General features: G+C 41.4%; 12 protein-coding genes across 27 annotated transcripts in view; 5 read left to right on the top strand and 7 right to left on the bottom strand.

Moving 5' to 3' along the window:
* hcst (hematopoietic cell signal transducer) overlaps positions 1 to 2,308 on the top strand; it is a 2,368-nt gene extending 60 nt beyond the window's left edge. Inside the window, exons 1-5 of one of the 3 annotated variants that reach the window (XM_086217267.1) lie at positions 297 to 339; positions 701 to 761; positions 981 to 1,001; positions 1,204 to 1,338; positions 1,509 to 2,308. In XM_086217267.1, the coding sequence (XP_086073393.1) occupies positions 716 to 761; positions 981 to 1,001; positions 1,204 to 1,338; positions 1,509 to 1,552 (246 nt within the window). In that variant the 5' untranslated portion in view covers positions 297 to 339; positions 701 to 715 and the 3' untranslated portion in view covers positions 1,553 to 2,308. Of the gene's footprint in view, positions 1 to 296; positions 340 to 700; positions 762 to 980; positions 1,002 to 1,203; positions 1,339 to 1,508 lie in introns of those variants that run through there. The other 2 variants (XR_015118411.1, XM_086217268.1) reach the window with 2 other exon arrangements.
* A 1,522-nt stretch (positions 2,309 to 3,830) lies between these two features.
* Positions 3,831 to 5,530, top strand: tyrobp (transmembrane immune signaling adaptor TYROBP). The gene is made up of 5 exons (XM_086218700.1): positions 3,831 to 3,975; positions 4,052 to 4,072; positions 4,161 to 4,304; positions 4,388 to 4,470; positions 4,592 to 5,530. Exons 1-5 carry the CDS (start codon positions 3,867 to 3,869, stop codon positions 4,646 to 4,648), a joined length of 414 nt encoding a protein of 137 aa, XP_086074826.1. The 5' UTR covers positions 3,831 to 3,866; the 3' UTR covers positions 4,649 to 5,530.
* A 257-nt stretch (positions 5,531 to 5,787) lies between these two features.
* Positions 5,788 to 9,485, bottom strand: LOC147253499 (uncharacterized). Its single transcript, XM_086218701.1, has 7 exons — positions 9,422 to 9,485; positions 7,634 to 7,686; positions 7,344 to 7,391; positions 6,389 to 6,787; positions 6,255 to 6,293; positions 6,096 to 6,161; positions 5,788 to 5,922 (listed from the first exon to the last, which is right to left on the bottom strand). The coding sequence occupies exons 4-6, from the start codon at positions 6,705 to 6,707 to the stop codon at positions 6,112 to 6,114; spliced, it is 408 nt and encodes a 135-aa protein (XP_086074827.1). The 5' UTR covers positions 6,708 to 6,787; positions 7,344 to 7,391; positions 7,634 to 7,686; positions 9,422 to 9,485; the 3' UTR covers positions 5,788 to 5,922; positions 6,096 to 6,111.
* LOC147253498 (casein kinase II subunit alpha) lies at positions 8,667 to 16,286 on the top strand. 2 transcript variants are annotated; one of them, XM_086218698.1, is made up of 15 exons: positions 8,667 to 8,842; positions 9,576 to 9,669; positions 9,947 to 10,009; positions 10,173 to 10,301; positions 10,405 to 10,516; positions 10,619 to 10,720; positions 10,808 to 10,858; positions 11,785 to 11,844; positions 11,934 to 12,017; positions 12,107 to 12,217; positions 12,326 to 12,427; positions 14,281 to 14,381; positions 15,428 to 15,576; positions 15,687 to 15,776; positions 15,874 to 16,286. In XM_086218698.1, exons 4-15 carry the CDS (start codon positions 10,201 to 10,203, stop codon positions 15,987 to 15,989), a joined length of 1,179 nt encoding a protein of 392 aa, XP_086074824.1. In that variant the 5' UTR covers positions 8,667 to 8,842; positions 9,576 to 9,669; positions 9,947 to 10,009; positions 10,173 to 10,200; the 3' UTR covers positions 15,990 to 16,286. The 2 variants fall into 2 exon arrangements, with proteins under 2 accessions (XP_086074824.1, XP_086074823.1); XM_086218697.1 differs by having other exon boundaries at positions 9,933 to 10,009.
* Positions 16,287 to 17,818: 1,532 nt separating this feature from the next.
* LOC147253497 (serum paraoxonase/arylesterase 2-like) lies at positions 17,819 to 21,421 on the top strand. The gene is made up of 9 exons (XM_086218699.1): positions 17,819 to 18,066; positions 18,153 to 18,223; positions 18,308 to 18,363; positions 18,725 to 18,887; positions 19,663 to 19,789; positions 19,916 to 20,119; positions 20,200 to 20,281; positions 20,416 to 20,544; positions 20,944 to 21,421. The coding sequence occupies exons 1-9, from the start codon at positions 17,990 to 17,992 to the stop codon at positions 21,121 to 21,123; spliced, it is 1,089 nt and encodes a 362-aa protein (XP_086074825.1). The 5' UTR covers positions 17,819 to 17,989; the 3' UTR covers positions 21,124 to 21,421.
* Positions 21,422 to 22,665: 1,244 nt separating this feature from the next.
* LOC147253496 (potassium channel subfamily K member 5-like) lies at positions 22,666 to 30,159 on the bottom strand. 3 transcript variants are annotated; one of them, XM_086218696.1, is made up of 8 exons: positions 29,931 to 30,159; positions 29,591 to 29,813; positions 26,405 to 26,819; positions 25,949 to 26,263; positions 25,352 to 25,463; positions 23,831 to 23,997; positions 23,561 to 23,729; positions 22,666 to 23,452 (listed from the first exon to the last, which is right to left on the bottom strand). In XM_086218696.1, exons 4-8 carry the CDS (start codon positions 26,060 to 26,062, stop codon positions 22,785 to 22,787), a joined length of 1,230 nt encoding a protein of 409 aa, XP_086074822.1. In that variant the 5' UTR covers positions 26,063 to 26,263; positions 26,405 to 26,819; positions 29,591 to 29,813; positions 29,931 to 30,159; the 3' UTR covers positions 22,666 to 22,784. The 3 variants fall into 3 exon arrangements, with proteins under 3 accessions (XP_086074822.1, XP_086074820.1, XP_086074821.1); XM_086218694.1 differs by having other exon boundaries at positions 25,906 to 26,263; positions 29,931 to 30,155; XM_086218695.1 differs by lacking the exon at positions 29,591 to 29,813 and having other exon boundaries at positions 25,906 to 26,263; positions 29,931 to 30,155.
* A 12-nt stretch (positions 30,160 to 30,171) lies between these two features.
* LOC147253495 (uncharacterized) lies at positions 30,172 to 65,240 on the top strand. Of its 11 annotated transcripts, none has more exons than XM_086218690.1 (34): positions 30,172 to 31,071; positions 41,841 to 43,063; positions 43,169 to 43,459; positions 44,119 to 44,223; positions 44,323 to 44,441; positions 45,120 to 45,338; positions 45,433 to 45,520; positions 45,893 to 46,045; positions 46,774 to 46,871; positions 47,185 to 47,357; positions 47,446 to 47,562; positions 48,125 to 48,298; positions 48,470 to 48,604; positions 48,740 to 49,615; positions 50,566 to 50,787; positions 50,864 to 51,094; positions 51,188 to 51,412; positions 51,526 to 51,744; positions 51,824 to 52,066; positions 52,456 to 52,653; positions 52,762 to 52,995; positions 53,104 to 53,274; positions 53,439 to 53,651; positions 53,997 to 54,188; positions 54,743 to 54,933; positions 55,196 to 55,264; positions 55,382 to 55,420; positions 56,434 to 56,496; positions 58,011 to 58,190; positions 62,196 to 62,558; positions 63,053 to 63,175; positions 63,371 to 63,478; positions 63,570 to 63,650; positions 64,778 to 65,240. In XM_086218690.1, the coding sequence occupies exons 2-34, from the start codon at positions 41,849 to 41,851 to the stop codon at positions 64,805 to 64,807; spliced, it is 7,158 nt and encodes a 2,385-aa protein (XP_086074816.1). In that variant the 5' UTR covers positions 30,172 to 31,071; positions 41,841 to 41,848; the 3' UTR covers positions 64,808 to 65,240. The 11 variants fall into 11 exon arrangements, with proteins under 11 accessions (XP_086074816.1, XP_086074815.1, XP_086074814.1 ...); XM_086218689.1 differs by lacking the exon at positions 30,172 to 31,071 and adding an exon at positions 33,050 to 33,446; XM_086218688.1 differs by lacking the exon at positions 30,172 to 31,071 and adding an exon at positions 36,038 to 36,201.
* Positions 65,241 to 69,772: 4,532 nt separating this feature from the next.
* On the bottom strand, positions 69,773 to 71,750 carry LOC147253494 (allograft inflammatory factor 1-like). Its single transcript, XM_086218682.1, has 6 exons — positions 71,625 to 71,750; positions 71,478 to 71,539; positions 71,315 to 71,381; positions 71,189 to 71,230; positions 70,941 to 71,106; positions 69,773 to 70,127 (listed from the first exon to the last, which is right to left on the bottom strand). Exons 1-6 carry the CDS (start codon positions 71,641 to 71,643, stop codon positions 70,040 to 70,042), a joined length of 444 nt encoding a protein of 147 aa, XP_086074808.1. The 5' UTR covers positions 71,644 to 71,750; the 3' UTR covers positions 69,773 to 70,039.
* Positions 71,751 to 71,862: 112 nt separating this feature from the next.
* On the bottom strand, positions 71,863 to 75,065 carry LOC147253493 (uncharacterized). Its single transcript, XM_086218681.1, has 8 exons — positions 74,981 to 75,065; positions 74,541 to 74,822; positions 73,961 to 74,245; positions 73,629 to 73,880; positions 72,959 to 73,219; positions 72,765 to 72,884; positions 72,653 to 72,678; positions 71,863 to 72,565 (listed from the first exon to the last, which is right to left on the bottom strand). The coding sequence occupies exons 1-8, from the start codon at positions 75,051 to 75,053 to the stop codon at positions 72,455 to 72,457; spliced, it is 1,410 nt and encodes a 469-aa protein (XP_086074807.1). The 5' UTR covers positions 75,054 to 75,065; the 3' UTR covers positions 71,863 to 72,454.
* A 1,188-nt stretch (positions 75,066 to 76,253) lies between these two features.
* On the bottom strand, positions 76,254 to 80,274 carry cyp21a2 (cytochrome P450, family 21, subfamily A, polypeptide 2). The gene is given in 10 exon segments (XM_086218793.1): positions 76,254 to 76,689; positions 77,012 to 77,178; positions 77,259 to 77,372; positions 77,456 to 77,560; positions 77,820 to 77,906; positions 77,992 to 78,102; positions 78,873 to 78,968; positions 79,699 to 79,853; positions 79,931 to 80,020; positions 80,166 to 80,274. Coding segments are annotated over 10 exon segments (1,455 nt in total). The 5' UTR covers positions 80,260 to 80,274.
* Positions 80,275 to 80,944: 670 nt separating this feature from the next.
* tnxba (tenascin XBa) lies at positions 80,945 to 89,201 on the bottom strand. Its single transcript, XM_086217266.1, has 15 exons — positions 89,082 to 89,201; positions 86,662 to 87,754; positions 86,424 to 86,555; positions 85,151 to 86,323; positions 84,229 to 84,351; positions 83,979 to 84,122; positions 83,774 to 83,893; positions 83,534 to 83,689; positions 83,318 to 83,430; positions 83,097 to 83,229; positions 82,136 to 82,287; positions 81,959 to 82,055; positions 81,717 to 81,878; positions 81,465 to 81,628; positions 80,945 to 81,378 (listed from the first exon to the last, which is right to left on the bottom strand). The coding sequence occupies exons 2-15, from the start codon at positions 87,629 to 87,631 to the stop codon at positions 81,280 to 81,282; spliced, it is 3,738 nt and encodes a 1,245-aa protein (XP_086073392.1). The 5' UTR covers positions 87,632 to 87,754; positions 89,082 to 89,201; the 3' UTR covers positions 80,945 to 81,279.
* A 3,663-nt stretch (positions 89,202 to 92,864) lies between these two features.
* Positions 92,865 to 108,424, bottom strand: c4b (complement C4B (Chido/Rodgers blood group)). Its single transcript, XM_086218680.1, has 41 exons — positions 108,185 to 108,424; positions 107,788 to 107,977; positions 107,528 to 107,705; positions 107,368 to 107,438; positions 107,199 to 107,287; positions 107,031 to 107,113; positions 106,856 to 106,943; positions 106,416 to 106,539; positions 106,191 to 106,332; positions 105,901 to 106,013; positions 105,661 to 105,819; positions 105,412 to 105,579; positions 105,142 to 105,333; positions 104,443 to 104,586; positions 104,223 to 104,346; positions 102,578 to 102,643; positions 102,274 to 102,486; positions 102,066 to 102,180; positions 101,846 to 101,916; positions 101,626 to 101,765; positions 101,316 to 101,531; positions 100,819 to 100,870; positions 100,657 to 100,749; positions 100,361 to 100,567; positions 99,448 to 99,526; positions 99,151 to 99,343; positions 98,950 to 99,042; positions 98,444 to 98,606; positions 97,775 to 97,968; positions 97,509 to 97,667; positions 97,369 to 97,428; positions 97,203 to 97,293; positions 96,940 to 97,105; positions 96,770 to 96,860; positions 96,134 to 96,208; positions 95,958 to 96,060; positions 95,784 to 95,873; positions 94,603 to 94,707; positions 94,438 to 94,521; positions 94,232 to 94,364; positions 92,865 to 93,288 (listed from the first exon to the last, which is right to left on the bottom strand). The coding sequence occupies exons 1-41, from the start codon at positions 108,247 to 108,249 to the stop codon at positions 93,147 to 93,149; spliced, it is 5,124 nt and encodes a 1,707-aa protein (XP_086074806.1). The 5' UTR covers positions 108,250 to 108,424; the 3' UTR covers positions 92,865 to 93,146.
* Between the last annotated feature and the right edge of the window lie 315 nt (positions 108,425 to 108,739).

Below are 108,739 nucleotides of genomic sequence, written 5' to 3'. Positions count from 1 at the left end.
GTCTGTCGGTATTTTAGTCCGGTTCTTGCGGCGTTCTGAACTTTCCTAACAAATTGCTTAGAATTGTTTTCCATTTTCTCTCGTTTTCGTGTGTGTGGCTAGAATGTAATCTAATTTTTATATTGGAATCCTCTCAAATCTGCTGTGTAACTAAAACCTTCAGATGTAAAAAATAAACAGCGATGAAGGCACCGAAGCATGCTGATGTTTATTCAAATTAAAACAAAACAGGAAGTAGGATGGGAAATGACATCAGCCCTCAAAACTGAAAACTAATTTGCAGCTTCAAGTCACATCAGCCTTTAGAACTCAGACCATAGATCAGCAGCAGCGAAGCAGGTACGAGAACCTAAACTGACACTGATTTTAATATTTCATGCGGTGAATGAATCCTTACAAACCATTTTGCTTCTAGTTTTATACAATAAATAAACACCGGCACTTCAAGTTAAGCATTGTGAACGTATCTTTTAAGAAGGAATGTATACAGATTTAATTTTAGTCCGTGTTTTTTTTTTTTTTGTTGTTTTTTGGGGGGGAAACAATTTACGACTTATTGTGATAAGGGAATTTAACAGTTTAAGAGATTTACCTTTGATGTTTCAAACAAGCTCAATTAAATTGGAAGGGAAATGAAATCATGAGCTTGTGGAGTTTTTTTATGTACTTTTAATCTGATTTTACCTCTTTTATCTTTCAGAAACTGTTACTAACCATGGCACTGAACAAAAGATTTGTCTTGCTGTTCTTCATACTTTGCAGTAAATATAACTTTTTGTCTTTGGCACACACACACACACACACACACACACACACACACACACACACACACACACACACAGATTGACATACTGAGGTGGTCGTGCACAGGAAGACGGAACCACAAGTGTTTTGCATGGTGGAAAATTAACCAACAGAGGTGTTGCTGCATGATGTAAACTTCTAAAATATCAAACAACTCTTTTGTGTCTTTCACCTAGATGCAGCCGTGGCCCACACAGGCAGGTTCACAGGACACACACACCAATCTGAAACACAACTTGTATTTTATTTAGTTTAAACAGTTAGTTAGGTAGTTTAGTTTAGAGGACCAGACATGATGAATCAGTTGTTCCATCCTTATACTGAATTCATATCTGCTTGTCTTCCTCCATCCACTCATCTTCTTCTTCTTCGTCTTCTTCTCTGCGGGTCTGATCTCAGATGGATCTATGTCTTGCTACAGGATGGAACCCTGGACCATGGCAGGCATCATCTGCGCAGACGTGTTGCTGACACTGATCATCGTCTTCATCACCTACAGATGCGCCACCATTCGGCATCAGAACAAACAGAGAGGTGAGGCAGTGAGTTCTGTTTGCGTTGCGTTTGTGTTGTGTGTTTTTATAAAAGTTGGTGAAATGAAGGGATTTATCAGTTTTCTCCCCTCTTGGTTGACCTTGTTGTCATTTTTGTCACCATAACATCGCCTCACCCTAAGAACCATCTCTCCCTTCATCTCCCGACAGCTAACAAAGTGTATATGAATATCCGAACTACCTGCAAGACCTGATCCTACATTTTGAAATTGAGTACGCGTTTGATGATTGAGATTTGTTCTTGTTTTTCTGTATTTTCAGTATTAAAGTTTGGACCATTTTCTGACTGAGTTGTTTTGTTTGTAAATAAAAGGAAAGGATGTAAATAAAAGGAAAGGAAAAATGTTATTTTTAATCTTTTTTTATGGTTTCTTAAATGTCTTTTATTAATGGGTGTATGCCACATGTTTCAAGGCAACAAACAAAACAAAAAAACAATTAGATATATGCAGGAGAGGTACATGAAAGCCCTGAGTAAGATCAAATGGAGAGAAAAAAAACAATTTCAACTCAGAAAAATTTAAAACAAAACCTGAACGGAATAAAGAATATTGGAATAATAATAATGGGGGAAAAATAGAATATCAAGAGGACACGAAAATATTGTGTGCAAAATAAAATAGTGTCCACTTCATTTTACATCCATAAAACTTCCCTCCCTCAATTATAACCCAGAAAATGAATTTTATTAAACCACAACACAAATTATTGGAGTTACCACTGTTGTTGTATTCCCTCCAATAAAATATTTTTGCATTCAGTCAATACAGGCTGATGGATTGATTGATTGATTGATTCTTTATTGAGAGTTGTTTTCCAGTTCAGCCTCACTGGGAGGTACAGTATTATAAAACTTGCGAAGGGAATAAAACACAAAAAAGTTTATTTCCATTGTGGTTTTCAGGTGCTCGGTTGATCTTTTCATGTCTATTTAAGATTATTCTGTTATTCAATATAAAGAGAATGTTTATCTGATTGGAAATCTTTGATTATATTTCAATTTTAAAGTCGGATTTAATAAAATATATCTAAAAAAAAAAAAAAAAAAAAAAGTAAAAGTCATGACTCTGTTTTCACGTACAGCAATGGAAAAATTCCCCCCTGCTATGGTTGTTTGATTGCTGGTTATTGTTAGTATTTCTTCTTTGTCCGTTCATTATTGTACATTATGTGCACGTTCACCCAGCGTCACAGTGTAACAGGAGGCCTGACGATTGACTGAGGACCGATAATGTTCAGCCGCCCTGTTTTATCAGGTGAAATCGTGGTTTTAAAGTCTGTCTGCACAAGCGTGTTGATCAAAGCTTCTCCGTATCTGCACGCCTCTCTATTATCTGTCTCTTCCACCTCCTCTGAAGTGCTGATGCGTCGTCAATAAACACGTGTCTGACGGAATAAACGCATGTGTGGGACAACGTCTGTTCAACCTTACCAAACTGTTGCACGTTACCCCGCATTTCAGGCTTGTATATTTTCAAGAACAAGAATTGTTTGATTCTTTGTTGGATGACTTCGTTGTTTGACATATCATCCTGTACTGTACCAACAGATTGGGTTCAATTGTCATTTTAAGGGCAGATTTTGACAGTAATCTTTTGTTCCAACCGTCTTTGGAATGTCTCCAAGTTAATTTCGGGGTCAAAGAAATTTTCTTGGAATTGCACTTTATCCAAGTGTGAAATCTTGGAATTTCCCCGGGATGGTTTTCACAGGGGCCCTTTTGTGTCCACTGATTTTAAAACAATCTTTTATATAAAGTGAATTATGACTATGAATGAGAAGAGAATGAATGAGATGACTTTTGGGTTTTAGGGTCAAATGAGATAGAAAACTTACTATTACGGAAGTTAAAAATAACACAAGTTTTCATGAGGACACTTTTATTATAACAAATACCAAAACCTTGGTTTAAATGGATTTGATCTGGCAGTTTTCCAGAAGTCCTTAGGAGCCCTAAAAACATTCTGATGAACAATTAACCATCATGCTGGAGGAGGATAATCAACAGAAAACAGGAGGTTTTACATCTCAATAAACGAACACACATTTCACATTAGTTACTGACAAGGGAGTGAAAGTCAGTTTCCTTTTCCTTACTTTTTTTGAAAGTATTCAAAGAGACGACTGGTGTATATGAAGGCAGCAGCATCGCAGGCATAAACCAAAACCACAGCACATGAGGAAATGTTCTGTTTCACTGCTTGTTTGAAGCAACACATGAAATGAAACTGACCTTCAACTGCGTCATCACTTAAATTTGTGAATTTATAGGCTGTTAAAGAGGTCAAAAAGAATCTCGTCAGGCAAACAAGTTGGCTTTTGGCTTTTACAACACTGACAGAGACAAGTTTATATGACACCACAGCAAAGAAATGGAGACACCAGCTTCCTCTTCCTGCAACTGGTCTCCCTCCTCCTCCAACACCATCACATGTTGACTCCCCTGCCTGCTTCGGACAGCTGGTATGCGTATGAGCACCCCTTGCATCGACTTCCAACGTCTCGTTTATGGGTGCGACAAAAAAAGGACGCAGAACCTTTCCTTTTCTTTCCTCATCGACAGAAACAAACACCAAAAAGATGCCTGACAGTCTTTGTATCGCTGGTTCACTCTTTGGTAAGTACTGTGTTTTGAAATTGTGTGATAGCAAGAATGTAAATGAGCGGGCTTCTGATCACTGTCTAACTTACAGGATCTACAGATGGACAACAAGGTATGACTCTCCAAATATTGCCCCTGTGAATACTGGGATACGGTGTTCTTTGTCTTTTAATCCCACGTATGTATTCACTCCTTCACAGAATGTGGTTCATGTTACCTCATCACCATGGGGTCTGTTATTGGCATTATCATCTCTGACGTTATCTTGACCGTCCTCATTGCTATGTCGGTGTTCTGCTTCACAATACTCCACAAGAGGAGGAGAGAACGGGATTCTCACGGTGGTGAGTTCTACCTTTGTGACCCTGACTGATCGTTTGTGATAAAGGTCATGAACTGGGGGTAAATTGTTTGGATTAATTACCAGGTAAAAGAAATCTGCCATCGTCGTCGTCGTTGTCGTCGTCGTCAAAGAAAGTCGTAGCAGAGATAACAGAGTCTCCATATCAGGTAAAGCAGAATTACACTTCCATACGTTCATCTATCAGAATACAAAAAGATCCGATTATTTAATGTCACCTTTATTTACTCACACATTACTGGTTATGAATTTCTTTTTCTGTTCCTGTAGGAGCTACATGGAGTCCAGCCAGATGTGTACAGTGAGCTTCGACATTTTAGGAAGTGAAGCAGTGTAACTAAAATTACAAGAAGTGTGTGGATGCCACACTCTTTTCTTATTTTACTATTTTCTAAATTATTTTTCCATATGCACTTCTGAATCATAGGTTATGATAAATAACGGATATATGAGTATTTAACCTTTCATTATTTGGTATTTTTTACATTGTGTAATGGATGTCAAGTTCTCTGCATTATATTATTTTTTATTTGTTTCTGTTTTTGTGAAGAACACACAACCTTGGGAAATATGGTGATTGTCAATTCCTCCTCAGACTCAGACCAGCCGACCGAGAATCAGCTTCGGACAAAGAATTGTCGCGGATAGGAAGTGTTAGCATCGCTCCATCAAAAGTCATCAAACAGATGAGATTCAGATCTTGGTTTGTCAAGGAGTAATCGTCTTCTCTAACAAAGTAAGTCATGATTACTGCCATCAGTCCTCGAGTTAACAACAAATGCTTTGGGGGATTTTTTTTGGCCGAAGTTTAACTTGGGCTTTTGCGCTGCTGCGGCAGATCAGTGTTCGTAGTTCCAGGTTTCCATCTGATTTTAAAGTTATGCTGCATTCATGGTTTGCTGCATCTCTTAATGCAGGCAAAGACCGTTTTGGTGAAAAGTGCATGTGATGACTTTTTAACAGAGGTGTGCTAACACATCCCATCCACTACCGTTCATTTTGTTAGGCTAACTAGCCGTTCGCCAGCTGTTTTGTGTTTTTTGTCCTGATGTGAAATGTCAGAAGAAAGAAGAGCATCTATCTTTCTCTTTGACTTTGACGAGGATGGACAATAAACGTATTTCCCAAAAAGATGACATTTTCTTTGAAGAAATCTTGGAATTTAGTGCTTTATTTATTTGTATAGAACTATGAACTAAACTATATTTACCAGGACATTTACCAAAACTAGGACGGGGGGGGGGGGGGGGGTGTTTATCACAGATTTCGATCTCTTTTGCTTGTACAGGTCAGGAAATGACCTGCGCTCTATCTCATTACAGTGGTCATACAGTGTTCAGAAAGCAAGATGAATGCGCGAAAGGTTCTGATAGATGCTGCTCATCAATGGTGTGCTGCAACCCGCATTGGTCACGCAGACATTAACGTGTCAAAATAAATATGGAGATGTGGATGTGGATATAGATGTTTTTATTTGTCACATGATGGCATAAAATAAAAATGTAAAAGTCCCCTGCGCTTCTGTATTTGGAGGCGGCCCGTCTGCTTCCTGTGAGTCAACAGATGGGAGTCACTGACTCAGTATGTAGGAGAAATAGAATCTGGAAGAAAAAAAGACAGAAAAATCCACACGACGTTCATAATAGATGGATGGTAAAAATGACATTAGAGAAGTGCTTTTTGGGATTAATATGAAACAGAATGTCAGGGAGTTTCCTGAATCAGGTTGTGTTGTGATAAAGATATGAACAATTCCCATGAGGGGGAAGCGTACTGTTGATGTGTGACGATCAAGCAGCTCGGGTCTTGGCTGACAAAGATAAGCTGGGCTCTGGAGGTGCTGGAACACCAGAGAGGAAGAGGACTGAGATGAATTTAAGGGCAGCGATGCATAGGTGATTACACGATTAAATTTAAAAAAGGGTATTCTTACCTAAAGGAGACATTTCAGAGCTCATATACTCTCTTGTTTCTGCAGGAATGTTGAGATTATTCTTTAGGTATGTGATCACTAAGAGCATAATTCTCATGATGAGTCTTATGTTTCATGTATGGAATCGATCCTACCGTCATAGTCTGTAACTCCGATGTAGCTGACTGCAGCAGGTCTGCCCTTGTTGTGCTCCAAACTATCCTGATCCAGCAGCTCTCTGCTTTGGCCCGGATCCAGTACACCATCCAGCCCAGCAGCTCCTCCTGCTGAAGCTTTCCTCTGGAGACTGATGCCTTGACCATCGCTGCCACTCACTTGCTCACCACTAAAACCAGTAACTTGTTTTTCCGGCAAATTTAAAGCCCCCTTAGCTACTTCAGTGCTTTTAAGATCAGCATGTTCTCGACTTCCATAGTCCTGGACCAGTCTGCTGCTCGCGTGGTCTTCATCCATTCCCAGTTTCCTCTGTGAGAGAGCCTTGACTTGCTCTGCAGCTGTAGGAATCTCATAACTGTTGAAGTCTTTCAATGCATCTGGAAAGAGTTATGAACAGAACATCTGCTTCAACACGTTATCTGAACCAGAAGGTCTCAAAGTCAAACATTTACTTGATGTGTTTCTGAAAGCTGTGTCTGAAAATAAAATAAAATCAGATCATGTCACACATGTTTGGTGCAGGAACCAAAACCCAACACTTCATGCTTGTTTCTGTTCCGTTTTCAACTTCTGGTGTGTGGATCTTTTTTTTGGAACCAAATCTGATTAACCCAAGAACATCCATGTTAAAATCAGTAACACCGTCACTAATGTCAGGTATATTTTACCTGATGTAATATTCCTGATAAAATGTAGTTTTCATCAAAATATATCAAGAGTACCACACTGTATGCCAAACTGAAGTACTCTTCTTAAATTTCCCAATATGCAATGTCACATAAAATGAAAAGGGTACCTTGGGGGACCCTAGAAAATGACATGACAGGAACCATGTGGATGAACATCACCTGGCGTTAGGGTTCTAGGGTTAAATGCGACGCATGTGTCAAATGGGAACATATTCCAGTCTACCTCATGGTTAGAATCACAAACCTGTGATATGAGCAGATGTGGTCTTCTCAGTACTTGTGCCATATGCATCTATAACAACAGTAATGAGATGATATTAAGTCGCAGATGGGAATTTTAGTGCATTGGCTAATCTCAGACAGCAGTGCAACATAGCAAGGCCAAAAACAGGGTTTTTACATTTGAGGCTACATATATGGAAACTTGACACTTATGCTCTTCTTCAGGCTAGAGAAGACAGAAAGCATTATTGCCTTTTTAATCTAAAAAAATAAAATAAAAAATAAAAAACCTTATTTGTTTGTGTTCCTCACCTCTGATTGGAGCCGTAGTCGAAATGGGAAGAAAAATCAGACAACACAAGAAGCTGAAAAAAATAAAATGATCAATTTAAGGTTTTAGTGATGAATGCTGGTTTTTAGCAGAGTTCAGAAATCATTTGTAGGAAACACAAATCAATGATACATGATTAAAAAAAAATATATATATATATATATTCTAAAATAAAAGAACTGTAGAACCGCACAGCGTCATTGTGGTGTGGTCCCTGTCCGGCGCTGTGAGCTGCAGTGGCTGAGCTGCTGCAGCTGAGGTTTATGTACTGCTATTTCAACAGGTCTTTCTCTTCTTAATGATACATCCTGACATGATGACTCTGACTCTCATCAAAGACGAATTCTTTTTGCTTAGCGGTGCGTACCTGCTCAGTTTACAAAGATCTACTCATTATATCAATTAAATGTGAATCTCTATTGTGTGTGGATTACAGGTAGCTGATTACTTCAGGGAACCCCCCCCCCCCCCCCCGCTGCCTCTTTAAAGTAGCCTTTCAAAAATGCCAGAGACCACATGTTGTTTAGTGCTACTGTTTCACCATTGTTCATTTATCCAGTGTGTCCAGCCTAAACAAAGTCCCCTTTTCAAACAGCTCACACTGGACGTAAGTCATACGAACAGAAATATCCTGAAATGAAGAGAATAATGTAATCTCATGGAAAGAAAAATACATGAGAGTAATGATTCATGGATGAAGTGTTTTTGCATTCACCTGTGGGGGTCCCTCTTTTTTCCCGCCTCAATGAAATAATCAACCTTGTTAATTGAGGAAAACAAGGATTTGGGGAATTCCTTAATGTAAAGTGTGTCGTTATTTCTCACCCAATATTTCTAACAAGCTTTGTTCTGTCAAATGATTCACGCCACTTCATTGTTGGGGTCAAACGTGTATCTGTGAGTGGCCATGAACTGAGTTTGGGGTAATCTCAGACGAGTTGGACATTTTCCACACGAGACATCCACCAGTGGAATATGAAATGTCATCTCCCTGTTGATGGTAATAACTCGCGAAACATTTCACTTCAGCAGGTAAAAGTTTATCTTCAATCAAACCTGTTGGTGGCAGACGGGGCGAAAAGCCTCTATCAAATTTATAGAAAAGGAGAGCGCCCCCTGCGGGAAAAGGTGTTCGCACTAAGCTCTTGATCCCAAGCATCGCCATATTGACGTCCCAACAACGCTGAGAGGTAATTGTATTATATAGCCACCAATCTTCTTATGTATTGAAATACCGTTGAATGTTATACAGTCGTGGAGTGGCTGGGAATAGGTATCACAATCTCGGTGCCATTCTACGGCTTGATCATAGTCATAGTTGGATGTTTTTTCAAGGCGTTGTCAGCCAGTTGCCTCGCCAGCCAGTGGGCTATTCACTCCACCTAGCTTGCTAGCTTAGCACTTTTTTAGCTTAATGAAATATATGTTTCGAAGCTTGCCGTGTAGCTGAACTTTGATAGTGACCGCTAATCTTATGGTTTGACTATTTCGACACGGACTGCCAATTTCCTTCCATTAGAGGCCCACATTATGTTCGCTTGCTATGCTAGTTGTGACTTTCCTACCGGCTTTTCCTTCTACTGTATGTTGACGAGCTAATGCTAACAAGCAAGAAGCGCAGCCAGTTGCCCGGCTTGTCTGGTAGCTAACTGTTAGCTTCGCTGCACTTGTGCAGGCCGGGGACCAGAGAGAGGTTTTTCCGTACTCTCACCCTTTTCATTAAAGTGTTACGCGGGCAAACCGAATACAGGCCCACTCGTGTCACTTACCAAAGATAACATTTGTAAATTCGACGGTTCAACACATCAGCGGATTGTAACGTTAGTCGAATCAGGCGTTTTGGCTAGCGTGCTTTAGCTTGTGTAGTTTGCTTAATTGACAGCATTGATTTTAATCAACCTACTTTCTGCTATTTCCTAACAGGAGATACTGCCTTGGTGTAGCCCCCAGTGATGACAGTATTGAACCCTGTACCTCCTGATTAAACTGGTTGTGGATGCCCCCATTTAACATTCAGGTTTCTCCATTTCCCTCGCCACCATATTTAGAAACAGTGTATACTACGAATTTAGTTTCACTGGCACTGGCTTTGGTTGTAATGCTGGTTGTGTTCAGTTCTGGTCTTTTGTGTTTATTTTCCATATTTCGGCCTGCCACTACCTGGACAAAAATATTTGCTTTAAACTTGTATTTCACGTTTAAAAAAAAAAACATCTGATGCAAAATATTGGATTGAAGTATCTTAATGATTTAAAAAAATATATCTATTTACTCATGTAGCTTTCTAAACACAGAGGCATCTCAACCACTCTTGCTCCAATTCATCTGTCGCCATCTTCCTGGAGGAAACCTCCCAGGTATTGTGTCATCTTCTTCTAATTACAGTGATTATACCACCTGTATCTATTTTGATGATGTTCACTATTAAATTTGCATTTAGATTATTCACAAATGAATAACACTTGTCAATAGTGTGCAGTTATTATTTCTTTTCAGTTTTCTCTCTGTGTCTTGTTTTAGGGGATTTAGAGAAGATACTGTGTAGAATATGTCTGGCCCTGTTCCAAGCCGCTCTCGAGTTTACCCTGACGTAAACACACAGAGACCTCGGGAATACTGGGACTACGAGTCCCATGTTGTTGAATGGGGGTAAGGCAGAGGAAAATATTTACTGCTTTGGTTGTTTTGAGTTTGTTTTAATTTGCTGGTTCAGTCATTTCATTAATGTAAACTGTCACTCTTTATGTTTTAGAAACCAAGACGACTATCAGCTTGTCAGAAAACTAGGGAGAGGCAAATATAGTGAAGTGTTTGAAGCCATAAACATCACAAACAATGAAAAAGTGGTCGTCAAAATACTGAAGGTAGGGATTGGTGGAAACAATATGAGAAGAGGGTTCATAGTAAATCTTATTTCTTATGTTTTGTCACTTCAGTGTAACTCATGAGAATATTTCTTTTCGTAGCCTGTCAAGAAAAAGAAAATCAAGAGAGAAATTAAGATCCTGGAGAATCTTAGGGGTGGCCCAAATATCATCTCACTGTTAGATATCGTCAAGGATCCTGTGGTATGTTCATTTTGTATTTTTTATTATTACTCTTTTAATGTTCTACAATGGGCATTCACAGTTGCTTGTTTTTTTTTTTGGTTTTAGTCCCGAACCCCTGCTCTGGTTTTTGAACATGTGAACAACACAGACTTCAAGGTATGAAATGTTAAATTATTTCTGTCTTTCAGATTATACCTTGATTAGAATAATTATCTAGGGAGACACCGATTGCCCGGCCAGGGCTTGGCCGGTTTTCAGCGTGACAGGCCTGACTGGTAACTGTTTGGTCAGTGTCACATTTTTCTGATTCCTAACCAGTCACTTGCCATGGCGTGCCACTTCACCGGCAATAGCGGCAACGCAATTTTTGTCCAATGGCATGTCAATTTTTTCACCAAGCAAATGGAGTCAGTCAGGAAAACACCACACGAAAGGAAAAGAATATCCGGTCAATTTCCAAAACAAAAAACAGCATGCGCAGGCTCCTGATCGCAAAAACAGACCTGTAAAGGACACAATATAAACACTTGCTCTACATGCACGTGATAGAAACACATAAATCAAGAGACAATGAACGACCAAATCAGCAGAATCTGAGCAAGTTAACAAAGCCGGCGGGCAGCTGGAAACTGCAGTTGTGTGGAGGACGGACATGATTGACTGACGTTGAGGAAGCTAACAAAGGGAAAGCAGCTAAGGCTAGTAGGCAGAGCTTGGAGGTAAGAACTAGCCTGCAACCTCTGCTATCCTTCATTGGCTGCTGCATTCAACAACGTTTGCTCTATCAGTAAAATTCAACGTTTATTTATTTTAGCTTTGTGAAATTAAGAAAATTTCCCGTGATCAAGTGCAGCTCAGGGGAAACTAGAAGACTGTTATTTTCTGTAATTATGAAAGTAAACTTTTCCATCGGGAAGAAGTTGATTTTTGTGTTTTGTCAGGTCGACAGAAAATTGGAATCTGCAAAAATAATTATTGGCAGGTCCCACTAACAAAAAAATCGAAATCTGAATCATCCAAGAAAAAGGCATCTCGGTGCATCTCTAAGTTTATCTAATGACATGAATATTTTCTCTTGACAGCAATTGTATCAAACCCTATCTGACTTTGACATACGGTTCTACATGTATGAAATCTTAAAGGTAAGAAACTTGGCTTCTGTTGATGGTTCTGATTTTGTTCAGAAATGCTCTTAGAAATATTGACATCAGTTTGTTTCACTCTTGTTAAGGCTCTGGATTACTGTCACAGTATGGGGATTATGCACAGAGATGTCAAACCACACAATGTAATGATTGATCACGAACACAGAAAGGTATTGTTTGTCACTCACAATTTTCTAACAATTTGACATCAGTCGAGTACAATATTAGAAAAACATATCCATCTTCGATGAACTTTCAGCTCCGCCTAATCGATTGGGGATTGGCAGAATTCTATCACCCAAACCAGGAATACAACGTGAGAGTGGCATCGAGGTACTTCAAAGGACCTGAACTACTGGTAGATTACCAGGTGAGGACCTCCTGCTTGTCTGGTTATTTTAAATTCAGACCAGATAAACAGACTGTCTGGGATTAATGAAGACAGATTTCACATTATCATGTTCATCATCTTTTGTAGATGTATGACTACAGCTTGGACATGTGGAGTTTGGGTTGCATGCTGGCCAGCATGATCTTCAGGAAGGAACCGTTTTTTCATGGTCACGACAACTACGATCAGGTACGATGACACTGTTCCTGCAGATCCTCCTAAAAGTTTTTAATTATTTCCAGAAGCCTAAAATCTCTTCGCCTCATTTAGATTTACGGTTGGTTGTACATTTTTTTAGGTGCCACACGACTGCATGGGATTTAACTGTGTGTTTGCAATGTGTGTTCACCTGTTGTGGCCGACGGGGCAAAATGTCTGAAGTATGAGCTCACAGCTAAAGTAATAAAAAGAACAAGTGCAACATAAGTAAAGGAGGAAGCACCAGCAACCCCACAAAACGCCACAACATATGTGAAGCAGTGCAGCCTGGTTGACTGCTGCCGTTTCTCCTACAAACAACTGTGCTTTGTAAATAGTTTATTCTTACTCTTTATCTTATTTCTTAAAGTCTGCACTTTACTAATTATTGTAATTTGTAATTTCTTATTTTTATAGTACTTTCAAGAGCAAGTTTAAAAACTGCACCAACAGAATTTTCCCCCAGGGATTAATAAAGTATTCTGATTCTGATTCTGATTGTCAGCTGAACACTTAGTTACTGTCAGATTTTAGCTCGTCTCCAGTAATTAATGTTCACAAAAATCCCATGAAGACATTGTTGGTCTGGCAGCAGCAGCAGCAGCAGCAGCAGTAGCAGTAGCAGTAGCAGCCACCACATTTCATCACTGACAGCAAAAGAGAAGTCCAGACATTCTCCTTGCTAGACGAGGGGTCATGATCCTGGAATAAACAGCAGAATGTCGCAGAGCCGTAGCCAAGTTCTTTGACATTTACGGCCCTTTGCTACAGTGGAGCCCAGTTGGGTTCGGCCTGCTTGGTAGGCAATCGTTAACACGTCATTAGCATGAAGTGCTAACTGCCTTGTAGCGTGTGTTTGAACTAATATGACGACATTCCCCTTAAAGCTCATGCAAAGTTGCTTATAAACTAGTGACCTTTTGTCTTTATAAATGTTTTGATGCTCTTTGATAAAATCCATCAACACCTCGGATAAAATTTTCGGTCACATAAAGGTCCTGAAGCATTAAATCTGATATCATGTGCACAAAATGGAGAAGACACACCGGCTTTGTTATCTCTTTTGCTTCGGCGGTTATGAAACCTGATGCTTAAAAAGAATGCTTGACTTTAAAATACTGAGAATTTTGACTTGAGCATTTTTGGACCATATTACACACTCACACACACACTTGCAACATTGCTGCATATTTGGTATACTTAACTGGCCAAAAATAGTTGGTTTTTTTATTAGCAGATGTTCCCCCATGTGAGGTGTTATCAGTGTTATCTGTGCTTGCTCTTATTCGCTGACACCATAACACTGACCATACAGCATTTCCTGTGTTTTCTTCAGCTTCCAGCATGTTGCACTGCTGCTGACAGTTTAGTTCTTGCTGCACAATGCCTCAAGTATTTATTTTGGTTTTTAGATAGTCACTTCAAACAAATACAACTGTGCACTCGGACTTTCAGCATTATCAGGTTGTTCAGCATTTATTTTACTGACTAAGAGTAAACCTAAAACGAAGTCGCTCGGTAAATGGATTCCTGCAAATTCAGATTTCCCTCATTGGACAGTTTTAGGTTTATTCCACTTGATTTAATCATGCTTGTAATAATGTGACTGTTGCACATGACTGTATGTAATGAAACACACAAGCTAACTGATTTTTCATATTTTATGTGCTGCTTGTAGTTATTTGCCTCAAAATTTATACATCCCCTCCCATCTCAGTGGTTAGAACCTTATCAACCATATTCTTAAACTAGATACTTTGTCTTTCATGACTTAAAATATATTTCTTTAACCTTTTTTTTTGTTTGTTTGTTGGTTTTGTTTTTTCTTCCCTCCTGACTTGCAGCTTGTGCGAATTGCGAAAGTACTGGGCACAGAGGACCTGTATGACTACATCGACAAGTACAACATTGAGTTGGATCCACGGTTCAATGACATCCTGGGAAGGTAACATCATGTGTACACACCCGTCAGCCGTGGTCGACCACAGCCACGGTACACCGGACTAACTTGTGAAATTAATCTAGATGTGGAAACAGACTCTGTCCTGTCCTAGATGACTCAGCACTGTAGCTTAACCTGTATTCTTGTTAACCTGCACCTGTTGAGTAATAACTGCTCTTCCTCCAAGTATTTACTCATCACAATGGCATATTTGGTTCGTTTATTGAACAAATAATGGGAACTTCCCTGAATCCAGCACCCGCAGCACGATATTGTGTTGAGAGCACGAGCAGGGATGTTCCAGCATGTGAATGGTCTCTTTCTCTTCTTCCCATTTATTTCTACTTCTCTCTTTTGCTAATGTCAAGCACTAAATAGCTGGTTGTGTGTAGATGGTGAGAAAAAAAATGGTTGAATGGGAGCCCGATGTCCAATAGATGGCGTGCACACATTTCTGGATGGCAAAAAAAAAAAATAGAAGTTATAGTGCAGGAGTTCCTGTTACATCTGAGTTGTATGGCATCTTGACCCCCCCCCCCCCCATAAAACAAGCACTTCTGCCATCTTTGGGCGTGCATTACATTTTAGGTTCATGAGAAAGGTGGAAGCCCTTGCTGCAAACGTGGGGAACGTACAGCATCACTAAACGTGCGACCTACATCCAGAGATGCACCAGTTTGTCCATGACCAAAAATTGAACTTTCTTTCATCTTACATGTGTTTGCATCCCTGAAAACATTGTGGAACACAAAGGGCTGCTGGTAATGTCTGGAAAAGACTGACACCATAAACAGTAGGAGAACATTAAGCGTCCTGCTTGAAATCTAAGAAAAACTCTTCAGAACACAGGCCTGCACACATAGGGGTAGAAGGGCCCACCCCAGTCCCATGGCATATTGACCTGCGAACAGACGGCAGCAGATCTCCTCTGGCAGCCGAAAGTGAGCCGGACCAAGCCACAGCTGGATGCATCAGCTGGAAAATGTTACACTTTTTCACCTCAGCACAACAGTTTATTTTTCCATCCTAATCCCGGGTTTGCTCCTCAGACACTCCCGTAAAAGGTGGGAGAGGTTCGTGCACAGCGAGAACCAGCACCTGGTCAGCACAGAGGCTCTGGATTTCCTCGACAAACTGCTGCGCTACGACCATCAAGCCCGCCTCACAGCCAGAGAGGCCATGGATCATCCCTACTTCTGTACGTCCGCCCCTTTTACTGTCCTGCAAACATCTCACACTCTGCCTGAGTGCACTTACACGTGTCAACACCTGCACCTGGTTTATGACCAAATCGACTTGTGTTCTCAGATCCCATCGTTAAAGATCAGGGAAGGGGGGCCACTCCTGGAGGGATGGCTGCCAGCTCCACACCAGTCAGCTCCTCAAGTATGATGGCCGGTACGTTAACACTGTTTTTGGCTCTCCTTCGACTCCAATGAGATTGAGATGGCCATGTAAATATCCCCCCCCCCCCCCCCCCCCCCCTCTGTTGTAGGCATCACCTCAATGTCCTCCTCACAGCCACTGGCTAACATCGTTGGATCACCCGTCATCTCTGCCCCCAACACTTTGGCCACACAAGTCCCTGCAGCCACCGGGGCCCAACCCTGAAGCCACTTCCTCACCTGTGTTTGTGTGCTCATGGCCATGTCCTGCCTAGCTCTCACTTCGGCCCAGGCCATGGCTCCCCTTTTTATGTTGAAAATAACAAAGAAGAAAATTTAAATTGCTTTTCACATTCATTTATATTTTGACACCTGGACTTGACAGAAAATGTACCGTTGCACCTGTCAGGATTATTAGAATACATTTGGGTGTGCTATTTGACAATGCCATTGTCTAGAAATTCTAATAAGATGTAGACATGAAGAGAATGGATAATAAAATTTATTTTGTATGTTCCAAATATACAGTCTTGCTTGAAACTGTTTGATGGGGATCCTGCTGTAATACACTGTGAACCTTTACACGACTTCACACAGCACAGTCAGGATTCTGGTGTGCCCCACCCAACAGTGCTCAGTGGTCGCGCACAATGTAACACGCAGGAGTTGTTGGTGTTTTGAAGTTGTTAGTTGCTATTATTCTTTAATTGGACTTTTGTAGATATTCTACAGTTACTGTCAGGTTGCATGCACCCAATGCTGAATATCACAGGGTCAATAGTTTGCCAATTTTATGTTATTTTCACTTCTGTATGTGTATGTATGTGTTCATGTTTGTTTTTTTATGAAGTCTTTCAAATGATTTTGATTACATAGACAATTTTGTAACTTTTGTTTTATGTTGGGAGGAGTCATCACCTACGAAAAACAACTTCAGAAATAAACAATTTAAACAGGGCACCACATGTTATTGAGTATACCATTGAGCACGCCCCTCAAAATAAATATCCCTCAGACGGCTGATTAATACTTTTTACCACAGAAATTATTGACAGTGTGGTCATCCAGGCATGAGTTAGCTTGGATGTCTTCAACCACTTGTGTGTGCGTGGGGACGCAAATGAGAAGTTAAGCTCCTCTCTGCACAATCTGGGCCTTGTCTTATGAATTATGGAGGCATCAGATGTGTGCACATGTACATAATTCTAGCAAGCCATAATTCAATAAAGCCCATTTGTGTCTGTGGCAGGAATTCAAGGCCCACCCATTTTCTCATTCCATACTGTGGAGAGGACACTTTACAGCTTGGGAGTGTTTTTGTTTCTGTGTTTGTTTTTTTTTCTCTTCATTAAAGTGAAATGGCATGACCTGTCTGTAAAAGGAACAAAAGCAATACCCATCAAGCAGCACTACCCAGGTGTAGCTAGGTCTGCCCAGGTGAGTGCAAGAGAGGCGTATGCGTTGTAGCTGTTTGCTTTAGAGTCTCCAAACAAAGCCTTTGTGAACGGAGGCACTTTCACCCATACCTCACCTGTTTCTGTCAGAACCTCCTCAAAGCCAAGTTCTTTATTGCTGCCTTACCTCGAGGTCAAATGTCAGTTATAAAAGAGTAGTTAAAAGTCAGTTTAATTTAACACACACAGGTTCTCTCAATGAATGCCACAGGCCTTGTACCTGTCACAGCAACCTTACCAAACAACTAAGTAAACTAAACTTTTATCCAAAGAAAACAAAACCTTCCGAGGCTCCGGCGCCATTTCCGGCTGGATCAAACCGTTCGGAATTTTGCTCTGTTCAGGTTCCTGTCACATATAGGAAATTACAAAATCACAGTTAATATCGGCTGCCTTGCGGGCCTTTTCGTGAATAAAACTAGCAACTTGCTTAATTTAAAACCGTTTCAATAATCGAGAGTTAAAGCGAGCTACCCTACCAAAAATAATCTTACAGTAGCGGAATGTGATAGAAAAGAGCACCAATGACACGCTATTGGTGGGTAAAGTTAAATAACAGTCGGACTGCCATTTTTAAATATGGAAAGGCAGTGACGCACAAAATGCAATATATTAGCGACAACAATCGGTGTGTAACTCAATAAACTGGAGAGTGCAGGTTTGTTCACATTTTTTTCAGACGGTCCTGACGGTAGCATTCTGCTAAGGCACGCCTTGGCTGCTTTAGGACAGTTAAAAACGGTTTGTAAAAGATAAGAGTTGCGCTCTAAACATGGGGAAGCTGGCCTTCATCTCGCTACTAGTAGCTGTCTTAGCAGCGTTGGTCGGTGAAAGGATTTTCAACTTAAGGTAAAACTAAAAGAACAAGATAACTAATGAATGTTTTGCAATATTTACTCGAGTGTTTTCACCTGCCCTTAATATAAATCCCGCAGGAAGAGGTCCCTTGCTACCAGAGAGCTGGTTCAGAATCACCTCCCCAACTGTGTTCGGCTGAAGCACATCGGTAAGCAAGGCCACACAAAATGTTGCACACTCCTGGGAATTGCATTGCATGACAATTATAAAGAGTCTACGTGTCCGTCTGTAGATAATGGAGCAGAAGATATAACCATCCTCCCCGATGGCCTCGCCTTTATCAGCGCTGTAAGTGTGTGTAGCAGTCAGTGCCCTCCAAATGTGTAAAACAGACTTAAAGTGACTTAAATTCATAACTTTTCCTCGTCGTCCTGGCCAGTGAAACTTCCTCTGTTCAAGTCTAACATTGGAAAACCGCTATGTCAGAAATTAATAAAAAGCATAGACTATGCTTCAAGCTAATTTGATTTTCTTATTTGCTTGGGACGAAGTGCATTCACTTATACTGGGGAAACTTAAAAAAACAACAACAACAACAACAACATGCAAACTGTAACTGAAGCTGTTGTGTCTTCTCCAAAAATCCACCATCCCTGATCAGAACAGTGGTGAGTCATAATTTCGTCTGCATGCTATCCAATATTTTCAGGGTTTAACGTACCCTGGGCTGCCGTCTGCAAATGTTCAAGGAAAGATCTTCACGCTTGACCTGCAAGATTCCCGGATTAAACCAGTGGAGCTGCGCATGCCTAGAAACTTTGATCTGGATTCATTCAACCCCCATGGCATCAGTGTGTATATAGATCCCAACGGTAAGAGGAAACCCTCATCCAGCTGCGCTGCACTGGTTTCACATTTTAACCCAGTTTTGATGACGTTCGTGAACATTCACTTCTGAATTATTTAGCCTTATTAGTCCAAACTGCTGCAGCTGCCACAGAAAGTGAGAGCTATGCTGAAAAACCTGCATGAAGGGTTAGTTTTGCAGCAGCAGCAGCAGTAGCAGGTAGTGGGTGTGTCTCCCTTCTTCATAGCAGTCTTGGAAAAGCTTTTATTTTAACTTTGATCAGCATTTAAATAGCTATTTATGTAATTATCATGCTGTGACTGGTATTTGTGGAGGAATATATTAAACCGTTTTAAACATTATAACCTAATTTAATTTTGATAATTCCCCACTGCACTGTCCTCACACACACACACACACACACAGCACTTTTAGAGTTATAAAAATTGATTTTTCATTGGAATGAAAAGATATCACATTCTATTTTGATCACTGATTAATCATTGATTGATAATGAAAACGCCAAACCTTTGCTGGTTCATACTCTTCCATATGAATATTGAATTTTTTTTTGTTTGTTATTTCTGACATGAAGTGACTTTTTTTTTTTAATGCACCAAAGAAGCGATGTTGAAAAGGTCATTGATAATTTATAGACTGAAAATTGAATCTCAAAACTAATCAGCGCTTTAACCAGATGAAAAATAATGGTAAATTCCAGGTCCTCTGTAAAAGGCATTTGCAAGAACTTTCTAATGAAGCATTTTTTTTTTTTGGTCAATGTTTTCATCTTTTTTCAGATGACTCAATATACCTGTTTGTTGTCAATCATCCTGGGCACGACAGTCAGGTGGAGGTGTTTAAGTACATGGAGGAGGATCTCTCGCTGTTGTATGTGAAAACCATAAAACATGAACTTCTCTACAGGTACAGTATGACGGCTGCTCCACTGATACCTGCACTAGTCTGAGGGATTGGGGTGTAACCAGTCCCTACCTGTATACAAAATTACATTTAATTAATATGGTCATTAAAAAAAACAAATCTTTTCAGCCTCAATGATATTGTGGCCGTGGGAGTGGATCGCTTCTATGCCACCAATGACCACTATTACACAAGCGACCTCTTTAAAGGCCTCATAGAGCCTCTCCTGGGTCAACCTTGGTGTAACGTGGTCTACTACAGTCCAGAGGAAGTAAAAGTGGTCTCTGAGGGATATTACTACGCAAATGGAATAAATATCTCACCAGACAAACGGTAGGGAAGGCCTTCAGGGCTACGGTTTTTTTGTGTATTTTAAGCCGCCTGTATTTCCTCATAGGCTTTCTCACGTGCAGGCACATGTATGTGATGGATCTACTTGACCACAAGCTGCACGTGTTGGAGAGGAAAGAAGACAACGCTTTAGCCCCTGTGAAGGTTATTATGAGAAGTTATTAAAAAAAATAATAATAATAACAGCGCTGCAAAGTGAAAATGTGGTATTCGGGAAATGAGGATTCGAATCGGCAAACAACAATGAATGTTTAATGATAACTTCGTCTGCTCAACAGTCGGTGAATGTGGGTTCACTCTGTGACAACATTGAAGTTGACGCTGAAACCGGTGACTTGTGGTTAGGCTGCCACCCCAATGGATGGAAAGTTTTCATGATGGACCCTGAGAATCCACCTGGATCCGAGGTTGGCTTCCTCTCTTTAATTAGTAACGATACTCTAAATGTCTAAGCATGAAAATGAAAAAAACTCTTAAGTGTATAAAGAGCAACGCAGGAATGAGTCCTAACACCTGGCAGTGACTTAGCATTGTTGAACCTCCGGCTAGTTGCTGTGACACAGAAGTCGTGGTGTAGTTTGTGCATAGCATAACGTTTGCTTTGTACTGCTAAAAGTTGCCTTTAGGCTTCAGGTTTGTTAAAGGTTATCTTAGCTTATGCAAAAGCTTATTTTTTCCAATGATAGAAAATCAACTGTCTTTTGGCCAAGGGAGACCATAGTGATGCTAACTACCGGGGTGGCCTACAAAAAGACGTCTGCAGCCCTCTACCCTCAGCTCAGTCTCTGTCAAATTCTCATCTCCAGGTTATCCGCATCCAGAACATCGACTCAGAGAAGCCAGAGGTGACGCAGGTGTATGCTGACGACGGCCAGGTGATCATTGGCTCCTCCGTAGCGGCGACCTATGGAGGGAAGTTGCTCATCGGCTCAGTGTTCCATAAAGCTCTGTGCTGTGATTTACAGGATGATACAGTTAGTGACTGATTGTCCAAAAAAACTGAAGAATTCTCGAAAAAAAAAAAACAAACTGAATTGTCAACTTTTTTTTTTTGCAAAAGTGGAAAAAGGAGGCAGGGTGATTTTGAATAATATATACGGGTATTACAACACTAATTCCAGCCAAGGGCCAGGACTTGGTTGGTATCCCAGGAAGCAGTTTTTGTGAGAACTCTGGCATATCCTTCCATCTCTCCTTCCTACGATGGCAGAGGGCTTTGATATGTGCTATCTTTCCTTAACATATACCTGTCTGAATTCCAGACAAAATAGATAGCTTTTTTTCCTTTGTGTGTGTGTGTGTATTTGGGACTAGCTCACAGCTAGTTAGCTTAGCATAATGAATGGTTGTGGATGGCCATGCTAGCACGCCTTGTGTGTTAGAAAAATATTTTTCACTGGTCAAGTGTGAGATGAACAGATGATTTTAGCATGTTTGGAGTACTGTGATGGGAACTGAGTCCGCTGTAAGTAAACCAATAAAGAGTTGTGCTATTTCTGGATCAGTGCTTACATAAATGGAACAACCATCAAAAGTGAGTGTGTCGTTTTTCCCCAGTCCAGTAATATGTGGCACTGATTTGGACACAGTTGGTCACATGACTTTGCTAGTAAAAAGAAAAACAAACAAATAAAAAAGTTTAAATGAAATCTAATGTAGTCTGGTTTGTGTCATTTTTCAGCCAAGCCTCTCTTTCTTGTTGCTGTTTGGAAGGATTATCGCCGTAAATGAGGATGGAGACATGCTAGTTTATTTTGGAACCCAAAATCTAAATCTTTCCTTACCAAACTTGCAGAAACGGAGACCCTTGGGCACCTCTCATGAATAGAATGGCTTGATTGATTGATGTGATTACTTCCCATCTTTGTCTGATGCATTTCAATCATAATTCCTGGGCCTATGTATGTTATCCACCATTTCTGGAAGAAATATAGATATACAATAAGTTACATGAGAAAAACGTAATTTTGGTGACAGATTTTCCTCACCTACATGTAGGTACCAGGTTAGAATCCAGCGTAGCACTGACATGTGAAGGTAGTAAACTTTTGAAGAATGTTCCTTCTCTTAAATACTGCGGGGAGGACTTCCCGGCACTGATGCTCTACTCCTCTCTGTGTCCACACAACTTGATTAGTGGCTTACTGATCGATGCAAAATGGAGCTTTAATCTTTTAGAGGAAGTTGCTTCTCACAGCAACATCTTTAACAGCCCTATTTTTGGTGAGAAATCAAACCTTAGGGTCTCACGGACCAAGTGAAGTCACAGTCTAGTAGCGAGTCATTTGTGATTTTCTTAGTGTTCTCATCGACCTCAACAAGAAGGCCATTAAAAGTGACGTGAACTTTCAGTCCAGCTCTTTTGTTATCGATTTGAAATCATCGGTTTTCTTTTATAACTATCAAGTTTGTTCAAGACCCCCCCCCCCAAAAAAAAACAAACAAGATCAAGAAGACTAATTCCTTACAGAGGAATGACCTTTTACACCAGCTCACTATAGACGCATCAAAATGAATGCTTCAAATCATAGAAAGACACAACAGCAGCCTTTATGAAAACACAAGTGTCTGGGTATTCTACACAAAACATCAGTCAGAACATCACCAAAAACACCCAGACTGGAGAATGGCTCGTTACTAACAGATTTTACCCTTCTTCCTCTTTTTTAATAAGAAAAACTTCTTCTTCTACTTTGGATATTTTAAACCTTGTCCCACCACCTTTAGCAGGCTCTACAGGCTCTTCTTCTTCTTTGGTGTCTCTGGCAGTTACAGTGAAGACGATGCCGTTATTGCTGTCCTTCTCTTCACCTTCTGTCCTCTCATGTTCTGCTGCTCCAGAGGTTCTACCGTTTTCTTGGGCTGAAGATTCCCCCGCCTCTTTTTCAATGTCTTGCATTGGGACGTTGGCGTTCATAAACACCTCTCTGATGCTGGTCATGGCTTTGCGTGGCGAGTGGTCCAGTTGCTGGATGTTTGTGGTCAAGATGTCACTGCAACTCTTAGAGCGATTGATTCTATCCATAGCAGACTTCCTCCTTTTTGCTGTTAGTCCGATCTCCTTGATGATAGAACTGTAGTCATCCTCCTTCTCTGATAAGAAGCTGAAAATATCAATGACGGTCGGTTTAACTGCTGGCTGTTCCTCCTCCTCGACTTTGTTCTTGTGTCTCCTTTTCCTCAGCACCTTGTGGGCCTCCACTACCATGTTGACATTCCAGCTGAAGAACAGAGATAGCCAGGCCAGGCCCATGTAGATCCATATTTCTGCAAATACTCGATATAATGTGGGGTATTCAATATTTGGATTCACACCTGAAATGAAAGGACACAGTACCACTTTTAGGTAAATGACTGAGGGAAGAAAAAAAAAAAATCCCCCACAATGAACTGTGCTGACATCGTGCTGCAAGGTACGCTTACCTGCAACGTAATCTCCAAAACCGACAGTTGTGAGTGTGATGAAAGAAAAGTAGAGACCCTCCAGGTAGCTCCATTCTTCCATGAACATGAAAACAAACGGAGGAATCAGCAGGTGCACAAAAAGCCCCCACAGCAGGAACAATGCCGTGCACGTGAACTGGACCTTTTTCTGATGGGAAAAACCCAAAACATACATAAAATCTTCAGGATAACATGAATGTACTTAAAGAACTCAAATATTGGCTCCGGTATTCAGACGGACTCTCTTACCACTGAGACGTCTTTCCGGATTAGAACCTGGGACAGACGTTTAGCGCGGTCTCCAAAGAAAGAACCCAGCTCACTTATCCATACCAGACACAACGGGATCCCACACAAGCCATACAAGATGCAGAACACACGGCCACTCTGAGTCTTCGGGGCGACATTACCGTAACCTTTAGAATACGGGAAAACAGGATTTAGGAATAAAAAAGGATGCATATGACATTTTTTGTCCTCATAAAAAATTGATTTTGTCAAATCATTGCAAAACCAGTTTAAAGGGAGATCAGTAACTTTGCCATGAAATGTTGCATATATTGTAAATCTTAGAGACAAACTGTTCCACTGTCTTAAGATTTTGTTTTTGTATCTTACATCATTTTTGTGGATGTGCACAGGATTAGAGCTTCGACTATCAATTATTCTCGTCCCTGGTTCGTCTGCTGATTATTTTCATGATTAATAATTAAGTCTAAAAAAATATAAAGAAAATCTGAAAAATGCTCATCACAGTTCGAGATATTTTATGTGTTCGTATTGCTTTTTTGTCCATCCGACATTCCAAAACTCCAGTACTTTTCATTTTCCATTATAAATGACAAAAAAAAAAGCAGCAAATCCTTCAAATTAGCAGCCTGGAACCAGAAAATGTTTGAAAATTTTGCACGAGAGAAATTATCATTAGATTATCAGAAGAATTGGTAAAGAATTTTATTTCAGTGAATTAAATGTTGACATAATTGTCAGTATTAGCATTTCATCCCACCGTCTCATGAATAATTATGACAGTGATCAAAATCAAGCAATTCTTCATCCAAAAAGTTTTTTTTCCCTTTAAATAATTCACAAATAGGCCTCTTGAGCACAGGAGGACGCTTTTTCTTTGTGACCTCAGAATCCAAATGGTGCCTGACATGTATTTTTAGCTTGAAGCTAATAGCATCTGACAGCTAACAACAGCTACAGCCACCAAACTGACCAAAAATGTTTATTTACAATCTCTCACGTGCATCTTCTGGTATAATATATGTCTTTATAGGACGTATACCAAGTCAGCCACAAATGATTTTATTTAAGCTGAAAACAAAAAAATATATAAGCTGTAGTTTTTTTTTGGGGGGGGGTTAGCTATTTGTAGCCTCGTACTTAGCTCCAAGCTAAATATACATTGCTGGTTCTTTCCACATTCTGGAGTTGCAAAGAAGGGACGCTGGAGAGGGTGACCTACCGAATCACTTAAAGACATCAAATAATCGGATAAAGTGTCAATTTAATACTGCTTTCTATTGGACAGCAGAAATACACACCACATCTTTGTTTGTGTTTTAATTCCATCCATCCATTGTCTACCGCTTATTCCTAGCTTGAGGGGGGGGGGGGGGGTGCGGCTGGAGCCAACAAAAATCCAAAAACTAACTTCTGAAGACAGAATAGCTGTTGTTTTTAACATGTGCTGCATTTGAACAAGGCAGTAAATGCATGTTAGTATCAACAATGCATTGTTAAAACTTCCACAAAAAAACCAACCGATAGTAGTGACGATGCTGGCAGCGAAGATGACGGAGTTCCCCCAGTCCCAGGTGTTGCGATGTTTCTCCCCGGTGACGGTCAAACCTTGGCCCGCAGCCTCGGACACCACCTGGTTGGAGAAACGGAGAAATCCTTCACACACAATCCACTGTAACTCTTTAACACTTTTATTCAGCGTTAATAATTACATAAACTGGCAATCATCTCATCTCGCTCAACTCGCACCTTACATCCGGGACACACCTTACCTGAGCATTCCGATATTGCAGCTTGAATTAGACAAGTACTTTCACGCTCGAACTTCCGCCATGTTTTCGACTCGCAAACATTTTTCTTCACATTGGGGGGGGGGGGGGCGATCAGAATCAGGGTTCTTTCTTTGGTCGAATGCGTCTCTCTAATTTTTTTCATCGGATGAAATTATTTTTATAAACTTTTGGATTATTATCATCATTATTATGGTCATATTATAGCTTTTGAGAAAGTGGACTTGTGTGTATTATTGTGTGTATTGTGTATTATAACATTAAACAAAACAAACTTTGGCTCACCTCCAAAATCCGATCCAGATCTTCCTTTGTTAAACAAGCATACCTCTTCAAAATGTTGTCTTTCTCCAGGAGATATTTGTCTCTCGCAGACTTCCAGTTCGGCTCCTCCAGGATTTGAAATATCGCTGCTCCAATCGACAGGAAGAAAATAATACATGAAGTTAAAAACGGTCCCTTCTCAGCCATATTAAACTCATATCTTCAGTCTTCCGTTCGCACGCGTTCCCAATGACGCGTTTCGGTTTCCTCCTCCAGGTGGCGAGGAGTTCCACCCACAACCACCGCCGCCCCTGCTGCGCTGCTGCTTCTGCCGGGTTGAGAACCAGGGCCTGGACACTTTCAGTTCTTCTGTTTCGTTCTGCTCGAATAAAGTAGTCTTGGGTCATATTAATGTAAAAAAGAAGTAAACGTTTCTATGAAATCATGATGAAAAATGATCAGGAACACCTGTTCTGTTTTATTTTGAAATCACTCGCTCTACATCTGTTTATGAGCTCACCTTTGTGTGTGCCTCGTTTTGTTTTTTCAGTGCAGTTTGTAATTGAAGTCGGTTTCAGCGCCTTTGTCTGGGTTCCACATGCCTCTCTGCTACCTTAAAACCTGACTCTTCTCTGGTTAACCATTTCAGTGCTCTTGTTCCTGCTTGCCTCCACCAAACTGAGCTGATAAACAGGCCAAATGGAAATGGAAGGAGCAGGATTTGCTGCTTGCAGTGGTTTGAACTGTAACCTCACGGCAAGAAGGTTGTGGGTTCCAGCCCCAGCTCAGGTACAGGATCTTTCTGTGTGGAGTCTCCATGTTCTCCCTGTTCCTGTGTGGGTTCTCTCTGGTACTCCAGCTTCCTCCCACAGTCCAAAGACATCAAGAGGGGACGAGGCTCGAGCCGCTGGGATAGGCTCCAGCCGCCTGCAACCCTTGACAGGAATAAGCAGAAGACGATGGATGAGTGTACAATTTTTTTTCATTTCATATGTTTAACTGCTGTATTACTTGCTTGTATATAAAGTCTGTTCTCATTTTTTATGTACTGGCAGCTTCAAAATTTCACATACTTGTGAAGCTTAATTTTGGACCAGAATCAACTTCCAAAAATATTAGTGATGTCATGAATCTCACAGTCCTGCTTCCTGAAATCAGGTTCTCACTGAGCGCAGAGAAACTTTACACTTTCCCCAGATGATGGGAAAGCAGCGTTCCACTGTTTAGCTCTGCGTGCGAGTGATGAAGCTCAGATATTCAACTGTTTTCAGACTGGCAGCTCCTTAAAGTGTTGCTGCAGGGAGATTCCAGATGCCTTTGATAAGAACGGACACTCGTAACAACCACCTTATCGCTTTCAAGTTTCATTAACATGTCAGTAATAACACAGGCATGAAAATTCCTTCTTTATTGTGAAAGCTTTACCATCTATCTTGGAGAATAGCTGCATGATGCACAAGTGTGTGTGTGTGTGTGTGTGTGTGTGTGTGTGTGTGTGTGTGTGTGTGTGTGTGTGTGTGTGTTGGGGGGGGTCCCCTCTGTTTTGTGTGTTGCTGCTGACAGTTGTTCTTATCTTTAGGCGGGAGCGTGCAGAAGGCTGGAGCGGAATGTGGTGGGTTCGTCACACTGGGTGGACCCTGGCTGCTCAGCATGATAATAGAAGGGTTCTCCTTGCTGGGAGAACACCGTGTGTTTGAAATATGAATGGATGAGTCGTCCTCCAGCCGCATGCACTTACGGAGTTCCCATCAGGGACGCACCGATACATCGAGCGATGTCCCCCTTGTTGTCTGATTAGATGGACATTTACTGCACCCACCAGTGTTGAGGTCTGGGTGCCACTCTGCCACCCCCCATAGTCAACATAACTAAGAATGTAGAAGACCAAGAGATGCAACTCTGCTGCGTTTTTTACAACCACCTCTAGATGGCGATGTGGTCGCCTTGTTGGCGTATTGGACTGAAAGTGCAGGGGGACAGGATAGAAATGATGTCAACAGTACTAAGATGAATGAGAAGAAAGATTAGAGACGGGGTTTTTTTTTAACTTATTTTAACACTATTCTCTCCCAGCTGAAGGAAGGTGGAGGGTGGAAATTGAATGTTTTGTGTGTCAGAACATTTTATGAATGAGGCATATTGTGGCTTTATTAGTTGAATCTGCTGCTTCATTTGATTTGATACTCTGCAGCGTTAATGTAACTGGGCATTGTGGTTTTTGAGTCTACATTTTAAAATCTTCATAGATGTATATGAATTATGTGGTTGGAAAGCTTGTTCAAGTATTAACCCATAAAGAATCACACTCTTCTCCCGACTCAACTGCAACCTTTCCTCCACAGGGGGGCGCTGTTGAGTGTCTGTCCAAACCTCCTGCAGAAAATGAAATCAAAAGCAGCAGCTTGGACCAACTGTGGAATATTACAATAAAATAATTTACCTGATTGTGTCAGTGATTTCAGAAATCTTCAAATCATTGGTCACAACTTATAGCAACATTACAGCAAACCTTACAAATAATTACACTATTGACACAATGGATGTACCGATTATGAAATTCTGGATCAATATTGATGTTTGAAATAACAGCTTTGGATGATATTGTTGTTGTTTGTCTTATTTTTCCCCTGGGGAGGCAAGAAAAACTACCAAAAACAAACAAACAAACAAACATCTAATCATCCCATAAGATAAATTCAGTCTCACAAATTGTCGACAACTTTCAATTCAACCTTTCACAAAAACACACAAAACACACAGAAAACACACAAAAAAGCAACAGCGTTGCATCTCTTGGTCTTCTACATTCGGAGTTATGTTGACTATGGGGGGTGGCACAGTGGCACCCAAACCTCAACGCTGGTGGGTGCAGTAAATGTCCATCTAATTAGACAACAAGGGGGACATCACCCGATGTATCCGTGCGTCCCTGATGGGAACTCCAGCCTTCTGCACGCTCACACCTAAAGATAAGAACAACTGTCACCAGCAACACACTGATCCACACATGCATGCCTCCGCGAAACGGTGTGAGACCCTATTTACCCCCTCACACGTGTGCGTCACGCGGCTGCAGACGGGTTCCTATGTAACGTCATCTCAGGAGCAGAAATCGGAAATCACAGAGGCAGCGATGACGAGGTGGGCTTGTGCAGTAAACTACCATATTTATCATAGCGTCCCCAGTCTACATCCCTAATGCTGGTCATGAAGTAGCCTTGTCCTAATCATCCTTAATTCGATTTTCTCAGTTTAGTGACATGTTACCATGGTCTGCCCCCTCTAACACGGAGAGGAAAGACACACACACACAACAACCAGTTCACACAACGCAGGTGACAGGGCGAATGATTAAAGAGACGATCTTGATTTAAAATAAAGTCAAAGCCTTTTTTGGCTCCTGGAACGCCAGCACAACTAATCCAGTCGGTGCACATGAAATCTGTCTATTCTGCAAGCCCCTCAGTAAGATCTTAATAAACAATATCTTTTTTTCCAAGAACTGTTGTGAGTAAATTGTAATAAGGGAAATATTCTGCCAAAGGTTACGCGATTATTTGACTATAAATCATGCAAAAGGTAGACCTGACCGTTTGCAATCATTGCTTTGTGACGTAATCCAACAACTAATTTGAGCGAGTGCCTTACATGTAACCCACTTCCGCGCACGCGTGCACCACAGCGCCCCTGAGTGGTCTCGACTCACCTGAAAAGTTTGGAAACTTGTGCAAATATGTGTCTGCAAACATGGAGAGCTTGTGATTGTGCAGTTACTGACTGCGAGTCAGCTGATTATTATTTAATACTACAAGCTCAATATTTGACCACACGTTCCTCGAAAAGCGAAGATGCTGCAGGTGAACACAGCAGCAGTCTCCTGCAACCCGCAGTGGCGCCGTACACCAGGAACTAGACGGGTCCCGACTCACCTGTAATAGTAGCACAACTCTATGTTACGGTTTTTATCGCAGCCTGTTTCTCGGCGCAGCAACGTTGTACACAATAAAGGGCAATGATTTCTATTTAGATGGGAATAACGTCCCTACCTCTGCTCCCCACCCATCATGACTTGCTTCGTCATTGCAACTGCGTCACCGCCTCTCCGTGGAAACCTGACGGACCTTACTTCTTCTGACGGGAAACACCGGAACTATGGCATCAAACTACGGACTGAGAGAGCCAGTTTTATACCTCAGGTAAGACAAGTCGTCTTGGACGCGTCTGTGTTGTTTATTTTGCCAAAATATCCCGCTGAGTTCACGGCTCCTTATTTTTGATGCATTCTGTCAAGGGTGTTGGCGGTCTTAGTCTTGTTGTAAAGATGATACACCCCGACTGTTCGTCTGAGATATTGACGTTTCTTGTGGGTGATACACAAACATGTAACTAAATAGTTTGACCCATGTAGGGCCCATGGGCCCCAGCACCAGACGAGGACACCTCACATTCTGTCAATGCTGACTAAACGGCCTTCCAAGAAGGATTTATTCAAAATGTATAGTCGTGTGATGTCCCTAAAATATATGTATTCCTCCGTTTTAATGGTTACATTTAGATTATAACATATTGGTTGACTTGTTGACGGATTGGTTGCACTTATTCAAAGATATCCTTGCAAAATTGGTGGAAATTTGATCGAAATAGCAACATAGCCCACTGTAGTGCTGACGGGGAAGTGTTCATCCAAGTACCATTTTAAATGAAGTGTCATGGTGTTGCAGAATCCTACAAAAATCCCACCGTCAGCATTTGAATAAAGCTTTTCATTTAGAACGAAAACAACGACGTCAAGCTCAACATTCCTCTTGACCTAAAGATCATATATCATCACTCAAAATAATCCAAAAGTTTCATTTTTTTTTTTCTCTTTTGAAAAGTGCAGTAGTAAACAAAGGTTGAAATATTGTTTGGACGTTTTGCTCATAAGAATGTTTGGACTAACTTATGCTGCAACTGCACCAGGACTAGCAAGTGTTTGTAGTTTGGTTTCAGTTGTTGTTTACAATCAGGATTGCATGTGTTTGCTCTCACCTCTTTATTTAATTGTATAAACCATTTCTTCATGTGTCTGGTGGACAGCCGTAAGTATTCTGTACTGACGCGCTCTTGTTTCTGTCTCTCTCTGTCATGGACATTGTCTGTGGGACTCTCCTTGTAAACTACGATGACCCTCCGCTTGGACATACTGTGAGTATTAATGACTATTGAAGTTTGTCAGTTTTTATAGAGGCCACACAAAGAAGCGCCCATGACTTGTTCTCTGCCGCTCTGCCTGGGATCTGAGTGCAGTTTTTGCAGACTTGCTCTTTTCTGCATGCATGCATGCGCCGATTGCAGGAGTGTCTGGTTAAACTGCCTCTTCTGCAATCCCCCTTGATTGGAAGGTGCATGTCCTTCTTCAGAGTAAAGGAACTGCATCCCGTTGCTGCTTCGACATGGGACACTCTTGTTGTTGTGGGTTGTTGGGTTGCTGGTGCCCCCCCCCCCCCCCCCCGGCTAGTTTTTGGAAGGGTGGTGTCAAAGTCACCCTGGGGCATCTGGACGCAAACACCTCTTTATCTTAGTAAAACACATGTTCCCAGCATGCTTTACAGCCCTGTGTATTCGTGTCCAGCCAGACCACTGGGGTTTCCTATCATGCTCACAAAAAAAAAACAATTTAAGTTGAACATTTTTTGTCTTAATTAAAAGACTAAAATAAATTCTGAGCTCAAGCAGAAATGCTGGTACATTACTTGAATATTACTCACCAGTAAAAGTACTGGCGTTTGGAAGATCTAAGTAAAAGGTTGAAGTATTCTTTAAACCTCAGTGTTTGAGCATTAAATCAAAAAGTAGTGAAGTAGAATGGTGGAATATATACTTAAACTAGATTTATACTTTACTGAAGTCCTTTTTTAACTTCTACAAAACTTGGTTTTAGTTATTTATCATGACTTTATTGTTCTTTTTGCATGTGCAACTCTGTCATCAGATGGAGTTGCTAGATTTTACTACACTGACATGGCATTTTACCTGACAATCTATATTAATGGATCCTGGCTTGAAAGAAAGAAACTCACAAAAGTAACCCAAAAGGATTCTTAATTATAGTAACGTGAGTAGTTTTAATCTGTTAATTAAACATCAGTTTTACATTGGAAAACCTCACTGGCCAACCCTGGGTAGTGACAGCTTCTACGTGGGATACTGGATTATCTACAGTTTCTCCAGCAGGTGGCAGCACAAACTAAGCCAACCTGGTGATTTACAGTAGAATCCAGTGATCCAACACAATGTACTTAGTTGGCCTGGAATGTCCAACACAATTTGTTCATTGTACTGTTAGTCTTCACGGCATCCAGGAAATACAAGAACACACAAAACATCAGCATTAAATTTCAAATCTGACTTGTTATTTTCCCGTTATTTTTAAAAGCAACACCATTCTTGCAGCTTAGTTTATTGGCCGTAGTATTTGGAGCAGAGTATTTTTTTGATAGGCCGCCCTGTGCAGTTCTCTGCCTTAAATTCTCATTTTGGAACGACATCATATAGTGTACAAGTCTTAAATTGGTGAGTAAATACAAACTTGACCTAAGACGAGAGAAAACGACAACATGTCTGCTTGTAACAAGAGGCAGCACCATCAAACATTCCTGCTTTATGAATTCTTCATAACGTAATAGTGCTCCATGAATATTGATGCTCCGTGTTACCACCTATCCCATTAGTGCTCTGGAGAGTTCCCTTCCTGAGCACAAATAAAACCCCAGCGTCCATGCTTCCATCTCATGTGTTCCAAAGCATTTGCACGTTGTTTTACATAAGATGTGAGAGGGCACGCTGTGTGATGCGTACCCAGATGTAGTTCTGAAAGTCAGAGAGATGAACTGGGTGGAAGTGGTATGGGGCATTATGTAATCACAGAGTGATGGAGCCAGCGAGGGATAAAGATGTTCCAAACAAACATAACCCCTCATGCACTCAGCTGGAGCTGGATGATGCACCGCAGCATCGCGAATGTGTTTGCCCCGGCTTTTGAGTAAATTAGGAAAAGCAGGAGTGTGCGTCACTTCTCTGGGTGTGTCTGCTGCTTGAGTGCGAGGAGTGGGGTCGTCTCCGTGTCTGTAGCTCCAGTCTGTCATTGTCTCAGGGGACTGTGGGTCTGTGAGTGTTCCTCCTCCTCCTCTCTATTTTCTCTCTCCTGGGTCCAGATCAACACCTGCTCCTTGCAGCAGGGCAGGGCTGCTGGGTTCCTAAGCAACTTGAGGTACCACCAGGACTTCATGTTGTCTTTGTTTCTCTCTGACATTGTCACGTCATATTTAATGAGATGAAATTGAGAAATGGAGTAAATTAATGTGCGCTGTGTGATTGTACCCATTAGTAAATATTTAACTGCAGCAGTTTGAACGCTGCCGATGTGTCGTCACTGCTCCCAGTGATCAAAGTCTAAAGAGGAGACGGTGATTTGTTCGCGACTGTGCTGGAGGGAGATTTTTCTTTCACTTCTCTTGACTTTCTTGGTAACTGTTTTTCGGATTTCAAGTCGCTGGATTCACACAATCGCCCCTCTGCTGGTAAGACTTCTGTTATACGAGTAAATAATAAATAAAGCCTAGAGATGACATGTGACACTGCTGTGCATGCCACATGAACTTGTCTGTGTGAGACAAAGGTGATGGTGGCACACCCCTGCGTGGCTGAGAGAGAATAATGAACCCCTTCACCCCACCACCCCCCACCCCACTGCCTATGAACCGTATGGCCTTAATGGGGTCAGGCAGATGGATGGGGATCATTTAGAGGGTCCATGAAGACAGCTTGTGTGTGTGTGTGTGTGTGTGTGCACGTGAGCAGACGCACGTTTGTGATTGTTTGTTTTTGAATTTCATAGTGTATTGGGCTTTGACGTGTCAAACTACGCCTCTGTCCGTTGTGATTTTGGCCGGATTGATATAATCTGGCAGTATTAGCCTATTATAGACAGATCAGTATCGCCTACAGCTAATATTCACCGATATTAATGATTAATCGGCTGATAATGGCAATGACTCAGCCAATATCAGCTCGTGTGAACACTTTCTTCAGTGCAGGCAAAGTGTCTTAGAAATTTACGGTATGTATGTATAAATTTGTGAATGTTAGTCAATAATCAGTCAATTAGTCAGTTATGATAACTTTTTGATGTGCCTACATTGTTATCGGCCCCCAAAATGTATCGTTTACCGGCCCTAATTTTGATGAGTCAGAAAACACTCAGACACAATCTTACAGCAAAAAAAACAAAACAAAAAAACAAAACCTGCAAAAACAGCCTGGTAGATTTCCACCAAATTTACTATGCCAGTAAATTTGGCACAATATTAGGATAATATCAGCACATAATCAGTATTGATCCATAGATTATTCTTTAATGATTAAACTTGTATTTTTTAACGCTTACAAAATGTGCGCATCCTAAAAGGTGATTTTATACAGATATTGTCGACATCTGTGACTATTGCTCGTCGGCTGAATCGGTTTTAAAATATCAGCGTTCATGTTGTTGGGAATTGAAATGTAATTCCAAGTAGGAATTGATATGGAAATCAATAAGCTGAATCGCAGAGTCAAAAACTGGAATTGATTCATTTTAAAGGACCAACAACGGTATTTGATCCCATAAACAGTCAACTGTGGAGCCAAGCCAGCCCAACATTGCTGTTCTACATAACTTCATGGAACACCAAATACACAATAATTGTCCTGAGTCATTCATTCGTTATCCCTACTCTTGGAAAGAAGGATAAATGGTAAAATAATACCACTGAATTCCTTAATCACGCGTCTTCATTGGATCATCAGTTATTTAGGCTGTTCTACAACCTCCTTTGACTGTTAATATTCTTCCACCTTCAGTCACCGGCTCTTCCTGAAATTAGAAACACAATCTCACAATCTATCTAAAAAGCTGTTACCTTAGGGTGACCGTATTTTGATCACCCAAAACCAGGACACTCGGCCCAGCAGGCAATGAGATACTCTAATGAAACTTGACGTTTACTCAAAGATGCCTTATAATTTCAATACATTTCAAGTATGCCTCCCTCTGTATGGATAGAATTGTTATATTACAACTACGACAAAAACAGGACAGCCAGGACAGGGCATCCATCCATCCATTTTCTTCTGTTTATCCTGTTAAGGGTCGCGGGGGGGCTGGAGTCTTTCCCAGCAGCCTGGAGGGGTCACTAGTCCATCGCAGGACCAACACATAGAGACAGACAACCATTCACACTCACAGCCACACCTACAGTCAATTTAGTGTATCAATCAGCCTCGTCCCCTCTTGATGTCTTTGGACTGTGGGAGGAAGCTGGAGTACCAGAGAGAACCCACACAGGAACAGGAGAACATGCAGACTCACACAGAAAGATCCTGTACTGGAGCCAGGGCTCAAACCTGGAACCTTCTTGCTGTGAGGCGACAGTGCTGACCACTGCACCACCATGCAGCGAAATCAGGACATTTGGTCACCCTATATTTGCAAGCCCTCCTTTAAAAAAAAAAAAAAGTATTAATTTATTTTGTTTATTTGAATCAGAATCAGAATCTTTTATTTTTGCGGGGGGGGGGGGGGGGTACAGTGAAAATTAACAGCGAAAAAAACAGTTTAAAGGAGCACTCTACCAGAGCCACCATGCACCACAGAAGGCACATACAAGAAAAGATGCAATAGATAAAAATAAGCAATGTGAGAACAGTAAAAATATAGAAAAAAGATTAAAATCATCATAAATCATTTTGTTATGAAAAAGAGCAACCAATAAGAATCAGTATTGATACATTTCAAATTCTACCCAACCTATCCCTGGAATAGAGAGAACACAAAAAATAGAAGTTACTATTTTTGAGCAAGTAAAACATTATTATACAGGTCAAACCAGGTGATGGATCCAGCTAAAATAACGGGGCTGTATTATGGAGGGGGTGCATGAAGCTAAATACGGTGACTTTTATCAGCAAATGTTTTTTCATACTTAAATTTTAAAGTACATCAAAGTTTATTTTGTAGCTTCTGCTCAGCAGCAGCAGCTTCAGTATGGTGGCTGTCCATGTGCCCCTCGGCGCGCTGCTGCCGCCGCTGCCGGTCAGCTCCGGTCCCAGCCTCAGCACCCAGGCTCCGCCCCTTTACGAGCATCGGACACCTTCGGCACAACAAAGCATGTGTCTCCCCGCAACATTGTTCCTCCCGTGAGCCAGCAGACTCGTGGATTTTGTCCATTTTTAAAAAATAATTTTTTGTGTGACGTGTGGCAGTTTTCTTCCCCATTGATGCTTATCCTAGAGTAGGTAAGCCACATTTAACACTCGCCTTCTCGCTACTGAACGGATGAGTTACTGTTTATTTGTTTTCGTGTACATTCGGCGCCATTTTCATACTCAGATTGTTTAAATACCCCGACACGTTGTCCCGGTACAGTCCGTCAATGCAAAGAGGTTTATGGGAAAGTTGGAAATTCAAACTGCTGTTGGCTAAATAACCGAGTTGAAACTGAAACGGTGTTTTAGTAAATCAGTGTAACATTATATTTCCTAGTTTAAGCTTCTAAATTAGCTCCGTAGCGGTCTGAAAACATCCCCACACATCAAGAGTGGTCCGACCCTGCTGCCCTTTTCTCAATCTTTGCGTTGTTTGTGTCAAAAACAAAGAAATTAATAATTAAACAATTAAAAACATCGTGCAATCAAGCCTCCCGACTGCAAAGTGTGATGTAGAGTTAATCGTGAAATTGACTTTGTAGTCAAAACTGAAGCGTTTGGCTGTATTATAAAGTAATACTATTACCACCAAAATTGAGTAAATCGGAATGAATGGCTATTTGTGGGGGATTTTTTTGTGTTATTTTTATTTTCATACTTTTTTAATCTAGAAACGTTTCATCTTCCTCTCAGCATGCCAGTGAAACGGAAAAATAAGACTAATTTAAATTGAGATGATTGTCTATTAACTGTTTAAAATATTAAATTGTAATTATTCTAAGAGACAGGCACTTGAGCGGCACCCTCTGAGGTATGCTGCGATGTCCAAGAATCTGCTCTGATGTTGTTTTGCTTGCCCTCTCACAGTTGAATTCATTTTCTGCTTGACATGGCTTCCTTTTACCCCAAGATGTGTCTATGGGTTAAAAATATCCATCTTTGCTGGAGGGCAGTATAAGTGTGTGTGTGTGTGTGTGTGTGTGTGTGTGTGTGTATGCTTGCACTACCCATAACCCACTCATCCAATAAGCCTCATCGCCATTGATGATACTGCTGGATATATATAGTCAGATAATCTTTTATGTAGTGCTGCAGATATGACGTAGGGAGGATGAGGGAGAGACACAGGCAGCGTTTGTACCGTCCGAATGGCAAACGCTTGCATGAGAAACAAGAGTAAACACAGAGGTTTTTTTTGTTTGTTTGTTTGTTTTAAATGGCTATGGATAAAGACCCGGGTCCCTCCTGTCACTGCTGAATCAGCAGTTTTGAGAGCACAGAGATGTTGGAAGTGATGTTTTTGGCTGGGCTGTGAGAGAGTGAGGTCACCGAGGTTCCAGAAGAGCTTGCTGGTGTTAATCCTCTTTTGGGAGTTATGATGCATTTGTGCGGTTAGACTACTACTCTGTTTTGTGAGCAGTACTAAAGCGGAAACAGACTCCACATACACAGCATACGCAGCTGCCTGCTCCGTTCTTCCTGAAAGAGGCTGCAAATTAGTTTTGTGTCCAGATTAGAAAAATCTTTTTGCACATGGAAGAGCAGTGTCCCTGTAAAATGTATTTTCATTCTGTTCTTGAACAAATCTGAACATCTTGAAAGATATTTGGATTTTGTCGTCAACGTAAAGAACCCTTCCTTCATTGTGTGCACTAATGTACATGTATACTGTCCCTTCAATGTGTCTGTGGCTGAGGGGATTTTAATGGTGGAGTTGCTTTCAGGGCAACCGCAGTAAATCAATCAAGCTTCTTCATCCATTTCCCATGGAGGTTCATGTTACAGCATGAGGAGCGCTGAGCATCTGTGTATTGATTAATTAAGAACTGGGCTTGGATTGGTTTACATGAAGGACTTGGCTAAAATAAACCAATGTCACCTATTAGCTTTGGCTACCCTTACACAAACTATACGCTGTTCTAGAATCCATGATTACTTTATCCAGTTTGAGCATTCATTTTGGTTGTCTCATGTGTTTTCAACCAAATCTCAAACATGTAGTGTGATTTATTTTCAGGTTGGGGTTGAACGTAGATGAACGTAGGGGTAAATGTGATTTCTGTTGCCGGGCAGGGTTGTTTAAGTTAAGTGAACATATGAAGAGTTTAGCCAGACACGTGTTAGCGTGTATGTTGGCATGTGTTTCTCTGTGTTTACTTAGAGAGGTTAATAGGAGCCACCCTTTGGCCGGAGCACTGATGTCTTGGCCTTCAGTTCATTTCTGTTGATTTCCAGCCAGGTAGGCGGAGCTCCACATGAAACCATGAATCAGCACAGCTGATCGCCACTGTGCTTCTGCCAGCTCTTCTTTTCTAAAAGCACACACACAAATGCATACACAAACACACACACACACAGATAGATGCATGCACGCCTTGAGAGTCCGCTGGGGAACTGGAGTGGAGGGAGACAGTGAGATAGACACTGCAGGCCTGCAGGTAGATAGATAGAGATAATCTCACTTGGTAGCTTGGGGCCTGATTAACTCCAAACTCCTTCTAATTCCTTAAGCCTACTCCTAGTGCCCAGGAAACATGCTTTCTTTACATCCCAGTATTCCTGCAGGGGACCTTGAGCTCTAAGTGTCAGGCATTTGCTGATGTTGGTAAGAAAGGAGTGGCAACATCTCTCAAAATAAGTCTACTGGTCCTTAATGGTCTTAAAACAGAGACTGTGTGTGTGTGTGTGTGTGTGTGTGTGTGTGTGTGTGTGTGTGGGTTTTGGTCTGGTCACACATGTATGCACATGTGCATATGTGTGCCTTGCTGGGTGCAGCACACTGTGAGCATAAATAGATGTGAGCTCATCTGTATAGGCTAACTAATGAGTCCCTGCATCTTTAGCGCATGTAGCTATTTATATACTACACCTCCTCCTCCTTCTGCAAAAGCTCTTCCTCATTCAGCCCTCTTGTCTTATTTCATCACACACTGACACAAACACCAAGTCACAGCATCAGTGCAGCATCACTGGCAAACATCATTAAGACAAAAATACAAAATCACCCCAATGCACAAAATTAAGTCCTGGTTCAACCCCAGCTCCTGATCCAGCAGCTCTTTGCTAGCACATCCTAGCTGGGGGGTGGCCTACTTCATCTATAATTTAGCTCATTAGCAGAGACTAATTATGTAGTATTGAGGACAGCCTTTCTCTAACAGCACAGCAATATTTTATCTTGTCGTCTCCAAAAGAAAAACGTTATGATGGATTGATATTGCATGGAGATGTTGAGGCGCGGCTGCTGCTGTTAACTCAGTCAGTCACGTTGGAGGTTGGCGCTGCTCAGCTGGCTGATAGCAGAGATGTTAGATAGGCGGCACAAAATGGAGGAGGCAGCAGACACAAGCTCAGCTGGTCCATTAGAAGCATGTCTGTTTCCTGACGATCAGAATTGAGATGACAGAGCATTAAAAGACCCAGAGGAGCCCGTGAGCACTGATGCGTGTGTGTGTGTGTGTGTGTGTGTGTGTGTGGTGACCTAGGGAATAGGCCTATGGGGGGTCTTATGGGGGGAAGGGAAGGCAGGATTAGTTATAGAGTGCAGCATAGTTATTGGTCACTGGACACAAACAATGGGAGGGCTAAAGAGGATTTTGTCTGTGTGTGTACCCCCTCCTCCCTCCCCCCGTCCTCCTTCCTCCTCCTCCTCCCCTGCTGTCCTGTAGTACCAGTGGGAAGTATATGGTATAGAAAGGCAAGCTGTACACTTTGGGGTGGCGCCGTACATCTGGAAGATCTGCCTGTTTGTCTGTGTGCCTGTCTAGCTCTTCCCCTCCCCCCTCTACATAAAAGCCAGGGCGGGACTTGAACTACATATGGAAGACAAACGCCATTAGTAACCAATTAGACAAGACTTAGTCCAGACAGAAGGTATATCAGGCTGATTTAAGAGGAGAATGGATTGTGACGTGACATATCTTCACCTAGCAGAGGTGCATCATGGCTGCATTATGTGGAAGTGTGCTTCAATCAGCTGGTTCGTTTCTAAATATAGCAGGTCTGGTCTCTGTACTACCACACCAGGTACTCCGTTGTGTTTATTATCACTTGTACACCTAAAAGTGCCTTCTTTTCTTTTTTTTCTCCCAGGATTTGGTGAAAAGTCATTGTGATTATTGTGTACAATATCACAATATAATAAACAAGCGGTAACATGAACATACTTCCTTAGTTCTCATGAAAAATACACCAAAATGACTGCTAATTTTGTGTAAGTGTGTACGTATCATTTCAAACATAAAAACAAACCGGTGTAAATTCGAAAACAAACATTTGCGCAGGACTGTTTTCAAAATAATCTTTCACCAAATTAAATAGATAACAATAATAAAAATATGTTTAATTTCTGCTTTACTGCTCAAAATAAAGCACATGAACTATAAATCAGTTTTGTGTTAATAATTTTTATTTAAATGACAGTTGCCAACGTTGACATACCACTTTATTGCTCAGATAAATATCTGCACCGAAAACAATAAAAGCGTAGATGCTTTTTTATGTTAAATAACTTAACTTTACATGTTTTTAGTTGAATTTACCATTTCAAAAAAAGTCAATAAAGAACTCCTAAAATGACAGCTACACTGGACCAGGTCCTCAGAGAGAACCCATCACATCTTTATGCTTCTATTGTTGCACACTGACTGTTCTTGGTCTGTTGACCAGGACCTGCGCTCAGATGGTTACCACAGTCCACTCCACAGTAAGGGTCCATAAGAACCCTTTTTATATTTGAAATAAACATGAATGGGTTTTTTTAATGTTGGTTTTTTTTAAGTGTCTGTGAGCACATGTACTATGTAAACGGTGTGTACATCTCATAAGACCTTCAAAACATACACATCAGTAAAGCTGATAACCTGAAATAGTGGTGAAATGTCAACGTAGCAGCCTTATTGTTATTGTCAGCCTCTATGTGTGTGTGTGTGTGTGTGTGCGTGTGTGTGTGTGTGTGTATGTGTGTGTGTGTGTGTGTGCGTGTGCGAGAGAGAGAATTGGCCTTGGATGACCGGTGCAGGTTGGTCTAAAGGACGTGGGCTTGGCAAGGACAACACCAGTGGGACTAATAGGAAGCCCCAGAGCAGAATGGCTCCTTTGTGTCAGTGAGATTTAATGAGTCTGTGATAGACAGTGTTGTGAGCTCGCCATCGGAACTCGATGCAGACACAGACAGACACTCTTCAACAAGGATGGCTATTGTCTGATGTGTGTGTGTGTGTGTGTGTATGTGAATTTGAGTGTAATCTGTGGTTGGCTTAATGTTTAATGGAAAGTCTCTTCTATGCTCTCAGTGGGAAATGAAGATTAATCACAAGCAACATTGAAATTGTGAAATACAGTAAATTTATCTTAAATTAAAGCATTTTAATTAGAGTATGGGCTAACGTTATCTATTATATCCCAGTAATTTATTTGCCATTCATGAAGTTTGGTCCATTTGCATGAATATTTTGCCATACAGTTTAGAATTTGACGCAAAAAATGGATTCTTGTTGACTTAGTAAGCACACATAGGCATTATAAGAATAATAGTGTGGTAATTTTTGTGTTTTTTACATTTCTTGCCAATTAGAGCCCAGTGTGATGTTTCCTTCACAAAGGCTGATAGTTCACTGCTCCTAATCTTGTTTGGTGTGTTTAAAATATAAGTGTGCTGCAGACTGCCGTGTCTTGCATAACACCGTGACCTTTCTCCATCTCTGACTCCCTTCTGTTCTCCTTTCCAGTGGCTACCATGACAACAGAGGCAAGCGCAGTAAGCGAGGCAGACACTGAGGGCAAGCAGAAGGCCAGCGGAGCCGAGCCCGAGCCTGAGAACAGGCAGAATCCAGAGGCGACAGCATCTGAGGCGGAGGGAGAGCAGTCGAGCAAGAAGGCCCAGGAGCAGGCCTCTGAGCCTGGGCCTGCTGACGTAGCAACCTCCCCTGAGGAGGAGCAGCTGAAGCCTCGTACCCGAACCTCTGCCGGCAAAGGTCTCTCTCGCCTCTTCTCTTCTTTCCTAAAACGCCGCTCACAATGCTCCGAGGGAGAGGGGTTTGAGGCTGAGAAAGCCAGGGAGGAAAAGACGGACAAACAGGAAAACGCTGAAAAAGCAGAAGAAGAAAAAGATGAAAAAGTGAAAAGTGAAGAAAAGGAGGCAAAAGTAGAGGAGGAAAAATCTGACTTGAAAGAAGTCAAAAAGAAAGAAGAAAAAGTAGAACCAAAAGAGGAAGAAAAGAAAGAGGACGAAAAAACTGAGAAAAGGGGCAGTAAGAAGAAAAAGAAAGAGGCCAAGAAGAAAGCAGAGACAAAAGATGCAGAGAAAGTAAAAGAGGAGAAAAAAGGAGAGGAACAAGAGAAGAAAAAAGAGGAGCCAAAAGAAGAAGCAAAGGCAAAGCAGAGTGAGGAAAAAGGGGAGGAAACATTGCAGACCAAAGAGGAGGAGGAGAAGCCAATTGAAGTAAAAGACACAGGGTCAGAGGCTGGAAAGAAGGAGAGTAAAGAGGAGGAAAAGGTTGACAAGAAGGTGGCAAAGAAAAAAGAAAAGGAGGACAAGGTGAAGAAAAAGGAAGAGGAAAAAGCTAAGAGGAAAATAGAGGAAGAGGAAAGGGCAAAGAAGAGGGAAGAAGAGAAAGAAAAGAAGAAAGAAGAAGAAAGAGCCAGAGAGGCTGAAAAAGCAAAGAAAAAGAAAGAGGAGGAGAAGTTGAAGGAGTCAAAAAAGAAGGAGGAAGAGAAGGCGAAAGAGGAGGAGAAAAAAGAAAAAACAGAAGACAAGCAGCAGAAGGAAGAGGAGAAGGGGAAGAAAAAAGAGAAGGGGAAGAATAAAGGGAAAAAGGAGGAGAAGGGGGTGAAAGCAGCAAAAGAGGAGCAGGTGAAAGCACCGATCGCTGCACCAGAGCCGGAGCTCAGAACTGAGCTGGACACCGAACAACTTCCCGACCAGCACTCACTCAGCAGCGCAGAGACGCAGGTGAGCATCAGTAAAATATCAGTTATGTTGCCGTCTATTCTCAGTGACACGGTTTATCACCTTCTCTTTTTTTGACCTTTCTAACTTTCTTGATGACTCTTGCAGCAGGTGGAGGAACACAAGGAAGAAGCTGAGATAACGAAGGAGCCGGACATAGTTGAAGAAGAGAAGGAGGAGGAGGAGGAGGAGAAAGAGAAGACAGAGGAAGAGCCAGAAGAAGAGAAGAAGGAAGCAAAGGGAGAAAAGAAGGCGAAGGAGCTGGCAAAGAAGGACAAGCCTGCAAAAGAGAAGAAAACTGAGAAGAAGACAGAAGACGCCAAAGGCCCCAAACGACAGAAAACCATGCAGTGCAAAGTCACCTTACTGGACGACACTCCGTTTGAGTGTGAGCTCGATGTAAGACATCCCCCGTGTTCCGTTACAAGGCTGTAGTTCTGTTTCCATTTCCTGTTTCCATTCCATCACATGAAGATGGATTTTTGGAATTAAATATGAACACAGTCTGACTGAAATTGCACTTTTCACGTCAGACTATTACACCTGATCATACAAAAATGGAATCAAGCAACTCTCGGCTCCTAATGGATCGGTGCATTTTCTGTGGATCCACTGTGGTGTTAACTGACTCTGTGGTCCTAGCCTGCTCACTCGCAGGCGTCCCTCAACAAAGCTGGTGTTTCTCTTTATCCTTCTTTAGGAGCCAGGCCCGCTGTTTGATTTCCACGTTTGTCGGTTCAGATCAAAGCTGCCATCAAAGCGTATTAATTAGTGGAGATTTACTGTCTGAATTCTGATTGGATGTTTGAGTGTTTCTCAAGGACTTGTCTTTTTTTGAACCAGTTTTTACACTCACATTCAAATATTACACAGGAGCAAGTTGGCTTCAGCTCACAGTCGAATCTTTCAACGTTGCTCTTGGAAAAGGAAGGTTGTTTAATACACAACACAGTGATTCTATGCTCACAAGCCCCAACCACACACACGCGCGCACAAATACACACACACCACATTAATGACCTCTCTGTCTCTCTCGTTCTGCATCTCTCTTCATTTAGAAACATGCTAAAGGGCAAGAACTTCTTACAAAAGTGTGTGATCACCTCAACCTGCTGGAGAAAGATTACTTTGGCCTAGCTCACTGGGAAACGCCCACCAACAAGGTTTGTTCATTTTTACACCCCACATTGCAGTGTGCGGTTTTTGTCTTTGTTGTTTGTGAGCAGTTTGTAATTTTTTTTCCTCTCCCAATATTTTCTCAGACTTGGTTGGAACCGACCAAGGAGATCCGTAAACAAGTTTCAGGTGCTGTCTATGAGTTTACATTCAACATTAAGTTCTACCCTCCTGACCCGGCACAGCTCACCGAAGACCTCACCAGGTAAGAGCTACTTCAAATTCAAATAAGACGGTCAATTCTGACATGGTTTCATCGGATTTAATCAGAAGGATGATGTCGTTATGTGAAATATGAAGCTAGAGCCAGGGAACAGATAGCTTAACAGAAAGTTTTATAACTACCAACCAACCAATCTCAGGATAGTGATATTCACTGCCTCCAGTGGATGTTCATCAAGAAATAGTCATTACTTATCTATGAATCAAGCCCTTAAACCCCATACTGTGATACATGTACCGCAAAGATATACAGTTAGGTGTTTTGCGAAGAAATACTAAACACCCTCGCAAAATCCTCCTTAAAAATAAACCAGTATTTTATGCTTTCTACACCCCCATCCTGCAAAGACCTGCTCCTTCTTTTCCACTGACCCTGAAAATTTTGGGGATCAGTGGATGAAGCAAACAAGACACAGAATGTGTTGATTAGCAAACAATAAAGGTGCTGTTCTGCTTTGTTAGCACTGAAAAGAGCCCTGCCAGCTGTTTCCTTTGGTTTGTAGTATTTATGCTAAGCTTAGATAACTGCTTTCTCTTGCTGTATATTAAGTCTACAGATGAGACAGTTTTTGAACCTCTTCTCCGATCACTTCAGTAAAACGTGTGATAATGAATAATGTTTTAAGTATTAAGCTAATATTTGTTTCCACATCTTCTCCAGGTACTTCCTGTGCCTCCAGCTGAGGAAGGACATCATGCAGGGTGTTCTCCCGTGTTCCTTTGTCACGCTCTCCCTGCTGGGCTCCTACACAGCACAGTCAGAGCTGGGAGAGTATGACCCAGAAGTCCATGCTGCAGATTACGTTAAAGATCTAAGTCTGGCACCTGGACAAAGCAAAGAGTTGGAGGAAAAGGTGATGGAGCTTCATCGCACATACAGGTAAGCCCACGGCAAGGCTGTAGATGAGAGGAACTGTGAATCTTGTGAGACATTAGTATTAGTAAAGCTTTGACGTCTCCTCTATGTTTGAAAGGTCAATGAGTCCAGCTCAAGCGGACATGCTGTTTCTGGAAAACGCCAAGAAACTTGCCATGTATGGCGTGGACCTGCATCAAGCAAAGGTTGGTTTTCTTTGATTAATAATTGTACACATGCAGAAAAATGCTTTGCAGCTGAACTCATGGTGAATGGTTTTCATGTAAAATCAAAAATGTCATGGTTCAAATATGCCTCAATGTACTTTCATATTTAAAATGATGCATCTCGTCATTTTATGATGCCCTCTTGTATAACATCAGTAGCATCCAGATTTTAATTACAAAATTGATGTTAGCCACCTCTCAGTGAATAGAAGAGATTAATAAAACGACGAACTCCATGACCTCATACTGTGAGAAAGTCTGCCTCCCTGTGGCCATCGTTTGTAAAAAGCAGCTTTCGTTATTATTGTCCATGAATGTGATAACTTCTTCCCCCTTTCTTTGTGAATGCAGGATCTTGATGGTGTGGACATTACACTGGGGGTTTGCTCCAGTGGCCTGATGGTTTACAAGGACAAGCTGAGAATCAACCGTTTCCCTTGGCCCAAAGTTCTCAAGATCTCTTATAAACGCAGCAGCTTCTTCATTAAGATTCGGCCATCCGAGGTAAATCAACTTTTACATTCTGTCCAAGGTTTGAAGGGGTGCATTTTCTTCCTCCTGATCACCCGTCTATCATTGTACTATGGACATAGAATTATGTAAAGAACAACTTGTAACCTTTTTTTCTTTTTTTCTACTTTGAATTAAGTTTTCAGTGCCTTGTCCATGTTGGACGGGAATGGGCACTAATTCGCTCATACAATGTCCCAGGAATATAAGCTCTGATGGTTCTTTTCTTGTTATCAAGACATAGAAATAGATTTTGAGATCATGAAATTTGAAATTTAAAAAAAAAAATGTAACTGAGATACATGAACATTATACTGCAGCTTTCATCTTAAAAAAAAACTTTCCTTGATTTGCAAAAAGATGAAGAATATCATGGATGACAAAGAAAAATCCTTTATTAAAAAATAACATATATAACTAATAAGAGCACTGTTAATGCCTGGTCAACAAGCACAACTGGCAAGAGTCAGAGTTCCATTATCTTTACCAATCCCTTGTATTGGATTGTAATTATTGTTACATTTTTTTTATGTCCGTTAACTTTGTTTTTTGTTTTTGTTTTGAAATACTTCAGTTAAATATAATTGTAGTTTGAATGGGCAGGTTGTTCATTCACCCCAGCTCGGGATGAAAGTCATGTTTCATGCTGTGCAGCCGACTAATGTGATCAACCTAATGTCATTACATTCGACTTTGACCCTACATTCCTTCACATTCTACAGCAGGAGCAGTACGAAAGCACAATCGGTTTCAAACTGCCCAATTACAAAGCCTCCAAGAAGTTGTGGAAAGTGTGCGTAGAGCACCACACCTTTTTCAGGTAAGATGTGTCCTCTTTTGACTGTCATTGCACTGCTTGGCAGCAAAGGTCTTTCGGGTTCTCTGTGTCCCCTGGATAATTGGCTAACTGCTACTTAATTCCTGTATTGGCTCCCTGCAAGGTTAGCAGCTACAGTGTCATGACCCTAACTTTAGAATGAACCCTGATCGAGCAAAGACAAAGGGTGAAGTTGTTCGCTAACCTAGTTACATAACAGCGCCAATTTTGGAGTTCAATATCATGTAATACTCATTTTGAACCTCTGGCACAGAGCATCTGATGATTAAATGAACTCAATGTGTCTGTCTTGCAGGGTTCCCACTGTTGAACCCCCCTCATCTCGTCGCTTCCTCGTCTTGGGTTCCAAGTTCAGGTACAGCGGACGTACTCAGGCACAGACCCGCCAGGCCAGCTCCATGATTGACCGTCCAGCCCCTCGCTTCACACGCTCCGCAAGCAAGCGTCTGTCCCGCAATCTTGATGGTGGTACGTGCCAACATGTCAAGCCTTAGCATTAAACAACACACTTAATTGCTCTGGATAAATTCTTCTTTGGCATGTTCCACTCCTGCAGCTGGAGATGAGACTCTCCAGCCCCTACAACAACTCACAGCATTAACTAGGTGTGAGGTTGATGACTGGTCACAGATGCTGGCCTCTGACAAAGCTCAGCTGTCTCCAGATTTTACAGGTACCCGGAACTGTGTGGAGCTTCCCCAGCACTATTTTGGCACTGTTCTTGCTTACTAATGGCTTCATCGCATCATCGCGCTGTCCATTCGCGTTAATTTGCTTCGTATTGACTGACAAACATGGCCTGTCACCTTTTACATAGATGGTTCACTTGTCAGAAAAGTGACATCTTCACCCATCTTTTTCTTTCCCTGGCATGATCCCAGGGTGGCTTTGGTCACTGTTCCCTGAAGGAGAATGTTTTTCTTCACTTTGTTAACTCACATAGCCTTGAGGATGCTGCTCTGCAGTTTTTGGCTTTCTCAGAAGTTGTGGCTTGATGTTTGTTGCACTGCAGCTTTCATTTGCTCATATGGTTGTAGCTTCATGTTCAGCATCTTAACCCGACGTATCACAGCTTCATTGAGTCGAAGTTGCTCTTTTCATTTGCTCTTGCTATGACGGATGTAGCATATGTGCTACGTGACCATCTCAGACATCATTGAGCTTTGTACTAACCAGGGCTTACTGGATTCACTTGAAGCGCCTTGAAGCGTTGACAGCCGCTACCATGTCTTCAGCAGAACCATCAGTCACCTGGCTGGACAACCTGACTGACTCTGAAACCTTCACCCAGACACTCTCCCGGCTTTCATCTGATGCGTACAGGGTAAAGGAAGATGAGTGGTCTGCCCTTCTCCTGCGACATCCTCCTTTTCCCTTTTTTCCACCCTTTGATTTTGCAAAAGAGCCAGGTACAAGCGCATGTAACGCCCATCCGCGTCATGCAACATTTGCGTTAATTTTGCAGCTTTCCAGAAAGAATTTTCGATTGTTGTTGCACTCCTGAGTTTTTTCAGACATCTGTTTCTGTTTGTGTGTTTGTCTATTTGGTCTGCAATTGCTTTCTTCCCTCATATTGTCAGCTAAGATCAGCTTGGCAAAAAAAAGCTCCATGGACAGGCTCTTGCAGCCATCACTGGAACAGCAAGACGATTGGTTCCTCTACTTTGACCAATTCGTCGGCCGATCCATTTTTGATCATTTTGATAAATATCCAAGTGAGTGCCTTGTTGTGGAATAATATTACCTGCAAATATTTTTACATTCTGAACGTGCAAAAATAAACCAACCCGCATTATTAATCCCGACTTTAGGTTGTGAATAATGAAAAGTTTTACCTCTGCTCCTCCCAGTCCCTCCTCCAGCCCAGGTCAAGCTCCAGGTGAAGGAAGAGCAGAGTATGACAGAGCAAGAGGAGGTCACTGAGAGGCTGAGCGGAACGTTGGTGTTGGTCAAGAAACTGAAAGAGATGGATGTGTTAGAAAAGAAGCTGAAGGATGTGAAGGATTTAGAGGAAAGACTCCAGGAAGTAGATAATATGGCAGAGAAACTCCAGGAAGTAATAGAAGAGGAACTGGGGAAAGAAGAAGTTGCAAAGTTGTTAGAGGAGGAGAGAGAGTTAGAGCAGAAAGAAGTAAAAGAAAGTGAAACACTAACACAAACAGTGGTGAAAAAATCAGTCAGGAGAGTGAAAACTGAAGAGGAAGGTGAGGTGGATGAATTAGAGGAGCAGATAAAGGAAGTATTTTTGAAAGGCCTGTTGCCAGAGGAGGAGGAGAAGGTGGAGGAGAAGGCTGAGATGAAGGAGGAGGAGAGCGAAAAAGAGCCCACGGATACAAGTCTGTTAGATGATCGGACTCGTATCAGACTAAATCAGATAGAAAAGGAATGGCGCGAGGAAATGGAGGAGAAGTTTGGTTCTCCAGATGTCACCACTTCTGTAGTAACATACCAGAAGGTGACATGGACTAAGAAGAGTGTGACTATAGCAGAGGAGACAGAGCAGCAGATGGGAGACATGGAAGATTTGCAAGGACAGACTGGGGGAATAATAGAAAACAAGTTAGTTGAGGAAAAGATTTGGCGAAAGACAGAAATACGAGAGGAGAAGAGAGAAGGGGAGGCTACAGAGAAGCTGGAGACTGGAGATCAATCTCAGGTTGAAGAAAAGGATATCTGGTTCACGCTTTTTGATCGCCCTCCATACACAGCTGTTTTCATACGTCCAGGTAAAGTATGGGACTATACCACTTGAGCTTGCTGCCTATAAAGAAACTTATTACAATAAGTAATGATGTTGCCAGGTTGATGTAGTATCCTAATGGTGCACCTCTTGAAGGAACATGCCAGCCTCTTAGGAAATACCCGACGTTTTCCCAAAGGTAGATCATAATAATAGATCCCCTTCTCTCCTCTGCCTTAGGGAGCTGAGAGCCAAAGACACCAACTGGCTGCTAGTTAATTTAGCACAACGAATGGTGGTGGATGGGAAAAGTTAGCATGCCTCTGTCAAAGGTCATCAAATACAGCCAAAGTTTCTTATATCAATAAAACCAGGGTTGTGCAAAAATTTTGCTAGAAGACCATTTAAATGTCGTTGCATTTTAGAATCCTACACTTGGTTGAAACTACTTTCGTGATCAAAAGGCACCTCAAAAACTCTATTATAACTTCGGCCAACAGGATAAAACTTTGGTTGACAACTAGAAATATTACTCCTTCTATTAATGGTGGCCAACTTTGTAAGCGAGGACGACTTGATGACTTTTGACAGAGGGATGCTAACCCACCCACTGCCATTCATTGTGCTGAGCTAACTAGCGCTGAGCTGATCTCTCTGGGTCTCAGCTGTCTAATGCAGCACCAAGGAGATAAGGGTCTCTATCTTCTTGTCTGGGGAAGACAGCAAAGAAAGATATTTCATATTTCAACAGTTGGCATATTCCTTTAAAAATTCAAGTAGCTAAACTTACTTTTTGATCCGTTTTTTGATATTTTACTACCATGATACATGGATTAAGATGCTCTACAGTGCTTTTGTGCTTATTATCTTATTATATATTTTTCATTGATATAAAAGGCTTCTTGCAAGTGCCGCCTCACTCTTTGTTCGGCTTTAGATGAGCTTTGCTGAAACTTGTGTGTTCTCAGGCTTTTTGTTTCTTTACATTGATCTCAGTTACCTCAGTGGAACAAGCTGAGTTGGATGACGGAGAGTATTTCATCTCAAAGACTGTGACTACAACAGTTGAGGAGAAAAAGGCCATAATAGTAGACGAAAGAATACTAAAAGAAGTAAAATACCCACCAGAGATCCCACCACAGACCATTGCAGAAAGAGAGGACGACTGGTTTGTTTTGCTGGATGTTGTTGCCAGACAAACAACCTATGTACCACCAGGTACTGCAAAATCCTGTTTGCTGCTTTTCTTTTATTGCCTTTTATTATACTTAATACTTCCCTCCACTTTTATCAGTCACCATGATGGAACCAGTCCAGATGGAGGCAGAAAGTTTTGTCTCTGAAGTTGAAAGTGTGATGGAAGAAGAGATTAGGGAAGTACAAGTAGTGCTTGAAGAAAAGCTGATAAAAGAAGAGCCTCTGAGACGTCTTGAAGAAATCCCACGACAGCTAGTGAGAGAGCGAGATGATGACTGGTTTGTGTTGCTGGATGTTGCGCCGAGAAAAGCATCTTATGTACCACCAGGTACTGGTAAAAAAAAAAAAAAGTCAAGTTTGATGCTTTGCAGAAGCCCATATTGCTTTTATTGCACTTAATACTTCTCTCCACTCATCTTAGTTACCTCGAAGGTGCCAGTCCAGATGGAGGCAGAAAGTTCTGTCTCTCAGTTTGCAACCACAATGGAAAAGGAGATTAGGGAAGTGTTACTTGAAGAGACAGAGATAATTGAAGAGGCACCAAGACGTCCTGAAGAAATCCCGCAGCAGCTAGTGAGAAAGCGAGATGATGACTGGTTTGTGTTGCTGGATGTTGCTCCTAGAGAAACATCTTATGTACCACCAGGTACTGCTAAAATGCCCTGTGCTGATTCACAGCTTGCTAGCACTCTTGTTCCTACATTCCCTCTGCAGCCCACAGCATCTGATTTTTTTTTTTAAATGTTTCTTTTGTCCTAGCGGCTGTTGAAGCATCTGTTAAAGAAGGTGTCTCTGTGGTTGAAGAGACAGCAGTTGAGCAGCAAGAAAAACAAGCAGCAGTTGTAGTAGTCGAAGAATCACAAATAAAAGAAAAGCAAGAGGAATTCATAGCACTGCCACAGGCTAGAAAAGAAATACAAGATGATTGGTATTTGCTTCTGGATGTTCCCAGAAGAGAACTATCATTTGTTCCACCAGGTATTGCTAACTTTTCCCCATCAGCTCTTCCTCAATCCTTTTTATGAAGGTTTAATAACTTAATTTTTTTTTTCATTAGTGGTCGTTGCTGAGTCTGTTCAGGTTATTCCTGAAGAAAGCATTTCTACTGTGGTTCAAGAAGTAGTAGTGGAGTCCAGGACAGAGGTCATAGTTCAAGAGGGCAAAGAGCAGACAGAGGACATGAAGCTTCCCATGACAACATATCCAGAGCAGAAAATATCCCAGCCAGTCAGAGAAAGAGATGACGACTGGTTTCTGCTGCTGGATGCTGTTGCCAGAGAAACCGCCTATGTACCTCCAGGTACCTGCATTCCTCAAATCTGTCTTTCACACACGCTATTGCAACAAAAGTTGGACTCCTTTCAACAGACTCCTCAACTACAATTCCTTCTAGCTACCTTTACTGTCACATTATTCTGATAATGGCAATATTCTGTATTTGGTAAGGGTCATATTAAGAGTCAGTTGGATTGATGGAGTTTTCAAAATGTTGAATTCTTAGATAAAGACATTTTTTATACGCCGATATTAGTTGGATTTCAGGAAACATATTTTGGACAGGGAACTTGCATTTGGCCATTCTTATGTCAAGCCCAGCTACATTCATTAATATGGCTGCAAAAGCAACAGTTAAACAATCAGATCCTTCACTCCTTACTGACACTGAAGTACAAATTTGGTCTGTTTCAGTCACTCCTTCAGCACCACCTAAACTCTATCCAGCATTTCCACCTCCAATTGAAGTGAAACGTAAAGAGCAGAAACTGCCGCAGGTTGATTTTGACCAGTTGAGACAGCAGCCATCCCAGCCACTGCTGCCGGGGAGGGATGATGACTGGTTTGTGCTGCTTGATGCTGATCGTGAGGAAGCAGTTATACTACCACCAGGTATACTGACAGAGGCATATTTCCCCACGTTTACTCTTCAGTCCATTAGTTTTGAATGAGTATGTGATGGATACGCAAGTGTTGCTCAGCTCCTGGTATTGTCTGCAGTTGCTCCAGTTGAAATAATTCCAGATATGAGGAGGACATCAGAGGGTCAGGTGACAACCACTGAGACTCCAACATGGCAGAAGATGATAATTGGTATGGACAGCAGGCAAGATGAAGCACGCCTGTCTGAAATAAGACTGAGTCCAATTGCACCAACACCGCAGATACAAAGAGATGATGATTGGTTCACCCTGTTTGATGTCATCCGAGAAAAGCCTGTTGCCATACCACCAGGTATCTAACAAAAGATGGCCATGTACACTGGTCATTTAAGTGGTGGCTTATTAATCTCTCCAGTTTTAAACAGTTCAAGTTTAACGAGCGTCCATGTTATTATTTCAGTTGCCGTGGTTGAGCGTTATGTGGATGTGGTGGCAGAAACTCAACTGACACAAAAATTCATCACGGAGGATTTGAGACCATCAGTGAAGCTGGTGGAAGTTAAACCACTACAGCCAAGAAAGTTGGATGATGACTGGTTTGTGCTCCTAGATGTTGCAATAAAAGCACCAGGTATGCTGCTGTTTATAGTCAGCGTGAGATGGAATGAGACAGAAATGAACAGTCCTGTAAATCATTTGTTTTGTTTTGACTGAGAAGACGATACTTCAAAGTCATATCCGTCACATTTGTGGCTGAGGTCGATTGAAGTTTTCTTTGTGTTTGTGTGGGTTTAGCATCAATGGCTCCGGTGGAACCTGTCCGAACATACCCGGAAATACCAACATATAAAAAGGTTTCAATCCTAGATCAGAGAGTGCAGCAGCGAATTAGTGTAGAGGAACAGATGTGGTGGCAGGACAAGATGGTGCAGCAGAAACCACATCCAGCAGTGAGAGAGGTGGAGGATGATTGGTTTATTCTTCTCGACGTGGCCCCAAAGAAATCAGGTATTCAATCCGACAACATCTACAAGCGTGTCTTTTTTTGACTTTGTTTTAATAGCACATGGCGATGTTTATATTTCACCCCTGAATATCACTTTGATAATTACCCACACCTGCTGCATTCAGATTCAGAAACCTTTATTTATCCCCATGGGGGCTGTGTGCTGAGTGATTAACGCTTTGACTTGAGCTAAACACAAACTCTTTGAAAGACAAAATGCTCTTTTTGTGAAGTAGCACTTTAAGATGATGCTGTCAGTACTTCGTTGTAGATTTATGTCTCCTTTATATTTTGTACTTTCTAAAGTAGTACCTGAGCATAACCAAATAAATGTGTGTTTGTATCAGTTGCTGTCCCCGAGCGCATCCGACTCCCTGCAGCAATTCAAGCTTCAACTGCCAAGACTAAAACAAGGATTAGTATTGTTGAGACGAGACCTCAGTTTGAGAAACAAATCCTGGAGGAACGACGTCCCGTCAAACACACGCATGTCAATGATGACTGGTTTGTTCTACTAGATGTTGCCCCAAGAGAGTCAGGTATTTGGGATGTGCGGCTCACTTACGGTGACATTTTGTTTTTTTTTTGTGCGACAAAATGCTTATTAACATCAAGTTACAGCTTTGCAGCCTGTTTTAGTTCACAAGCGTTTGTTTTCTTGTGTGTTTGCGCTTAACAAATCACTTACAAGGACGTCTGTTCGCACCATTTTGCAGGTGTTACAGCTTTTAAACTCAGTGCTTCATCACTCCAGTCGCTTTGTGGCTCTTTGCTGCCCAACATCATCAACACTTGTCTCCTTCATTGGATCATAACGAGAGCTGACTGCTCTTTTTCTTTCCTTCCACTTTGTGGATATTTTAACCCTCTCTTCCTTGCTTGTCAGTATAGAAACAAATGAATATAAGGTAAAGTATGCCTCTGCAGTGTGTGTGCTTTTCTGGTCCTTCCAGGCTGGAGGTGGTAAGTATGATGTGGCTTTTTGTGCTGATTAGCCTTAAATATGTCATGGCAGCTTTTGTATCTTGTCCATTCATGATAAAAGCACCAATTTCTGTTCACTGATGGGTTTTGTCTGTATTTTTTCCGGTAGTGACCGTGCAGAGGGGCGCCCGCCCCGTCAGTGCTCCAGTCTTCTCCCAGGCTGCTCTTGCAGAGGCTGGAATCCCCATGGCCCCCTTTGACCAGCCCCAGACCTCCACACCAATTAAGTCCAGCATCAAAGAGGAAAGGAAGTTGGAGGTCACTGTAGAAACTGTTGAGCCCTCAAAAACTGAGATCAAGGTATTCAAATACTCTTTTTGCGGTTGGTCTTGTATTTTCCACAGAGCTATAAAGTTGTGTCTGTCCGTAGGAAGGCTGATGCCATTCTGAGAATGTCAATATATTTTTGGTGATGTGTCATTCTGGTGATTGCTTATTGTAGGTGATTATAACAACAAACTATTTAAAAGACATTTAATTAATTGTTTAATTTTATTATAATAAAATATGCTAATTTACTAAACAGAGATTGTTCTCTGAACTGTGTCTCTTGCTGCTGTAGCCAGCAGCGTGGAGGGTACAGAGAGCTGTAGATTCTTCACTGATATCCACCATCAATGGGGACATCCAGGTTAGTGCCAGACGCCGGCATCATACATGGAAAAAAAAAGTTTCCATTATGGCTTAAGTTGTGAATGTTAAAGCTCACAAGCGGAGGATGCTAACGTGTATCCCTCTCTCCTCCCAGTCTGAGGTGACGAGCACAGAGGTGGTTCGAATGCGAAAGGTCAGACTCTTATACTTGTGTATGTTCTCTCCGCCTCCATTCTGATGATAGTAAATGCCTTCCAGAGGGCTAATGTCACCCTCTTCTCATGTGCTTCCTGATGGCTACCTCGCCACATCTCAGAGCAAATAGCTAAACGTGAACAGCGGGGATGTCACAATACCAGATGCTTCAATTGTATCTAGAAATAACTAGAAATTTTTAAATGATGCATTTCAATCCTAACAAAGTTCGGCTACAAGCGTGGTTAGTCGTGACCACCTTAAAGATCAATCCCTTGACCATTGTGGCCAGATTCACACCTTGGGGTTCTTGAGGTTTAGCTTTTATTCACCAGCAAATACCTTCAACTTCACACACGCAGGTCTGTGTTCGCCACTGCTGTCACTTATTGATCTGTAGTTTTATTACAGATTATAGCAGCACAACACGTGTCACAAATGCTCCTGTCCACACACACACGTACGCGCCGTCTTTCTACTACGCACTCGCTAACGCTGTCTCTCACCATCATTACATATGTTACCTTGTATCTGCAGTACGTTTAATACCACAGAAACCAAGTTGGGTCATAGTTAAAGAATTTTGGTGTTGACTCTTGTGACATCCCTAGTTAAGAATCAAGCTGGTAACACTGTTACTTCAGTAAGAAAAAAAGCACTGCTTCAAATCAGACTAGACATAAATTAGCTGTTTAGATTGGTTCACAGGACATTTCATTTCTTCTCATCGCTTGCTGTGGAATGTTTTTGCATGATTTTGCACTTCTACTAAAGTGAAGCATTTTAACTTTTGTTTTATCACTCCACAGTTCTTCATTTCTTCCCTCATCGTAAGAATTAAGCCAGTTCTCTAGATATGTAGTTGCCTTGTTCTGTTAAGATCAAACTATTTTGCCTGCAGATTCCTCCTGTCTTTTATTTTAACACTTTCTTGAACTTTATAGGATGCATGTCCACAAGGAAAAACTGACACAAACCCACACTTTTTTTTGTTCTTTTCATTTTTCACAGAAAAGAGCTAAGAAAATTGAGGGTGACTCAATTTATATCAGACATAGCATTTTAATGTTGGAGGTTTGTATCCCTGCTGGAGATGTTGGTCTCTCGCTGTAGCTGTTTTCTTGCTCTTGCAACACTGGCCGCTCTTTAATATCACGCTTGGCATCTGGCATGGTTTCACCCGTTTTGACATCTGTGGATATGATTGACTGTATAGATTACTTAATAAATATGTGTGTAGTAACATGACTCTAATCCAGTTGTTCCAGGAGAGTGCTGTTAAATTTATGCACAATGCTAACGCTTTATATACAAACCAGTAAAAAATGCCGCACTTAAGAGAACACATGACCCCCCCATCATCAGTATTCTCCTGCTGCTGATTTGCACTGCCACTGTTCTACCTCCACCTTCCTTCAATTTATTATCAGTCTTCAATCTATTTTTTTTTTACGTCAGTAATGTGCTGCACTGTCCCAGCAATTATGCAAATGAGATGATTTTGACTCAAGGGTTTAAAAAATTAAAAACGCAAACCCAATTATCATACATTGATGCTGTCAAATATGAAGGGAATGACATTTGGGGAACAATTACCATGAAGTTGCTCTTTTGCACCTCTCTAGCCCATGATTAAGGCTGGGTTCAGACCAGATCAGTCAGTGCCGTATGCGTGTGACTTCAGTTGTGAACTAAATTCATCCCCCGTTTCAGAAGGTGGTGGTAAGATGACATCAACCGGTCTGTCTATCTGCTGCTCGTTGCTGAGCAGCAAAATGCTACATGGTATACCATAATGCTTCCCATCAACCCTGGTCATAATCATCAGTTTACATGATTGGCCGCATCACCTGATTTGGTCTGAATCCAGCCTAACCGTTCCTACATACTTCTAATTCACCACTAGAGCATTGTCTAAATAAATTGTGGTCTCCAAATCTTTGCTGCTGTCCATGAAGATCAACTTGATGCTAAATGTTGCCAAATCTTGTTGTTGCTTGGTCTTGGCTCATGTAAAATATTAAGTTTACATTCCTAATCAGGCTTCATCTGACTTTTCTGCTGTTGTCCCATCTGCTGCTCTTTGATTTGCTGCCTGTTTTCAAAATGTGTGTCACTGCAAACCTCACGCTATGATATACAACAGTATTGCTGTGCTATGTGGTTTATAGCTGTTCCCATGAAGAACATAATTCTGTTGATAAATCATGGCGGTGACTCATCTGAATATGATTGCTATTTTAAAAAAGCATCCAGAGTTCACTTGCATCCTGAAATGAATCGCTAATAATTTATCAAGAATCCAAATAGCGTCATAATTTAGGATAATTGTAATGTTTATCCCCTTAGAATCACTAACCTTGCTTTTGCTTTCTTGTGTAATTGGAAATAAAAAGCTCACATTTCATAATACTGAAGTCATTGATCTGTTCTATTTATCTGCCCCCCCCCAACTTCTATCTACAAATATTCCACTTTCTTTTGCCTTTCCTTTTTTCTTCCTTTCGCTATTTGTTGTCATCCTCCACTCATTACTCATTTCCTGCCATCGTCCACTCTCCTTCGCTCCTTGGCTTTCCTTCCCGCAGGAGTTCGATAAGCCTCAGGAGGACCTGCTCAGGCATCACGCCAGTATCAGCGAGCTGAAACGGAACTTCATGGAGGCTGTCCCGGAGTCCAGGCCAAGTGAATGGGAGAAGCGCCTGTCCACACACTCTCCGTTCCGCACACTTGGTATCAATGGTCAGCCTCTGCCCAGTGCAGACGGGGTAAGTCTCCCACAGTAGCCACCAAATCCATTTGACACATAATCTCTCAATTCAGGAATTGAAGGAACCAAATAAGATCGTAATCAATGAACAAAATGTGTCAATTCCTGAACTGATTGGGTCAAAGTTGCGTTTACACTATTTGTCATGGCTCTGCATCTGTCAAGATGTATGTTTGGGTAGAGAGCATCACTGCATCAGTGTGAGTGGTATGCATGGATTTGTCTTGGACCAGAAGAACCTGACGTCTTGTTTGACATTGACAATCTGGATCAGATGTCCTGTGATCAGTGGACTAAAATGAAAGAAAAGCGGCCGAGGAGGAATTCAGGCTCTTCTAGTTGGTCGTTTGGCAGTTTGAGTGTCAAGGATTGCGTGTGCATGTACAGACCTATTCAAGGCAAATAGCATGTGATAAGCAGCACATGCATGTGTGTGAGGAATGCAGTTGGAGCAGTTGAATAGGGTCTGTACTCTTGTTTTTCCACTTATCAGCGATGTGGCTGAGGCATCTTTGTGACGTGATTCCCTCTCTGAGGCGGATGCTCCTAAAGCCTGACATGTGCATGCACACAGACCTGACTTGGACATGTACTGTACTGCATGACCCAGAGATGACCACTCCCTTCAGGATTTGTTCTCACGCTGAGAAGAATTGACCTTTCCTCCCTCTTCTCTGTCCCTCCATCATTGATTAACTTCACACACATTTCACTCTGCTTTTATTATGTTTCAACTGCTGCTTACTCTTCCCCCCCTTCCATGAAGAGACAAGGTCTGATTCACAGCTGTATCAGCAGTGCAACCCGCTGTAACTAGTTAATCCAGGGTTCATACATCCACGGGAAAAAAAACCTGGGAAAATCATGGGATTTAAGAATTGTAATTTGAAAAGTTGTATTTCACAGGCCTGGGAAGGTTTTTTTGAAAAATAAATAAAGCTAAAAAATCATGGAAGTTTTCTTCCCAGTGGTTCACATTAATTTACTCAGCCTTAATGTAGAACAGATCCACACTGGTCTATTTTCACATGGCAGTAACAATAATTGATAGTGCCTGAAACTTGCCTGGAAAATGTTGAAACGTAATGGAAATTCATCGGTAGATATGTTTACCAACGTGGACAATTTTGTTTTTGGCGTGAATAAAAATGAGAACAACCGAAAATATACACAGCTACTTTTACAGTTGCGTAATATCAGCTTCCACCTATAGGATGGTGGGACAGTCTTAAAACAGAGGACATGCGAAAAACTTGAAATGCTTAAAAACATGAGCACAGGCAGCCCAAATACATCCTATAGTCTGGATGTGGAGCTGAGGTGACAGGGAAAGAAAGAGTGAGCACAACAGATTTAGAAGCTCACTTGTAAAACAGAAGGGTAATTTAATGGTTTAATGTGTTTGAACACATCATGAACTAGAGGGGAACTGGACACCTCACTTAATATAAAAATGAAAATAGATCTGCCCCAGCATTTAATGAGTCCTTGGCTCGTGCTCCACCACTGCACCAACTTTTTTCAGAATTGCACTAACAGACGCGACACATTTGCTTAGATGAGGTGCTACAAGTGTGGATGACTTCCTGTCTTTTCGATTTTAGGTGAGATGTGTAATAGTCCATGGAAATGAGTTAAATGCATGTTAAAATGCACGTGTTCATGTTTCCATGCCGAACAATAAAACTTACTATCAAAACCACATTTATCTTCGATAAATGTTTGCCATGATATATCAGATTTTTTATTTTTTTTATTTATTTTGCATTTTCCAAAAACTCAACACTGGCTTTTATACAAGTTCAATTCAATTGCCAGGCACTGCAGAAATGTCAAAATTCCTCCCTCTCATCTCTCTCCCTCCTACTCCTCCTCCTCCTCCCCTCAGTTTGTCATCCGCCTCCCGCGTGGCCCTCTGCTAGACTTCTACTCCAAACGCAGCTGAGGGGTGGGGGGGGCACTTGGACCCCGTGGAAATATCCCACACAGGTGCGAGTGTGACACCCGCGGAGACTGCACCCAGTCACCTTCCCATCAACCTCTTCTAGCTTTCTCTTCTCCTCCTCTTCCTCCTTCGCCTCCTCTGCTACGACATCACTGTAGTATTCTTCATTTCTCATCTTCTACTCCCCACAAGAAGCTGCCTTTTTTTTTTTCTTTCCTGCAGCCTGTGGAACAAGACCATCACCCTCTCTGACCACCCCTCCCCCCCACCACCACCACACCACTACAATTCAATTAATCCAGCCACAAACAGACTTACTCTCCAGAGACTGGTTAGAACTGGAAATGAACTGATCCTTTCATGTCTGTTGGGACTCTATAAATACTCAACAGCGGACTTTTATCTGGGAGGTTTTTAAAGTCAGCCCGTATCACTTTGAGCCTGCTTTTATACACGTTTTGAGGTAAATTTATATTGTCTTCAGTAAGCCGATCACTGTGGTGTGATTTTTACAATATATACTTGTTCCTGAATGCACATGAAGTAAACATGAGAAATCAGTAATTGCATCTGGTTACTGGAAAAAAAAAGAATCATTATTCCTTCATCGCAGTCGATTATTTCTGTGATATTGGAACCCTTGAGGCAGCTTCATTAAGAATAAAACACAACAGCCTCTTTGTCCTTCACAAGTGTTTGGAAAGGCAGTGATGTAGCAACTGCAAGAGACTTCTGTTGCATGACTTTTTAACCAAAGAATAAAAGGTATTCCATATAACACCTCATATCTTTGTTTGTTCATTTGAGGGATTGTGGATTGTATCAGTGAAAGATCAGAAACTGTTCATGGCAGCCTGTCAGAAGCATGTGATTTTTTATTTTTTTCTGTTGAAAGAAAAATGAAACGGAAAATATTCCTTTCCATTTTGATGCATACAGACTTATATTCACGGCTGAAATATGCAGCTAAACCTGTGTTCAGTATCCATATTATTTGGATTTTAGTCTGTGGAAATGGGTTGATAGACGATTGTGGCCATGAGGAAGTGTCTGCAACTATGATTTGTTAAAATGTGGGATTGTAATTTATACTTCTTTCATCTAATCTAAGATTTAAAAAAATCCAATGCTCATAGATCTGCAGTACCTCATAAAATGGATACTGTTTATCTACCATTTGCATAGTAATACATTTTTAAAGGAACACGCCAACATTTACTCCTCTCTCCTCTGTGCTGTATTAGAGAGCTGTGACCAGCTGACCGCTTGTTAGCTTAGCACAATGAATGGTAGTAGATGGTAAGTGTTAGCATACTAATCAAAAGTCACCAAAAAAACTTTTTTTCCAAAATGGTCTTTGTATTTATTATTACTAGGGTTATACATGAGATTTGATACAGAATACCCATCAATTCAGGAGATATTTTTATTTTACAACCGTACACAGTCAGAACTACTTTCTAGTCTTGGCGAAGTGATTTGACACAACACCTCATAAGGCCTGTTGTAACTTCTTCTACTTATCGTATCTTTGTAAGAGAGGATGATTAGCATTTACCTCTGAACAAACCAAGATCCTGAACCTTAACTGTTTGAACCAAAATACACAGAGGGGGAACTACAGGTCTTGGAAGGAAAACCAAAATTAATTAAAGCAGTCATCTGGTTTCTGTCAGTAGCAGCTGCCTAGCTTACACACAGAGGGGATCTAAGTAAACATCCCTCCATCCATGTTCTATACCGCTTATACATTAAGGGTAGCAGGGAGGCTTGAGCCTATCCGGAGGCGAGGTTCACCCTGCACGGGTCGCCAGTCTGCCGCAGGGCCAGCAATTAGGGGTTCGGTATCTTGCTCAAGGACACTTCAGCATCATCACTGGGGGAAGTGAGTGCCGTACTGCCCTGGTAAATGAACATATTTCCCCAAAAGTTGGTGTGTTCCTTTAACTCATGCATACGTAAAGTATTTCTCAATGTAAATACATATTTCTGTATTTACCATGTGAGAGGGAAATCCTTCCCGGTCCCATGATCACACCATGTTATGTCTCTTTATAGAGCGTGTGTGTTAGTTCACCGCACGGCGGTTCAGAGACGAAGTCTGCACACGAGGAATCCATCAGCAACTCGGACTTGTCACACACACCCAGTGCCACCATGAGCCACACGCTTGAGCCCGATAATGTTGAGGAACAGTCATGTGACAAGGAAGAGGTTGTAGTTTTTGAGAGTTCCTTGGTGCCTGTCGTGGAGGTGGAGATGGCTCAGCTGCCACCTTCCCTCGACCTCTCTGGTAAAGCTTTAGGTGAGAGGCGGAAGGAAGAAGGATGGTATCCTGGAGTGTGTTCTGGGGGGATAGTCGGATCCTCTCCTGCCTCCTATTACAGGAGTGATGGACCACAGGTCATACGCTGCTTCCAGGTAGCCTTCCGACTCTCTTGGGGCGATGATGGTTCTCTCTCTCTTTCTCATCTTGGGCAATTTCAATGCCGCCACACTTGCTCACTCCTTTGCAGCACTGTTACAAGTTTATGAATCTGTGATGATGATTTATAGAAGTGAAATATATGATTAAATCCAACTGGCTGTGCTGCAGAGGTGTTGCACGGTGGTGTGCTGACTTTTCAGATATGGTGATGGGTCACTATGATTCTCTACACATCAACTTTCTTCTCTCGTCCAATAATTTTCGGGCTTCCTTCTGTAATTATTGGCGGTGTAAAGGAAAGTCGCAGCGGTTGTTGTTCATAAAAAAATCATAAATGAAAAGTCATTCAAAGGGCTGCTGCAGTGGGAATCAATCCTCTCTGGGAATGGCTTGGAAGGGTAATGCATGCTGGGAAGTAAACTGGTTGCCATGGCGTGCGAGGTGTCTGGTTCAACAGCCACTCATGGGGCTATGCTCCCATCCACAGCCCCCTCTGGTGCAGACCCAGACAATCACCATCACAGCTGCCTCCAACTCCTCACCCACTGGCATCACCACCACAGAGGTCCCTATCGTCCCAACCAAGACCTTCACCTATGAGTCTTCAAAGGTAGGGGGGGCCCCAGATCACCAGCACCAGACAGCACGCAGGCAGGTCCAGGAGGACCAGGCCATGGGGTCTCTAGCATGAGTGTAAAAAAGCGCTGTACCTTCCCTGCTTAAGGCCTCAGGTCACATGACCTGAAATAATAGTTCTTTTTTTTTTTGTTATTTATTTTTGTGGGTGGGGTGTGTGTGTTTGCAGATTACAGTTGATGGAACAGATGAAGACAAGGATGTCACAACTGTGTCCAGCTCCAACACCTCAGAGACCACCAGTGGCACCACAGTCACCACCACTCACATCTCAAAGGTCAACACCAGTTTCATTCTTTTTCTTGAAATTATTATTCTCTCTATTTATGTCTTTAGCTCCAAATAATGTTTTTTGTTCCCGCTACCAGGTTGTGAAAAGTGGCTCCTCGGAGACTCGTGTTGAGAAGAGAATTGTCATAACTGCAGACACAGACATCGAACAAGAAAAGGTACAAAGACACAAAACCAGACTGGACGAGTTACTGAAGTGATGGCACAACATTTTGGGAAATGAATATTTAGACGAGTGTAGAACCTGAACAGTTCCCTGGCCTGTTACAGATATCGAGGAATAAAACATTCTGATAATAATGCACCAGCAAAACTAATGATGTTCTCTCTATTAAACCACCTCAGCAGGGAACATGTATTGTTAGAGGATGTTAGTATCACCATGTTCCTCCATTGTCTGCCTTTGTCTCTGTCCCGCTCTCCTGCTCTCTTTCCCCCCAACTGGTCAAAGCAGAAGGCCGTCCCCATTGAGCCTGGATCTGCTCGACGTTCCTGCCTGTTAAAAGGAAGGTTTTCGTCGCTGCCGTTGCAGGATGTGCTTGCTGATGGAGAATTGTTGGGTGTAGATTCATTGAAGGAGTGTGGTTCCGGACCTGCTCTACCTGTAAAGTGTCATGAGATAACTTTGGTTGTGATGTGGCACCTAACAGATAAAACTGACTTGACTTGACTTGTTCTCTCTTGACCAAAATCCTTTGGAACACTGGACTTTGGAAGATTGCCAAACAAAAGATCTGTGGCAAACAACATATATTGTGCATGCTAATCTTCTCAAAAAACACCACTTTGGTGATTTTTAAGGCGTAAAAGCGATTTTTAAAAGCACAAAGCTATCGCTACGCTATGCTCAAACTACACAACAGACACAAATTCAGCGTCACAGCAACTGGCTTTGTGCTTCCGCCGCTATTGGCGTGATGATGTTGGTAGTCTTGCTTAACAACTACTATTTGAAGACGCATAAATGCACCCAGTGTGGTATTTACTCATCTTTTTCATACCATTGAACAACACGTGACGTAATGATTTTTTTCCCCAGGGATTTAACCAAAAACCCAGTGACTCTGAGATGAGGGAACTGGACGTTGAACCACTTCCTTCTAGGTTTTAGGAATCACTCAAATCTTTTATCAAGTTAGCTGCAGCTTCGCAACCATTATTTCAACAGACTCTTCTTTACCTAACAGGGATTTTTCTAAGATGTCCTTTAAGAACAAATGAAATCAAGGAAATATGAATGTTCATATGCTGACTAAAACAAAACCATATAATTTGTGTTTTGCAGGAGAAAGCTGGCGGAGCATCGGCATTGTAACCGAATCACCACGCACAATTTACAATTAAACCTCCCCGACTGGACGCCTCTCATTTACCTTCAAGATTGCGGCACTCGACACACATCGAGCGGCTCTTGATCTGCACGCACACACACACACACACACACACACACACACACGCACGCACACACATGCACACACGCACATGCCCTAAAAAACATCTCATTACCTGAAGTTACAAGTAGAGGAATCTTTGTAGATCGTGTTTGTTTTCCTTGTTTTTCAGTTGAGCTGTTGGTTGTAGTTAGCGGAGGGCTGCACAGTGCTCAGATAATTCTCTCACCTGCTGTTGTTTGAAAACCTTAGCGAATACAATTTAATTGTTTTTGTTTTTGTTTTTTTAAAAGAGAGAATTTCAGTTGCTTTTAAATGCTTTTATTTTCCTAGTGGTTTTTACTCTTTTTTTTTTTTTCAAACAAATGCACTGTTTGTCGTAGTTTAGACGCCATCATCAGCATTTATTCCCTTGGTGCTGCTAGGGAAACGTTAAGACTACATTCAAGGGAAGTGTTTTATCTTTGTTTACGTGCATATTTAATTCAGGAGAGACATTTAATGGAATCAAATACCTCAAATCAATATGTGATCAAAGAAAATCAAATTTGGACAGCTGTTTGGTTTTGTTCACTGCTCAGGTACAATAATTTCTGTCCCGACTAACCACAAACACATAGCCTACGTATTATTGTAAAGTTTGAATTAAAAATTGATCTATTTTGAAATATTTCTCTATTTTATAGATTTAATGCTTTTATAGTATTTGTACAAATTGAGGTTTTTAAGTTATTCATATCCTCATGCTCATGAAATTGTGTTGTTTACTCAATTCAGAGGTCTCTGTGGAGGACCTCCCCACCTGTCTTGCCTGACACCCTGAATCATTCTTATTCGTTTCCTCTTGTAGTCCACCAAGTAAACCGGCCCTTCCACTATGTAGGCTTGACCACGGAGTGCTTCCCTCAGCCATATGTTCTCGTTCGCTAGCGTAGAATTGCTTTTGAATATATATATATTTGGTTGATAAAAGTTTTACAAGCTTTGGTCTGTTTATCTCAGGTTTTGATATTCTTTGTAAGACTACAGACCTCGATATGAATGTATGAGGAATGTCCGTATATTTATATCCATCCCTACTTAAATGTACGTTTATGTTCAGCCAAGTGAGGTCAATAAATATAAAAGCTGATCTGTCACAGTAACCATGAGTTGATGAGGTGAAGGCAGCTGTCCCAGTATATGTGGCTTTTCTCTCATAGGAGCACAATTTGTCTTTTTTACATGTTCTACTATACAGTAATTTATTTGTAAAGTAGGAACTGTTTTAATGTGATTTGATGTTCTGTGATGTTTCAACAAATGCTGGTTTCCAGGCTTCCAGTAGGAGATGTCACCATGTGAATACTGCATTCATTATCAACAAAGTTTGTAAAGCCTTTTTATCACGTTGTGGAAGTAGATCGCTCTCACTCGCTGTTTCTTGTACTTTTTTCCATAGAAGAGAAAAATCCTTGAAACATATGAATCCCCTTTTAGAGATCATGTTTGTTAGCAGATGTTTTTATCTCCAAATAAAAAGAAACCATTGGTATTGTAGCGACATGGACAACAACCCTCTCCTGGAGGAAAATGTAGAATTTCACAAAGAAAAATAGTTTTAGACGATGGAAAATATTGTTGCTTTGTGACTTATCCCTGTCTTTTTATGAAAAAAAAAATAAAATACGCATTATTCTGCATGAAAGCGGGCTGTGTATAATTTGAACCACATACAGTATGAATGTAACTTGGTAAGAGATAAGTATTTATTTCCTTCTTGTATTCTATTCTGCATGTTCAGTAAGATAATTGAGCACACCAGCGGGCAGAACATTGAGCTCAAAACCTAGAAATACCACTGTAGACAACCAAAATCTTCCCATTCATCCTTAAGTCCCAGTGGATGTTTGAATAATTGGTCAACATATGGCTGGACAACCTGAAAATGTAATACTACTGGTAGGTACCGAGGCAGTTTCCTGTTATATTAAGCTTATTTTTTGCATTTTGGGTTTTTAAGTAAATTCTATCAAGTCAAAGCTTCACGTGCCATTTCCTCTGTGACTGACAGACCAGAGGTGAAGGGCGAGAATTTCAAAGGTCACACAATTTGTTTCACGTAAAGGTTAAGAAAAGTCTGTCTTAATGATAGGAAGTATCTTGGGCAATAGCTAAAATGGCCTGTCTGGAGCCTGTCCCACTATGGAGAGCGTGTTTAGCAAACGCTGTTGAATATCACTGCGTATGTAAGAATCTGAAGATATTAAGTAACAGCTAACAAATTTTGCAACACCCCTGTCAGGATACAACAAGTCCCCCTGGTTGTCAGCTTCCTCTGTGTTCGGTTGTCAGCCTGCTAACACTTTGTCTCATCTGAGGAGTGAAATAGATAGTGACACACCCTCTCACTCAGACTTGTCAGCGGAGCTGAGACGATGACTAGCTATAAACAGCGTTAGTTGCGTCTTATGTAAGATCTTAAAATGATTACTTCGGACAATGACGGAAACAAGCAGTTAAATTTAGAACTGGCCCGTGCAAATCTGACTAAACTGCTGATGTTTGATTTCAATTTTGTCCTTCCAGAAAGCGCAATGAGTCAGATGAACTTCTGCTGCTTCACTGGTGCAGTTTAGTGAAAAACCACAGAGGGAAGTGGTTGTAAGCATACGCTCTGATAATTATTAACCACCGGAACAAGCGTGACTTTTGAAACTCAGGGAATCACCATCAGAGGAATGCCATTTCTGCAATTTAGAAAATCCACCTGTGCTCTAGTGAACCAGAGCAGTGACCAAACTAAAAATCACTGAGCTTAACTTGAGAGTGCAATTCTTTGAAGAAGTTGCAGCATGAATGTTCAAAGCTTGACAGCTGGATTAGCTGACACCCGACCGCAACTGCTGGGATGAAAAGTTAGAAATGCCAGTAATGTATGAAAGCTTTGCAGTAGTTGGAGTTGTGGGAAAGAATCTTGTTAGAATACGAGGGATGAAAAAGTTTAATCAATCTTAAAATTCAAGTAGATGTGGAACATTGGAGGGCTTGAAGGGAGTTCCTGGCTGAGAAAATGAATGATTGGGCCAAATAATGACCTAGAAATACTGCATGACTGCTGTTCACTGTGACCTTTGACCACCCAAATCTCATCCTAGAGTCCCATCCACCCATCACGCGTGTCCTGTTAAGGGTCACCAGGGGGCAGCCTATCCCAGCAGTCCTCAGGCGAGTGGTGGGGTTCACCCTGGACAGGTCACCAGTCCATCACGGGACCAACACATAGAGACAGACAACCATTCACACTCACAGTCACACCTACGGTCAATTTAGAGTATCGATCAGCCTCATCCCCTCTTGATGTCTTTGGACTGTGGGAGGAAGCTGGAGTACCAGAGAGAACCCACACAGGAACAGGGACAACATGGAGACTCCACACAGAAAGATCCCGTGTTGGAGCAGGGCTTGAACTCGGAAACTTCTTGCTGTGAGGCGACAGTGCTGACCACTGCACCACCGCTCCACCCTCCTACAGTCCCATTACTTTCAAATTTGAAAAAAAAAAAAAAAAATCTCTCAAAGTGTTCCTGACAGGTTAGGTGACCTTGACCTTTGAATGCTCTGGAACAAGGCTCTTAACTCAAAATGGGCTTGTTCAAACGCCAAGAACCTCTTGAATGCACCAATTTAGTTTATATTAAGATTAGAAATGGGGGCGATATGGTGAGTTAGGAAAGAGTTTAGCTCGCATCCTGAAAACCCTGCTCTCACGTAACAGGGGAGGCAGCGAGGCTTCCTCCCTACACTTGTAGAGTCCCTGAGCAAAACCTGTGACACTCACAGCATAGACGGGTATACTGTCGGAATAAGGAAGTTTACTGTTTTTTGCCCAAAATTATGTTTTTAGAGTGTAATTTTTGGCCCTGAGGATGACTTTGGTGAAAGTCCATCAGAGGGTCCCTCACTGGAACTGGTTTTAACTGGAATCAGAGACCATCTTGTGACAGAATGACACACTGCAAAAAAGCCAACTTGTATTTTTTGGCCTAAAATAATGATTTTAGCTGCCAACTCTTATTTACTTGTTGTGAAATGCGGGAAAGCCAACTTTCCGAGTTGGCACTTGAAGTCACATTGTGGCTGCTGCCTCGAGCTGGAGTACACGCAGGTAAGTTTGAACCAACTTTCAATTAAACGAAGTTAAATTATACTGCAGTTTTATTGAGTTTTGTTGTGTGGTATGTTGTACGAAGGCGGCATACACATTTTCAATATTTGAACACAAACAGTTTTTAGCTAAAGCTATCGACCAGCTGACGCTAACGGCGCTGCATCAGTTAGCCGCTAGCTTGTTTGGGCAAATCCCATGCTAATTCATGTGTGCTAACTTGCTCCAGCTGAAAGTGGAGCCGTGCGGGTATCAGTGCTCACTCGGAATTGTGGTCGCAATATTTGTTGACATTCCATGTCATCTTTCTAAAGAAGTGGCGGAGTAACTAACATTTTGTGGTCATAACACTCAAGCCCCGTGTCCGCTCCGGGACCGCAGCGAGCACTGGGCAGGTTGGTTTGCAAGTAGAGAGGTAAAAGTAAAAAAGAAAAGTTTATGGCAACAAACTTCGATACAATTTTAAGTTGGACAAATACACTAAAAATATTAAGTTTTGTTTTTGAGTTTGCTCAACTCTGATTAATGATTTTTGTGACAAAAATCAGAGAATTTTATCGTAGTCTGTTGCTGTAAAATTTAAAGTTCTCACAATTTTTTTTCTTTATTTCTTTCTTTTTTAATTAAAAAAAAAAAATTTATACAGCGGACAGCCAGGTCACCATGTTGACGCTGAACATACGCCAGTCATTTCTACAAGTGTAAAATGTTGCATAGCCCATTTTAGGAAGAAGTGAAATCATTATAAAAACTGTGCTTTATTGATGTGCTGATGAATGTGACTTCTACAGATAATTCACAGCTTGAATTTGTTTTGTGTTAGTACACTAAAAAATAATTCCGTGTACATGTCACTTGTCATCAGGTTAAAGGCGTTAAAATAACATTTGAGTAAGTCATGTTTACAAAGCATATAATTGGAACATCTATCATCATCTTTCCTTCAGAGAAATGACACGCTGGATATGTTTCCGAAATATGACTGTTCTGGTTAGACTGGAAAGATTCTTCAGGGCAGGTCTGAAAAGGTTTTGCGACTGGGTGGTCCGACATCTTTCTGCTCCGGCTCCTTCCCTTTGCCCTCAAACATCAGGATCCTTCAGCAAAGACATAAACAAATCAATAAATGCAATTAGAATCTTTTTATGTATAATTTGAGTGTCCATCCATTAACGCTGTCCTATAGCTGGGCCGTGACATCCATCGTGTTTGTTTTTGTTATTTCGATTCAGTTTTCAGGGTTTGTTTCCGATGCTCAGCTGAAATTTTATTGGGTTCTTCTCCATATGAGCTGCCCCTCTTGTCCTCTCACCTGCATCTCTTTCCATATTTTAGACTCTTTCAACCTTATACAGTCTTTTAAAGGAGCCCCTCATTGTGAAGGCCACACCGCGGATTCAGTTCATGGCTGACATGTCGATATCTGATCATGAAGAACTTGTTTTTGTCCTTCCTGTCCGCTTCTTTGAAACTTCTTAATGCCAGTTCTGCATCTAAGTTCAGTTATTGTCAACTCAGTTACTTTTTGTTTTAATTCATCACAATTTCCCCCAACCCAGATGCTACATTCGGGGATCAATTCCTGTCCATCCAACCTTGAGAAGAATCCACTATTTAAATAGAGAGAACAGGAACATAATGGAAAATCTGCATTTATTGGCAAAGTTACAAAGACCTGAACAATCAGGGAGGTCTTAAGTCATTAAAGGACTGTGTTGTGCTGTACTGTTGCTTTTTATATTGGACTGTTTCAGTTTCTGTTTGTATGTCACTTTTTTTTTTTTAATCGAGGCAATTTTATCGTGTTGTGCTGGCTGTTTTTAGCACTTTGTAAGTTGGTTAAGAAAAGCAATACATAAATAAAGATGGAATATTGTTATGATGAGGATGTACGGTCTGTCATAACTTACAGTTTTAGGATTGCATTTCTTTTCCCCAGCATCATATTCAGGAAGTCGGTGTAGTTGATGGTTTCTTTAGACGTCCCCCCAACCACTTCTGACATCATTTTTTTCAGCTCTAAGTGAGTCTTGGCCAATCCGAGTTTCTCCAGCATTCGTTTTAACCCCATCATGTCTGAAACATTGATGAAGAGATCAAATAATTGGTTTTCAAACATCTTTGGTAGGTAAACTGTTCCTCAGCTGTTCAGTTTTACCAATATCTCCCTTGTCGTTGAGATCAAACTCCATGTATTTTTCTGTAAAGAAAGAAGTTTTTAATCACCGCACAAACTGATGAATTGGTGTGATATACTTTGAGTGATGAGCTGTAAAAGTCTCACTTCTAAAGACCTCAAGCTTTGAGGCCAGGTCTTCCTCCTCTGCATACTGAGGATCTGATAGAAAGGCCTGAAGGAGCAATAAGTAAATAATCAAATTAATCAAATGTATAGTATTTCATAATGTTTCCTGTATAACTAATCATCATTCATCAGATCAACTCGCCTCATTGATAGACCTCAACTTCTCTTCCTGTTGAGCTTTTAGAATACCGTAGGCTTTACCACCTGTGAGCAACAAACACACAAGTGTCTTACAAATCACACGTAATTCTGAATGATTACTTGAGAGTTGAAGGACTAAACAACCCACCTTGAGCAGTGCTGTCCATCTCTGTGCTCAGAGCTGAAAGACTGAAAGCTAAACTGAGTTTACAGGGTCACTTCTGTAAATGAAGCCACAAGAGGAAGTGGAATGACTGTTTCTCTCAGCATTAATACAGTTCCTGTGTAGTATTTAAGGCTGCAAAATACTTGGGTCAGATCAGTGACACTGACGCTTCATTTCACAGAACAAGACAGGAAGAAGCATCCAGCCAGACATGACGCTTCAGGATGGTTCTCATGTTTTTAATCTGGTGTAGAAAAGTGATGTATTACCACAAGTTTAAAAAAATAGAGATTTGAAAGCAACTTTGTGTTTTGAAGTGATTTATTAGACATACTTATGTAATATATAATATTATTTATCCAAAGTCTTACAGAGCAAGTAAGATGTCTTCATTTGTACTCGCTGCAGTGTTTTCTTCTTGCCAGAAGATGGTGCTGTTAGTCCCATAATGATGGAGCGTTTGATTTGGCAGGTAGTTTCCTGTAGAGTTGTGACTGTGAGGTTGAAACCAAACAGTCTTTAAGCGTTTATGGGTCGACTCGGTAACAATGTGTAGAAAATGCTAAATAATTATACTCAAGCTCATTTTAGTCCTGAAAGTAGGTTATAAAATATGCTGCTGAGAAGTTATATGAACATGATTTTTTCTTCTATTTTGTTGCTGATAATAATGTTTTGTTCTTCATTTTCTTTGTTTATATTGGTATCAATCAAAGTTATGTTCGTGTGTGTGTGTGTGTGTGTGTGTGTGTGTGTGTGTGTGTGTGTGTGTGTGTGTGTGTGTAATTACATCAAATGTGAAGTATACCAGCCTAGTTCACAGCCTGTAATAAATCATAGAAACTGACAGGAGGTGCCCCTTCTTGTCTCGGTGAGCGCAGCTCATCGTTTTCTCCGTCTTCAATGACCTCATAAATATGAGTCTGCAGGGAGAAGAGATACACATCACATTCACTCACTATATCTAAAGTCTTGGGCTATCAATTTTTATTTCACAATTGTTTTTGTACCAGTTCTGTTCTTGAGGGTTCAGTTCCTGCCAACAGAAAGTCACACGTCAGTCTCTCTGAAGAAATGTTAATGTAATGATTCTGGTTGGTTGTGGTTCCTCATGTTAACTACCTGTATTCATGCTGTGCTTCCTCTTCTTCTTCTCTTTTCTCATGTACATGTAAAGTATTATAGCAGCTGCACTTGTCAGGAGGCAGATAGGAAGTGCTAACCATGCCAGCGCTTCCGTAGCTGTGGACAACCAGTTTACTCAGCAGTGAGGATGAATCTGTCATCCAGGCAATGATAGCATGATGCATACTTACAGTTTCCAGAGCGCCAGGCCTTTGACACCATCACAGCGCCTTCTCTCATCACAGAGCAGATTATTAGTTCTGGTCTCACTGGAGGAACTGGGATAAATAGCTTAGTTGTTAAGGTGTTACTGGAATTCGTGAAGTCGCCTTGCCAGTCAGGCTCTGTGTCTCCACGCCACGTTAAATTGAAATCCTTCTCACATACTTGAGCACAGGTGAGCACACAAGTCAAGGTGAGATTAACTCCTCCTGGACCGTATGTGGAAGTAACTGAGGACACAAAGAAGATGTGTTTCAGAGGAGGGGCTCCTATGTCAGGCTCCACCCATTTAAAAAAAAATGAAATGTCTGATCTCTATCTATTTTATTCAAATCTAATAATCTATTTAACATGTTTTAGTGAAATTCAACAACACTGCTCATTGTTGTACAGGTCGGAGCCCTGGAAGTTAGTTAATAAAATCAAAACTACCTGCTTCTTTAAAATTGATACATTTAAAAATTCTTATAGGTCTAATAATAAATTATTTTGATATTTTCTTAAATGTTACATTGCATGAATATACCCTTTCCTTTGTGTTTTTATTTAAAAAAAAAAAAAAAAGCAGCCCACCCATGGACCCCAGCCCAGTGATTGAGAACCACACTCTGACCACTGGAGCAGAAATAGATTCCTCACCATCAAGGGTGTGCAGATAGATGTTGTTCAACACTCTCTTTTCTCCCGAGGACTGCAAACACTGATAGTTGTTGGAATTAGAAGCTCTGACTTTGCTCATCACCAGTGAAGAGTCTTTATTCACTCGGAACGTATCATCTGTTAGTGACCTTCCATTGACCAACCACTGCACGCCATGATCCGAAGAGGAAGGGTTTCTACATGACAGTGCAGGAGACTCACCCAGAGCAGCAAACACTTCCTCAATGCCATCTGGGGGGAAGGCAGATAATAGTATCACACTTTCAACATCTTTTTGTAGTACTTGCAGTAATTTGTAGGTTTTTTTTCACCTTTTAGTGTGGTCAGGTAACTGACGGTGGCTTTAACCTCCTCATTTTGAGTTAAATGACATTTCCACATTCTGTGATGGTCTGTCCGCTTTGTCCTGATGGTCAGTTTAGAGAAGCAGTGAGATGGATTGTTAATGTGAAATCTCTCTCCACTTATTGGAGAATCATCCTCAGCACTCCACTTGATACCAATGTCTCTGTCAGTACAAGAGGTGTATCCTTTATATGTGTCAAGGAAGCACTGAAGCTCAACTGTACCATCCATGGAAGAGGGGCTCTTGGTTACTGATGAATGAAAAAAATTCATGTTAGTGCTTTTGCTGAAGTCCTCACAAACAAATGTTATTCCCTCCTCCATCACTTGCAGGAGGACCATATATTTAGCTTAAAGTTTATGGAGACCATCTCTGCTAGGTGCCAAAAACATCTGTTTACAAACTCTAAAACTCATTATCTGAAATAATCCACATCTTCGTCATCTTATATTTACTTGTGAGTACTTGAAAGACAAAACTTTTTTGGTGTAAGTATTACTTTAACCGCTATTCATGAATGGTTGGAAGACACGCAGGTCACTTACATTTCAGAATCTTAATTGAAACATTTGAGTTAAATATTCCACTTTCACAGGTATAGAGTCGTGCATCGTCGTTTACCAGGTGGTGGATGCGCAGGGAACAGTCCCTCTGCAGGCTTCGCCTCTGGATGTTTGGATCTACCATCACTCCAGCCCTCACCACCTCGGTGACTAAACCAAACCCTCCAGCCATGTTCCAGTTAATAAGAAGGCAGGACTTTATAGAAGGTAAATCACAGGGTAAGATTACATCATCTCCTGGTAGGGCAATAATGACCGAATCACCTGGAAGTAAAGCGGGAGCAATCACATTTGAGAAGCGTTTTGTTTTTGTGTGTGTGTGTGTGTGTGTGTGTGTGTGGTTCTTCATCAGCTAGAAAAGCAATAGATATGTTGTTGCATTTATCATACCTTAAAAATACAATCTCAGTTTCTTTACTTACTGGATGGATGAAATCCAACAGCTGCTTGAGTCAGAGAAATGACACAAACTCCTAACAGTGTGAAGGACGCCATTCTTCTTCCAACATGTGCTTATGCTGTTTGTTGTGTAATCGGAAAAAAAAATCAGGAAATGATATTGCAGCAACTCATTCTTGACTAGCCCATAACAGCTCTGCACTGCTCACTTCATGTGACACTGTGAAGGTCTAAATACATGTCCTTTATTTAGTGTTTTTATGGAATATTTTTCTCTGGTTCAATAGATGTAGTAAGTCTATTAAAGTCATGGCGAGATTATAGACTTGAAGTCTTTTTTTTTTGTGTGTGTGTGTATGGTAATTTTTCCCCTTGAACTCACCACTCGTTGAGCTTTTGAGTCTGACTGTCCGGAACTAAACAAATATTCTGGTTTAACAAAATGACTCCCCTCCAACTGGTCCTGCTCTCATCTCAAGATGCATTATGTTTATGTAGAGTTTCCTTTTTTGTGAGGAACAAAAATATCTTTTTCATAATTTGACCACGTGCCAGAGTGACATTTGAAGAACATCAGTCTGACAATGCAGGTGATGATTCAGGATGGCCACATCTTATGCCACATTACGTTTGTGTTCTCTTGCTTCGGATTTATTGACCAGTAATGTAATAAAGTACATTTTAAATTTATGTAAAAACTACATGTACTTTTGGCAGTGGGTCTGCTGTTAAAGATCAGTTTTAAGCTTCCAATGGAAAACATTTAGACACCCCTGACCTTCTGTAAGATTCTGAAGAAAAGAAACCTACTGTTAAACCTTTTTTTTTTTTTTAAACAAACTATGACAATTAAATGTAACTTAAAGCTTGAATAAGCTTCTAACTCACTGGTGAGTAAATCTGAGCAGACCTGTATATGTGTGGTAAACATGTAGGAGACAAATGGATTGGTTTATGTCCACTAGGTGGTGCTGCCACGTTAAGTGACTAAAAAGACCAGTTTTAGCTCATATTTTTGATTGACAGGTTCAGATGAACAAGGTGCGTTTGTTCAGACTTTCCTTCAAAGATGTGCTCAGTTTCTTGTTGTTTTCATGTGTAATGTTTCAGAATTAATACACGAATGACCACAGAAGAAACATTCACTCAAGATGTATTTAATAATGAACAAATACAAAATCACAAGTGCTCTATTTGTTAATAACCCACTGGAACAGTACTTAAGAAAGATGCACTGATTAGAAACATGCACGTGAGGTTCCGTCATGATTCCATATACATCGTTTCCCCTGTAGTTCAGGTGTTAGCCACGGGTCTTGGGCGCGCTATAACTTTGAAAGACTTGACCTTGAGCACAACACTAGCGACTCCTCTCAAGTCAGGCAGAGAGGCCTCATTCACCGGAGGGACGAACTGGAAATCTCTCAACAAGTAGGCAGTGAACAGAAAGAGCTCCATTTTGGCAATAGACTCCCCTAAGCAGAGTCGAGCCCCCCCTCCGAAAGGGATGAGGGATCGAGTGGAGCCTCCCCCTCCTTCCAGGAAGCGCTCTGAAAGAGAGAAAGCAGCCTCTTTATTTGAGGGCAACTGAGCTTAGTGACAGGAACGCACCTCAGTTAGAGATGTACCTGGTTTGAAGCTGTACGGGTCAGTCCACACTGCTGGGTCATGGTGGGCTCCGAACAAATTAGGAATGATGACCGTGTCCTTAGGGATGAAATAACCTGCAATACTACAAACAAACAGGGATTTAAATCAGCAAAATCAGTGCTGACCAGTCAGGTCATATTTTCCACATTGTAGCAACATGAAACAACTGCATCACATGTTTAAAAAAAAAAGTTTAAAAATTGCAATTTATGCTTCTTTATATCCAGTACTAAATAGGCAGTGTTGTACTTTTTCATTTTTCTTCATGTATGTGACACATATAGGTTATTAGTTACTGTGTAGATTATTATTATACAGTGTGTGTGTGTGTGTGTGTGTGTGTGTTTATAGATAAACATGTAATTTTGTATGAGTCATCATTCCTCCAGGCTCGCACCACTGACCTGCTGTCCCTGATGGCTCTGTGTGGCACTGCCAGCGGGGCGACCGGCCTGAGTCTCAGCACCTCGTTGATCAGAGCTCTCAGGACTGGAAGTCTGTGCCTGTCACCATACTTGGGGTATCGCCCCTCCAGTACTGTACACAGCTCCTCGTACACTCTAGTTTGCACCTAAAGCAGGAAAGAGGAGACTCTTTGATAGATATCAAAGTGTGAACATCAGTCATTTTTTTTCTGTGGGTGTGTTCTGCCTCAGGTCTGTGCAGGAGGAACGCTATGGTCCAGTTCAGCCAGGCTGCGGTGGTCTCTGTTCCCCCAATGAGAAGGTCCACAGTGGCCATGTGAACATGAGTGTCTGTTAGAAGCTGACAGCGTGAGGACATGTCATTCTCCAGTTATGGTTACAGTGGAATTGATATGGTCATGACCTGGTGTGAAACCAAATTACCGGTCCATGTTCTTTGTTGTGCTGTTTGTCCAGGCCCTGGAGGAAATAGCCTGTGATGGTGTCTTCTGTTTTCTGGTTCTCTGACTGCACAGGTAACACAGCAAGCTGTCATACATAAATATAACAGAAACTTTAATAGGATTTACTAAATACATTCTGTTTTGTTTTGCTTTTTTTACTTAAAGAACTGACATGTATTTACTTTATATTTTCCTAATTTAAACGTTTTCTTTTAACTAGATATATGGCCCACAAACGCCATCACTGATAAAACTCCTTGATACCATGTTCTGCTGGGGAAAATGTGTTGTGTTTTTTAAAAGAATAACAAACAGTCCTTGCCATTAATGTGTTTTTTTCTGACCTTGTAGCTGTTAAGGTGTTTCTGTATAATTTCATCTCTCCTGGCCACCTCTTTCCTGAGACGGGCAAATACAGGATTGGGGAATTTCTTTGAGAGAACAGATGACAAAATGTGTGAAGTCCCATTTTAAAAAATGCCTGTTAGTGTTTATATCCTGTGAATGTTTACCGACTCTGAGCAGCGGGAAAGAGTCCAGAGCAGAAATCCAAGAGGAGCCCCACAGACCAACGATCTCATTCAGACACTCGTGCAACTGCTGCAGCTCTGAGGAACTCTTGTCATACTAGAACAAATACAGGTTTAAGAGTTTCAAGCAATACTTCAACCAAAAAGTTGTTTTGCCCTTTAAGTAGTCACCAATAGGTGTCTTGAGCTTACAAAGATATTTCCGTGTCTCCTGTATTACATCTTCGTGGCTCCAGAATGCAGGAGGAGCCAACCATGTACATTTACGTCAAAGCTAACAGGGACTTACGGCTAACAGCAAAACTACCAAAAGTACCCATCCCAAGCACATCATTCGTTTTAGTCCACATAATCTCATCCATCCGTGGGCTCAGAAATCCACAAACACTTTGATTTGAGAGGAAGAAAATGTTTTGGTTTCAGCACTTTGCGATAATAGCGCAGCACTGGAAGTGTTATAGTTTGTTCCATTTTAGCTCGGATCAAAGTGTTTGTGGATTAATGAGCATACAGCTGGACAAAGGAAATGTGTATATTCCAAATTTTGCCCCCGAGATTTTATGAATGTACAGATGAGGTCAGTTTTGCTGTTCTGTATCTGTAGGGGATGCGAGTCGTCAGTCTCCATTAGGTTCAACCTAAATATATGTGGTTGGCTCTTTCAACATTCTGGAGTCACAAAGAAGTCATAGAGAAGAGGAAAAAAAACTTCTGTCTGAGCTCAAAGCATCTATTAGTGACTACTTGCAAGGCAAAAAAAAAGAAAAATTCAACAAGGCACTGAGCAGCGGTCTGCCACGATCGTACTGGTGGTGGACTTTAAGCCACAGAGGACACAAAGTGATCTGAGCAAGAAAAGACACATACCTGTTGCCCAAAAGCCAAATAAGTGATGACATTACTGGCTGCTACTGTGAAATCCTCGGAAAGGTCCACAGCCGAGCCGCGATAGTCAATCAAAACCTGAACAGCAGATGAATCATCAGCAACAACACTTAAAATCTACGGGTGCATAAATTAAAATGGGTTCTGCAGCAACGAGCATTAACTTACAGTTAATTAACAAACCAATTATTTTGTAGTTTTAGTAAATGGCTTGTTAACATTATACATGTGAATAAAGGCTAATATGTCGTTGATAGAGATGCTAATTAACACAAATACGATCACGTTCACAATCTGTTCATTCACAGAAATGTTAGGTGCTTGTTTAGATACCTTGAAATAAAAGTTGAGGTTCGTGATGTAACATCTTCATGGAGGAGTTTGTTTGTTCCTCCATCTTAATATAACGGAGATCATATATAGCCTAAGTTTTGACTTGTGTATGTTATGTAAGCTTTACTTAAACATTAATTGGACATTTAGCAGTACTTAACCATGTTTTAATGGTATTTGTTCCCTTTTTTAGTAAGTTAACTCAAAGAATACTAACAATGGCTCATTATCTATTAATTGATGTTAGTAGATTCTTTATGAAGGTTAAATATGCACAAGTTAATGACTAAGTTAACTTGAAAAGTGAATATTTACTATGCACATTTATTAGTTAAAAAATAGTTAATGCATGTTGCTGCAATTACTTTTACTACTCTTACTAAGGTCTGTTTGGCACCACTGACATTGCTTTCTGTATCTCTGTTATTACCAACTTCCTCTTGTGCTTCACAATCTGCTGTGGTCTGGTCCGTACCTTTCTCAGATGCAGCGCCTGTTTTTCAATCATATCATGCAGAGACTTTTGGCAGGAGCGCTGTAAAGCACTGTGGACCAGACGGCGATGCGCCTTCCATTTTTCAGTGTAGTCACCTAGAGAGATGGAGCACCCTCCTCCAGACACAAAATTTCCTAGTAGGGGTCAAAAACAAGCTGTAGGGTCAGGTAATCATTGATTTGTTCACGTTAAAGAGGTTTAACTGGTTCACCTGTGTATGATACTGGTCTCCCAGCAAAGTCAGACCACTTCTTCACCAGTGCTTCTCTTATGACCTCACAACTATTAAGAATCACCATGCCTGCAAAAACACACGACATATCTATGTGCACGCTGTGTTCTAATATAGAGGCGAGTCCTAATAGCACATAACAACACTCTGATTCACTTGTTCATCTCTGAGCTAAAGTAATTTAAGTCTATGAATCAAAGGAAGTGATTATTACGGGTGTTTCCGCATTTTAGCTGATAGATGTTTCCGTAGCTGCGAGCCAGATCGGTCAGATGAATTGGTAGATGATCATGTGTGAACTCCATCATGTTGCCTATGAGGAAGCGACTTGGAGGCCCTGGGAGAGAGGGAGGCGCAGAGGGGCGAAGACACTGATACAGATACCGCCAAAGACTAGGATGAGCTGCTAAATAAAAAAAATAGACACAAAGAGGGAATGATGACAAATAACTGATAAACATTTGAATAATTGGTTGCACAGCCAGCGTGGTGAAATAAATCCAAAGTTACCTGTGGAAATACTTCCATTGTGATGTCCTTGTATGTTTTTGTCTCTCTGACCAGACATGCAAATGCAACTCAGCAGCACCATCAGCAGCAGCACAGCCAGCAGTAAAGCTCCCACACCGATAGCTGATAGTTCTACTGCCATTATGTGTCTTGTTGCCCCACTTACAGAAAGCTGGACGCCAGACCGCTCACCATATTTATAGAGATCTAATCTGTCTGAGCAGATTGATGCGATGTTGTGTTTTCGGACTAACATCAAGGACGACTAAATATTTTTCCCTCGAGACGTGTGATAACAAGATGAACGTAGCAACAGATAACCACAGCGGTGACTTGGTGAAGGGCGTGATAACATGACACCGCAGCTGACATGACAGACAAATGTTTTATCTTGCTAAGAAAGAGAGGGAGGATTTTTTCTTTTAAATTGCAAAACATAACAAGTACACTTCAGAGCCACATTAGCCACATTTTATTCCAATGGAGCGAGACAGTGCATCTTTAATTACAGTAGTAGTGAGGTGGCATACCAGAGTCAAAACAAAACTGTGTTGAAATGGACGGGTCAGACAGAAAAGTAGAAAAGAATGCAAATAATAATAATAATTAAAAAAAAAAACATTTCTCCGCTCTGATGATATTTTTTCCTACAGAAATACAAAACTGAAACACACCCTGTTGATTTGAATCACACTGACATATCGATAGCTGTCATCGTTGCTCTCAAAACAACTGCTGGAAAATGACATGCAGCAACAATGGGATCCACTCGCTTCTGAGGGTTTGCGGGTTTGATGGCGCGTGGATACTGGTGGCCCTTAGCCGTGAGTTGCAGGAGAGAACCTGGACGGTCTGAACTTCATCTCAGTGAAGGGGATGGAGGAGTCTTTACCTTTCCAGTCTATCCACACCACTCCCTGCATCATAAGACAGAGAAGGGATTAAAGTGGGTGAGTGTGTCATATCCTAGAAGTAAATGCACTTCAGCTGAGATTAATTATACCTGATTATTACTGTTGATGCCATAAAGACCATTAAGGTTGGTCTTGTAGCAGTTTTTGTACCACCAGCCTCCCATGTAGGCTCTCGCGCAGTGGATCCCCAAAGAATCTGGGTCCTTATCCCGTGATGAGAATGGACGACCATTGTGGTACTTCATAGAGTCCCCTAGATGAGAAATACATGGCCACTAATTATTTACAGTTGGTATAAGATGCACTGTTTAAGCAGAACAACACTGAATTTCATTTCCCACCTGCTGTTCCGGTGTAGCCGGACAATGTGAGAGTGTAGTGCCGGTCTTCTGAATCGATGGAGAAGTTGGCGTAGTGAGCATATGCAGTATCATTTCCAGATCGCAAGTCCACTCTCAGGCTCACAGGGCCGATGCTGGTCAGGTTGTGCAGCATTTCATTTCCTAATGAGGGTAGAAAGAAAGATTGCAGTATAGACTGAATAATACTTGGTGAGGTCAGTATAGGTGAGGCCCAACTGTACCAAGCCAGAACTCGTCACTCAGATTTCCAAAGCCAGCCTTGTATTCACTCCAGGTTCGGTAGAAATCTGTCTTGCCATTCAGCCTCCTTTGGAAAACCTAGAAAATGTAACAGATTGCTGGTAACAGTCAAAACATATAAAGGCATTAATTCAGTGAATTGCATCATTCTGTCTCACCGTCCATCCACCTCCATCAGTCTCCATGTCACAGTAGACTCGAACTGCTTGTCCCTCTTTCCCCTGAGGGTAGATATCCACCTCTCCTGACTGAAGAGCTCCGTTCAGGAGCTCCTGAGAGCATTCGGTAGGGTACGGGAAACGCAGCTTCCCTTTGTAAGAGAAAAAACAGATTTCAATAACTAAAAAACAAATAGAGATAACATAACTTTGCCAATTTGAACTTTTTGCCCCCGGCACTCTCATTGTCAGTTCCCAATTAAAACTGCAAGCGGTGATGAGCAGACCTTCACACCCTTGCACATGCTGCAGTGTGCGGCCGTTCTGTAGAGTGAGAGGGATGTGAGACCAGGTAATATTTGGATTTTGCATGAAGGAGCAGACTTGAGTGTGAAGTGTGGTATAAAAATCACTTCCTTTTTCCACTAAGTGGCGCAAGAGAATATAAAGCACATGTTATGTTGCTGTACATCATGTGAAGACAATGCAGTGTCACTTCTGATGTAGATTTAATGATGTCCTTATATCTAGCTGACTACTTCAGCTTGTAGATGGCTTCAAGCCAGGACTTATGTCAAATGTATGCAGATCGGAAAATATCCAACCTTGTGGAGTCCAAATTATGAAAATCAACTGCATCACCATTTTAACATTGTTTCAGGAAAACTCTTAACAGTAACTAATAATCTAGTTCTTAAAGTGTCTGACCAAATTTTGGATCGATCTGCTCACTCGAATAGGAGGACAACATCTAAGTGTACAAAGCGAATTATTTCCTGTTGCCACTAGGTGGCGCTATGACTACTCTGCTCCAAAAATTTAGTGGCTTTTGCCTTTGGAGCACATTTCACTACTCTACCAAGTTTGGTGAAAATTGGCCACATAATTTTTGGGTAATCATACTGACAAACAAACAAACAAACAAACGAGCACCGCAGAACACATGACTTGAAGCGATTACCTGTGATGAATTCTGTGGTGACAAGTGATATATAGTGCCCATCTCGCTCGCCCTGCACCAGAACAGTATAACGTGACATGGGCAACAACCCTGTCAGCTTGTACTCCGTGACCGTGGGTTCCAGGATCACCTCCTAATGTGTGAATACATAAAAGTTCGTATCGTAAGCAGTTATATAAATGTTTGATGGCTCTTTGAAGTGACAAAGGAACATTGCTCACCCTTGTCTCCTCTCCTGCCGCCTGATAGATGATTCTGTAACTGTGATAAACAACAGTGAAAGTTTTCCACACGATCAGTGCTGAGCGGGCGCCCACCTCACTGGCTTTGAACACTGCGGGACAAAAAAATGCACACATATTCATAGTAAACTACTCAGTATTAGCTTTAAAATCCCTTTGAGAGAGGCAGAGAGGCTTGATTCCTCTGTGACTCACCATTGGCAGTAGTAAATGATGTTGAAATGGCTCTACTCTGGAGACTGTCCTTCTGGCTCAGGACCTTGACTGTATAGTGGGTGCCTCTCTGCAGGCCTTTCAGCTGGTGTTCCACTGAGTTTCCAGACAGCATCACTGTTACGGTCACATTAGGAGCTGCAACATGAAGGAGAACTCTTAGCTTTATCACTAGTGTATGATCATTGGTAATTACAGAAGGGTTCTGATGTAAGCACTCACTCTTGGAGGACTCATAGCTGATGATGAAGCGGTCTACCTTCCCCAGACTGGGTGTCCATTGCAGCACAGCTCTGGTATCAGTCACATTGATGGCTTGAAGATGTGTTGGAGGTGCAGGAACTGCAGTCGAATTCAGTGTTGTTTTTTTTTTGTTAATTTGACATTAAAAATTGTTGAAAGTGATAGAAAGCAAAACTAACAGTACCTGTGGTGATAGCGGATGTAAGAGCGTCACTATGAGCTCTTCCATGTGTAGAGGTTACAGTGACAAGGTAGGATGAAGCAGCAGTCAACTTGGACAAAACCACATGAGTCTGCTGGAAGTCAATGTTCACGGACCGGGCCTCCCCTTAAAAGATGAAAAACATGCACTTAGACTAACCACATGGACTGGGAGCCTTTTTATGATTCCAGCAGAGTAAAGCCAAGCTGTAAGGAGGCGGTTCTCAACAGACCTGTGACAGTGTTGGTGTATGTGACCCTGAAGCCTGTGTATGTGGTCTTTGGTTTTGACCAGGACACATTTAGAGAGGATTGTGTGACGTTGCTGAAAATCATATCTGTGGCTGGCTCAGGACCTGATGGGAGAAAGAAGGTTGACAGAAAATCCAAATCCATACTGTATGGCGTGCCTAAGGGATACGTTTTTTCAGCCCAACCCGGAAGTTAGCATTGCAATGGGTACCCTTGGTCAAAGCCGTATGAGATTTTTAAATATTGCCAAAAGTTATGCTGTGACAGACAAGTTTCTCTTCAATGTTTTGTTCAGCTAGATATTCTTCACAAATGAACAACATCTTTTATGGTATTTGGGGCCGTTAGGCTATGAAGTAAACCACAGATGGATGACTTAAAAGTCACTACAACCTCTTCCGTCCCTGCATCCCACTGTACTCTGACGTGAGGGGGAAAAAACCTCTGACACAGAGAAATGCGTGTCATAGCAGCTTTTGCACATTTTTTTTTTAAACTTTGTGTTAAGTGCATTAAGTCAGCTCTGTGAGTGCTGGAATTGTCAACTTCTGACTCTGGATGGAATCCAGACTGTCTTTGGCTTGGTATTGGGCTTTTAATGTTTGAGCCAACCTCCGCAGTAGACATTAATAGCCTTGAAAGAGTGGTACTTCCTGATGTATTTATGTCATACAGAAAACTGTTCAAATATCTCCGGCTCTCGTTAACAACAGACCTTATTTCAGACATTTCTGCCAAAACCCATTAAAAAATAACAAAATGAGACAGGATAAAAATGTTCAACAATGCAATGTTTGAGATTTAAGATTCACTCCTGCTCCACTTTGTGAATAAATATCAAAGTGGGTGAGAAGGAAGTTGAATGGATTCACTGATTAAGGAACGTTGTTCTACTTTAATTACCTGTAGTCGCAGAAACCCTGTGAATCTTGGATCGTCTCTCAGCAGAAGAACCATACAAGTACAGGACATAGCGTGTGTTTGCTCGAAGGTTACTGAACTCGACTGAGCGTACGCTGCCAGGGACGACCATGGTGATCCTCTTGGTCTCAGTTTTACCTCTTGATCCAGCAGCTTTACCGGAGGTTGAGTTAGTGCTCTCACTGTGGGTCTGGATCTCAGTTGTATTCTTAACTGAGGAGAATTCAAACTCCTCTTCAAACTCCTCTTGCTCGTCTTCGTCACCCTCTGCTCTGGGTTCTCTTCGGATCACGGTGAAGTTCCTGAACATCCCTTGTGGTGCCGACCATGTGACAGTGAAGCTGTAGGAAGAGATGTTCACAACCTTCACGGAACCTAATCCAGATCCACTTGTCCTTTTTGTAGAGCTGTGGCTGGTTGTTTTGTTCTGCAGAACCCGAGCCTCATTTGAAGTTGATAGGATGGTTGTGTTCACTATGTACTGACTTCTCTGTGTGACTTTCCCTTGTCCAGGCTGGTCAGCATCTAGGCTCCTGTCATCGGCAGTGAGAACATTTAGAGTGTCTACTTTGACCTTCTTCATGCGTTTGGAACCAGAGGACTGAGTACCGTTCTTTTCAGCCAAGGTTGATTGCTCCATGCTTTCCTTCCCTGATCGTGTTTTATTTGTTACCGTGACCTTGGTGAGAATAGTCACAATTCTACTTGTGCCGTTCACTTTCTTCGTGTCACTCACGGTTACATTAATTTGGGGTTCGTCTTTCAGCTGGTTAGTTTTGGGATATGATTTGCTTGCATTGGTCACCTTCTTAGAAGTGAGGACTGCGGTTTTGCCTTTACGGGCCTCCTCTTGCTTTCTTCCCACATGCCTCAACAAAACCTGACCAACGGTGGGGCGAGTTGTCCCTGTGGATGTTTTTATTGTTATTTTCCTGTCATCTACTTTTGCTTGTGTTTTAGCAACACCTGCTTTAGCATTAGTGGCTGTTTTGGATTTAGTGTCAGTCTCCTTGGTTTCAGACCCCCTGCTCTGGTCCTTCTTCTCAAATACCGTCTGCTGTACTTTGTTGGTTCTTTCCTGCATGCTTTCCCTGACAGTAGCGCCATCTTTGTGCACCTTCAGGGCCACTGTATCCACTGCCACCTTTACCTTCCCTTGTAAATGGAAGAGAGAAAGGACAACGGTACAGATGATTCATCTGGCAAATTTCAATTGTATCCCTCATGTCACCATGCGTACCAGTGTGTCACTTACTTTTACTGCAGTCAGCTCCTGGGGCACACTTACTGCAGTCTGGACCCTGGAATCCCTGTTGGCACACACATTTCCCCTTCTCACACTCGCCATTGCCACTACAATCATTTGGACAGTTTGCAGAACATGGACCTAAGCAGCAACAAAACACACAATTATTACATCTGTAAGCAGAATACTATCAAAATATATAGAGGGGAACAGTATGATTCTATAGGGTTGACGAATGAAACCGTACATTTATCTTTTAGCAAGGACATCTCTCTCTCCAGCCGGGTCACGCGTCCTTTCAATGCAACCATCTCAGCCTCGCAGCCTCCGCTGCAGCCAGCCGGCAACAAACTGATCTTGTGCGTCATCACCAGAGGAGTGCCTGGTTTCACGTTCAGCTCCTGCTCCTGGGTGATGCTTGATTCGCAGTCATTGGCAAGAACCACCTTGATTGGTTGAGTTGAGGCCCTATCTTTGTCAGCTGCGGAGGCCTTGGCTGTTGCAGTTTGAACTACGGTGGGTGCAGGCTTGTCTTTGGGGTTCCTCACATCCTTGGTGGAGGGAGATTTTACTACAACAGCCTGATTGACGGTGGCTGTGGGCTTGTTTTTGGCGGTTTTAGTGCCGCTGGTAGTAGCGGAGTCTGGGGATGTTGACTGAACATTCTGAGTTACGGAGGGGGCAGTCTTGTCTTTGGCAGTCTTCCCATCACTGATTGAAGGAGATTTCACTGAAGCAGTTTGATTGACTGAAGGTTGGAGTTTATCTTTGGTGGTTTTCGCACCGCTGGCTGAAGCAGTCTTTGTGGATGGGGACTGAGCGTTTGGAACTCCAGTGGGGCCAGGCTTGTCTTTTGTAACAGTCTGATTAACTGAGACTGAAGGCTTGTCTTTCTTAGTCCCAGAGGCACTGGCTGGTGTGGACAGAGTGGTTTGAATTACAGCTGGGCTGGACTTGCTCTTGGTGGTTTCTGCAGGGTTTACTGCTGTAAGTTTTTGTTTGGTGGCTGAAGTGGGCAAAACTACCTGGTTGACTGGTTTTTGGGTTGGGCGAATGGTCTGTTTGGTGAGAGCAGCACTGGTTTTTGGTTTGGAAAGGGTGAAAACAGCATTGGGTTTAGTCCCATTGCTTCCTGTGACATCTCTCTTCTCATTGGTTGTGGTTTGAGAGGAGGGAAATGGGGTGAGAAGGAGGAGAAGTCCTAGAGTAAACAACATTTTGAGCCAGCAACAGTAGCCAGAGGTGATGTTGCCTTTGGAGGATCTGTATGTATGTGACTCTAAGATTATGAAGTCCTTCCTCTATATCTCAGTTGTAAAGAGGACTGAGCCAGGTCAGACCTAGAAATAAACAGAAGTGAATGAGCTAAACTGTGACTGAATTTGCTGCAAGATGTTTAATGCTAAGTTAATTTAGAGCCCCCCCCCCCAAAAAAAAATCAAAGAACGGCTTTTTTTTAACTTTTTTTTTTTTTTTAAGCATTGGCCAGCTTCAAATTAACAGAGTTTCCATTCAATTCTCATCTGTCCAGCGTTTAAGTAGCGACCAAGAAATTATGCTGCCTGGGCTCACATAATCTTTAGTGCCATGCTCATGATTGACATATGCACCAGACAAAGAATTGGATTTGGAAACTGATTTGTCAAACATTTAAGGAAAAAGGCCCGCAAACAATTCCGTGCTATGATCTGATATTTAGAAAATGTTCGCTGAGCTGAGTCATTCTCTCAGTTTTGAAAACATAACATTTTCTGTCTTTTATAGGTCTTTTCCATGTTTATTGAACTTTCTTGATCCCATTTTATCTACCAACTAAGGACCAAAAGTAGTAGTCAAACAAAGGAATGTGAATAAGCGGCCCCACCTTACTGTAAATACTTCTAATAAATGAATAAATAAAAACTTGTCCAAGTCTTTTACAACTTATCAATACGCTTTTGAAAATGAGGTTAAAAATGCAACCCTGTTCTCATCACTTGTAGAGGTTAATTCAGTGACTTGCCAAACCCAGTAAAACCTAATTTAGTTGGTTTTGAACAGGAAGGATGAAGGCAACCTGAGCGGGAAGTCTTGAGAGCCTGCTGCTGAGCTAACAGAGTGTCACTGTATAGAGCTGTGAGACACTGTACGTCTTTCACTATACAGAGGGTTATACAAACCTCTGCAGCCACAACTTAAAACAACACTAAAAAGAAATATTTCAAGCCATACAGTAGCTTACAGTCCGTGGAAAATCCACGAAATCGTGCTGCAAATAAACACAGAAACTTTACCTCATTTGTGCAATGAGTGAATGGAATAATAGATTTACTGGTTGCATTAAAGTGTGCAAAATTCACCTCTGAAATGAAAATGAGCCAAATTACAATGCTGATTTTATTCATTTGAAAAATTATTTCAACATCAACTTAATTATACGAAATTATAATGCATGCATGTCAACTTGAGGCCAGATTTAAGGATATGCATGCAAACTGTTGCATTCATGTTCATCACCGAGCAATTTTATTTGATTCTTCCACTAAAATCATGAATTAAAGAACAGCATGACTTTCTATCCGCATATTTTAAATCCCTGAAACATCAAAAGGTATTGGGATTTATGACTGCATCCATCCAAATGACTCATCACTTTGATACTGGGGGAGGAAAAACATATCAACTTACCAGAATAATGATTCTCTTCTTAGCTTTATGTCTTTCTTTGTGTTGCTCCCTCCATTTGCTTGCTCACATAGACGCTCTGGGTATGATCTAGGAGGAGAGAGATGAGAGAAAGGACCACCACTAGAAAGGAGGAGAGGGATAAAGTCTGGTGCTACTTAAGGACCCCCCCTCTACTCCACCCCCAGTGGTCCCACTCTCTCAACCACCATGGAAAATATTTGAACTGACCTTACCATTAAAAAAAAAAAAAAAAAAAAAATTTGAAAAAGAAAGAAAGAAGTGGTACTTTCACACAGATTTGTTGATCAAAATATGATCATACACTCTTTTGTACTCCTTTTCCTAATTTCCATTAAAATAGAGGTTTTACTCCCAAACTGCACTTTATATTTGAACATTTTTCATACAGTAACAGAAAAAGAACAGCATAGTTTAGCTCTGCATGGCTCATGTCACTTATTTCACTGTCTGCTCAATGTAACTGTTGGGTTGGAGGACTTTTGACTTACACCAGGCATCTCTAGCAGCTACACACACACGCGCACACACACACACACACACACACACACACAGTCTCTGATTGAAGAAAGCCATGGTCTGAGAATCATGATTCAGCTGGAATACATAGCATAACACTGCAGGTATTCAACACTGACTCTGGGGGACAGGAACCTCTCGCTATATGAATTGGCTGTTTGTTGGAAGTAATGAGATGTAACTACGTGGGAGTTATGTAAGTGACCAAATATCCACCAGATTTAAGGAATGCTCTGTGAAGGCACTGCATCTCTGACCAAAACGGCCACCCACCATCCCACCTTTTGTAAACCACATGAAGACAAGTAGACCAGAGGTTTAGAGCAAACATGCGTAAGTGACATATTCACACGATTACAGAGGAGCAAAAACAAAAGTTGAATACAAAGAGGCTTTTATATTTTCAGAGATAACACAGGATTCATTTTTTTTAATCTGCCCTTTAACATGTTATTTCTTCACTTTTTTGCTTGAATTTCATATTCCTGAAGTCTGAAATTCATTCTGAATCTTGTAAAACCTCAAAAGGGTAAGTGAAACCGAAGGCCTCTTCTCGCCTTATGTACATTCACTCTATAGATATAGCAGGGTTCTATGTAAACACCATGATATAAAAATATATTCCATCAAAAAAGACTTTGAGATAACTTTTTATAGACAAGAACACCATGTGAGGATGCAGCTAATGTCTACAGCAAACATCAACCTAAACATAAACGGGTGAAGGATTTCGTCACAGCAATTACAGCCCAGGACATTCGGTGCCGAGAGGAGCCAAATTTTGAGATACCTCTACTTTAGTTTAGTATTCTAGTTTTGGGATATTTCACTCATCAACGTCATTCCATTTTATTTTTTGGGGTATGTTTTAGTAAGTCATTTGTAATTCCCAGCTCTTGTGTTGACTTTTTAGCTACGTATTTTGAAAAAAAAAAATGTAATAAAGTTAGAGTTGAGTTGCTTATTTTTCTATGAAGGACACATTTCCCCTCTAAGCTGTTAAAATTATTTAACATTTGCCAAAAAATTAAGTCCAAGCACTGAAAGCGGATTTGTTTATTGAAACTTTTTCTTCCTTCCTCCCTCATTAATCACTGGGCAACCCCTCAGATTTACGTCCTGACCCCCTGGAGGAGCCCGACCACTAGGTTGAGAACCACACTTTTTAGCTACTTGCTTTAAAGATAATTCAAACTAGCAAAACCTCAAGAAGCTGCAACAGTAACATGCTGTTTATTCATCTTAATTTATTAAGCACTTTTCAAGATTTTAAAGATGTTTTTTAACACATCAGTCACTGATGTTCTGCATATACACAAAATCTGTAAGACTTTGCATACATTTTCTTTAGAAAGAGGGTGATTTTATGTGTAGGTCTTTAGTTGGAACTTTGCACATTGTGGTACTTCTACCTTTACTGAAGTAACACGTCACCTTCCAGGGCGGTGGCAGGTTGTCTCTTTCTACTCAGAGGAAACTAAAGCTGAAGATCAACAAACAATCCAAATGAAAGCGATCTTAGCGACACAAGCTAATTTTAGAACATTATCACACGTAGCGCACTCCTTACTTTTGTTCAGATTCTACTTTACTGGTATAACAAACACCTGCAGGATCGTATCGGTGAGTGTGCAGGTTTGTGCACCAACTGGAACCAAATATTTTATTTGCCCTGAAAAGAGACCCTGCTACTCCCTGGCTAGCTCAGACACCTCTGGCTCATAGGAAGTGACCCGAGTATCAAGAACCTTCAAGAGTTGGGAACTCAAGTCTGAAACTTGACTTTGAGTTGCAGGGCGTGACTTGTAGACTTGGCTGGGGCTTGAGATCAAACTTGACTCGGGATTGAATGAAAAAACTGGTGATCATCTCTGGTACTCTCATAAATATAATCACATACACACACTTGCATGACGCACCATCATGTGCCGACCACGTTATGACAAAGGCAGGATAATTCGTTGGTATAAACATCAACTAACACACCAACGTGACAGTGAAATAAGAACAAACTGTAACTGTCAGCATAGTACGGACCCTAAATGGGTGGTCCTTCTCCATCGGTGCCTCCACCTGGTGGCAGCGTCCAGGAGCAGCTCTGACTTCACTCCATTCTGCTCCATCGACCACCCTCAAACCACTGACCCTGTCTTGGCCTTTGGAAAACAGCTAGAGACACTCCAGTGACTAAAGCTACTGCGCACCTGACAAAATACATATGGAATACATTTCCCCATTCTGAAACCGCAGTGGCTGCTCGAGCATATTTGACGTGTCAGAGTAGGTGTGCACTTGTTTATATTTACAGTAAATGTGTTGAGGCCATCCACAGATTAAGCAGAATATAAGTCTTTCAGCCAGCTATGTAAAAATATGGAGTATGAGTAGAACCAGTTGTGCTCAAACACTGACGGTCAACTTTCTTCCACTATTATAACTAATCTTAATTTGTTTGAACTAATGTAAGGAAAAATGTAGGTTGCTTTGTCATGACAAGTGACTGACTATTTTGGAGCCTGCTACAGTAGAAGAGGACCACGCGCAGTTGGCCAGTACAGAAGCTGAAGTCTGCCTATTTATTTATACTTTACTGATTCAGTTTTAATGAAATGTCTAATGGCAAAGGCTGAAACAGTACAGGCATTGATCTGGCTGTGATTGAAGTGATGGTCAGCTCTCCCGTGTTGCTTACATTGGACCTGGTCTCTGAGATTAGAATAATATAAACACATAAGCCCTTGCTTGTTCCTCGCCTCTCCACCCATACCCCTGCAGCTGCACTTCTCCCTCTGACCATCCCTCGTTTTCTCCCATCACCTTTCTCTGCTGAAACTGCAGTTCAGGTAGGTTTATACGATTATATAACGCTGCCTAAGTGAGAAGAGGCCTATTGGCTCCCCCGGATCAAATCAACAATCCTAGTGAGGCGATACTTTATTCAAATGCTGTCATTGTGTAACTCCACTATCCGTATGTCAACTGGTGTGACATTTGATGTGTACGCCTGCCGTGCCAACTACGAGCTGCTCTCCCCCCGTCGTCACCTAGCAGATGTTAAGTAAAGGAGGAGGGGTGACTTTGAGGGGGGATTGTGTTGAGAACAGAGACCCCACTCAGGTCCTTTACTGCCAGTAAAAGGGAAAGAAAAAAAAAACATTAAATAAATATATTCAGCTGGAAAGCAAAATCAAACCAGTGCACCAAACTGAATCAGCCGGCACTTGAAAGACTGAATAGATGCGTGTGGATGTTTCAAAAGTAATTTTATATGCTGCATCCAATGTAGACACATGAAGACACCTTCGAGAGACATTTGAATTTGAATTCACTTTAACAGAATGATTATGCACTGTAAACGGTAACATTTTCAAATGATACTGGTACAGATTTGGGTGAAAGAGCAATCAACAGACAGATTTACCAGTTTCATGACTGCAATAGTTTGTAAATGGAAAAAGATGAAATTTGATAGCTGAGTTACGCTGAAATTAAAATGAAGTTGAAGCTAGATTTGTTTGTAGGGCTGTTTTACTGTCTGCAACCGTCCATTTTGTACTCGGCCAAAAATGTATCAAAGCCTCTGCAGGCCATTTTGTGTGCAGATTTTTGACATTCCTCTTCCGAAGGTCTTTTCTCAACCCAGGTACTTGACTCCAACAAATACTGCATCCTTAAAAGAGAAAACAAAAAAGGGAGAGAGATCTCAATCGTGCGAAACATGACGTGATCAACTCACTATCACTATTCACGATCAGAATGTGATCGATTTGGTCTGATAAGATTTGGAGCAACACAATTGCGTAAATTATTCATCCACATTCAAGTTAGCAGAGGGCTAATCGGGATCAGCCACCTCCACTGTCGCCAGCATCGTTGCAACTGTAGCTGCTGTAAAACAGTAGATACGTTATTTTGAGTTTCACAATTCATGTGAAATAACTTACGTCATTATCAGAATCATTTGGTCTGATAACATTTGAAATATTAGAAGGGCCACACAATTAAATTATTCATCCACGTTCAAGTTAGCATATAACATGAGCAGCCTCAACTGTAGCCTACCCCATTGTTAGTGTTGCCACTGAAAGACTTTAGATTCATGGTTAATGACATAACTTGTTTCACGATCAGAATTTACGCCATTTGTTCCGATAACATTTGGAAAGCCTCAAGGAGCCACATGATTGAGTTATTTATCCACATTCAAATTAGCACAGGGCTAAATGGAATTATTAACCCCCAATGTAGGGCGCACCATTGGACACAACACCTTTGAAATAGAAACAAAATTTACGCCGTGTCTGATCACATTTGAACTGCTTAGAAAGCTCATATGATGAAATTATTCATCCACTTTCAAGTTAGCGTAGCGCTAACCAGTCGAAGCCCGCTGAGCCAGCGTAAGTTTCTGGCACAGTAGCTCAGTATGAACCCTCCCAGTAGTGCAGGAATGTCACCACATACAAATACCGCATATGTTTAACGAGATTTAACGTGAGGCCATGAGCTTATGAGTAGAACTAAACTGTGGACACAGTGGATGTTCATATGATGAACTATCCCTTTAAACACCGTAAAATTGTACTTTGATAAACAATCATAAATAAACTTACTCTCCATTTGAGTCCAGTGTGGCGCCATCTTTGCCCATGATGAGATACATTTTTCCCACCTCCAACTCTCCTTTACACTGATGCCTCTTAGCAAACACTCGAGTCAAGCCTTCCCTCACAAGCATATCTCCATCTGATAGACAGGGCATAGTCAGTAAATATAACAGCTATTTTAGTTACACGGGAGCGTTTCGGATTTTACTTACTTGATCTGAGTACATCAAACACGTTCGTTCTGTACAAGTCAAAGTTGCTCTTCGAAGAAACGCTGAGAACTTCCACAAGATACGCTGAAAGGAAATAACAGTTCAGATCCTGGTAGATAAAAGATGAAATATGAGATCAACTGAAGTTAATATTCAAGTACTGACCGTAGTCCACGATATGGAAGAAGCAAGCATGCTGCATTCTGTCATTCTTTGTGACTGTTTGACCTCTTTCACCTTTGAATGTGCTTTTTAGTTTATAGCAGGGTCCTAAAGAGATGATTATACAATATTTTAGATAATTCACTTAGTGTTTGGCAGTATGGATGTTAAAGCATAACTCCAGTATTTTATAACCTGGGCTTTATTTTCTCATGTTTTAGGGGCTTACCGAGTAACTAAACACCCCCGGGGTCTCCACCCATTGAATAATTTTGAAAAATGCTAAAAAGGTGCTGAGAGGGACAAGGAGGGGCTGAGGATATGTGCTATAGGCAGGAATTGGGTGTGTATGTGTGAGGGGTTCAGTTACACGATCTGGCCAAGCAAAATGGTGAGCGACATCAAATCACTTTTTAAAGGTGGAGGACTTTTCCCTTGGGAATCCTGCGAAACAGACACCAGTTCATCAGTTTGAGGTGTTGACTGCTGCCCCCGGTGATGGGTGTCCCCACTCACCATGCATGATATTGCTTTTCTCTTCCTCCAAACTGTATTTATTCTTCTCAAGCAAACAAACCAGCCCGAACCTCAATCAGAAGAGTTTGGAAAACGAGCGCTCACACTTTCTGTAATACTTCTGTTTTCAGGTGACAAAGTGACTACAAATCCTGGGGAGAATGCTCAAGCCAAAGGGAGGCTAGCTACTCTAGATGTAAGGATTAAAAATACTACGGTTCACTTGCTGCAGACCGTCATGTTTGCTGTGAGATTTTTGAATGTGACAGCTACTGTCGGACAAATGACACATTTTTTCTCTTAAGAGAAATACTTTTCCAGCTCTTAGAGACCTGCTGAAGTGGAAGTAGTGTTCGCTGGAGTTTTGTGTTGACCTGGTACCAGTGTGCATAACAACATGGCAGGATAAGCAATCACTAAATAAGCCAGCAGTAACCTGAAAGGTCTATCTGCTGTTAAAATATAATTTTCAACCTATAATATCAATTGGAGCACTTTTTACTTTGAAGCAGACAAATAATTATGCTCCTTTTTTTTTTTTTTTTTTTGCTGTTATCAGTTATAGCATTCATTTTTTCCTCTATTGATAATTTAGCCTCCAAAACAGGAGAAGATGTGGCCTAGTTTGGGAAATACTGGAGTATTAGTCTTTCAAACTAATGGCTCACTTTCTGCACATTGGCACACATCCTCTGAACACAGCGTTGAGACCATCTTGCTCCTTTTTGGTGCTGAGTAGAACACAGTGCACTTTCTGTCTGCAAGGAAAAGCACATTCCTGGTGAATTGAACAAAGATCTCCCTTCTATCCTGACAAGATTTGGAGGAAATAAAAACCTCACTTGGTTCATAATAATCGTAGAAGGAAGCAGGAGCGGGCTGCAGCAGGCCGATGGGCACTCTCTGCACGGCATCAAAACTAATACATTCCTTCGGTTGAAAGAGCTGGAGGGAGCAGAGACATCATTTACTACTGAACACGCACATTTTTGTCAACGTAAAGAGTGTTTAGCTTTACCTCATTGAAGTAGATCAGCACTCTCCCATAGGAAACCTCATAGTGAGAGATATACTGTTCCGGCGGCAATTTTAACTGGGAAGAAAGTTTGGTGTTTTAATTGTTAGCAGACTCCACTTTTACTCATTAAGCAATAAAACTCTATTTTTATTTCACCATGATGGATGGCTTTAAATACGACAAACCAAATAATATTTAACCACCGTCTGGGAACTCAAAAATCTTCATACATCAGTATAACCTTTGCCCCTGACACCAGCAGTGCTTGTCAGAACATTACTATGACTTTCCGAGACAGATAATACAACGTACATGGACACAACTGATCGGTTGATCAGGGGAATGTAACGTCTTGAATTCTCTGTCAGAAACTCTTATTCACAACTACTTCTGGCACTTTTCAGCAGCGCCCTGTGCAACACTATAAATGCCTTACAGGAGAGTCCGTCCATCAAAGGAACTGTGAGTCTCCTTACATAGCTTATAGTGAGAACATGAATGGGGCTTTTACTTCTGGACTCACTGGAACCCGTAATAACTGCTACTGCTGCTGCTGCTGCTTTTTTTTTTTTTTTTTTTTTTTTTTTTTTAGGGCAGAGAACGATGATGCTGAAGAAAATGTGGAGAACTACTTACTCTCTCTAAGTCCTCAATTACAGCCTCAAATCCACTCAGAAGTGTGATGTCAGCGATGCCCATTCCCGAGAGACTGCTGTTCAGGCTGTGACTACGCGCAGAAAAGAAATGAAAAATGTTTCATGAAGATTAAAAAAAGGAAAAGTGACAAACAGTTTTGTTCAACCAACCTGACGCAGACGGTGTAGCTGACCATCCCATCTGAATCTGTACCACCAAGATCCCTCCTGGTTCGGGTTTGAACAGCAGACCAATCGGTCACTGATTGAGGTACCTCGGGGTCCATTCCATTCATTTCACTGTCATCATAGTACTCATAATTCTCTATGACGTTTGCTGTTAAGAAACAATAAATGTAAATGTAAATGTAGATTTTACCAGCACTGCATGTTGGGTTTTTGTTTCACTTTCTTAATACATATCAGTGACTCGCCTGTGTACTTCACTTTCCCTCCCACTTCCACACTGATAGACAGAATGTCACAGTCGCTCTTGGGTTCTAGTAGATAGTAAGCTTTGACAATCTGCCAAGGAGATTAATAACTTGCTGTTAAATATCAGATTCAGCTCTTCATATTTCACTGAGTTGTTAAACTTACTTTCAGCTTGACGTCACCGTTCCCTGTTAACTGCACCAAAATGTTGTTCCCTGAGAGTTTCTGAGACAAAAGACACAACAAAAATCAAGCAATCTAAGAATGGGTTTTTCCTCTCTGTGTATGTGAAGCTGTGGCGATACCTTCAGATCTGCTTCCACTTTATCGGTTCTTTTTTCCAGGGATAGCCTTATGATCTCTCTCTTTCCTGGGACAGATATTTCTGCAATTACATTTGCTTCAGGACTTGTGGTTTTCATCAGCTCATATTCAGAGAGAGACTCCAGCGCCATGACGGTATCCTAGACATCAAGACAGAGTCTTCATTTGGAATGTATTTGGAACAGGAAGACCAAACAGCGGTAGCTCTGCAAAAAAGAGGAAGGCATCGACTCAATTCCAGCATCACCTGTGATGACCTGTAGCCTCCAAAATAGTTTTCCTGTGTGGTCAACCAGCAGGCTGCTTTGTCAGCCCAGTCTTTCTTTCCCTGTGCCACTGCAGTTAGGAGGGCATAAGCTGTTGTCTCGATTGTGAAGGCATCCGCCTGGTCACCGTTCCACTTGTTGGCACTCGTTGTCCATACATAACAGCCATTTTCCCCTGACAAATAAGAGAAAATAATGTTCAAAAGCAAATGAGGAATGATTTGAAATATTAGCGTTCTTTCACACGCTCGTTTTAATGTCCCATTTTAATCAAAATGAGAAGGTTGATCCTAAGTTTTGAGGGGTTTAAGAATTTAAAAAACTAATCGATGTGATTTTTTTTTTGCAACAGTGTTATTTTATAACCTGTGTGGTCAAGGACCTTTTTAAAAAGATACAGCCACATATATGAATACATCTGTAATTAGTTACGATATACATTTTTAGGGGCTGCACGGTGGTGCAGTGGTCAGCACTGTGGCCTCACAGCAAGAAGGTTCCGGGTTCGAGTCCCGGCTCGGGCATGGGATCTTAGACTCCAGCCCCCCCCGACCCTTACTAGTAAGGAATAAGCAGAAGACGACGATGGATGGATGGATGGATACATTTTTAGGCGTATTGTCCACAACTAATTTCTTAAAGTGACTTGCCTTCAGATGCCATTGCTTGCAGTTTATCCCAGGCTGCTGAAACGTCCGTCCCCTCCGGCTGGCACACTGAGAGGCAGTAAGCCACAATGGCAACAGCATAGGGGTTCTGAAGATCCTCGAAGTTGGACTGGAGATACGTTATTGCTCTTGAAATTTTTGCTTCCTGGTGGGGAAATGGTGAGGGTGACTGTTACAGAATGTTTTGCAATTCATTTTTGCAAACTGTTCATAAATGATTGGCATTAGAATACAACGAGTATCATAAAACAACCATAACAAGGCAAAGGGTCAAGAGCCATGCTAGCAGCTCTTTGGGATGTGTGTTTTATTAAGTTACTATCATTACATTAACATTAACATGAAGTAGCACGAGAAATATTTTATGAAATAATTCTATTATTTCATTCATTAGCGTACTATTGCCTGTGCTTTCTCCGTTCGCATGTGCAGTGTGTTTGTAGATTTGTCCTGTGGAGCAGGTCAGTGTCTTCTTCATACTATCTTACCGCATCACTTTGATCATTTTGCAGGAACTGAAGGGACCGATGCAGCGCGAGCGTTATGAATGCTGTCATGGATGCACTTTGGTCTTTTCTTTGCTAATTTAAAACACAGAAATGACACCGCATTCAGATCTCTGCCATTAGATGAGCTGCCACTGTATTGTTCTTGTATGTGGTGCTGTCGAGATCGAAAATGATGGTTACCAGGATTCCTCGATGCAGGACTGGATGTTGATCTCCGAATGAGCCATCATTATTCTGTACTGAGAGCAAAACTCTGGCCGGTTGTCTGATTTCTTCCTCATTTACAAGACTTCCTTGCCTGCTCGGCAGTCCCAAAGATGCTGACTGACGCTCGGCCACTAATGAGAACACCTTCACCACGAGGGCTGTCACCCTGGAACGCCAGAAAAAGAGCAGAGATGAAGGGATGGAGAGGCTCATTGACAGTTTGGGGTAAATGAAATGAAGAAAGTTTATTATCATAAAACAAATACTCACCAGTTACTGGATGGTACTGAATACCATGCTCCATAGGATCCATCTGGTTTCTTGTATTCTAAAATAATCCTCATAATCCCTGAAAAAAACAAGTAATTTATGTCTTTAAAGTTCTTTAGACTTGCAAGTGGGCTCTATTGCTCAACGCTAATGTGAAACAAACTCTTCTAGGTCACAAGTTTCAAACTCTTCAGTCGGTTAGTCATTCCTTTTACATCGGGTTGAGAAAAAAACTACCATCATCCATTCTCTTGTCCTTCTCTTAATAGTTTCCATTCAATTGTCCACTTTTTGTCAAATTGTTGTGTTTCCATGAACTTGTTTGTGAGGGATTAAAACAATACAAATGATGTTCCACGTGGGGTATAAGAGGGGCCGTCTACCAGCATATCATGGACAGGGAGGTCTTTGATCTGATTTGTGATCAGCTGGATCGTTTGTAATTGTGTTTAACTGTACTTGAATTCCAGTATTGGACTGGTTGCATGTAGTCCAGGCATGAAGACAAAGTTTAGGAATATTTGGGAGGAAGCAGAGCGACTGCTCCTTTAGCCAGGAGTGACATGAAATGGACCGTTATTTCAGTTTTGTAACGTTGGGTAATACAGCAGTGCCTGGTGGAACAGATTTAGTTGACTGTCAAAAGTAATTACCCTATATGCTGTAGGCATACAGAACTTAAAAAACAAAACAACAAAACAAAATGCTGGAAGGAGGGGTAAGTGGGGGTGCCGTGTTCCTAGCTTTGTCTAAGGGGAGGCCCACCCTCTGAGAGTAGATACCCCTAGTATATAGCTTACATACTGCTGCTTCAAAGATTTAAGACAAAATTCAGGATTCTCTTTAACTTTATGAACATATTGGTAGCTTATTAGGCAAAAAAAAATTCAGACATTATGATAGGAATTCCTACCTTTCTGAATCTTATCCAGAGCATCATCTCTGGCACTGGCAGGCAAGTCAAACCACTGCTCGCTCAGGTCCAGGTATCGCAGGGCTAAAGCCGTAGGGGTCAGTCTTGACATTGTCTGTTCTAAACATCCTGTTGGTAACACGATCAGGTCAGCCACCTTCTTAGGAGAAAGAAGGTTCTGCACATGGGAGCTTCTAAATCCGTCCTCTGTCGGGAAAGAACAGAAAAAAAAAAGTAAGACGCAGTCATTTCCAAAAATCCGTAGGTTGTATATTTGTGCCTTGCTGCTCATTTACCTTCCATGGAAAAGAAAATATTGCTGCTGGTGTCAGGAACCACCTCGCTTGGTAAAGTCGCATCAATATTGATACTCTTTGTTCGTGTAGTCCCTGTCAAGATAGAAAGAAGTTGAACACAGAGAAGCAAAATAATCACAACAATCAGCTAAAAGAACCCACCATCCAACTTAATCTTTTTGGTTTCTTCTACTCTTTTTTCTATTCCTTCTGCCTGTTAGAACATAAAAAAAACAAATTATTGTGTGTGATCAAGCGAAAAACATGTTGATTCATGCTAACTTACGAAAGAAGTGTCCCTCTTAATATATCAAAGTATATTCAGCATAAAAAAACGGAGTCATATCTTGTTGAACACTCAAGGAGAGGACGTATTTTAAAGCTTACAGCCCTGAAGCTTATTATTTTCCAGGCAAAATATTTTCTTGACAAAAAGAATGTTGCAATTTTACAGTTTACAGTCTGTAGTATTAGAACATGTTGTAAAGTAGATACTGTATGTTACAAGTGCTGCACAGTTTTACATAGATGTTGCAGTTTCTAATGATGAAGGGTTGACTGAAGTGTAAATCTTGTGACTCTCTGTCATTGCTGTTTATTTCATCGAGTAGACCTCGACTACAAAGTTGTGAATTTTGAAGAATATCTTTGCCACTCACCCAAACATTCAAGGGCTTCTCAATGGCGTCTATTCCCATCTCTTTTTCAATGTCATAGAGGCGGATTTTGATCGGTATCACGCCAGTTACCATGGGGACGGCAGAGAAAGAGACGAACTGGGAAGCGCTCGGCTCCACGGTAATGTTAACAAAAGCGGTGGTGCTGGCTGACCCAGGCGAACACAGACCTTCAGTTTGCTCCATATGAACTGCCACCTATACAAATGTCAATACAGAAACATACTGTTAACGATAACAAAAATGCCATTTTTGTACAGTGAGTGGTTAAAATACTACTAATTGTACCTACATGAAGTCTCTCTGTGCCATAGTTGTAGATAACAGGGGAGATGGATAGTTGCTCGTATCTTTTTACGGAGTAAGGCATTCTCAGAGACACGAAGACGTTCTGAAAGGCTCTGACCTCCCATGGCTTAACCACACAGAAACCTGGCCAGACAAGTGAATAACCCTTTAACGCTCTTTCAGGAAATAGGTGTATGTGTTCAGTTGAAATGTGTTTTATTTACCTGTGGCTGCTGATAAAGTGACAATCTGAATCTCCCATGTAGTGATGGAATCAGGTAGAGGCAACATTTGCCTAGAATAGTTTTCAGAAGTTAAATGTGCTGGATAATGTAATATTCCAATAACAGTAATAAATCCACTTGTCAAAGAGATATAAACAAAATGGTAGAGTAGTAAGTGATTTCACTTTTCACGGGAAGCTAAAAAAAAAAGTTCTCTTACCTTCCTTTATCGTTCACATCAAACTCCATGAATGCAAAACTAGGGGGGAAAAATCGTCGAATGTACTGATTAGCAGAGTCATAGAAGAAGTCCTCAATGTCAGCTATGTTTGCAGCTAAAATTGAGAAAAAAAGAGATGTTAATGACAATCATCCCACATTTATAAATGCGGTTTGCATTTGTCTTTAGCGCGACAATTTCAACTCACTGCGGCCAAGTCCTTTCTCTGCATCCATCTTTTTTTTCCTCCACTTTTCTCCTTCAATGCAGCACTTTAAAAAGGCATCTGCACAGGCTGGATCCGCTCCCACCTGAGAGACCCTCTTTAACCTTTCCTGACACGTTCGTCTCATGGGGCAGAGAGAAAACCCATGTGTGCAACAGTCCTGTAAGTTCGGATCCGTGAAGTTTGATTCTGAAACTGACAATAAAAGACCAATTTTTACAGCAAATTCTTGTAGATATTTGACGTAATCTCAGATTGAAGTAGCAATGCTATGTCAGCTCCTTACTCAAACTCATCAATTCCATGTCGTCAGAGCGTTTTTGTCGAGCAGATGGGGAATCACAGTGAAAACCTGGGGATGTAAAAGTATAGAAGCTTAGCATGTGACAAGTGGAAAGCCACTTTTCAGACACATTGGTTATCTCAGTGTCATGGTTACAGCTACTGAGGGCAGTGTTGACTTCTCATCACAAAAGTCTGGCGTTGAAACAGAGATTCAAGTATACGACCATGACTGATCTACTCAGACGGCAAAAGTAGCTCAGCAAGGGTTATTTTTATGAATTATGACGTTGTAAAGGGGCTGCACGGTGGTGCAGTGGTCAGCACTGTGGCCTCACAGCAAGAAGGTTCCGGGTTCGAGTCCCGGCTCGGGCGCGGGATCTTTCTGTGTGAGTCTCCATGTTCCCCCTGTTCCTGTGTGGGTTCTCTCTGGTACTCCAGCTTCCTCCCACAGTCCAAAGACATCAAGAGGGGACGAGGCTGATTGATACTCTAAATTGACCGTAGGTGTGACTGTGAGTGTGAATGGTTGTCTGTCTCTATGTGTTGGTCCTGTGATGGACTGGTGACCTGTCCAGGGTGAACCCTGCCTCTCGCCTGTAGATGCTGGGATAGACTCCAGCCCCCCCGCGACCCTTACTGGTAAGGAATAAGCGGAAGACGACGACGATGACGTTGTAAATGTTTGTGCACCATGAATCATTTTTCTGGTGTCAACTCTTAAGTCAAGGATAACCTGCTTCTATCACTAGTCCATGATACATTTGACGGGACTTGAGAAACAAAGAAAATCCAAATCTGTTCTCACTGCAAGCACAGAAACTCTTACATTTTGTTCTCTCTTTTGTCTTAATTCTTCCACTGTGTTGTGTTTTGCCCACTAAGATTCTGCAACAACCCGCTCTCTGTCTTCTTCTGATTGGCCATGACCTTGACCTCCAGCTCATTCGCCTAAAGGCACCAAGTACTTGCCAATCAGTGCATGGTGGTGATCGGGTCCTCTGAGGATGTGCACCCAGTAGACCCTGCCCCCAGGGTTGGATAAAATAATGCCCTTTTAGCGCATTGCTCAAATATGTATAAATAGTTGAAGCAACCTCACCCCAGGTCTTTGGGAGCAGCAGAAACTTAATGAACACATTAACACAACAACTAAAAGGTCCAACTATCCGCGGCTTCCAGTTCTGTGTCTGACAGAGTTAGCTTTCATTTTAGCTTAGTGGAGGAAGAGGGGTACACAGCAGGAAGGTAAATGTTTCAGGAGCTGCAGGACTTTAAAAAGTTGGAGAATCAGGCAAGTGAGAACGTGTGTCAGCTCTTACAAACATCATAATTATCATCTTCACTTACACTGCTATAGCCTGCAAATGTCCCTTCCCTAAAATGGGGAAATGTTTGTGTTCATGTAAAATTTGAACTCATGAGCTACTTTTCCCAAGTTAAACCATCATCATTTGTTATCATATCTACTCTTAATAACATTAATATTGTACCACCAAATAAAATCTACGTCTCTCTCATATCAGAGTAAGTTTTAACATTTTGACGTTGACCTTATTTTAAGACCTTGAATGTGACAAACATTATTATTGCTGTTATTAACACGTAAATGTAATAGGAGATTGGTCTGCTCATTGTTACTGTCATACGTTTTCTCCATTGTGCCCCTGCCTGAGACACAAAAGACAGGCCAGCGTCGACCAGGACAGAATCTTGGTCAGGTCCTCCACCGTAAGTGCAGCCGAGGTCTCTAGACTGCATCGATGAAAACACCTGAAAATGAAAACAAGGGAGTCAATTCATATTGTACAATTTCTTATCATATAAATGTTGAATTAAATATCCATAAAATTACTGTTGAAGTGTTACTTGTTTGGGTGTGAGCTTGTTATCGGTGTTGAGACCGTAGAAAGCCTTATCAACTGCCAAGAGCGCCACTTTAGCTCTTTGACCATGCAAATCAAACTCGAGTTCAGCCTGTCTTCCAGGTAGGAATGATCCCCTTATTTCTCCCTAAATAAAAGAGATAGATGTTTGATAGATAGTTTTTCCTAGACACCAAAGCACGATTAACCAAAACTGAATGAAAGCTATCGTGAGGCGGCTTTGCCTCCATCTTCTGGCAGTAACAGTAGATGCGAATTTTGATCCATTTGGACTCATAATATTTGCAGAGTCTAGCAAAGCTGCGCAGCTGAATTATTTATCCACATTCAACTTTGCAGAGGCCACACTGGCCAAGTTTCTGGTGTGCATGCTCTGTCCATCATTATGAAGCCTCCCCGCGGTGCAGAAATCTCAGTCTTACACAAACTCCTTATCTGAAAAGCAAAGTGATTGAACAGGCCTTGTGTGGCCAGGGATCGAGTCTATGTTAAACGTGCTGAGCTATAGCTTTTAATAGAAGAACAGGCAACTTAACAAAGGTCAAGTTTAGTATCTCAAAAATAACACAAGACATGTTCCCCATTACAGAGCTGCTCAAACACACACAGTCAACAGTAAAGTTCAGTTTGTCCCCTGTCTCGTTCTGCTCCATCTGCAGTCTTATCTGTTCAGTTTACTCACCCTGACTTTTATCTCACATTCATCCCTGACATCTATCCACACCGAGTCGGCGATGATGTCACCGTGCTGGTTGTAGAAGTAGCCAATCAAACGGAAGGATGGAACCATGTCAGGTGTTATCTTCAAGTTGTCTTTAACAGAAGTACCCAAGGTGAGAAAACCAGATTTAACCAAAATCCCACGGCTCAAGACCTACAACAGAAACAAATGTTTAATTATTACGCTGTAGCTCCTCTTTATAAGACAGGTTTTTAACCAGAAATGCCTCACCATGTAGTATATATTGCCTGTGTTAGGGCTGTTGATGGTGTTGTATGTTATAGAAACTGCATCATTCACAGAGTACGTCCTGTAGGTAAAACTCAGGTAAAGGTAGCTGTTGCTGGGAGATGAGACTTGGCGGATTATTTTCCTCTGCTGCAGACCATCTGCAGACACCTGTAAGAGCCAGAGGAGGAGAAAAATGAACAACAACCTGTATTTGCTGACACTTACAACGAGCTGCTCATTGACACTCACTTCAACAGCAACTTCAGCAGCATTGACAATATTAAAGACGTGAGTTGCTGCCCCCTCCTGGTCAGTGATGCCCTGCCAAGATTTCTCTGAAGATCTGGCTACATCGACCTTTACTGGCACACCAGCTGCTGGGGACCCATCTGGGTTACGCATGAGCACCTATGATGAGACAACAGAGTCTTTTACATACAAATAATTGTTTGCATTAGATGCGAGTGCATTCATTAGTTTCAGGTTTACCACCACATCGAGTGGATATCCAGGAAGGAAGTAAGAACGAGTTCGAGAGAGATCCATTGTGTATCTGTGGGAGATGACAGGAAGGAAAACTTCTGATTCTTGTATTTCACCACCTAAGGGGGAATCAAAAGACCCAACTGTTAAATATTTTATCTTTAGATTTTGAGCGAAATATTATGAATGTGTTCATTTTTATTTCAGAAATATCCTAAAATTTAGGATGCTGTAATAACCACAGGTTATTACAGCATGTCAATCATGTGTATATGGTGAGAGAGAGTGTTCTTTACTCTGTATGTTGGTGACAAATACACCCAAGTAGAGTTGCTCTCCATTTCCCTGTAAATCTGAGAGGCTTTCTTTCAGCTGTTTCTCAAAGTGCGTATTTAACTTTGCTGTCGATAGAGAAGCTGTCGCAGTTCCTTCCTCAACCTGCAAAAAAATGTCCATTAATTTTATTCTGAGACACCATTTACATTTTTTGGAACAATTAGCTGTTTTTTTCTTTCACTCACCAAACCAGTCAACTCCAGCCCCCTGACAAAGATGGGCTTTGCCTTCTGACCCTGGCTTGTAGCTTTTTTTAACACTCCAAAACGACAGTGGTAGGCCCCTCTAACTTTCTCACCGTGTGAATACCTAAAAAAGAGTCATTGTAACCATGTGACTACTGAACTGGTGAGAGATTATGAGCCTAACTGACTCAAATGAAGAGCTGATATCGATTACAACCAGACTGGGCGGACAGTGATAAATGTTAAGATAGACGATGGACGAGAGATGGACTTTTCCATCAAAAATTCATACAAAATGGAAGAAGCAGTGAAAAATCTGTCATGAGGAGCAGTGTTCAGGGGGTTGATTAACCGTCATTACTGGCAACGCTAAGCAGAAGATGTGGGGTGATTGTAGAATATACACATGATACACTTAATGTTCATTAAATCGCCCTTACTTGGCTGAGATGGTGAAGTTCAGATGTTCATCATTCACTAGAATATACCTCTGGTCCATTGTGATGCCAACTTCAAAACTCGGTAAAACTAGAGCACATAACGATAAAAGCATCTTAGAGGGAAAGAATATTTTTTAATTAAAAAAAAAATGCTCCCGTCATATCAGTAGCTTACCAAATTTCTGGACTTTGAACTCTCGGAGAGCAACATTCTTTTCATCCCCTTCATAGTGTGCCATGATCTTCCACGTGCCCATTCTTTGTAAACATAGATACTTGTTTTATTATGACCTCAGAAGTTGCAAGCACTAAAACATTTTTTCTCAATTAATTGCAATCATACTTTGAGACATCTGGAATGACGAATGTGCCTTTGAATATGCCTCCTTCTGCACTCCTGAAGGATTTCATTATTCTGTTTCCTGCAGTATTCTGTCATTGAACAATGATGTGATTCTTAAACAGTGAATACAATCTATTCAGTTTACCCAACATTAAATGTATGTACTCACAACTATTGATATGTGGAATATTTCCTTCTGGGGCCTGAATGTTTTGTCCAGGGTGAATATCCTGTACCTTACTGGAGAGATAATCAACAGAAAATGACTTGAAAATAGTTGATCATCACTTAGAGGAGAGTGACTGAAAATTCAGAAACTTTCCTATTACCTGTCTGTGTTGGGTTGTAGATTGGCTGATCAGTCTGAATAAAGATGTGACCCCTGTGTTTTGAAATCAGGACCTTTGTTTTTTTCTTCCCACTGAAGGAGGGGCTCTCTGCCACTAACAGAAGGTAGTTGGGCTCGTGTTTGGGCTTAGGCAACCTTGACAGGATCTCCCTGTCTATCTGTAAAAATGGCAGATAGAAATATGGGTGCAGGAACATCTCAGTGCTGGCTAAATAGCAATAAGTAAACATGTTTTTGTACCATAAGCTCAACAGTTTTGATGTCATTTTCAGAGGTGCACATGGCTTCTTCCTTCGTAGACACAACAGAACCAGAACTCTCATGTTCCAGATAGAGGTAAACAGTGTTGTGCAGATGAGAACCCCCCATCTGGACAAACACCTTCTCTTTAACACCAACATGAAATACACTGGGGCCAGAGATGAAGAATCTGCAGCAAAAAATAAAGTATCAATCCGTCTGTGACTGCTGTATTATTCAGGACTTTAACACAGCTGAATACGTTGCTTCAGATATATGTCAATGCATCACAGGCTATTACACAGCAAGCGTAACCCTCTATCATGAACAAAAGCTGCTTTTTAGATTCCTGCACAGGCTGGCAATGACTTCAGTAGCATGTAGTGTACATTCCTACCTGTTTGCTTGTACAAAGCCCACAATCCCTATCAGAAGCAGTGTGGGAAAGATGTTGCGCTTCATTGTGCAACCCCCAATTCCATGTGTGCTCCGACAAAGACTTAATAAACTGAGGTTTCACAATTTATCCAGCCCTCTATATTTCTCAATCACTGAATCTCATAATGCCCTCCCTCTGTTTTTCTTCTTCTTCTTTTTATTTTTTTATTTTCTTCTCCAGGAAGTTAAGAGATGTGCACCATTCTCTGAGTAATGTCTTCTACAGCATTTTTGAAATGGTAAAACAGACCCTGCAAAAAGCTCTGCGTTGCTTCTCCGATCAGATCTGACTCTCTAATGTATTTCACACTAATTTGATAGAAATTTGTTTCTGTTTCACTGCCTTGTTTTCAGCACAAAAATATAACTTTTGTTTTCACAGTGTGCACCCATCTTCCCATTGGTCAACCCGAGTTGGCCGGACATTTCCCCTAAGTCATGTGATTTACAAGAAATCTGGTTGTGTTTGTGCAAGAGTGAAGATTCCTAACTCTGCTTCAGGAAGAAAGAGAAA

The sequence above is a fragment of the Aulostomus chinensis genome, chromosome 11 (genome assembly GCF_037954235.1).
Source record: "Aulostomus chinensis isolate RoL2024-O1b breed Wild chromosome 11, RoL_Achi_v1.0, whole genome shotgun sequence".
Lineage (NCBI taxonomy): Eukaryota > Metazoa > Chordata > Actinopteri > Syngnathiformes > Aulostomidae > Aulostomus > Aulostomus chinensis.
This window is presented reverse-complemented; position numbering and strand designations above follow the sequence as displayed.

Coding starts and splice junctions, on each gene's coding strand:
- LOC147253498 (XM_086218698.1), top strand. CDS start 10,201: ATGTCTGGCCCTGTTCCAAGCCGCTCTCGAGTTTACCCTGACGTAAAC. Junction 14,382..15,427: donor TTCAATGACATCCTGGGAAG/GTAACATCATGT, acceptor TTTGCTCCTCAG/ACACTCCCGTAAAAGGTGGG. Junction 15,577..15,686: donor CATGGATCATCCCTACTTCT/GTACGTCCGCCC, acceptor TTGTGTTCTCAG/ATCCCATCGTTAAAGATCAG.
- LOC147253493 (XM_086218681.1), bottom strand. CDS start 75,053: ATGGCGTCCTTCACACTGTTAGGAGTTTGTGTCATTTCTCTGACTCAA. Junction 74,246..74,540: donor TTCAATTAAGATTCTGAAAT/GTAAGTGACCTG, acceptor TTCATTCATCAG/TAACCAAGAGCCCCTCTTCC. Junction 73,220..73,628: donor CTATCTGCACACCCTTGATG/GTGAGGAATCTA, acceptor TTGTGTCCTCAG/TTACTTCCACATACGGTCCA.
- LOC147253495 (XM_086218687.1), top strand. Junction 56,497..58,010: donor ATAGCATTTTAATGTTGGAG/GTTTGTATCCCT, acceptor TCCTTCCCGCAG/GAGTTCGATAAGCCTCAGGA. Junction 62,559..63,052: donor AGGTCATACGCTGCTTCCAG/GTAGCCTTCCGA, acceptor TCCCATCCACAG/CCCCCTCTGGTGCAGACCCA.
- LOC147253497 (XM_086218699.1), top strand. CDS start 17,990: ATGGGGAAGCTGGCCTTCATCTCGCTACTAGTAGCTGTCTTAGCAGCG. Junction 18,364..18,724: donor GCCTCGCCTTTATCAGCGCT/GTAAGTGTGTGT, acceptor CAATATTTTCAG/GGTTTAACGTACCCTGGGCT. Junction 19,790..19,915: donor AAACATGAACTTCTCTACAG/GTACAGTATGAC, acceptor AAATCTTTTCAG/CCTCAATGATATTGTGGCCG.
- LOC147253494 (XM_086218682.1), bottom strand. Junction 71,107..71,188: donor CAACGACAAGGGAGATATTG/GTAAAACTGAAC, acceptor TCAATGTTTCAG/ACATGATGGGGTTAAAACGA. Junction 70,128..70,940: donor AGAAATGCAATCCTAAAACT/GTAAGTTATGAC, acceptor TCTTTGCTGAAG/GATCCTGATGTTTGAGGGCA.
- tnxba (XM_086217266.1), bottom strand. CDS start 87,631: ATGTTGTTTACTCTAGGACTTCTCCTCCTTCTCACCCCATTTCCCTCC. Junction 84,352..85,150: donor CAGGGTTTCTGCGACTACAG/GTAATTAAAGTA, acceptor TTCTCCCATCAG/GTCCTGAGCCAGCCACAGAT. Junction 82,056..82,135: donor CTGATGGAGGTGGATGGACG/GTGAGACAGAAT, acceptor TACATTTTCTAG/GTTTTCCAAAGGAGGCTGAA.
- LOC147253499 (XM_086218701.1), bottom strand. CDS start 6,707: ATGGATGAAGACCACGCGAGCAGCAGACTGGTCCAGGACTATGGAAGT. Junction 6,294..6,388: donor CGGAGTTACAGACTATGACG/GTAGGATCGATT, acceptor ACATTCCTGCAG/AAACAAGAGAGTATATGAGC. Junction 6,162..6,254: donor CTCTGAAATGTCTCCTTTAG/GTAAGAATACCC, acceptor CTGGTGTTCCAG/CACCTCCAGAGCCCAGCTTA.
- LOC147253496 (XM_086218694.1), bottom strand. CDS start 26,091: ATGGCTGAGAAGGGACCGTTTTTAACTTCATGTATTATTTTCTTCCTG. Junction 25,464..25,905: donor ATCTGGATCGGATTTTGGAG/GTGAGCCAAAGT, acceptor TTCTCCAACCAG/GTGGTGTCCGAGGCTGCGGG. Junction 23,453..23,560: donor TTTTGGAGATTACGTTGCAG/GTAAGCGTACCT, acceptor CTTTCATTTCAG/GTGTGAATCCAAATATTGAA.
- tyrobp (XM_086218700.1), top strand. CDS start 3,867: ATGGGTGCGACAAAAAAAGGACGCAGAACCTTTCCTTTTCTTTCCTCA. Junction 3,976..4,051: donor TATCGCTGGTTCACTCTTTG/GTAAGTACTGTG, acceptor TCTAACTTACAG/GATCTACAGATGGACAACAA. Junction 4,471..4,591: donor TAACAGAGTCTCCATATCAG/GTAAAGCAGAAT, acceptor CTGTTCCTGTAG/GAGCTACATGGAGTCCAGCC.
- c4b (XM_086218680.1), bottom strand. CDS start 108,249: ATGAAGCGCAACATCTTTCCCACACTGCTTCTGATAGGGATTGTGGGC. Junction 107,978..108,184: donor GGCTTTGTACAAGCAAACAG/GTAGGAATGTAC, acceptor TTTTTGCTGCAG/ATTCTTCATCTCTGGCCCCA. Junction 100,871..101,315: donor AGAAGCCCTTGAATGTTTGG/GTGAGTGGCAAA, acceptor ATGTTCTAACAG/GCAGAAGGAATAGAAAAAAG.